Source organism: Ambystoma mexicanum, chromosome 10 (genome assembly GCF_040938575.1).
Source record: "Ambystoma mexicanum isolate Mex_15411 chromosome 10, UKY_AmexF1_1, whole genome shotgun sequence".
Classification (NCBI taxonomy): Eukaryota; Metazoa; Chordata; class Amphibia; order Caudata; family Ambystomatidae; genus Ambystoma; species Ambystoma mexicanum.
This window is the reverse complement of record NC_090932.1, coordinates 1,433,239-1,577,417: the sequence shown is the minus strand read 5'-3', so window position 1 is coordinate 1,577,417 and position 144,179 is coordinate 1,433,239. Positions and strand designations below refer to the sequence as shown.

The 144,179-nt window shown below is 46.3% G+C and overlaps 1 protein-coding gene across 1 annotated transcript; it reads left to right on the top strand.

The window, feature by feature from the left end:
• The first annotated feature begins 29,436 nt into the window (after positions 1-29,436).
• On the top strand, positions 29,437-100,537 carry LOC138491091 (zinc finger protein 271-like). Its single transcript, XM_069617402.1, has 2 exons — positions 29,437-29,518; positions 92,548-100,537. The coding sequence occupies exons 1-2, from the start codon at positions 29,491-29,493 to the stop codon at positions 94,071-94,073; spliced, it is 1,554 nt and encodes a 517-aa protein (XP_069473503.1). The 5' UTR covers positions 29,437-29,490; the 3' UTR covers positions 94,074-100,537.
• Positions 100,538-144,179: the final 43,642 nt, after the last annotated feature.

Genomic DNA, 144,179 nt, shown 5'->3' with positions numbered 1-144,179 from the left:
ATTCCACTCTGCTGGTAAGAAGACATCACAGAGAAAACAAAGTCAAGACTTGGTTTTTCCATCTCTCCACCCACAGATTGTATAACATCTACACCCTGAAGAAAAACATGTTTTTTAAAGCTTTTCTTTTTCAGGGTTTATTGAACTTCACATAAAATGAGAAACACTTTTTTATTGACGGGTTCTGAGACAGGCAATGAATAGTAACATCTTATCTATCTACAGATATGTAGCACACTACTGGTGTTGATTGTGGCGTCATGCAGTCATGCCGTGGTGTGGTACTTTGGGCTGGACTCAACTCCTTTGTGTTAGTATCGAGGTGGATTTGTCTTTGACTCGCCCCCTTTGGTAATGGTACAGATCAGCTGGAAGGCTGCCCCGGGCCACTCAACACAAGGAAAGGGGCAACTCCATAAGTTTCCGCTAGAGTTAGGCCTTATTAGAGAGGGGCATCTTCGATCAGGGTCAGACTGGAACATAAAATTGTACCGGACACCAATGAAAAACTGGCCCACAATCACGAACGCAAATTCATTACTTTTCAGGAAGATGGCTTGAGCTCAAGGGAGCAATGCCCTCCTCGAAGGCCCCCTGTTGTCCACCCTTGTGACTCTGAGAAGTATCCTACATGTGGCTGCGCAACTCATCAAGGGTCTACGCAGATATGACCACATCACCCCGGCCCTCATCGACCTTCACTGGCTCCCACTGCATACACAAATCACATTCAAGTCTTGCTGCATCATCTATAAGGCAGTCACCCTCAAGTCACCCAGCTACCTCGTGCAGAAACTCTTCATCTCCGGAAGACAGTGCATCACCAGATCAGGACACATGCAAAGTTGAAATCCACCGTTGCAAAAAGGAAAGGACCAGAAAACAAGCCTTCTCTGCCTACGCTCCAGGACTATGGAACCTCATCCCTGTCAGCATCAGACTTGCATCCACGCTCCTACAATTTAGAAAAGAACTCAAAAGCCACCTCTTCCAGGAGTCTCTCATCAATGCCTAGGCCATCACCTCACTCCCTGCGCCACCTGGCCCGCTAGATGCCGTCCACCCCCCTCCTCCCCACCACCCTGTTCAGCTGTTACAGCTCCTCTTCTGTGCTCCTCTGTATCCTACTCCTGCTGTATATCTGTTCTGTTGTTACCTCTGCTAAGCGCTCTGTTATGCATCTGTACTGTTGTATACCTCTGGAAAGGGCTGTGTTGTGTATCTGTTTTGTTGTATGCCTCTGTAAAGTGCTCCATTGCGTCTTGAAGCTAGGTCCGCACTCAATAAATACCATAATAATATTAACAGGTGGAGTTTTTGGTAAAATGTGATGCAAATAGTGCATTCAAAGCATATTTTGTTAGTCGCATTGTATTATATTGTACTTGTCATTTACATAGCATGTTTTACCATTATTATAGTCTCAAATCGCTGGTAGTGGGAATGTCCTTGGAGCACCAAAGTCCAGAGTGTTGGAGATCAAGGAGTTAGGATTTGTGTGTGCATTTGGCCATGATATGCTTAGCAGGACTGGCCAGGCAGCGGTAGAACCAACCCACGAAGATCAGGCATGTGGATGGGTGTTGAGGGTGGGGTCAGGAGATTGCGTGAGTGCTAGAGACTTGATCTGTGTCCAGCGAGCCCAAATTTGTCATAGGTCTTTGCTGCATACTAATGTCAGGGGTGTTGAGGTGTAGTCTGGTGCGAGTAGGCTTACAAACATTAAGTGTCCAGCGAGCCAGAATGTTGTCATAGGTCATCGCTGCATACTGGTGTCAGGGGTGTTGAGGTGTAGTCTGGTGCGAGTGGGCTTACAAACATTAAGTGTCCAGCGAGCCAGAATGTTGTCATAGGTCTTCGCTGCATACTGATATCAGGCGTGTTGAGGTGTAGTCTGGTGCGAGTAGGCAAACATTAAGTGTCCAGCGAGCCCTAATGTTGTCATAGGTCGTAGCTGAATACTGATGTCAGGGGTGTTGAGGTGATGTCTGGTGTGAGTAGGCTTACAAACATTAAGTGTCCAGCGAGCCAGAATGTTGTCATAGGTCTTCGCTGCATACTGATGTTGTTAGTCCAGATAAGATAATGGGCCTGCTGGTATGTTGTCATCTGACATATTCAGATAAAGATACATCCATTATCCATGTTGCTATGCTGCATTTTGAAAGACATTTTGTATGCATTTTGCTAGTGAAATAGGCCCTGTCATATGAAGAGGCCTTGCTTAGACTTTCTTAGACACATGTTGTGATGTATGCACTTAGGCACGCATGTATGTGCACTTAGGTATGAACACATTGAGTCCATTTAGTAGCGCTTGGGTTTGAGAGAATGCGCTAAGCGCTAATGCATGAAACTGGCTCTCTAAGCCATTCTGAGACAGTTAGCAGCTCCACTCTGTGCGCGAAAGGATTGGAATGTAAACAAAGGCTGGTAGGCAGACAGATAAGGCCATAGCTCTTGGCCTAGTAGAAGCGAATGAGACAGCCTGGCTTATCAGGCCCTGGGCCTGCTCTGAGACAGACAGAAAGGTGGGAGGCATTTGAATGGAGTGAGGCCTTTGCACAGTTTTTGGTAGAGCAAGTTTATACCTGAAGCACACAGCAGAATGGAGGATGGTAAGATAGAGGGAAGGCCACATGTACAGACAGAAAGACAAGATATGCTTGTTCCAGCCTGTTCCATGAATGTCACAGTGACTTAGATACATTTGCATACGTACGGAGATATTTCGGCTCTTGGCTGTCTGTTTTTAGAGAAATGCTTGCTAAGAGAGTTTTGACATGTTACCATAGAGATGTATGTATGTCATTGAACAGTATATTCAGGGGAAGGGTTTTGCAGTAGATTCAGAATCGGATGGCTTTGGCAGAGAAGCATTTTGGGATGCAGATGAGAGCAGAATTCGAGAGCGTTCTGGGAGAGCAGTTGGCAGGAGATCAGATGAGCTTTGCAGAGGCTTGAGGCAGTTTGAGTGAGCAGTTCGAAGAGGAGACCAGACCACTGAGGGGCCAAGAGAATGATGCCCGGTGCGAGGCTGTGCAGGGGCTGGCTGGCTGCAAGGTAGCTGGAGAGGAGAGAGAGGTTCAAGTCGTGCTGGGAGCAGACCTAGCTATCTGGCTAGAGATGGGACACATTTGAGATGGGAGCTTGGGAAGCTCGACCATGCAAGGGTAGTAATGTTGGTTTAAGGCCTACTGAGTGGGAAGCTGTTTTGTTGAGCTAGGCACACACACACACACACACACACACACACACACTAGAGATGGGATTGACACACTGATCCAAGGGGAGATTCATGCAGGCAGATTGTCTTATGAGAGAGAGAGAGCTGATGTGCAATGTGTGGTGATGAGAGAGAGAAATGCTGATGCTTAGCATTGTTGTTATTAGATGCTTTGTTATTATCTCTGTTGTTACTAGACTGCAATGCATTATAAATCCATCAGGACTGGGTGAATAGGTTGCAATAGGTTGCTATGCACAGAAGCCAGAAGAGTTGGCAATTGTTGATTGCATTCATTTGTTTTGCTAGTGCTGTTTATCATGCACACTGCTGTGCATGAATTAAAGTGTTTTTATTGTTGAATCGATTCCTATGTTTTCTTTGCCTCGTGTTATTGTTATTTCATTTTGTGTCATTTCTTAGTGTTTGGTTTGGTTTGTCATGTATGTCCTATTTGGCAGTAACACAGTGCACAGTGCACACTGCCCTCAGATAGATTAGCTGGGATATATTTTGTAGGCAATAACGGGGGGGGCAGATTGGTCCATCTCCCCCTGGGGTAGATATTTGGAGTTTCACAAAATGGTTGTCCACGTGAGGCTAGGCCAAAGGTAGATAGATTTTCATTTCCACAATGTCAGGGGTGTAGTCTGGTGCAAGTAGGCTTACAAACATTAAGTGTCCAGCGAGCCAGAATGTTGTCATAGGTATTGGCTGCATACTGATGTCAGGGGTCTTGAAGTGTCGCCTGGTGTGAGTAGGCTTGCAAACATTAAGTGTCCAGCGAGCCCTAATGTTGTCATAGGTCTTCGCTGCATACTGATGTCAGGCGTGTCGCGGTGTAGTCTGGAGCGAGTAGGCTTACAAACATTAAGTGTCCAGCGAGCCCGAATGTTGTCATAGGTCGTAGCTGAATACTGATGTCAGGGTGTTGAGGCGTAGTCTTACAAACATTAAGTGTCCAGCGAGCCAGAATGTTGTCATAGGTCTTTGCTGCATACTGATGTCAGGGGTGTTGAGGTGTAGTCTGGTGCGAGTAGGCTTACAAACATTAAGTGTCCAGCGAGCCAGAATGTTGTCATAGGTCTTCGCTGCATACTGATGTCAGGGTGTTGAGGTGTAGTCTGGTGCGAGTAGGCTTACAAACATTAAGTGTTTTTGGTGCATACTGATGTCATGCGCAGTGGCGGAGAGTGGCAGTCCTGCAGATTTTAACCTTGTGAAACTGTGCTACACCAGAGGAATCCAGTCTGTCTACTGTTTTTACTTGTCTTCACCTTTGGGAGGACTCCTTATAACCCCATTCTATCCGCGGAGCGGCGCAGAGTGGCGGAGAGTGGCAGTCCTGCAGTCCGGCGGTCCCGCTGAACGGTGAGCGCTACATTCCACTCCACTCTATTCATTCACTATTTGACTGAAACTGATTGAAATTGACCTGATCCAAGCTGCACATCTTAAGATGGCCGTTGCCAATTGTCCCCCCACTATACCCTCCATTGTCACTACCATGTCACAAACTGATGAACAGCAGATTGAGTGGAGTCGAACTCTTACACCATGTGAAGTGCTACCCCACCAAATCTTGGAAACTGCCCATGTAGTAGAATCTAATTCAAACGCTCTACATGCGGCATCCACAACCCCGGGACTGACACTTTCTGCTGATTCAATATGCATTCAGAACAATTTGTTACCTCAGACTGAACGTGTTGTGCCCCTCAATGTGGATGTAAATATTGTGACAATTACTTCTTCTCATATTAACACATTGCAATCCGCCATTATAACAAAAGTAGCTGAAAATTCAGCTGAAAACTCGCCAGCGCTAGTACAGAAGAGTCACTCCAGCTGCTGAAAACATGTCACGTGACCGATAATGGCGGCAATCAGCATAACAGGAAAGCCACGCAGAGGGCCATGAAACTATCCTCGGGCATACCTGCCTACATTTCAAAATCAAAATTCCTGAGATTTATGCCCCGCCCACAGCCACACAAGACTCCGCCCATTTGCACACGGCTCCGCCCACACGCCCAAAAGGTAAACACGGTTGTTGTAGGCTTCAGTTTCCTTACTATAGCATTGAAAATAATTCATTCAATGCAATGGTAAGCAAAACTGAAGCAGGCTGAAGGCGCTGCCGCCTTCATAATAGTGCTTTCAATCAATGCCATTGGATTGAAAGCACTATTATTACGGCAGCAGCGCCTTCAGTTTTCTTACTATAGCACTGAAAAACATTATTCATTCAATGCAATGGTAAGCAAACTGAAGGCGCCGCCGCCGCCGAAATAATGCTGCTTTCAATCCATGTCATTGGATTGAAAGCCGCATTATTACTGCTGCGGCGCCCCCTTCATTTTGCTTACTATAGCATTGAATGAATGATTTTGGTAAGCAAAATGAACGTGGCACCGCCGCCGTAATAATAGTGCTTTCAATCCAATGATATGGATTGAAAGCACTATTACGAGGCTAGGGGGCCGCATTGAGCGCCGTTTCCGGGTCACGGCCACTTCTCCACCCGATTGGCTAGCGGTGGCAGCCAATCAGGTGGAGAATATGACGGGACCCGGAAAGAATCTCAAAATTCCTGAGATTCACGGGACTTTTCCGGAGACCCGGAGAAATGCTTACAATTCCGGAGTCTCCGGAAAAATTCCGGAGGTTAGGCAGGTATGTCCTCGGGCGGTGTAGACCCGCGTTCGGGGCTGTGCCTGCGGCGTCTGGTGGGGTTCTGATCGGGGTGCTCAGCTGCTGCAAGGCCCGAGGGGAGCCTGCTCTCCCCTGTGTGCTTAGGAGGGGGCGAGCCGTGGGCTGCGAGGCCAAGTCTTTGGACATTCAAACTGACCAGGCCACCTCACCTCGCCGTGCCCTAAGCACAACCCACGTCAACCTTACGCCCAAACCAATGCTCAATGACCTTATTGTTTGTGTTTAGCGCCTGCAGCACCCATTCCTGGTCGCTTTGAACCACACACTGACACCCTAAGGCCTAAGCCAATGTGTATCTAAACACCGTCGCCCACGGCACTAAAAAGAAAACATGAAATATCACTTCATGAGCAACGGGCGGCACATTTCTTTGCTAAGAGGGTGCACATTGGAACTACAAAGACAACATGGAAACCATGTCGCTCAAACCACAATTCAATACATTCAATCCTCAGTTGGCCTGACATACAAATTCAACATGGCAGCAACTGAATGGAATTGAAAGGAGAACTGTGCAATCAATACACTTACAGCCCCATGAGGCAACAATAACTACCCAAATAAAAGACTTGGAAATTCCGGATAAGCTCCTCCTAGAAATGTCAACATTAATGGAGACTGATGTAGCCCAAGCTTGTTACAGCACCCCAAACATATCTCTTGAGGGCCACGAAAATGCAAGACCGGCAGCAAGAACAAGTTGGCGCTGGATACCATCAGATCGTAGACAGACTACCAGCTCCAATTTATGTGATAAAAACAAACTACTGGGCACACAAGTTGGATCTTCCCTTAACCCATCACTGGTCAATGATAATCTGTCGACAAACATACATCAGAAGACGGTTAATAGTAACAATGGATCTCAAGCTGATATTCAAATCCCTGATGAGACCAACAAAGAAAACACCCTGTCGACAAACATACATCAGAAGACTGTTAATAGTAACAATGGATCTCAAGCTGATATTCAAATCCCTGATGAGACCAACAAAGAAAACACCCTGTCGACAAACATACATCAGAAGACTGTTAATAGTAACAATGGATCTCAAGCTGATATTCAAATCCCTGATGAGGCCAACAAAGAAAACACCCTGTCGACAAACATACATCAGAAGACTGTTAATAGTAACAATGGATCTCAAGCTGATATTCAAATCCCTGATGAGGCCAACAAAGAAAACACCCTGTCGACAAACATACATCAGAAGACTGTTAATAGTAACAATGGATCTCAAGCTGATATTCAAATCCCTGATGAGACCAACAAAGAAAACACCCTGTCGACAAACATACATCAGAAGACTGTTAATAGTAACAATGGATCTCAAACTGATATTCAAATCCCTGATGCGACCAACAAAGAAAACACCCTGTCGACAAACATACATCAGAAGACTTTTAATATTAACAATGGATCTCAAGCTGATATTCAAATCCCTGATGAGACCAACAAAGAAAACACCCTGTCGACAAACATACATCAGAAGACCGTTAATAGTAACAATGGATCTCAAACTGATATTCAAATCCATGATGAGACCAACAAAGAAAATACTCCAAATAATTGTGAAGTTTTACTGGTTTCAACCTTAACAACAATACTATCTCCCTTCATGAAGCTATATGAACAAATGGGCGAGCAGCTGAAAGATCAGACTACAGTACTTGCCATGCTTCATTCTAAAATGATTTATGTTGAAGGATTTGTTAATGAGTGCAACAGAAACTGGAATCAAGTGAAGCGAAAGTGTGAACTCTCCTACACACAATCTTAGATCCTATCATAAAAGAAAAACAAGTGCGCCGGCTATCGCGTTCATTTGAACAGGCTGATATCATTGCACAATCTGCTGTCCACGAAACAGTTGTCCACAATAGCAACGCAAACTGACTTGGAGGGCAAACTAGACACCTTTTCAACAAATAATGTCATTAACCCGCTGGCAGCCATACGCCTCCCAGCAATCACACTTCATATAATGACATACTCACTGAAAGTACATCCAGGCTGACTGCATTTAGTGCAACAAACAACCACTCAGTAGATGCACCGACCATTGCTGCTGCTCTGACCTGTCAATGCATTACTAAATCAGCAGAGAGTATTCAAGAGCAAACATCTCCCACACAAGAGCACTTAATGACAGTTCCAGTCATGGCAACAAAGATAATGGGCCTCATTACAAGCATGGCGGTTCGGGAACTACGGTACCGGTAAGCATGCCGGTACCGTAGTTTCCGGACCGGCATACTAGGAGCTCTGCTCGCGGGTGCAGTATCACCCGCCAGGTTTTTCCTGGCGGGTGTAACGGCACCCGTGAGCAGAGCTCGTCAGATGCACCGGCACAACAATGAATGTGGCGGTGCATCCGACGTCCCCATCCCCATTCAGCCCAATGGAGCAGAATGGGGATCGGGAGGCCTTTGATTCCGGCACCCGCAAATGGGCAATTACCAGGTCCGCCAAGCTCGGCATGACCCAGTTCTTGCCGATTCGCGGATGCCAGAAAAAATGCAACTCCGCCGGCATCCGTGCCGTTTTTAACGGTACGGCTACCGCCAGAGTTGTAATGAGGCCCAATGTGTCCAATTTTTGAGAAACCAGTTAAATCAACCAAACCTACTGGTCTACCGGTGACAATTGTCCAAAATCCTAGCGACACAAACTTGAAAGTTAAAAAAAAGTAATGCAGTGGGGTCGATCACACAGATGAAAAAAACAAAGACAATAACTGCCACCAACAAAAGAAATTCTAACGCAAGTAAGGCTTTCATCAAAAATATAGTATTACCAGCCTCTACTCAACCGATTACAATTATGGTGGCTACCAACATTCGAAATGCCCCCAAAAAATCTATCGTGATGCCAGAACTTCCACAGATAGCTTATACTTCAATTAACAAATTAGCAGATCTCTCAACGTACTCGATAACGTCATCAGAGAACCCCGAATCGGACCGAAACAACGAAGAAGAATCATCATGTGCTCCTGCCTCTTCAGAACCTGATGATGACGAATCTTGCAAGCCACAATGGAACAAGGTACCAGTAGGCCCGAGGTGCATTCAGCGTCAATCACACGCAAAACCAATAACAAAGATCAAAGAATAAGGGTGGATATATATCCAACATCAATCCCAATAAATATGATCCCTAATGCAAAACACAACGAAGCTAACCCGGATATGCCCTGGGCCATCCCAGCTCCATCTTGGATGCAGGTGAAGTCTGCATCTCATACTGGCGTAAACCCATTATGAGCTACCACACCGATTAATCCATCGATCGTCTCACAAGAGGACACAGACTTTTTTTTAAAAAATAGTTTTATTGGTTTTTACAACAAACAAAAACATAACTTACACTCCGGACATATTCAGTTTCAAGTGTCATAGTTTACAGTAATGTTATTCTTCCATGTCTTCCCCCCTCCCGTCCCCTAAAACTAGAGCACTACCCTCTACACCTCTGTCTCCCATTATTCGGGTTTGGTTCACTTCCTGGTTCTCGGGCACGTCATTATCCCTGGGGTCCCCTTGGGAGGGCTCATACAACGAGGCTATCATTTGTCTCCATTCCATTAGTGGACCCACTTCTTCCCCTTCCGATCTGTTCACCGCCTCATACCATGCCACTGTCTCAGCGTCTGCCCATTTTAGAAGATCCTTCCACCATGTCTCTACTCTGGGTCTATGGGCGGCTTTCCAGTTCATGGCAATTCTTCGTTTGGCCAAGATGTATGCTAGGTCTTTAAGTTTGCATACGTGTCTCAAGTTGCGGGGCCTAGTAAATCCCCCCAGCATGCATGCCCATATAGATTCCACGTCTAGTTTAATTCCCTTTTCAGATAGCTTGTGCTTAATTTTCCCCCAGAATCTCCCCACCTCCGGGCATGCCCAGAACATGTGGATCGTCCCTGCTCCCTCCTCTCCGCACTTGGTCATTTTTGTACTCCTTCATTTCTGAATTTTGCTATCATTTGGGGGGTCATGTATGCTCTATGGATGATGTATAGTTGGATCTGTTGTAGCCTCGCGTTTCTAGACACCTTCTTGTGGTATCTTTGGGCTCTCTCCCATTGCCCATCTTGCATGGTCTCTCCCGCCTCCTCCTCCCAGTCCCGCCGCAGTTTGAGCGGCTCTTTTCCAACTCTTGACATAATTAGTTTGTATATTCTGGATATTTCATGCCCTCCCTCCGATATGTCATACATAATTTCAATGGCTATATCTGGTTGTTCTGCTAGCGCTATTTCCAACCACGTTTCTTTCACCCTTTTAATTATTCTGTTATATGTGATATGCTGTCCCGCATGTACCCCGGTTCCATCCATTATCGTTTGGAAATCCAACACCTCCTCCTCTTGCCAAATATCCCCTAGGGTGGCGAGGCCCACTGGCTCCCAATATTTCCGGATTCCTCTTCTTAGTTGGTCATCTGCTCCGCATAGCGCAACGAGTGGCGCCTGCGGGGAGCACGGGGTCCGGCCTCCCATGGCCCGGCACGCTTTGTGCCAGATCTCCCAGCCCAGCGTTAGCAATCACAGTCTGCCCAGCATCTCTGATTTGGGTAGCCATATTAGTTCTCACCCCTTAGCAGTCTGATCTTCCGCCAGCCACCTGGCTACGTATTGCAATTGTGCCGCTAAGTGGTGTTAGGGAGAATTCTCTGTAAAGGCTGATTTCCCAAACCTAGTGAGTCCCCCAGCAGCTTTGCTGGATTTCTGGAGTTTGTTTTTTTCTCCTGCCAAGAGTGAGACTCTTTTTATCCCACTCTTAGGCATGATTTGAGGATGTCCTTTGACTTTGGATGTGTTTTATGGGCTATTGGGTTTTTACTCCATAGGGTTTCATGTGTTTTTGGTATATGTGTTACACAGCACCCTCAGTGCAGTAACACAGGGGTGTCATAGTGACACCCCAACATAGACTCCGTACCCTGGGACTAACTACTGTCTCCCAGGGCATGTAAAGTCACCATTGGCTTTACTAGTCTAAATTTGCGAACAGACCAGTACAAACCATCATACTGTGGAAGTACAGGTAGGGGTAATTCGATTGCCCCTGGGTCTGTTTTCAAGGGGGCACTGTGCAGTCCCCCTTTGTCGAGTTTCTGGCTGGTGGCAGTGGTTACCACGCGTGATATTCCTTCGGAATATTTACTATGGGATTTTCCCATTGATTTTAAACGCACCACTTTTTGGTGCAATATTAAAGATACCGCCGCTTTATTTATTTAATATTAAATTCATGGTTGGGTCTTTTTGCCAGATCTCGGTCTTAAAATGGCGTTTGTGTTTGCCTTTGTAACTCTAACCCGAAGTCGAGCCCTTTGTTCCACTTTTGGCGGGCTTCTGCACAGAAGCCCTCCAAAGTGGTGCCACTCTGTCTGGGTACCACAGGGGGTGTGGGAGGGGGTTTAGGCACCCTGGACTGAGTTGCTTCGGCAACTCAAGTCGCACTCTTGGGTGATTGGCCCAGTGGTGAGCCGCCCGGCTCATCACTTAGCATGTTTGAGTGACAGCTAGGACTGATGAATGGGAGTTTTCTGCATAAAAGCAGGGCTTTGGGGACTGGAACTTGAGAGTCGCCACAGGACCAAAGAATCCGAAGAGGGAGAAGCTGAGCCGACCTGCCACTACGACACCTACGGTGGAGCCCTGCTGAATCGCCTCACCTCTTCCCGACGACAGAGAAGATCTTCATTCCAGAGAGTCTTCTTCCTTTGAACTGGTGGGGATAACCAGTTCGCCCTATCTTTCGCCTGCCTGTATCGTCCCGTGGTCAAATCGCCTGTGCCAAGCACCCCGGTGGCCGGATAGCCACGTTTCACCACTACCGCAAATAAAAGGGTAGTACCTTTTAACTGAGGAACTCCGCGGCTGGTTTCTTCCCTGGCAGTGCAACGACCTTCAATTTTCCTCCACGTCGAGATCTCCTCTTCCTCTGGATGAAACACCGACTAGCACCCGCTGCCAGGAACAACTGCCCCCGCTGGAGCGTCCTCACCATTTCAGGTACTGTGTCCCGCCTGGCCTCCCTTGCAACAGACCGTTCAAGGTGTCCCATAAATCCTTGACTCTCTAACCTGGGTTGGCCTGGGGCCTGTTAACTAACTTTCCCTGAACTGATTCCACTCTTTTTTTTAACTATCTACAAAGACTTTTAAAGCATTACTCAACTGTGTGATCTTGGGCACATTTCGTCTTGCTCTCTCTAAGAGTGGGCCTGGCATATGAACTTTCTTGCTCTCCAGTAGACCCTGCCTTTCCTGACTTACTTTGGTTCTTTTAAAAGTGTTGGTATTGTGTGCTTTCATAATTCTGCCTTTCCCCTCCCTTTTTAAATAACTTATTGGAGTGCCATCTTAGGTTAAGAGCTCACCTCTGTCTGAAATAAGTGGTGTTTTAACTAAGACTTGTTCAATAAGTAATCAGGGATGTATATATATTAATAATGACTGTGTTTTGAACTTGCTTGCCATAATAGTGCTAGAGTATTTTACAAGTGTGTTTTTAAATAAATAATTATATACTTTTGTACCAAAACTCTGGTCAGTGTTTGCTTGTGCTACTGTATCGCTGTACCTATTGTGTATGCTCTGTATACTGCCTAACTCTTCTTGAGAGAAGTCTGACTGCTCAGCCACAGCTACCAGGTAAATCTGGGTGGTACAGACTGCTACTACCAATTGGGTTTACTGCCAACCACCTGTAGTCCTAAACCTTTTGCAGTGGTCCGTAAGGGAACTGCACAGGTTTCTGCCTAACAAGTGGTATATCTCAAAGTTCGGTAGGTTCATTCCCCCTTTATCATATGCGTTCTGTAGTTTCCACAGGGCCACTCTGTTTCTTGTGTTGTGCCACAAAAAGCCTCTGCACAGACTATGAAGTTTGTTGAAAAAGCACCTGGGCACCATTGGTGGGATGTTTGTGAAAAAATGCAATAGCCTGGGCAAAACCACCATTTTCAGCAGGGCCGCCCTCCCCACCATGGTCAGAGGGAGCCTTGCCCAAAACTCCTTGCTATTCTTAACACCCTCCACCACTTTCTCTGTGTTGTACCTATGTTCATCTGCCACTGTATGGTAAATATTGATCCCCAGGTATCTAAACGTCTCGGTCTGCCAAGCTATCTGCAGAACGGGTAGGTTTTCCCATGGTATACCTTTGTATCTACCCAGGGGGAACATGCTCAATTTTTTGGGGTTGACCGCTATCCCCGATAGAGCCGCATAGCACTCCATCACTTCTAGGATGTATTGCAGGTTCTCCTCCGGGTAACGCAGGTACAGGAGCATATCATCTGCATACAATGATATCAAGTGCGGTCCCCCTCTGGTGCATACACCGACCTCGCTGTATTGCTGTCTCAGATAAATTGCCAGCGGCTTTAGTGCGAGGATGTACAACATCGGGTACCATGGGCAGCCCTGTCTCGTGCCTCTGCTCAGCTGCCATCTCTCTGAGATTATCACTCCAGTTTTTACCCTCGCTATAGGGGAGCTATACAACATTTTTACCCACCGCATGTACCCAGGTCCCATCCCGTATTCTTTTAAGGCCGCCATCAGCCATGGCCATCGAAACGAGTCAAAGGCCTTGACTGCATCTAACGAGACCACTGCTATTTCGTGTGGATCGCCCTCTGCTCTATGATTTGGTGGAGCCGCCTGTTGTTGTCAGATATGCTTCTACCTGGGACGTACCCGGTTTGGTCCGGGTGTATTAGTTTGTTTATCACCAGCTTAAGTCTATTGGCCAGTACTGATGTAAGGATTTTACTGTTTTGGTTTAACATGGATAGGGGTCTGTATGGCCTGCAATCTCAGCTTGGCTTGTCTGGTTTAAGGAGCGGGATGTTTACCGCCTCCCTCAAGGATTCCGGCAGTCTCCCCTTCTCGTATGCCTCGTTCAGCATTGCCAGTAGCGGGGTAAGAATTTCTTGCCTGTATGTTTTATAAAACTCGCTAGGGAGCCCATCCATGCCTGGGGCTTTGCACATGGGTAGTTGCGTCACCACAGCTTCTAGTTCCTCCAGTGTAACTGGGGCGTCTTGGCTCTCTCTATCTTCTGTGCTTAATTTGGGCAATCATATGTCCTCCCGTACCTCCTACGTCTCTCTCTCCATGTTCTCCCCCATATCTGCATAGAGGTGTTTATAAAATCTGAGGAAACTCTCGTTCACCATCTTTTGGGTATTCCAGACTTGCCCCGCTTCTCCCACTATCTCTCTAATTGCAGATCTTGGTGCCTAATTTGTATAGAGCCATGCTAGCAGCCTCTCATGTTTGTCCCCTCCAGCATGTTGTCTTTCAATATATTTCTTGTAATTCAGGTTGCTTAGCCTCTCCCATAGTTCCCCGCCTGCCAGTTGCAGCTGGCTTACATGTTCTGCCTGTTCCTGTGAGGTTCCCTCTTTGTTCATTGTTGTTTCCAGCTTCTTCTCTATCTCTCGCAGCTCTCGCTCAAAAGCTCCCTGAAGCCCTTTGGATTTAGAAATGGCCACCCCCCTTATTACCACCTTAAAGGCCTCCCACAGAGTTCCATTCGATGCTACGCTGCCAGTATTGGAGGACGCAGACTTAATATATCTGATGGAACATCGAAAGGTAGTCTATCCTTCTGCGCCGAGTGATAACCATGCCACAAGCGTGGCAACAAACCCATGCAACAAATGCTGCCTACTGAACTTAATTTTGTGATATCACCCCTTTGATTAGCGCCCAAAAAATATATTCCAGAGGCACATTATGCACCTCCTGCTGGTGAACCCATAACTGCAACTACAGCAAAACAACTTGAACCAACATACCGTATCCTGTTAGAACGGATCATCTCTGATGATGATGGGATAACCTTAAATCGCACCAATGTCATTAGATTATTCCATCGCTTACCATCACTGAGGCTATTATCCACCCAGGACTTAACTACCATAGAATTTCCGGACGAACACAGAACTGATAAAGTGATTGTGCACCTAACAAGCATCTTAATTAAACACGTTTTGCTAGGTGAGGCGCCGAAATTAAGACCATTGGGGTTCGACTAACTGGAACTCAATGACATGTTGCGAACTGTTAATTTATCAACAAAGCAGAAGTATACCCCGAAACAGCCACAAAAAGTTCAATGGCACCCCAGTGGCAAAAGAGAGCGTTTCAGCTCAAAAGGTCAACCACAAAAATTAACTGAAGAACGAGTTCAACCACCTAATTCCTGGGACACTCCATTGGAGCAACATATGATAGAACAAGGTACAACAGAGAATTGGAGATGTCTTGCTAGCTTGATTGCAACATAAATGAACAAAGCATAGAATTTACAGATCAACACTAATTCATTTGTGAAAGTGGCCAGTTGGAATACAAGAGGGTTCACACACTTGACAACAAACAACAGTGCAGTTGGATTAACTCAAGACATCATCTGCTTGCAGGAAACCTGGTTACAATATCCACCAATCATTGAGGGGTACTCTGTATTCCTGAATCCAGCTATGAAAGGCCGGCGAGGTAGACCAACTTCAGGCCTACTTATTGCCATCAAAAACCCGCTACAGTTTGAGCTATTAGAGATGAACCACCCAAACCTGCAAATCCAATGGATTGTGGGCAAAGTCCCCCTGAAAACTATCGATCAGTAGATAATTTTAATTTTTTTAAACTTATATTGGAATCCTGCAATAAAATCCTTGAATGACTTCCCGAATCAAGTATCATCACTCTGGACAAATTTGGAGAACAATATGAAAATCCACACACTGTTATCTGTGGAGATTTAAACACCATCTGCTGGAACGCAGATGGGTACGAGACAGACGATGACCCTGTTATAACAAGCCTGGCGAGACAAAGAGGTATAACCTGGAGAAGGAACATCCACCTCCACACTGATCACTTTTCAGGCGATAAACCAGGGTCAGCAACATGGAGAGGAAAGAAATCCAATCCAATCTTAGATTATATCTGTATTTCGGAGAATATATCAAGATTTTTGACCTCGATGAAAGCAATCGAAAAATTACAAAGCAATATAATCTCTTATAGATGACCTGGCATTGCCAAATTGAATCCAGAACAAATCAGCATAATGCCCAAATAGAGGTAATGCCAGGACGAAATCGATTACGAATAACATCTGCCAAGTTAAACAAGTTATACATCACTGTTCATGCATCGCGCGATCTAACTGCCTACTCCATGTCCAACAACTCAATGCAATTTACAGCACTATTGAAATTGTTCGAAACCAAACAGGGAAGTGCTATAAAACCCTGATTGGTTCATCATCATAGTTTTGATCCCATCCTCGCAGAAAAAAAAAACAAATGAAAAGAGAACTTTGTGTTCTGAGCAAGGAAGACCACGCCATCCGGCAAACTTATGCAAAAGAAATCAAGTCAAAATACCGCAATTGGCGTAAGGCTCCTTTCAGACTAACTACTCAACATGACGCCGAACGAATGTTAAGCAACATTAAATCAAAAAATGTTGCACAAATTTGGTCATTGATCAACAATCCTGACACTCCACAAGATGCAGTTAAATCGAATTCAATCACAGCCACAGTTTAGACCGATCACTTCTCAAACGATCCAACTATGAACCTTTTAGCAGATCATAATGAAGAGCAGTAAACTTGTTCCATTTTTGAAATAAATATCGATTCAATAAGAAATGCTATAAAGAAACTGAATAGTTCAAGAGCGCCAGGTCTAACAAAGGCCCAAGAAATATACCATCTAACTACAGGCCGATCGCTTTACTCGATGTGGTTGGTAAGATGTCTGCCTCATTCATAGTGAAACAACTGGGCAAATGGAGTGCGGAATACGACCATCGGGACCCTTGGCAAAGTGGCTTTGTCAAGGGCATCGGTACTTCATTAAACCTATTCATCATCAACATCTTAAAGTCTCAGACTGAAATATGCACAGAAAAAAAATCTTTGCCGCATTCATCGATCTTACCAAAGCGTTTGATTCAGAGATCAAAATGTGGTACAAATTAAAACAATGGGGATGTCCAAACGCAATTCGACATGCAATCCAAAAATTGTATTCAAATACTTCAATACAGATCTGCCTCAACCGCCAGGGCCTGCTAATGAAATCTATCGCAACAAACCAAGGCCTTAAACAGAGCTGCCCTTTGGCAGCAGACTTATTTAATCTTTTAACCTCTGATGTTGCACAAGCATTTATCAACACTCACAGCTTTCCACCCAAAATTGGAGAAACCGAGATTGGTCGCCTTTTATATGCTGATGACGTCATCCTGCTGGACCAAACACCAGTAGGACTGCAACAGCAATTGAACGCCTTGCAGGCGTATGTCCAAACAAACGGACTCAAAATCAATCCCATCAAATCCCGACTGCTGGTCTTTGGCGACCGATCACGAAAATCTAAAGAAATAAAAAAATGCATGGCACATAAACTGAGAAAATATATTGCAAGTATCAGCATTTATTTGCCTTGGCGTATGTCTTAATGACAGTAAGATTGACAAACCGAGACTTGATTCATTAAGATCTAAAGCTATAAACCTCACCAGCCAAGGTAGAATTTTGTTGAAACACTACTTTGAGTTTTCTCTGAAACCGCTGATCGACTTCTATAGACTTTAAGCAGTACCAATACTTACCTATGGCGCCGAGAGCTGGGCTGTTATAGAAGGGCTCTTTTGCAAAAGAGTGTTGAGAATCCCTTTAAGTACACCAATACAAGCCATACGCATGGAACTGGGACTAACTTCATAAAGCGATTATAACATGGAAATCGCTTGCATTTTACCGTAAATGCTTAGATCATCCAGCAAAATCTGGCTTTGTAGTCTTAAACAATGCACTCAAGAAAAAAACATTAACTAAACTCTGCAAGATTGGAAAACTACCTGTCAAGGGATTATAATGGATTTAGATTAATCCGACCAGACACTGCTGGAGAACTCAGATCAGATTAAGAAAAAGCTCTACTGGAATGACCGGATCACCACACAAAATGAAGGACAAAAGCTCAACTTGTACGGAAGACCATTTCTAGAAGGCAGAGTCTTGAACACTGTTACAAAATATCTGCAAATCTTTCCGAACGCATTGTTCAGGGATCAATACCTGAGGTTCACGTTAAATCTGTTTCCCACTGGTGAAATTCTGAACATGCACTCAATACAAAAACAAAACTGCAGACTATGTCACAACGAGGATACAAAGGAAACGCTGAAACCTCTGGTGCTACATTGCACAGAATTTGATGGAACCAGAAGCCAGCTGATGTCAGATTCACAATACATTATGCTTCTAGAACAGCCGATGATTGGTGGTTGGAACTGCTGAAAGGATCACGACTGCGACTCACAATAGCATTGGTTAAGCTCATATCGGCAATATTTAAGAGACTCAATAAGCTTATAATATCATGAAAGGCCAACTGAACAAGGCTGTACGCAAGAAAACAAGCGGTCTGTCCTCACCGCCTCCTGCTTGTCGGACTATACATCCCGTATCTAATTGATCTGAATTGATGATCATTTTGTTCCGTACTGCTAATTTATTACTGTTATTTTTCCTCTTTGTTTTTCCTTTCTATATCTCTTTCTGCTTGGGTTAGTTTTAATGTAATAAGAAAGGCTAAAGGTTTGTATATTACTAACCATATGTCAATAAAAAATAAAAACATGTCAGGGGTGTTGAGGTGTAGTCTGGTACCAGTACGCTTACAAACATTAAGTGTCCAGCGAGCCTGAATGTTGTCATGGGTCATAGATGCATTCTACTGTGGGTGGATGGATAGCCGTGCCTGTGGCAGATGTCCATCAAGTGGTACATTTATATGTACCAAGAGCATTGACTGAGCTTATCTTTGATGTTGCTGTGTTGTTAGACTGTGTAAAAAATGCCAGTTACCCTTGTAAGCACTTCTCTGTACCATGGTGGGGTGCGGGGGCTATCCTCAGGTCATTTTAGCGCAGACAGGCTGACCGAGTATATCTACTAGGCGGGTACCGTGGGATTGAGGATAGCAGGATTCTATGGGCGCCATGGACGGGCTACCTTTATAGTCTTACTGGAAATCTGCGTGTAACGAATTCCCGCCCCAATAATCCATCCAAGTTTGACACATTCCGTCCCAGCAATCCATCCAAGTGTAACACATTCCCACCCACGCAATCCATCCAAGTGTGACACATTGCCGCCCCCAAAAACCATCCAAGTGTAACACATTCCCGCCCCAGCAATCCATCCAAGTGTGACACATTGCCACCCCCAAAAACCATCCAAGTGTAACACATTCCCACCCAGGCAATCTATCCAAGTGTAACACATTCCTGCCCCAACAATCCATCCAAGTGTAACACATTCCCACCCCCAGAAACCACCCAGGTGTAACACATTCCCGCCCCAGCAATCCATCCAAGTGTAACACATTCCTGCCCCAACAATCCATCCAAGTGTAACACATTCCCACCCCCAGAAACCACCCAGGTGTAACACATTCCCGCCCCAGCAATCCATCCAAGTGTAACACATTCCTGCCACTAAAAACCATCCAAGTGTAACACATTCCCACCCCAGCAATCCATCCAAGTGTAACACATTCCCACCCCAGCTATCCATCCAAGTGTAACACATTCCCACCCCAGCAATCCATCCAAGTGTAACACATTCCCACCCCAAACAACATCATGTATAACACATTCCCCCCCAGCAATCAATCCAAGCTTAACACATTCCTGCCCCATCAATCCATCCAAGTGTAACACATTCCTGCCACTAAAAACCATCCAAGTGTAAAACATTCCCACCCCAGCAATCCATCCAAGTATAACACATTCCCACCCCCAAAAACCATCCATGTATAACACATTCCTGCCCCAGCAATCCATACAAGTGTAACACATTCCCACCCCCAAAATCCATCCAAGTGTAACACATTCCAACCCAGGCAATCCATCCAAGTTTAGCACATTCCTGCCCAAGCAATCCATCCAAGTTAACACACTCCTGCCCCCAAAAACCATCCAAGAGTAACACATTCTCTCTCCAACAATCCACCCAAGTGTAACACATTCGTGCCCCAGCAATCCATCCAAGAGTAACACACTCCCGCCCCAAAAAACATCCAAGTGTAACACATCCTCACCCCAGCAATACATCCAAGTGTAACACATTCCTGCATCCAAAACCCATCCAAGTGTAACACATTCCCACCCAAGAGGCCTGCCAGGGACAGGTGTGCGAGGAGGATGGCATGGTCCACGGTGTCAAACGCTGCTGACAAATCAAGCAGGATTAGGGCCCCAGTGCCACACCCATCAACTAGACGGACAAGATCGTCCCTCACAGAAACTAGGGCACCCTGGGTGCCCATGCCTGGCCAAAACCTCGACTGAACGGAATCGAGTCAAGTAGAAGATTCAATAAAGGAAGTGAGAAGAGGAGAGGCCAACGATTCAAGAAGCTTCATATTTTTTCGGGTGTTTGGAACTGGGCAGTGTGTGTGTGCATTCGGATTGGGTAAGTGGGTATCGTGTTGCAGTGAGGAAGTAAGGGATGTTAAGGGTTGAGGTCTAGTGTGCTAGGTTTCTAAAGTAATGGTAGGAGGTGTTATTCAGTTTATTCATTTTTGTATTGTATTGCGCACCAGACCCGAGGGTATGAGGGCGCATGAGCAGCAAGGTGATTCAAAGCTTGGTTACAGGATGCTTACACTTTACATTACATAATTATACTTTACATTACATGCGCATGAGCAGCAAGGTGATTCAAAGCTTGGTTACAGGATGCTTATACTTTACATTACATAATTATACTTTACATTACATGCGCATGAGCAGCAAGGTGATTCAAAGCTTGGTTACAGGATGCTTATACTTTACATTACATAATTATACTTTACATTACATGCGCATGAGCAGCAAGGTGATTCAAAGCTTGGTTACAGGATGCTTATACTTTACATTACATAATTATACTTTACATTACATGCGCATGAGCAGCAAGGTGATTCAAAGCTTGGTTACAGGATGCTTATACTTTACATTACATAATTATACTTTACATTACATGCGCATGAGCAGCAAGGTGATTCAAAGCTTGGTTACAGGATGCTTATACTTTACATTACATAATTATACTTTACATTACATGCGCATGAGCAGCAAGGTGATTCAAAGCTTGGTTACAGGATGCTTATACTTTACATTACATAATTATACTTTACATTACATGCGCATGAGCAGCAAGGTGATTCAAAGCTTGGTTACAGGATGCTTATACTTTACATTACATAATTATACTTTACATTACATGCGCATGAGCAGCAAGGTGATTCAAAGCTTGGTTACAGGATGCTTATACTTTACATTACATAATTATACTTTACATTACATGCGCATGAGCAGCAAGGTGATTCAAAGCTTGGTTACAGGATGCTTATACTTTACATTACATAATTATACTTTACATTACATGCGCATGAGCAGCAAGGTGATTCAAAGCTTGGTTACAGGATGCTTATACTTTACATTACATAATTATACTTTACATTACATGCGCATGAGCAGCAAGGTGATTCAAAGCTTGGTTACAGGATGCTTATACTTTACATTACATAATTATACTTTACATTACATGCGCATGAGCAGCAAGGTGATTCAAAGCTTGGTTACAGGATGCTTATACTTTACATTACATAATTATACTTTACATTACATGCGCATGAGCAGCAAGGTGATTCAAAGCTTGGTTACAGGATGCTTATACTTTACATTACATAATTATACATTACATTACATAATTACAGTGACGATGAAGGAACATGTGTACAGTTTGGCAGGAGAGAATGCAGTAGATGTATTTAAAGAATTACAAATATATACAAGTTTAGTATTACAAATTTACAGATTCTCTTAAAGCATGCAACGCGGAGAGCAGCCGTGTGGTGTTAGAGGTGTTAGTGGTTCGTGTTCTTTAACCAATGGATGTAGTTGCGTCTTAAAAGTGAGTAAGGTTGGGGAGTTCTGAGCGATGGTGGTAGGGAGTTCCAGTGTTGAGGTGCTTTCACCTGGAAGCTGTTGCCACCCATTTTAGTGCGTTTAAACCTGGGGACGGTGAGCAGATTAGCATTGGAGGTTCTGGTGGGTCTGATGGGGCTGTGTTTGCATATTCTGTCTGCCAGATAGCGTGGGGCAGCATTATTCAGGCATTTGTGGGTGAGCGATGCTACTTTAAGCAGGATATTGTCTGTTGTGCTGAGCCAGTTATGGGATTTCCTGATATTGGAAATGTGTTCCCTCCTGGGAATATTGAGTGCTGCCCTAAGGGCGTTGTTTTGTAGCGTCTGAATTTTGTTGGTGATTTGTTTGGTGGCTCCTATGTAGAGGGCGTTACAATAGTCCAGTTTGGATAATACCAATGCTCTGGCTAGTGTAGTGCAGCTGTGGGTGGAGAGGAAGGGTTTGGCTGCTCTTATGAGCTTACATGTGTAGGCCGTAGAGGATGCCATCGAGCTAACCTGTTTGTGGAAGGTTAGGGAGGAGTCAAGGTATATTCCTAGGGTTTTTACTGCTTTCGAAACCTTGATTAGGTTCCCATCTATGATGAAGTTGGCATAATTGTGGTCGAGTTTGGTTAGGTTGGACGTAGAACCAAGGATGATGAGTTCAGTTTTGTCATCATTCAGGCATAGACTGTGCGAAGTCATCCATGCCTGGATGATGAGATACACCCTGTTCACCAAGGCCAAATCCTGGTTGTAATCTCCCGTCAACGGGATGAGGATCTGTGTATCATCGGCGTAGTTAGTGTAGGTGATACCCAGGCCATCTAGATCATCAAACAGGGGCTTTGTGAACACGTTATACAGAGTGGGGGAGACGCACGAGCCCTGTGGGACTCCACATGTAATGGGGATGGGTTCGGCGGCGGCAGAGGAGGAGAAGACTCGCATGGATCTGTTGTTGAGGAATGACTCAATCCAACTGATGGCTTCTTGTGAAAAGTGGGCAGCTGAGTCTAAATGATTACATAGGATTTTATGGTCAACTAGGTCAAACGCCGCAGAAGGATTGGCCTCCTTCCTGTTTGGTGTATGTGGGTACGCTTGTTGCAGTAAGAGAAGGAGGTGTTAGGATTGTTGTTCCTTCTGATTGCATGGATGGTCTGATGTCTCCTGTTGGAATGGATGTGCTGAGCTTGGAATGGTGAGTGTGGAATGTTTGTGGATGAAGAGGATCCAGCCCAGGCAGTTGGAAGATGTAAGCCTGGGTGGTGGGAGCCAGTGGGCTCTTGTCCTAATTTCCTCTTAATCTCCTGATAACCTGATGTAATCTGATTTGCAACTGAAGATATAATTGAAGCTACCGTGAAGAGTAAAATAAATAAAATAAATAAATAAAAAGAAGCTTAATAGAGAAACAAAGCAAGGATATTGGGCGGAAATTAGACAGGTCTGATTCATCTAACAAGGTGTTTTTTTTAAAGTGGGATCACCGTAGCCTGTTTTAGCATAGAAGGAATAACACCTGATTGACAGGAACATTCACTGATTGGGTGATACAGGGAATCAGGCCAGGTAGAATGTTTTTCAGAATACCGATAGGAATAGCATCAGAGGGAGATGCACCGCGGCAGAAAGAGCGTCATCATCCGAGAGCACTGGGAAACTAGACCATTCCGTAGTAGACTCCGAACCTGCTGCCGCATTCTTGCTAAGGTGGCGCTTCCATCCAACTGGAGCGTGACTGGGAGGACAGAACCACAGGAAAGACACGCGATGAAGAGGAAAAGGACTTTACCACAGAGGAAAGCTTTTTAGAGCTATTAAAAGCAGACGTCATTTTCATTGTGGCTAGAATTAATGAGGGAAAAATGTTTAAAAGCAGGTCTCTGGGACTTGGAAAGCAGAGTCGACCACTGGAACGAAAGAACCGAAGACGAGCTGAAGGAAGAGGACTGCTGCAACTCCTGGTCCACCGGTGAAGCCCTGCTGCAGGTCCGAATTGCCTGAAACTACATCGACAGAGAAGCCCTTCAAGGTTAACTTCTTCCCTTGAGTTTGGTGGGAACAACCAACTCCCAAGCCACCTGGACACCGTCCCCATCTGGTCGAATTTTCTTCAGAGTGCTGTTGAAAACCGGATAGCCAGGGGGAAGGAAACCAGATTGTGGACTTTAAGGTACTCACACCTTAAACCGACGTTTGAACCAAGCTTGTGGCCTCTTCCCTGGGCAGTGCAGGAACCTCCCAACGTCCTCCTTTTTGTCCCCACGACTGAAGCTCAGGAACAGCGAGACCTGCTCGAACTGCCAGGAACAACTGCCTCAGCTACAGCTCTTCTTCATTGAAAAGGTACTGTGCAAACGCGGTCCGGAAATCTTTTCGGCCATCGAGAATGTTTGCGGAACTTGTCTCTTCTTTGAAGGCTTCTCCCTCCCTAAACATTCGTCAAACTTTTTGCCTAGCCAAATTCTTTTAAAATCTGTGGCAAAGACTTAACCGTTATCTACCAGAACTGTGCTATCCTATACAACGACTCTGAACCATTAACTTTGGCCCAAGCCTATTGAGAGGAATTGCTGGTTGTAGTTAACTGAAACCCTTTGCCCTGCCTATGAATGTATTTGGGCTACCTTTCTTATATCCTTGTCTTTTTATCCCCTTTATAAGTAACTGAAGTGTCATTTTGCTCCCACTTCAGGGAAGCTGAACTTGTTCAGTAACATATTGGTGGTGTACTGTAGTATTTTGGTGTGTGATATTGAGCTGCTTTCTTACTAGTGGAATGCTTTCTAACTGACTGTGTAAATAAATGTATATTCTTTTACCAAGAAACCTTGAGTAAGTGTTTGTTTGAATCACTGTATTTGTCATGCCTGCGCCATGGGCGCATCCATTTGCGCTCAATATGGACTATTTGTTTATCATTTATTTACAACAGACTCTTGGATCAATCTATATTTACTTTGGGGACTTTATTTCCCATTTGCGAGACTTTGGTGCTTTATTATTTTTTCCCACAAACTACATATACCATAATGCACTTGGCTATAATCATCGAATCCTGGCTGTTCCTATTGGTCATCAAAGGAACTACACCCCCCAGAAGCCCTAGGGATTTGCTCTGCTTCCACCAGCACAGGAACAGAGAGGGAGGTGGCCGATTGTCTGCAGGTGTGCTTAGCCAGGTGAAACCAATTAGCCTGCCTCTGTGCTGGGCTAGGCAGTATAAAAGGCTGCTGCCTGCAGTGGCTCAGCCTCTTGCATTGAGAGTCCTTCCTCCACCTTTCACGTCTTTCTACGGATCTTTGTATGCTGTTTACCATCACTCCTGCTTGGACCCTGCCTTGCAGCTTGCTACACCCTGCTGCCTACAGCCCTAGCCTTCTGGGCTCCCTGCCTCAGTCCAGCTCCTCTTGGCTTCCTGCCTTGCAGCCTGTTACACTTCGCTGCCTACAGCCATAGCCTTCCAGGCTCCCTGTCTCACAGCCCTGCTCCTCTGGGCTCTCCACATTGTAGCCATTCATGCTCTGCTGCCTTCCAGCCTCCGCCCTTGCCCTGCCGGGCTCTCCACATTGCAGCTGATCACGCTCTGCTGCTTTCCAGCCTCAGCCCTTGTCCTCTGGGCTCCCTGCTCTGCAGCCTGCCTCACTCCGGCTGCCTTCAACCTTTGTCCTCTGGGCTCCCTGCTCTGCAGCCTGCCTCACTCCGGCTGCCTACAGCCCTTGTCCTCTGGGCTTTCTACTTTGCAGCTTATCACGCTCCGCTGCCTACTACCTACCTTTTTTCCGCTGGGTTCTCGGCCTAGCAGCCCTCTTCAGTCCTCTGCAACCTTCTACGTTCAGCGGCCCTGCCCCTCAGGGTCCACTCCTTGCTGCCCGGCCCTTCTGGGTTCCTTGCCGTGCAGCCTGCTTTACTCTGCTGCCCGAAGCCCTTTTCCTCTAGGCTCTCTACCTTACAGCCCTGCTCTTGTGGGCTTGCTCATTGCTTTCCTGCTCCTCTGAGCTCTCAACCTTGTTCCTTACTGTCCTCTGCTATCCTATCCTGTTACACGACTTTCCCTTCATTTCCTTCTGCTAGTTTGCTATCAACCTCCTTTCCTGGATTTGTTTGTAAGTATCTTCTCTTGTACTGTTTGTAGACCCTTTTGTACAGAGCTTGTCTGTTGGTTCCCATCAGTCAACCTCTGCCCCTTCCCTTGTCTCGTTTCTACATTAGGCACCCATAGCTGCTGTTCCAAGCCATGAGCAAACAGCGTGGGCCTCTGTTATATCAAACTGTGCCGAAGGCTAGAGTATTTCCTAAGGTTCGTGGAATACTCTTTTCTTATATCTGCATACACCCCAAGAGGGAATTCATTCTGTACCTTTTCCCTTGCTACTCTTGCCTACCCTTCGTTCTCTTTCCTTTCGGCTGTGTGTGTACTTATCTGTCCACTTTTTTTTGGCACAACCACCCAAACCCTTTCTGGGTGTTCTGTGCCACTCTTAATAGAGTGCCATCCCTGACAGTATTAGTTGGTCCTTTGTGTAACTGCTCACTTAAACTCTTGAGATAAGTCTGGCTGCTCAGCCATCGCTACCACTTTACTGTGTAGTACAGGCTTGTACCAAAGGTGAAAATGTACTGCCACTTGTAGTCTTAATTGCATGTAGTGTTCCCAAAGGCTACCTCATGTGATTCTGCCTAACACCCCCCAACCCTCAGGGTGTCCTGGTGAATAATCCTATAACCCATCGGGGTACATAGAGAGAAAGATGGCGCTGAGGCAGTGTTCAGTCCAGCAGCACCAATGCAGAATTTATGAAAGGTTGCCCAGAGCAATGACCGTGGTTATGATTAATCCAAACACTTCCATCCATTCCAGCAAGATAGATATGGGGCAATTATAATATTATAATGCCTGGTGCAACACTTTAGCCTATAATGTACACGACACAATGTGGTCAATTAAAACACTTTAACCCATAAAAGTGCACATATGAGAATCCGGATGTAAATATAGACAAGGCAATACCAGGTAAAACTGTCACATGATTCATAAACCACTTCCTAACATGTATCAAGATTAAGATCAAAATATACCAAAATGATACCAAGAAAGCGTTCTCACAAACCAGTCATAAATCATAGACCATTTGCTGATGTAACACAGAATGGGGTCACTTTGCCCGTTAGAGTCTCCAAGCACTGCCCTTGCATACGGGCACTGGCGGAAGTACATTTCTATGTAACCCCCTACCCCTCCCTCCACCACACCCATTGTGCTATGAGAATGCAGTCTATAGGAGTTTGCACCCAGAAAGAGAGCAGGATGGGGTGCAGTCTGACCTCAATGTGACCTACAGATGTTAGTGAAAGGCTGGACACCAGCCCCCAGGTCTGCCCCCCTCATTCCAGGGAATCCATCCCTTAAAGCTGAGCTTGCAAATGCTGCAGGAGAGCGCCTAGAAGCCCAGTCCCGCTGCAGCCAGGGAGGTCCACAGGCACTGCTGGGGAGTCTCCCCTGGGAGCAGCTGAGCTGCAGCTCTGAGCAGTGCACTAGTGAACACGGAGAGCAGCACCACTGGGCTCGACACGTGACCTGCTGCTGCAGACCTATCCCAGCTGCACACTCCTGAAATGCAGCCTGGATGGGTGGAGGCCCCCAGGCACCACCACTAAGGCGGCCCTGCCTCCCAGTGATGTGGTGTCTGCACACTGCCACATCACTGCAGCACCCGATGCACAGCAATCACACTTCCTGGAGGTGTCTGCACACTGCCATATCACTGCAGCACTAGATGCACAGCACACACTCTCTGGAGGTGTCTTCACACTGCCATATCACTGCAGCACTAGATCCACAGCACACACGCTCACTCTCTGGAGGTGTCTGCACACTGCCATATCACTGTAGCACTAGATCCACAGCACACACTCTCACTCTCTGGAGGTGTCTGCACACTGCCATATCACTGCAGCACTAGCTCCACGGCACACGCTCTCACTCTCTGGAGGTGTCTGCACACTTCCTTATCACTGCAGCACTAGATCCACAGCACACACTCTCACTCTCTGGAGGTGTCTGCACACTGCCATATCACTGTAGCACTAAATCCACAGCACTCACACTCTAGAGGTGTCTGCACACTGCCATATCACTGCAGCACTATCTCCACAGCACACACTCTCACTCTCTGGAGGTGTCTGCACACTGCCATATCACTGCAGCACTAGATCCACAGCACTCACACTCTCGGAAGGTGTCTGCACACTGTCATATCACTGCAGCACTACATGCACAGCACACACACACTCTCTGCAGGGGCGGCACACTTCCATATCACTGCAGCACTAGATCCACATCCCTCGCATTCTCTGGAGGTGCCTGCACACTGTCATATCACTGCAGCACTACATGCAGAGCACTCACACTCTCACTCTCTGGAGGTGCCTGCACACTGCCATATCACTGCAGCACTAGATCCACAGCAAACTCACTCACTCTCTGGAGGTGCCTGCACACTACCATATCACTGCAGCACTAGATGCACAGCACACTCACCCACTCTCTGGAGGTGCCTGCACACTACCATATCACTGTTGCACTAGATCCACAGCACTCACTCTCTGGAGGTGTCTGCACACTGCCATATCACTGCAGCACTAGCTCCACAGCACACTCACACTCTCTGGAGGTGCCTGCACACTACCATATCACTGTTGCACTAGATCCACAGCACTCTCTCTCTGGAGGTGTCTGCACACTGCCATATCACTGTTGCACTAGATCCACAGCACTCACTCTCTGGAGGTGTCTGCACACTGCCATATCACTGCAGCACTAGCTCCACAGCATACTCACACTCTCTGGAGGTGCCTGCACACTACCATATCACTGTTGCACTAGATCCACAGCACTCTCTCTCTGGAGGTGTCTGCACACTGCCATATCACTGTTGCACTAGATCCACAGCACTCACTCTCTGGAGGTGTCTGCACACTGCCATATCACTGCAGCACTAGCTCCACAGCACACTCACACTCTCTGGAGGTGCCTGCACACTACCATATCACTGTTGCACTAGATCCACAGCACTCTCTCTCTGGAGGTGTCTGCACACTGCCATATCACTGCAGCACTAGATTCGCAGCACTCACTCTCTCTGGAGCCTAAAGAGAAGCCATGGGGTGCAGAGGCAGAGCTGCCTCTGTGCAGACAGGAAACTCCCAAATAGTTTCGAAACACAGACCCCGCCTCCTCCTGCCAGAGAAGGAAGGAAAACCCGGCGTGGATCTCAACCACTGGAGCTTGCACCGCCACACAGCATTTAAATAGCATTATTTATCTCCGCGGAGGGGGTCGGACATGCCCACTCCCTCATCTAATACCCACCCCATCCTTTCCTGACCCCCAGCAGTGCGCGGTAAATCCCACCAGGGTTATGAGGCGTTAATGACCGGAGGCGTGATCCACGCCTGGTTTCCGCCCCTCCCCCCTTTGGTGGCTGGTGACTAGTGCCCCCCTATTCTCCCGGGCCAGCGTGAGGGGCAGCATGGCGAGCTCTGCTGGGGTCAGGACAGGTGAGATTAATCACGAGATTACAGGTCGTGCTGCTGAAATGCGGAGCCTTTCTAGGGGGGGGGGAGCAGGTCCAGGGGGCAGCAACAGAAAACAGACGCATGCCCTGCCTGTCCCTCTGCCCCCCTGAAGGCTTAACTGCCCCCTCAGCAGAGGCTCAGCAAAGCTTCTGTGAACTACACATATTGGATAAAGACTGATATATTTCCCAGACACCCTGCTCTGCCAGGATGGATGGGGGCGGGGTGGAAGGTGTGGCTGGGGGGTGAGGGGGGGTGGTGAGGCCCTACCACTCCTACTGAGGGCTATAAGAGGATGAGGCTGAGTGAGGGCTAAGGAGGGATGGGGGCGGGGCTGAGTGAGGGCTAAGGAGGGATGGGGGCGGGGCTGAGTGAGGGCTAAGGAGGGATGGAGGGTGGGGCTGAGTGAGGGCTAAGGAGGGAAGGAGGGCAGGGCTGAGGCCTAAGAAGGGATGGAGGGCAGGGCTGAGTGAGGGCTAAGGAGGGATGGAGGGCGGGGCTGAGTGAGGGCTAAGGAGGGATGGAGGGTGGGGCTGAGTGAGGGCTAAGGAGGGATGGAGGGCGGGGCTGAGTGAGGGCTAAGGAGGGATGGAGGGCGGGGCTGAGTGAGGGCTAAGGAGGGATGGAGGGCGGGGCTGAGTGAGGGCTAAGGAGGGATGGAGTGCGGGGCTGAGTGAGGGCTAAGGAGGGTTGGAGGGCAGGGGTGAGTGAGGGTTAAGAAGGGATGGAGGGCGGGAGTGAGTGAGGGCTAAGGAGGGATGGAGGGCGGGGCTGAGTGAGGGCTAAGGAGGGATGGAGGGCGGGGCTGAGTGAGGGCTAAGGAGGGATGGAGGGCGGGGGTGAGTGAGGGCTAAGGAGGGATGGAGGGTGGGGGTGAGTGAGGGCTAAGGAGGGATGGAGGGTGGGGCTGAGTGAGGGCTAAGGAGGGATGGAGGGCGGGGCTGAGTGAGGGCTAAGGAGGGATGGAGGGCGGGGCTGAGTGAGGGCTAAGGAGGGATGGAGGGTGGGGCTGAGTGAGGGCTAAGGAGGGAAGGAGGGCAGGGCTGAGGCCTAAGAAGGGATGGAGGGCGGGGCTGAGTGAGGGCTAAGGAGGGATGAAGGGTGGGGCTGAGTGAGGGCTAAGGAGGGATGGAGGGCGGGGCTGAGTGAGGGCTAAGGAGGGATGGAGTGCGGGGCTGAGTGAGGGCTAAGGAGGGTTGGAGGGCAGGGGTGAGTGAGGGTTAAGAAGGGATGGAGGGCGGGAGTGAGTGAGGGCTAAGGAGGGATGGAGGGCGGGGCTGAGTGAGGGCTAAGAAGGGATGGAGGGCGGGGCTGAGTGAGGGCTAAGAAGGGATGGAGCGCGGGGCTGAGTGAGGGCTAAGGAGGGATGAGGAGGGGGTGAGTGAGGGTTAAGAAGGGATGGAGGGCGGGAGTGAGTGAGGGCTAAGGAGGGATGGAGGGTGGGGCTGAGTGAGGGCTAAGAAGGGATGGAGGGCGGGGCTGAGTGAGGGCTAAGAAGGGATGGAGCGCGGGGCTGAGTGAGGGCTAAGGAGGGATGAGGAGGGATGAGGAGGGGGTGAGTGAGGGCTAAGGAGGGATGGAGGGATAAGACAAGGCTAAGACATCTGATCAAGGGCCTAAAGCGGGGAGGGTGATTGTTAGGAGGTATAGTATCAGGATAATCCTGCCACATCAACCCCCCGTTTGGTCGTCCCTGGGACAGGGGAAAGACCACAGGGCATAGGATTGTGCTATATAGTGGCAACCTAATACGCATATTACATCATGCTCAGTTCCATGTGGACGCAGTCAAACACTGTGAGATAGGTGTGTCTCAGCACAGAATCTTGGATATCTGCCCAGGAGGCCAAAATCTGTGGTAGGCTTTGAGTCACTAAGGAATGGATGAGGCGAGTAGGCCTGGGGATAGTCAAGGAAAGGAAGAGCCGACATTGTCGTTGCCACACATGAGAGTGTTACTTCTACCAAGAGGTATACTTATATTGTGGTGGGGCGGTGTGGGTTGTCAGCTGGACCTGGTTGGAAGACATTTGCAGATGAACCTTCAGGACCACCCAGTCTCCTGGCAGGAGGCTGTGTCACGGTGCTTCAGGTGGACGAGGAAGTTCTACTTGTATTTGCTGGAAGTGAGCGCTGATAACAAGCATTCGTTTTCTTGCAATATGACACAAGATCATCATTCAGTTGAAGATTACATAGTTCGGGAGCCAGTGGGGCAGTTACTGGCATCCTCATGGGTCTGCCCATTGGAATCTCATGTGTTGACAGGCCAGGCGTTCTGCTACCAGTATTTCTAATGTCCGTCAAAACGAGAGGAGAGCATTGGGCCAGCTTAGGCCTGTTACTTTTTTTTTTTTTTGGTTAGTTGATGAAATCAACTTTTCAAATACAATAAAATTACCATTACACATTATTTCTTTTACAATAAAATAAGTACATTACATACTGACCACATAAAATACTCCATATTCACAAAGTACAACCCCATATTCAATCACTTCAACTGACAAAAACATATAGTGAACCCAAAAGCCCAATACAAGAACAAAAGTCTCGATCAAACAATAACAGATCCGAATAAAGTAATGTTTAGTCTTCATGGTCAGGTAATGTTGCTTCAAGAAAATGCACTATTGCTACCTTAACACCCAGTCTAGGGATTGAAAAGATCAGTTTCCATATGTCATTTGGGTCCATCGGGCCATTGAAAGCAAGTTTTTTTTTTTTTAAACTCAATTGCATTGTTCTTAACATGGGGCAATCAACTATTAGATGTTGTAAAGTCTCAATTTGAGAGACATTTAGACAGAAGCGGCAAGAATTCAGAGGTATTTGCTTCCTTCTAAACAATACCTCTCGCGAATGCCAGAGATTACATCTAAAACGCATATATTGTCTGCGTATATGTGGTGAAGGGCCTTTAAGCAAGTAATCGGCCATAGATCTAAATTTCTTATGCCCAAAAAGAGAAACATCAAAGTCTTTATATGCAAGACACCTAGAGTTATTGCTTATCCAATCATATTGGAAAATATTGATCTTAGCACGCCCCGGATTGAAAATCATCATCTTAACAGATACTGAAGTATCTGCTAAGGCATTGAATGCAATTTTACTCCAGTTGGCTGGTAGAGCATTTTCAGATTTTAAGAGATGATAAGCTACAATACCCAAAACATTAGATGTTTCTAAATTCAAAAAACATTTTCTCAGAAATGCACACTGCTTCCACAAGACTTGAGAATACATTGCTAAAGATCCCAATTCAAAACGTATCAATGGTAACGGGGCACAAGATGGTAGCCTTAAAACTTGTCTCCAAAACTTGGCTTCTAACACGTCCCAGAACGTACGCTTTCTGGGTAGCATAGCTTCAGCTCCATATAGTAAAGTAGGGATGACTTTCTGCTGAATAAATATCATTATGTGTTTAATTGAAAATTTACCAAATTTGTACACAAGTAATTTAGCCTGAGATATCAGCCGTTGCAGTTTGCTTTTCAATTCAAGTTCATAGATGACGCCCTTACTAGAATTAGTAAATGACACCCCTAGATATTTATACTGAGGAACTATTTTTAATTCACTCCCCTGTAGGGTCTATTTATAGCCGATTAGTTTGTGGTTGGTGTTATTATTACAGACCACAATCTGGGTTTTATCAATGTTTTTATCGATGTTTATCACCAGATTGTTGTCATGTGCATAACGGGCAAGCTTATGAAGCATATTTTGGAGCCCTACTGGTGTTTGCGATAGCACCTTATTTTTTGCATGCTCATATTAGGAGGATCTCCGATTGCATCTGCTAAACCTGCTCCCAGGTCAAATATAAAGAAGTTAAACAAGAAGGCAGCAAGGGTACAACCCTGTTTAAGGCCTCTTTGAGTGGAAATCACAGCGCAGAGTTTTCAATCTAGTGTTAATCTAACTCGCATAGATGTTTCCTGATGGAACTGCATAAAAAGTGCAAGCACGGATGAAGGACAGTTGTGGGCTTTTAGTTTGTTGAATCGCAAGGTGCAATCTATGGAGTCGAAAGCTGATCTGAAGTCTAGAAATGCTAAATAAAGTGATTGCTTCCGAATTACAAAGTGTGATTTAATCAAATTGAGGGTAAATATGTTTGGGATGCTACCTAGACCGGAAACAAATCCAGCCTGAAATGGGTCTATGAGATGACATTTTGATGACCATTCATATAATTCTCTTAATAATAGATGGCAGTAGATTATACCTGACACATCTAGCAAGGAAATTGGTCTGTAGCTAGAGGGACTCTGGCGGTCGCCTTTTTTTATAGACTGGTAGTTTTATAGAAAGAGTCCAAGACTTGGGTAAAGATTGTGTTAAGTTTATAGCTGAAAAAATCTTAAATAAAATAGAGGCCCTGCGTTCTGTATAATTAGACAGACCATCTGGGCCGACAGCTTTTGAATTACTTTTTTTATTGATGTAAAATAAATTAGCATCCTTATCAAATGAAAGTGAGAAGTTTTTGGGAGAATTTAAAGATGAAAGAGTTCTTAGGGAGTGAAAAAACGCTCACTAAAATGAGGTATCCACTTGTCCTCAGAAACATTACTTAATTGAGTAGCAACTGGAGGCTCACCGTGTCCCAAGGTAGGCAATCTGCCTCATCCTGCTGCCTCTAAGAAGCCTGCCGCATATTTCTGAAATATCTCCTCTCAACCGCCGGAGCCCTGCTATAATTCGCTTTCAATACCTGGATGCGATATGAGGAAATCGTCCTTGCATTAACTTGCATAATTATACCGGAGTGCTACAGCCTCCATTGATCACCACGAGGTCACTGCCACTCCAAAATGGCTGCACGCCATTCCTCTGCCTGCACCGATCTGCTGGAAAACATCAGGTCCAATGTTTAAACCTGATTGGCCGCCAACGTATACTTTTCTGCCAATCACGAGCCGGCAGGCTCTAGCCGGCACACAGACCAAGGCACACGCTCTAAGGCACCTTCCTGTCCAGAGCCGTACGAGCTGTGTGCCAGAACCCCTGCTTCTCCGTCTCTGCTGCCTGAACCAGCCTGCAAGCACTGTCCAAGACACTCGGTAAGCTGCCCTCCCACCCCCCGCTGCCCCATCTAACTTGTATCCGCTACCCTACGCTGTCCTGCATCCCAATGCAAATTGCCATATCCTCAGCACAGCTTGTCTAACATGCTGAAGCAACGTTGCACAACGTGTGCCATCCTAATTCCCCAAACCACCTCGTTGCCTATAACATCCACATGACACTGTCCAACATCACTCGGCAGTCAAAGGAAACTCTTATACTCAATATGTGGACCCACCCATAGTCACGCACCTTTGACTCCATCCTTACCACTGCCTCTCATGCGCTATGTCAACTTACTGTTACTTTTATATGTATCGTACCAGACCAATTGTATGACATAGAATACCAATGTATAACATCGTAATGAATATATATGCAAATATTTTTAAAATCCATCTAGACTAACCCAAACAAAGCCACCCTCCACAATACTGCAACAAATTGACCCATTATTAGCTACTTGCTACTGATAGATTCAACCTATGTTTGTGAACTCTCTGCCTATCTGCCACAATTGTACCATGCACCATAATATATCTCCAGTACTATGCTTAGTATAGCCCATTACACACAGCATAGGCCAGATATCGTTAATGCTCCGAGATAGAACTAGACACAGGCCCCTACGCTCTTAAGCTCTACTAACTGTGCCCTGCCCCATACTACAACCCTGTACCAGTTGGCACAAACATGCCTCATCTATGTACCTATCCTTTAACTACCTACGCTGATTGTCCTATGGCGCTGCAAGCCCCAAGTGGCTCCCTACCAGCACTCTGTCCACTCCCTGATTGCCGCATTTAGCCTACTTTCTCCTTATATTTAATTGTTGCATTTAGCCTATTTTGCCCAATATTTGATTGCTGCATTTAGCCTATTTTGCCCAATATTTGATTGCCGCATTGAGCCTATTTTTGCCTTATATTTGATTGTTGCTTTTAGCCTATTTTGCCAATATTTGATTGCTGCATTTAGCCTATTTTGACCAATATTTGATTGCTGCATTTAGCCTATTTTTTTCCACTCCCTGATTGCCGCATTTAGCCTATGCGGCCCAATACTCGGCCTACTCTGCCTAATAACTAGCTCTATGCTGTCTAATATTTGATCAATACATGTAATAGCAGGCTCTAGGTCGACCAGCCATAACACTATGTACTCTTACTTGCCAACCCGAGTATATCGAGCATCATTCACTAACCTGATAGCTCTATTTATCATTACTGTCTATATCACCATGCCCTCCATACTGCCCCCAGAGGGCGTAGGAGCCTCTCATATGCAACTTATCTCTAAATCCCCTTGTAGCACAGCACAGAGAATCCATAGACTCCGGGCACGACTACCCAAAATATTCGAACCTGTCAACAAATATAACATTAACTTGGACCACCTTCGACCAAAATTACTCCCACCCCTGGAAACCTCCATTCTTCCTATCTGCAAACCCTTCCCTAAAAGAAACAAGGCCACCACTAACTGACCTGCCACCGCTAACCGGAGTCCTACACTACAGCTAGACCCCGACCTGAAAGGTGCATTAATCAATGCTAGATCTTTAGTCGCTCATGCCACAGACATAGCAGACACTATCCTGGAAAATGACCTTGTCTTCATCGCCATTACTGAATCCTGGCTCCACGAGGCAGCAGGTCCAGCACTAACGCTAGCAGTCCCAGACAACTACACTATCCTTAGAGTTGATAGAATAGATGCACAAGGTGGAGGAATAGCGATCATCGCCAAAACCAATCGCTCTATGAGAATCACCTCTACACCCAACCTTAAATCCTGCAAGTCTCTCCCCATTAAACTACCCACTGCCAACTCTCAAACATTAAATATCCATCTCCTTTATAGACCCCAGGCCCAATCAGCACCTTCAATGAAGATATTACCACTGTTATCTCTGAGAAGCTAAAAAAACTCCTCACAAACCTTAGTGCTAGGAGATTTCAACCTAGGGTACAATGATATCAATGATCACAAGGCCACCGCCGTAGCCAACATCCTGACAGAACTAGGCTTCACGCAGAAAGTGACCATGTCCACCCATACCAAAGGGAGAACTCTTGACTGGATTGCCAGTCACAACTGCAACCTCTCCATTACTTCCATCGCCCCCCAAATATGGACTGACCACCACTTAATCTCTTTTACTCTCAATACTAAAAGACCCACTGCTCTAACACCCCCCCCCCTCGCCGCACCCACATTAACTAGAAACAAGAAAAATATCACAGCATACAATATCTTACCCCTTATCCTACCGACTCTTAACTCCTTAACTGACCATACTGACCCAGGCCTTCTAGTGGAGGAATTCAATAATGCTATGACCACGGCCCTCGACAGCATTGCTCCACTTAAACTTAGGAACAGTAAACCAAAAAAGCATCTTAACTCTTGGTTTACACCCCACCTAAAAAACCTAAGACTACAGAAAAGAAAATGCGAAACGGGATGGAACCTAGATCCTACCGCAGAAAATAAAGATAATCTAATAAATATCTCAACGCAATAGAAAAAGTCTATCATCCTGGCCAAACAAGAAACGTACAACAATAGGATTACCCAAGCCAACTCCAGTATGAAGGAACTCTTCTCTATTCTAAAAGAATTGGAAACCCCTATTCAGACCCTCCAGGATTTTGCGGCATGAAATGGCAAATTTTGCAGCATGAAATGGCAGATTTTGCGGCACAAACCTTTATTTATTGCGGCATTTTTGCGGGACATTTTGTATTAACTGGAGGGTGTAAGATTGCCACATTGCAGGAAATAGGCAGAGTGCAAGGCTGCAAGAGAGCCCGGGTATCATTATTATGCATCTTTTGTATTAATTTAATAGGAAGAGTCCCAGATGTCTCTGGCTTGGAAGAACAGTGTTTGATTTGGCTACATTTCTGGTTTAATGTGCATGCCTATTTAATAGTATTAACTGAATTGTTCATTACCAATTGTAATGCTGAAAATATTCCCCTTCTATGTTCTCCAATGCCCCAAACACCCACACACCTCTCTCACCAACACACATCTCACCAACTCTCCATCACAACTTGCATTCCTTAACCTCTCACTCTGTCATACAAATACTCACGTGCTATGTCACACTGTCAAGTCACAATTTGCACTGCCCAGCCCCTGCCACACTCCAAATCATACTCACAACTCACACCTTACACTCTACAATTCCTCCCACAATATACAGTCCTTCATTCTTTTGTGCTGCTTCTGCATCTTGCATCCTTTCTCCCATTCTATCGCACTCTTCCCTCTTCCTTTTTCCCAATCTGCAGCTCACTGCCTCTTTCTGGCCAACCACTTCCTCTCTGCTTTCTCGCTCACTGACCACACGCTCCCTCTACTTTCTGTACCTCTGCCCGCTCTCAGATTTCTGGCACACCGCATCACTGCTTCCTCTGCTCTCTTGTGCAGCGCTTCCTCCTCTGACCCACTGCTCTCCCTCTGCTTTCTTGCCTATCACTTCACATCTCACCCATCACTCTCCCTCTCTCTCTAGTGTCACCATTTTTTAAATTTTTTTAAATGTAGATTTTGACCCAGTTCCTCAAATAATGGGGCATTTAAAAAAAGAACGGAGGATATGCTATTTTTAGACAACCCATTTTTGGAAATGAGCAGCTCACCTTATTCTCAAGTGACCGGCGCATTTCCACAGGCTTGAGCTGTAGCGCAAATTGTGCGCTGGCCAGCTGCCTTGAATGGTGTTCTGGATTGTTTGACCGAAGTGTAATTATTTGCGGCGGAATTGACCTTAGTCAATTTTGCTGCAAATTGATTTGCACTTCAGCCAAACAACCCAAAATGTACCTTTCACCACCACCCCACCCCCTCCCCTACTTAACTGCTTGTCGCTGCTGCTTCCCCTGCAGCCCTGCGGTGCCGGATCCGTCCCTCTAACGTGGGCCGGATCCGACTCCGCGGGGTCCCTTTTTCGTTATTTCTTTTTTTTCTGTCCCCGCCTCCAATTTTGAGGAAAAAGGGGAAAACACTTCTGCAACCACCCTAGACCAAAAATACTGAACGTGGGGAGCGGGTGACACCCCCGCAACACATGTTCAGTATTTATAAAAATCGATCGAATAGTACTGGATGAAATTGGTCAAATTGTAACATTCGATAGATTTTTGTAATCAAAATGGGCAGTACTTTGAATAGAATTGCTCTCCCAACAGTGTTCTGCAAGCTCCCAGCTCCTTTCACAGGGACAGGCCCTCTAGGTGCCTGCCGCTGTAAAATGCGACCCCAAAGAATGCATTTTTATCCTGTTTGAGGAACAGAAATGGAAGCGACTCAGCAGCGGTTCATACCTTAAAAGAAATGCATGACGGGGTCAGGAAAGACCCCGTCATGCAGTGGCAGCCCCACATCCCGTGCGCGTAGGGTTGCCTACAATTTTCTGCACATTTAAAAGTGCATCTTGCTTGGTAATGAGGAATGTGCTTTTAAATTGACAGAAACGCCACTTTATTTGATGAAGGAGGTGAAAAAGGCCATCTGAATGGGCGCACATATAAAATGTGCCCATTCATGTGTCCCTTGTGGATTGGGCTGCACTTTTTTGGGGTGCAAGTGATTTCATTTCTTGTGTAAAAAAAAACAAAACAAAACAAAACAAAAAAAAGTTGAGAACCTGGCACCTTGAGTATTATTTTTTTGAAAACAGTAATTTTTGCAGATTACTTTAAAAAAAATGTAAAAAAAACATTTTAAAAAACTTCTTTTTAAAGAAGCTGTTTTTGCCCAAAATGGCCGTTTTTGCGGCATTTTGCGCAAAACGGCCGTTTTCGCGGCATTTTGCGGGATCGCAAAATCGCTATAAGCTGGAGGGTCTGCCTATTGCAGTACAGGATGACTCCATTAAAGATAAAACTTGGTGCACAGACATACAGTTGGCTCTAACTAACAAAGTAGCCAACCTCCAAACAAAAATTGCTCTAAAGAAAGCCTCATTATCTTCCCAAACCCAAATTCCCCTGAACAAAACACCAATATCTAAACCCAAAGAACTCACCCAATTTAACTTCTCTAAGGTCTCAGTGATCGAGGTGGAGAAAACCATTCTTGGACTTAAACCATCCAATTGCAAAGGCGACCAATGCCCAGCACAACTGATCAAGGACGCTGCTAGAGATCTAGCTCCCTTCATCACAAAACTTATTAATGCCTCCTTCACTACTGGCACCATCCCGTGCAACCTAAAGGAATCCTGGGTACTCCAACTCCTGAAAAAACAAACTTTGGACCCCAACATTCCCCCAAACTACAGGCCCATAACCACGGTGCCATTCTTACTAGAAATACTAGATAAGGTAGCATACACCCAAATTCAGAACTTCCTTGAGGTGAACCATCTCCTAGGCACCCGCCAATCTGGCTTGCGCCCCCAACATGGCACAGAGACTGCCCTTATCGATTTAAAGGCCCAAATAGACTCACTCAGAGATGAGGGTAAATTAGCACTCCTCCTCCTACTAGACCTCTCAGCCGCCTTTGACCTGGTGGACCATAGAGTCCTGTGTAATCACCTGGACTCTGCGGCCCACTTTTCAGGGGAGGCTATAGTCTGGATACAGTCATTCCTCAGTGACAGGACCATGAGAGTGTTCTCTCCCTCAGCGGCAGCAGACCCGATACCTATTACTTGTGGAGTGCGCCAGGGATCTTGTGTCTCGCCAACACTCTATAATATCTTCACCAAGCCACTCTTTGACGATCTTGACAATCTGGGTATCACCTACACCAATTACGCAGACGATACTCAGATTCTCCTACCACTTACCGGGGATTATGGAGAAGATCTGGCTTTGGTGAACAGAGTCTATAGCATCGTTCAGGCATGGATGGCCAACCATGGCCTATGCCTGAACGATGACAAAACGGAGCTCATCATCATGGGCACCGCTGCTCGCATTTCTAAACGGAACCCAAACTACTCAGCATTCATCATCGATGGGAACACTATCAAGGTCGCCAGAGAAGTAAAAACGCTAGGTTTCTACCTCGACTCGACCCTATCCTTCACCAAACAGGTGAACTCACTGGCCTCAACCACGGCCTATACATGTAAATTAATACGAGCCGGGAAACAATTCCTATCAGACGACAGTTGCCTAATCCTCTCCAGAGCCCTTATCCTATCTAAATTAGATTATTGTAATTCCCTCTACATAGGGGCAACTAAACAAACCATCAACAGAATACAAGTGCTCCAAAATAATGCACTTAAAGCGGCCCTAAGTATTCCTAAAAGAGTACACATTTCTGAAATAAGACAGAAACACAAATGGCTCTCTACCCAGGAAAGAATCAACCTCAAATCTGCCTCCCTCATCCACAAATGCCTAAATAACAAAGCCCCTCGTTATCTAACAGAACGTTTTACTAGAAAAAACTCTACTAGACCTACAAGAACAGCCAGTCCCAACTGCCTTCTAGTGCCCAGATTTAAACTGACCACTATTGGAGGGTCCAGCTTCCCAGTCAGGGCAGCTCAATTGTGGAACTCCCTACCTCACGCACTTAAATCTGACCAACCGTTCAACAAATTCAGAAAGAACGCAATAAATGGCTTACTGAGAATGCTATGTAACCCGCATTCTGTACTGTACGTGTTCATACATTTGCTATTATGTAAACGTCAGCTATATGATGACTTGCTGTCTGCATACCGTCTTGTATATATACTTTACTGCCTTACCTTCACCCTGTGGAGCCAAGAAAATTGTTTTTACCATGCTCTGTATACTTGTACTATACCGTATGTACATTACTGCCTTACCTTCACCCTGTGGAGATAAGAAAATTGTTTTTACCATGCTCTGTATATTTGTAACGTCTGTAACCAAGCTGTAAGCCCTCTTGTCACATGCGCCCTGATACCTCAGGGTCCGGCTGCGCACAATAAATAAATAAACAAATAAATAAACAAACAAACAAACAATTTGTGGACCATGTGTAGATTGGTTTATGATGGAAAACGATTTAGCCATATTCTTAGAAGCAATTGCGGATAGCATGTTGGCGACATCTCGTTGGTATAGCTGGGCTTTGTGATTTTTCAGCCAATTTGTGTATTTATTTCTTATTTTTTTAATGAGAACATCTTTGATAACAGAGGGATACGCTAACGCCGTCCTTTAGTGAGATCGATAAAATGTTTTCCTTGTTTTGATCTCATGGTCAAATATGTGTCGATGGTGTTGTTTCCTTTGTGGCACCCCTCTGTTTTGATGAAAGAGCTGCATTGTATCACTATATACAATTTCCACATTACCAGGGGGACTAGAGCCAGACACCAAAGACTCTGCCAAATAAAAGTCAAATTGACATAAGGCACTCTCTGACCATCAAAGACGATTTAGCCCTGGGTTTACGATCATATAGCTTTTACAATATGCATTTGATAAGTTCACATTTACACAATCACAGGACCATTTCATTTTAAGCATATTATGATCACTTAGATTAGATTCTGTAACATAGAATTTCGGAAACCTTCGGCAAAGTAATGTCATTCACATAAATGTAGTCAATTATTGCTACACGATTCCCTCGGATCCATGTCGGATGTGGGGGAATATCAGAGTGGTACAAACCGTTTAACATAAAAAGACTTTGAGATTCAACAAGGTGGTTCCATCGAAAAGATCTTCCTTTGTCGTGTAACATATTAGGCTGAAGGCAATTGAGGTTGAAATCACCTGCTAATATAATTTGTGTTACTGACTTATCACATGCAATCAGATCTAATAAAGTATTTAAATCATCTATCGTCTGAAATTCCCACCGGGTTCCAGTAAACATTAATCACAGCACACACAGTCATTTGAAGTTTAACCTTGACTAATAACATGTACTTATTTGGAGCGGACCAAATTCCGCTTTCAAACCACCATCAGTTTTAATAGTGGTGGGCAGTCCTGCGGAGGGTCTCCCTTGTATAGATTTTATAGCCGGAATAATGAAGACATTGTGTTTGTCCCAGGATGGGGTGTTAGGCAGAAACCTGTGCAGTTCCCTCTGGGACCACTGCAAAAGATTTAAGACTACAGGTGTTTGGCAGTAAACCCACTTGGTAGCAGTCTGTACCACCCAGATTTACCTGGTAGCTGTGGCTGAGCAGCCAGACTTCCCTCAAGAAGAGTTAGGCAGTATATAGAGCATACATAATAGGTACAGAGGCACAGTAGTACAAGCAAACACTGACCAGAGCGAGGTGTAAAAGTATATAATTATTTATTTAAAAGACACACTCATAAATTACACTAGCACAGAAAAGGTAAGTAAGTCAAAACACAGTCACTATTACTTATATGTACATCCCTAGTTATTTGTTGGACAAGTCTAAGTTAACACCACTTATTTCCAAACAGAGGTGAACGCTTAACGTTAGATGGCACTCCAACAAGTTAGTTAAAAAGGGAGGGAAAAGGCAGAAGTAATGAAAACAGCAAGGTAAAACACTTTTCAGAGATTCACAGTGAGGTTAGAAAGGCAGTCTATTGAGGAGCAAGGAAGTTCGGTTGCCAGGCCCACTCTAGGGCAAGCCAGGCGAGAAGATGTCCAAGATCACACAATGTCACAAGTCTTTACAGGTGAGTAGAAAAGGTTTTACTAAGTTTAGAAAAGTTTAGTTAGGGTGTCCCAGGCTTACCCAGGTTCGAGAGCCGAGGGCTAAATCTACCCCATACAATCGGTGGCAAGGGAAGCCGGGCGGAACACGGTACCTTTAAAATGGAAAGGATCCTCCACCGGGGGCAGTTGTTCCTGGTAGTGGGTGCAAGTCGCGGCGTCGTCCAGAAGAAGAGAAGGTCTCGACGTGGAGGAAAGCTGAAGGTCGTTGCACTACCAGGGAAGAAACCAGCCGTGGAGTTTTCCGGTTAAAAGGATGTTACCCCTCTTTCGCGGTTGAGGTAAAAAGTGGTATCCCGGTTGCCGGGGTACTTGGCACAGGCAAGGCGGCCACAAGATGCTTCAGGGAGGTGAAAAGAAGACAGAAACTGGTTGTCCCCACCAGTCAAGGGAAGGAGACTCTCCCGGCTGGAGATCTCCTCTGTCGTTGGGAAAAGTGGTGAGACGGTTCCGCAGGGCTCCACCGGTGGTGTCGTCTTGGCAGGTCGGCTCGGCTTCTCCCTCTTCGGCTTCTTAGGTTCTGTGGCAACTTCTGAAGAACCAGTCCCAAAAACCCTGCTTTTATGCAGCAAACCCCCATTCATACAGCCTAGCTGTCACTCAAACATGCTAAGTGGTGAGCGGGGTGGCTCACCACTTGGGCCAATCACACCAGAGTGCGACATGAGTTGGCAAGGCAACTCAGTCCAGGGTGCCTAAACCCCCTCCCACACCCCTGTGGTACCCAGACAGAATGGCACCACTTTGGAGGGCTTCTGTGCAGAAGCCCGCCAAAAGTGGAACAAAGGCTCGACTCGGGTTCAGGGTTACTGAAGTGAACCTAGACGCCATTTTGGCGGCGAGTTCCGGCAAAAAATCCCAACCGGTGAATTTATATTAAATAAATAAACCGGCGGTATCCTTAACATTGCACCAAAAAGTGGTGCATTAAAATCAATGGGAAATCCCATTGGGAAATATTCCGGTGGAATATTTCCGTGGTATCCACTGCCACCAGCCAGAAACTCGGCGAGGGGGGACGGGACAGTACCCCCTCGACAACAGACCCAGGGGCAATATAATTGCCCCTACCAGTACTTCCACAGTATGATGGTTTGTACTGGTTAAGTTCCTAAGTTAAGACTAGTAAAGTCAATGGTGACTTTACAGACCCGGGGAGACAGTAGTCAGTCCCAGGGTGTGGAGTCTATGTTTGGGGGTCTCTATGACACCCCTGTGTTACTGCACTGAGGGTGCTGTGTAACACACCTTCAAAAAACAATGATAGCCTATGGGGAAAAAATACCCCATAGCCCATAAGCACATAGCAAGTCACAGAAACACTCTCAAGTCATGCCCAAGAGTGAGGGTAAAAGAGTCTCACTCTTGGCAGGAGAAAAAAATAAACCCCAAAAATCCAGCAAAGCTGCTGGGGGACTCACTAGGTTAGGAAATTCAGCCTAAACAGAGAATTCTCCCTAACACTCGCCCCCCCAGACTAAGGGACAGGAGGATTTAATCCACTCCTGGATGAACCTCATACCTCTAGTCGATGACATACATCCTAGAGAGTCCATCAGCATTTTGATGGTGACACCCTGACCTGTGCTCAATGGTGAAATCAACCCCTTGGAGGCAGATTGACCATCTCAATAGTTTTGGATTTTCCCCTTTCATTTGCATTAACCATCTCAATGGTTGGTGGTCAGTCTGAATGACAAAAGTAGAACCATACAAGTATGGCCTAAACTTTTTCAGTGCCCACACAATAGCAAAGCATTCTCTTTCTATTGTTGCCCACCTTGTTTCAGGATCCTTCAGTTTTCTACTGATGAAGCAAATGGGGTGTTCCCTACCCTTCTCATCCAGTTGGCTAAGAACTGCACCTATACCTACATTGGAAGCATCAGTTTGTACAATGAATGTTTGGTGGTAGTCAGGAGCTCGGAGTACTGGAGCTTGGCAAAGAGCTTTCTTCAGGTTTTCAAAGGCCTGATTGCATTCCTCATTCCATTTGACCTTCTTAGGGAATTGTGGAGAGGAGATCACATTCAGAGGAGAAGCTATGGTCCCATAGTTCTCAATGAAATTCCTGTAATACCCAGTGAGGCCTAAGAAGGCTCTCACCTGGGTCTGAGTAGTAGGTGTTGTCCAATTTTGCACAGCTTCAATCTTGCTGAGCAAAGGCCTTATCTCTCCACCTCCTACCTCATGTCCAAGGTAGACCACTTTACTCTGTCCAATTTGGCATTTGCTTGCCTTTATGGTCAGATTGGCCTGTTCAAGAGCCTGCAAAACATGTCCTAAGTGGGTCACATGTTCCTCCCAGGAGTGGCTGAAGACTGCAATGTCATCCAAGTATGCCATGCAGAAGTCCTCCATCCCAGCTAGAACTTGGTTCACCATCCTTTGGAATGTTGCAGGTGCATTTTTTAGTCCAAAAGGCATAACCTTGAATTGGTATAGGCAAACTGGGGTAGAAAATGCAGTTTTCTCCTTGGCATGGTCTGTCAGGGCTATTTGCCAATAGCCTGACGTAAGGTCCAGTGTGCTGAGGTACTTGGCTGCACCAAGTTTATCCACCAACTCATCTGTCCTTGGCAAAGGGTGGGCATCAGTCTTGGTGACTGCATTAAGAGCTCTATAGTCCACACAGAATCTCAACTCTTTGGATCCTGCCTTTGGTACTAACACCACTGGGCTAGACCATGGACTAGTAGAGGGCTCTATACCCCGAGATCAAGCATCTTCTTGACCTCACCTTTGATGTGGGTTCTGACATGTTCTGACATTCTGTATCCTCTGCTTTTGACTGGCAGACAGTCACCAGTGAGTATATCATGCTGTCCCCAAGGGGTCAAGCCTGGTGAAAGTGAGAACAGAGGGGCAAACTGATTTAACATAGCTTTGCACTCCTCCTGTTGCTCAGGGGTCAGATCTGAAGAGAGATTAACTCCTTCAACCTTTTCGTCCAAAGGTAAGCCTCTTAGGAGGTCAGGGAGAGCTTCACTCTCCTCCTCCTCTTCTGATGAAGCTAGAAGCAAGGCTCCTACTTCTGGTCTAGAGACATAGGCTTTGAGGCGGTTGGTGTGGAAGACACTAGGAGCTTCCCTGTGTTTGCCCAGATCCACCAGATAGTTGACCTTTCCAAGTTTTCCCACAACCTTGAAGGGTCCCATCCATTTGTCTTGCAAGGCCCTCTGCCTTGTTGGAAGCATAACTAGAACTAGCTGGTCTTGAGTAAACTCAACCATGTTAGCCTTCTGATCATGCCAATGTTTGATCAGAGCTTGTCCAGCTTTCAAGTTGTCACTTGCTTCTGCCATCATGTGTGACATTCTCCTTCGGAGACCTATCACATAGTCAGTCACTCTGACTGGCTTGGGGGAAGGAGCACTCTCCAACCCCTCCTTAATCAGGGCCAAGGGGCCTCTGACTGGATGGCCATAGAGAAGTTCAAAGGGAGAGTAACCTACTCCCTCCTGAGGGACTTCTCTATAAGCAAAGAGAAGGCATGGCAGTAGAAGGTCCCACTTCTTTTTAAGGGGTTCTTCTAAAGCACCTATCATGCTCTTCATGGTTCTGTTAAACCTTTCTACCAACCCGTTTGTCTGAGGGTGGTATGCGGTTGAGAACTTGTAGGTAACTCTGCAGGTTTTCCACATGGCTTTCATGTAGTGGGACATAAAATTTGACCCCCTGTCAGAGATCACCTCCTTAGGAAACCCAACCCTGGTAAAAATACCAAGGAGGGCCTTAGCTACAGCCGGAGCTGTAACAGTCCTCATAGGAATTGCCTCAGGGTACCTAGTAGCATGGTCTACTACAACAAGGATAAACCTTTTGCCTGAGGAGGTTGGAGGATCAAGGGGACCAACAATGTCAATCCCTACCCTCTCAAATGGGACTCCCACAACTGGGAGAGGCACTAACGGTGCCACATTCTTGGAACCAACCTTACCAGAAGTCTGGCAGGCATGGCAGCTCCTGCAATATCTATCTACTTCAGCCCCCATCTTTGGCCAATAAAAGTAGAGAGAGAGCCTTTCCTTGGTCTTCTTGAAACTCAAGTGACCAGCCAAAGGAATTTCATGGGCTAGTTGCAAGAACTGTTGTCTGTTCTCTTGGGGCACTACTAGACGTTGGTAGGCTCCAGGTTCAGATCCAGTTGGTTCACTGCAGAAGAGGCCACCTTCCCAGTGTAACCTATACTTCCCAGGCTCTTGCCCATCAGCCTGAGAAGCTGCCTGTTGGCGAAGGCCCTCCAGAGTTGGACATTCTCTTTGTCCCTTACGAAAAGCTGACCTGCTGGGTCCACCTTCTGCCAGTAAAGACTGCAGCTCAGGATGGTCAGCCGGGTCCAGGTCTCCAATAAGTTCTGGGCCTCCTACTAGCTCTTCTTCAGAGTCTAGTTCAACCAGACAGGGTTGTACCTCCCTCTCAGCCTCAGCTGGAGGTGGAGTTACAGGTGTAACTTTGGACAACCTCGGGGAAGTCCTTGTTGGAAGCACTGGAGTGCTTGCTGTATGTTTTTTTTCTAGGAGTCTTGGGTTGCCCCTTTGCTCCTGATCTGGTAGTTACTGCAGTAAGTTGCTCCAGTGGGAGAGGAGTGATTTCTGTCATCATCTCCTGAGATAAACCTCGCAGGGTTTTCTCTCTTGCAGGTTTGGTGAGCTCCTGTAACCTTTTACTAGGAGGTCTGGGGGTATGTAACACAACTCCAAGAGCTTTCAGGTCATTACCCAACAGAACCCTTCCTGGTACTTCACATTGTATACTGACAGGTATCTTCACAGCCATATCATTACACTGGATGAGAACTGGTAACTGGGGACACATCTGCACAGGCCCTCCAGCTAACTTGGTGAGGCATTTGGGTGCCTTAGCAACATCCTCTGCCTTGAAAAATGATTCATCCACCACAGTTATGCTGGCCCCAGTGTCCCTGATGGCAGGAGTCTTCTGACCATTCACGTGGACACTGTCCTTATAATACTCTTTAGTATTATCTGGGATAGAATTATAGACATCTAAATTCTGTTGTTCCCACAACCCCAGAGAGACTAAAGAAATACTGGCTGAGACTCCAGTGGGTTCATCAGCCAGTAGTAGAAAGTTTCCACTTGCCATAGGGACTTCCTCCTCTGGAGCGAAGGCTAAGGAGACAAGCTGGATCCCTCAAGGTTTAGCCTTACATCTGGGATCTCCTTTCACATGGTCAGTAGCCTTACAAACATAAAAGGATCCAAAGGTCCTTTGGAATGGAGGCTTGTTCTGACCTCCTTCTGGTTTGGCACCAGAAGGTATACTACTCTGCTGTGGTTTCCCAGGTGGCTTACCCTTATGGTGTGGTTTGGGGCCCTCTTTGGAATTGGCATTATTAGAATTCTCTTTGGAATCTTTCTTAGGCTGTCTCCCCTCATCCTTCTTCTGAGTTACCCCAGAATCCTTGTGAGTAGCCCTGTTGGCAAGCCACAAGTCAGCACCCTTAGCTAGCTTTCTAGGATCTAATTCCTGTGAATCAGCCAAGTGCTGTCTGAGCTCAGGAGAGCAGCCATCATACATTGACTCTATCATTACAAGATTTCTCACTCCTTCATAAGTGTTCACTTTGTAACCCTTAATCCATCCCTCTATGTTTTTCAACCCTTCACACACCCAGGTAGCCCAAGGGGTACCATCATGCTTTTTGAGGCTTCTAAACCTCCTAAGATACTGGGAAGGGGTCTTCCCAAACCTAGCTATCAAAGCTAGTTTCACACATTCATACTCTTTCCTATCCTCCTCCCCCAACTCCATTACTGCATCAGTTGCAACAGGGGGAAGCCTAGAGAACAACCAGGTGAGTAACTCATTACCTGTGATGTTCTGGAGCCCATGATTATACTCAAACATAGACAACCAATCCAACACATCCAACCTAGGCTCATACATACCAATCAGTTCTTTAGGCATCTGGGGTCTTTTAGGACTGGAACTTCTAGAGGAGCCAGAGAGAGAAGCATTCTCAACAGACAATTTCTTCATTTCTAGCTCATACTTGAGCTCCATTTCTCGTAGCCTTAGTTCTTTGTCAGTTTGAGTATTAAGTTTCTTGTACTCTAATTCCAGTTTCATTTTCTCTAGTTCATAGTATTGAGGACTAAATGTGGGACCTGGCAAAGTTCCAGTAGGTACAGCTGGTGGAGCAGAGAGAGGCCTAGAGGGAACATCTATAGCAGTTTCATCTTCCTCTTCTGGTTCTGACCCAAGATCATCAATACTTTGTTCAATATCAATATCATTGCTGTTCTCTACATTTGCTGGAGTGGCAGGTTCCTCTGAACCATCATCCAGACTTTGGTTTTCTAACAACCTTTCTATTAGCTCCATTTTCTTTCCTTTAGTCATGAGATTCTTATGCTTACAGAGAAGTCTTAGACAATCAGCAGTTTTTGTAGCAAGGGACTCTTGACTATAACTTTCCATAGCAGACATGTTAGAAAATTACTTTTTCTTTTTGTGCTTAAGCTTTGTGGTTAGTTGCACTAAGGTATCTCAAAAGTACACTAAAGTGTATACTCAATACAAATCCCACCGCTGTACACCAGCGTTAGGCAGAAACCTGTGCAGTTCCCTCTGGGACCACTGCAAAAGATTTAAGACTACAGGTGTTTGGCAGTAAACCCACTTGGTAGCAGTCTGTACCACCCAGATTTACCTGGTAGCTGTGGTTGAGCAGTCAGACTTCCCTCAAGAAGAGTTAGGCAGTATATAGAGCATACATAATAGGTACAGAGGCACAGTAGTACAAGCAAACACTGACCAGAGCTAGGTGTAAAAGTATATAATTATTTATTTAAAAGACACACTCATAAATTACACTAGCACAGAAAAGGTAAGTAAGTCAAAACACAGTCACTATTACTTATATGTACATCCCTAGTTATTTGTTGGACAAGTCTAAGTTAACACCACTTATTTCCAAACAGAGGTGAGCGCTTAACGTTAGATGGCACTCCAACAAGTTAGTTAAAAAGGGAGGGAAAAGGCAGAAGTAATGAAAACAGCAAGGTAAAACACTTTTCAGAGATTCACAGTGAGGTTAGAAAGGCAGTCTATTGAGGAGCAAGGAAGTTCGGTTGCCAGGCCCACTCTAGGGCAAGCCAGGCGAGAAGATGTCCAAGATCACACAATGTCACAAGTCTTTACAGGTGAGTAGAAAAGGTTTTACTAAGTTTAGAAAAGTTTAGTTAGGGTGTCCCAGGCTTACCCAGGTTCGAGAGCCGAGGGCTAAATCTACCCCGTACAATCGGTGGCAAGGGAAGCCGGGCGGAACACGGTACCTTTAAAATGGAAAGGATCCTCCAGCGGGGGCAGTTGTTCCTGGTAGTGGGTGCAAGTCGCGGCGTCGTCCAGAGGAAGAGAAGATCTCGTCGTGGAGGAAAGCTGAAGGTCGTTACACTACCAGGGAAGAAACCAGCCGTGGAGTTTTCTGGTTAAAAGGATGTTACCCCTCTTTCGCGGTTGAGGTAAAAAGTGGTATCCCGGTTGCCGGGGTACTTGGCACAGGCAAGGTGGCCACGAGATGCTTCAGGGAGGCGAAAAGAAGACAGAAACTGGTTGTACCCACCAGTCAAGGGAAGGAGACTCTCCCGGCTGGAGATCTCCTCTGTCGTTGGGAAAAGTGGTGAGACGGTTCCGCAGGGCTCCACCGGTGGTGTCGTCTTGGCAGGTCGGCTCGGCTTCTCCCTCTTCGGCTTCTTAGGTCCTGTGGCGACTTCTGAAGAACCAGTCCCAAAAACCCTGCTTTTATGCAGCAAACCCCCATTCATACAGCCTAGCTGTCACTCAAACATGCTAAGTGGTGAGCGGGGCGGCTCACCACTTGGGCCAATCACACCAGAGTGCGACATGAGTTGGCAAGGCAACTCAGTCCAGGGTGCCTAAATCCCCTCCCACACCCCATGTGGTACCCAGACAGAATGGCACCACTTTGGAGGGCTTCTGTGCAGAAGCCCGCCAAAGGTGGAACAAAGGCTCGACTCGGGTTCAGGGTTACTGAAGTGAACCTAGACGCCATTTTGGCGGCGAGTTCCGGCAAAAAATCCCAACCGGTGAATTTATATTAAATAAATAAACCGGCGGTATCCTTAACATTGCACCAAAAAGTGGTGCATTAAAATCAATGGGAAATCCCATTGGGAAATATTCCGTTGGAATATTTCCGTGGTATCCACTGCCACCAGCCAGTAACTCGGCGAGGGGGGACGGGACAGTACCCCCTCGACAACAGACCCAGGGGCAATCTAATTGCTCCTACCAGCACTTCCACAGTATGATGGTTTGTACTGGTTAAGTTCCTAAGTTAAGACTAGTAAAGTCAATGGTGACTTTACAGACCCAGAGAGACAGTAGTCAGTCCCAGGGTATGGAGTCTATGTTTGGGGGTCTCTATGACACCCCTGTGTTACTGCACTGAGGGTGCTGTGTAACACACCTTCAAAAACCAATGATAGCCTATGGGGAAAAAATAGCCCATAAGCACATAGCAAGTCACAGAAACACTCTCAAGTCATGCCCAAGAGTGAGGGTAAAAGAGTCTCACTCTTGGCAGGAGAAAAAAATAAACCCCAAAAATCCAGCAAAGCTGCTGGGGGACTCACTAGGTTAGGAAATTCAGCCTAAACAGAGAATTCACCCTAACATGGGGTCATAGTAAGCCATGTCTCCTGTAACAATACGATGTCAAATTTTCCAATTTGGCTCTGATCATTATTTTGAAGGTGGTTAAAATCCCTAGTATTCCATCTTAACAGGGAAATATCCATATTCCACTCTGTCATTTCTAGTTACTGTTGATTACTTAGACCTGTACACTGACAACATTTAGAGTCATGTGAATTCTGCTTTACTTTCTGCTGAGGGATAGAGGATGGAATAGGCGTGCATATCTCTTGTGAACCGACCTTACGTTCGGTGGATAAATCCAACTCAGCTGAAAGTGTAAAACCCAGCTCTTACAGGGCCTCTTTGGAAGCCCAGATTATATTCTGAATTACCCTTGACTTCATCCAGAGTCTTACAGTTGATAAACTTTTGTTACTCATGAACTCCACTAATTCAATATCAGAGGAGCTTATGTCTTCTAATTGTGATAAATCAGAGAATATTGCCATCACCGAGCTTCGATTAAGCCTAAATTGAGTGTAAGGTAATGGGCGACAGGCCAGTAGTAATGAGAATGGTGCTGGGCGTTTAAGGGGGTTCAGTCTTCAAGATTTTATCAGTCAAAGGTTTTTGGGGTTTACCACCTAGGGGCGTTATTGAAGGACCGCCAATGCCTTCAATCTTCAATAGTGCAGATTCAATTTGTAGCAAAATTTGCAGGGGTAATTCGAAGAGCTCACTTGCTCGCCAGAGCGGAATGGTGGGAACTTAGATTTGAATACCGTGGACCCAAGCACAGCATGCGCACCATTACAGGGCTGTACTGGATTAGCTGGTAAAGGAGCCAAAGCCATTTTCGCGACACCAGACTCCTGTAAGGATCTAGTAACAGCTGAGAGCTGTTACATGGCACACCTTGGCAAGGCAGTTTTTCAGGTACCCGTTTCGAGCAGTGAAACCTCTGAAAAATTCATAGGGCAAATGTTTTGGACAGTGTGTCCTGTGAAATGTGTGCCCCTGGCAGAGTATATGGATACTGGAAGGCCGAAGTCTGGGATGAACTCCTTAAGTAGTCTCTTAACAACAGTGATTGAATCACCATATTTACAGGGGTAGGCCTCAGTCCATCCGGAGAATGTGTTTATGACGATCAGGACATATTCAAAGGAGGCACATTTTTGCATTGAGATAAAATAAATTTGCAAATTCACGAAGCGTCTGTGGGGCGGGTCATGTGCCCGGGCAGTTGTTTTGACAGGCTTTCCCGTGTTGAATGTAAGACAAGTGGTGCATTGAGCGCAGTACTTCTGTGCAATGGCGGGGAACTTGGGAGCGAACCAGTATCTTTGGACCTCTTCGGAACCTTTCCCCTTACTTGAATGCGACACAGAGTGAGGAACACGTGCCAAGTAATGAATGGGGGGCCACTAACTGGCTCGTGCTATCATGCCCTAGGCGATCAGAGCAACACACACAACCTTTAGTTTCCTAGCTCTGTTTCTCGTTCTGGGGTGGCCGCCTCTTGGAGGTCTGCCAATCCAGAAAGGGATGGTAGGGGGTCCTCAAATGAGAGGTTAAACATCGGCACATAGTCAGGAGCCTGAGGGCCATGGAGGGCTGCATTTATGGCATGGTGGTCTGGCAATGCATTTCCCTGCAAAATGCTGTTGAACACTGAGTATGGGCCTTACATTTCATGATGGCTAGCTCGGTGGGTAGCAAAATAGCGTTAAGCATAGGGGTGTCACGGTATTTGTTTTATGACGGTACGATAACCTTCTTGCCAAGTGACGGTATATCATAGTTATCGCGGTACAGCGGGTGGAGTTAACCAATCTTAACAAATATTTTCTAAAAGGTCATAAATTGACAGATGTATCATCACAAACAAAACCAGGCACCCAGGGCCAGAATTGGGCTTTTCAACATACTTTCCACTGAAATGCCTTGCTTCCACCAAACACAAACACACGTGTGGAGAGGAGGGGGTGGGGTGGAGGCCTGCTGCAACTGGCAAAGCAAACTGAATAGCTTTTCTGAAGTGGTCATTTAGGCTTTTTGCTCCCCCACTGGCTACTGGTGAAGATGAACATGTTGCCATCTTGATAACCTGCATGCCACAGATCAATGGAGGCTGATGGTAGTATACGCTTGTGCGCACACACACACACGCGCACTCTCTCTTTACGTTACAGCCTTTAGTTTACTTGCGGGCCAAAAGGTGTTCAGTAATCACTGTCATGTTACCCTTTGGTATGGCAGCAGGGAATACCCACAGAGATGAGTGAATTTCGCATTGTGACTTATTATATGTAAATTCAATGATAGAACCAGGGAAATCCCCCATTGCCATATGTTTAGAGAACATTATCCATCATAAATATATAAACCCCAAAGCCGCCACCCCAAAGTAAACCCTTTTCCTTCTTGGCACTGTATCTATTCTTCCTATTGCTAACATATTGATTTTGTGTAAGGCACATGTGGTTTATGGAATGGCATTAAAAACTGCTGCAACTGAAACTACTTGGCAGATGGCACATCCAACAGTGCAAAACCAAGACTGCGCAGCAATTGCTTACTGCAGCCTTTCCAAATCAGATTGAAAAGCAAACTTAACGGTATGAACGGTATAACGGTATAAACAATGTGATGGTTATTATTGTTCAATTAAGTGGTTCACGGTATCTTTAACGGTATACCGTTATACCGTTACACCGTTACATCCCTAGTTAAGCAGTGCTTCAACATAGTGTGCATTAAGGATAGGTGTAACTTGGACAGTGAGGTAACCTCTCTGTTTCCAGAGGGTTCCATAATCATGTGAGATACCAAAGGCATAGCGGGAATCCGTGTATGTAGTGGCTGTGCGGTGTGTGGCGATGGTGCAGTCCTTGGGAGGGCAATGAGTTCAGCAACTTGTGCTGATTTTACTGATGGGAGCTGGAACGCGTCTATGGGCTCAAGGTGGTACAGACTGCACTCCTGCCTGTCAATTTCCTGTGGAATCTTCTAAGCCACGAGCCGTAAACAAAGTTCTAGGTCAGCATTGGGGAGAGGGACATCTTTGAGGTTGGGTCATGGAGAAGAAACTATGTCACCCGCAGCAAGTCAATCATGCGGGTGACTATCATGAGGAGTGGGTAAAAGGGAGGCAGGATAAAGAGGGGCACATTTGATGAAGGTGATATTGGTGGTGGAGATGAGTAATTTTTCATACTTGGTGAGGCAGGCCACTGATAGGTCTTGTGTTATACTTCTGAGCAGTAGGGCCAATACAGAGTGAGGCACTGCCACATTTATGTGGCATGCCAGTGCAATGGTGTCAACTTTGGAGAGCAAGAGTGCAGCAGCAGCCACAACCCTTAAACATTTGGGGAAGGCTGAGGCTACCGGTTCTAAATGAGAGCTGAAGTAGGCTACAGGGCGGTGTAGGTGCCAGTGCTTCTGTGTGAGTATGCCTAAGGCATACCCCTCTTTCTCATCACAGAACAGGGTGAAGGATTTGGAATAATCCGGGAGGGCCAGGGCCGGGGCGATGGAGAGGCCAGTTTAAATTTTGGCAAAAGCAGTGGTGGCCTCTGGAGATCAGATTAGTTTATCAGGCAATGAATCTAAAAGCATCTATTGCATGGGCGCAACACTGGAGACATAATCCAGAATCCAAGGGCGACAAAAATGGCTCATTCCCAAAAAGGAGCAGAGCCGTCTCCTGGTGTTGGGGATAGAGCATTGAAGGATGCATGCAACACAGCAGGGTGCAAGGCACCTGGCGCCATGTGACATGTCATGCCGTAGGTAACGGACAGTGGGGTGGCACAGCTGCAGTTTGAACTTATTAACCTTGTGCCCTTTGGCAGCCAAGGCAGTGAGGAGAGTGTGTGAGTCAGTACTGCAAGCCTCAAAGGAGGGAGATGCTACCAGGAGATCATCTACCTATTGTAGCATGGTGGAACCCTGTGGTGAAGAAGATATCTTGGAGGTCTTCCTGTAGTATTTGGGAGAAGAGAGAGGGGTAGTCAATAGAGCCCATGGGGAGGGATCTGTAGGTGAGCTGGTGCTGTTTGTATGTCAAGGTATTGAGAGTCTTCGTGGATCGGGAGAGAAAAGAATGCTGACTGCAGATCAATACATGTAAAGAAGGTGGCATTTGGAGGGAGGCGTCAGGATAGTGATAGGATCTGGCACAACTAGGTGAGAGGGGACGACAGCCTTATTGAGAGCTCTTAAGTCATGCATGAAACAGTACTTGTCTGTCCCCTTTTTGGCCACAGGGAGCACGGGGGTATTGCATGGGCTGGTGGTGTGGTACAAAACACCTTGGTCAAGTAGTGATTGAATCACAGGCTTGATACCTTGTTCCGCTTGGGGTGAGATCCTGTACTGTGGCCCTCGTGGCAGAGGAACCTCAGCATTCAAGGTGAAGTGCACTGGTTTGACAGAGATGTGTCCCACATCATTAGCATGGGAAGTCCATAATGAGGCAGGGAGTGAGTCCAGGAGGTGTTGCAATTGTATGGTTTGGGTGTGGGTGAGGGAGGCAGGACACTCTGGGGGGGCGGGTGGGAGAGAAGATTGCTGTAGGAGGAATAAACATTCAGCCTGTTTAGACGGTGGAACTTCTAGGTAAATACCATCCATGGAGCAATAAATAATACAATTCATTTGCACAATAAATCAATACCCAACAAGTTAGCATGTTGGTTATAAATGGGACCAATTGAAACAGATACGTTGTTTGACACTCGGTTTGGGATCGTTGTCCCAGACATTGCAATAGCATTTACAATTTGACCAGAAACAGTAAAATTAGGGAATTCAGCATCCCTTGAAGTGTACCGGCGTGCACTGGTGTCAACCAAACAATTGACCTTCTGTCCCTGAATGTTACACTGGAGATAAGGACCGGACAGATCCAGGGGTAGCAAAGCAGCAGACAGCACGGCAAGCCCCTCCAGGCAGCGTCATTGTGGTCCATATGAGTCTTGCATATCTTGGTATCCTCTGCCAGAGACTGGAGGAGGCGGAGGTGGTGGGGGGGGGTGGAGAAAAAGCAGAGTTGGCAGGAGGAATGATATCGTTTCTGTTGGAGTGGCACCATATTGACGTGGTCTGGCAGGTTTGGTAGGGCATTGTTGGATAAGGTGGCCAGTCTGCTTACAGTGGGCCTCATTACACGGAAGGTGGTAAGGGTTAATGGTCACCGTTAATGGTAACGCTGACCGTTAACCCTTTCCACCTTACTACGAGGTCCCTTTGCGGGTTGGGGAATTTTACGCCTGCTTTTTGCAAATTTGCGGTGCCGTAATTAGCGCCTTCCCCATTCCCATAGAGCCCTATGGGGCAGAAATAGGGCAGAAATGGGAGTGGGAAAAGGGCAATGGTGGAAGGGGGATTTACCGCCCCTCTAACCTTGGAATGGGGCGGTAAATCCCCTTTCCACCAAGGCGGTGCCGGTATTTTACCGGCATGAACCATGGCGCTAATAGCGCCATGGTTCTCTGCCGTCCGTGTAATGAGGCCCAGTATCTGCAAAAACGTTGGGCCGGTTGAGACTGTTGTGCTGGAAAAAATGGGTGTGTGTATGCCTGCTGAGGCTGGTAGGTTTGGGCAACAGTAGGAGGTTGTTGCATACTCAGTTGGCGGTGATAAGCCAGGCGTCCCCGGTTTGGTGGTGCACTTTTCTGTGGATCATGCTGTATTTGTAATCCCATGAGGCGGGCGACATCGTCTTGCTCCTGTCTTTTCATCTTGTCATAAAAGTGCTGTGCAGCCTGCAGTGCTTTTTCAATTGATTCTGCTGTCCATCCAATCTGCACGTTTTGAATATTGTTTGAAATTTCAGGGAGGAGACCACTGACAAAGGGAGATTTCTCACACAAGTGCTAAATTCCCTCTACCTTAGAGCCCTCCAGCTCTTTTGCTATATTTTGGGGCTTTGAACTTTTCATTTTCAATGTGTTTTACTTTTGTGTTCTTTGGTTATGGAGTTTTAAAACAACTCCAGTGGCATTGTCTTTTTCTGTGTGTCACACAGCACCTTCTGTGCAGTGGCAAAGGGATGTCCTTCAGACTTTGCAAGGTTTTAATACCTTCTCTGGGACTGACTACTGTCTCCCAGAGCATGTAAAGTTAAATTGACTTTACTAGTCACTTTAAATTTACTGACCCAGCACACACTATCTTCCTATAGAGTGCTAGAGGGGTTGCCTAGCTTCCCCTGAGTCTAAACACTTATGTAACAGTCAAATGGTACCTTTTCCTACTTTAAATGATTGGTGACAGTGGTTTAGATCAACTACCGTGATTCTTCCTGACCGCTAACAACAGTAGCTAAAAATTGGGTCAAACATGGCGCCCCAGACCTATCTGTAAAAACAGACTCTGGTTATCTTTTTTCGCCATTTCTTTTAGGAAAAGTCCTTCTTGTGTTTAACTCTGCGTGCCAAACCAAGTTTGGTCCCCTTGTTCGTTGGCCTTTGGCAGCCTTCAGTGCTGAAGCCCTCCTCTGGCGCCTGAGTGTCTGGGGTGGACAGGATGTGAGGGAGGTGCCCGAAACTCCCTGTGCTTAGTCTCCTAGGAGACCTGAATGCACTCTGGCGTGAATGGCCGGCTGGCTGTCCAGCAAGGACAGCCACCCTGCTGTGTGAGTGACAGCCAGGCTGGAATGAATGGGGGAAAACTGTTTAAAAGCAGGTCTCTGGCACTTGGAAAGCAGAGTCAACCACTGGAACGAAAGAACCGAAGACGAGCTGAAGGAAGAGGACTGCTGCAACTCCTGGACGACCGGTGAATCCCTGCTACAGGTCTGAATTGCCTGAAACTCCATCGACAGAGAAGCCCTTCAAGGTTAACTTCTTCCCTTGAGTTTGGTGGGAACAACCAACTCGCAAGCCACCTGGACACCATCCCCATCTGGTCGAATTTTCATTAGAGTGCTGTTGAAAACTGGATAGCCAGAGGGAAGGAAACCAGCTTGTGGACTTTAAGGCACTTACAACTTAAACCAACGTCTTAATACAGCTTTTGGCCTCTTCCCTGGGCAGTGCAGGAACCTCCCAACGTCCTCCTTCCTTCCCCCACGACTGAAGCTCAGGACAGCGAGACCTGCTCGACCTGCCAGGAACAACTGCCTCAGCTACAGCTCTTCTTCCTTAACAAGGTACTCTGCAAACGCGGTCTGGAAATCTTTTCGGCCATTGAGAAAGTGCGTGAAACATTCCTCAACTTCGAAGGCTTGTCCTTCCCTAAACATTTGTCAAAACATTCGCCTAGCCAAATTCTTCTAAACTCTGTGGCAAAGACTTAACCATTATCTACCAGAACTGTGCTATCCTATACAAAGACTCTGAACCATTGACTTTGGCCCAGGCCTATTGAGAAGAATTGCTGGTTGTAGTTAACTGAAACCCTTTGCCCTGCCTATGAATGTATTTGGGCTGTCTATTCTTATAACCTTGTCTTTTTCGTCTTTATTAAGTATCTGAAGTGCCATTTTGCTCCCACTTCTGGTGAGCTAAACTTGTTCATTTACTTACCGGTTGTATTTTTTGTGGTTTATTAGTGCGTGATATTGAGCTGCTTATGCTAGTTTAATGTTTTCTAACTGACTGAGTAAATAAATGTATATTCTTTTACCAAGAAACCTTGACTAAGTGTTTGTTTGAATCACTGTATTAGTTGGTCCTTTGTGTAACTTGTTCTACTGCTCACTTAAACTCTTGAGATAAGTCTGGCTGCTCAGCCATCACTACCACTTTACTGTCTAGTACAGGCTTGTACCAAAGGTGAATTTGTACTGTCACTTGTAGTCTTAATTGTGTGTGGTGTTCCCAAAGGGTACTGCATGTGATCTGCCTAACAGAGATCACTAACAAAGTGCGAGACAAGAGCAGGTTGTGCTTGGTCTCCAGCGTTAGCAATGCCAGAGTATTTAGTAAAACAGTCTTGCAATCTATACAGGTAATCAGGGTACTTCTGTTTGATGCGGGCGGTGAGTGCGTCCACACTAGCTGTAATGGCAGTGATGGCAGGCAGTGTCAAATGCCTCTGCTCACACTGCAAGTTTCCAAAAGTCGCGTGCATGCTGATATTCAATTATTTCAAAGCTGCACGCACATAAAGAAAACGAACGTTCAAAAGAGCGTTGTAATTACTTTTCCTTTACGAAAATTATTTACATTGTTTGCACAACAGCCTTAGGGCCTCATTACACAGTAGGTGGTAAGGGTTTACCGGTACCGGTAAGGGCACCGGTACCGGTAAACCCTTACCACCTTACTACGAGGTCCCTTTGCGGGACCCGACCTTAACGGCTGGTGTAGACCAGCCGTTAAAGTTGGGACCAGCAAAGGGACCTTGGTGCTAATTACGGTACCGCAATTTGCGGTACCGTAATTAGCTCCTTCCCCATTCCCATTGAGCCCTATGGGGCAAAAGGAATGGGGAAGGGCTATGGAGGAAGGGGGAATTACCGCCCGCCAACCTTAGAATGGGGTGGTTATTCCCCTTTCCGCCATGGAGGTACCGGTATGGTACCGGCGGCAACCATGGTGCTAATAGCACCATGGTTTACCGCCTATCGTGTAATGAGGCCCTTTGACTTTTCTTCAATACTTGAAATTAAATGACTTTCCAAAAACAGAACTTGAGTTAACTTAAATTATATATGAAAACAGTTTCTCACAACTTTGTTTTTGCATAACTTTAGTCACTTATCTGTATTTTCACTTCTCTGGCGTTTTCAGATGAAGTGATAACAGGTATTCTGAGGATTCTTTAGTTTTTCTCTTTGAATTTACTGGAGCTCTGATGCGCTGTGACCATCCATGAACAGATCTTGAATGAAAGGCAGTTTAGAACCTTTCCTTAGGTTCCAAACTGCATCACAGTAGCCAATGACCAATCACTGCTGGACAGGAAGTACTCCACCATCTTGAGCTGGGGCAATAGTTGCTGGCTGATATTATAGTTAAGTTAAGGAATGCCTTTTCAATGCAATTGACCTTACCTAGCCGCCACTATTGACACTAGTAATGCCTAACCTAATGTCTTCTATTACCCAGGGACCTGACATCACCATTAAGACTGTGAACATTTTTCAACCCCAAGATCTCAACAAATCCCAGAACCATGCACTTAGATTCCAATGTCCCTTTGGGACATGTACGTCAGTGCTTAAGGTATGCAAATTCTGAATTGCCTCAAATATGGTGGGGGAGGAATCGGGTCCAGAAACACAATATGCAGATCCCACCATTTTGGATACCCCACCACGCTCAGCTAAAATGATGTCTAACACCATTCTATTTTGGAGGGCTACTAATCTAATTGCCTTTTACTCTAGCTTCATGTTGTACAAAAGATCAGTGGTCCTATTGATGGTTTTCTCTGATTCCCTTGCTAATCTTCTGATATCCTCGGAATTCATTATCTGTCCCCAGTGTTAGGGAGAATTCTTTTATAAGGCTAATTTCCCAAACCTAGTGAGCCCCCCAGCAGCTTTGCTGGATTTTTGGGGTTTGGTTTTTTTTCTCCTGCTAAGAGTGAGACTCTTTTCCTCCCACTCTTAGACATGATTTGATGTGCTTTCTGACTTTGTAAGTGTTCATGGGCTATGGGGTAACCTCTTTCTACTCCTTAGGGCATCATCTGTTTTTGTATGTGTGTTACACAGCACCCTTAGTGCAGTAACACAGGGGTGTCATAGTGACTCCCCAACATAGACTCCATACCCTGGGACTGACTACTGTCTCCCAGGGCATGTAAAGTCATCATTGGCTTTACTAGTCCTAAATTGTGAACAGAACCAGTACAAACCATCATATTGTGGAGGTACTGGTAGGGGTAATTCGATTGCCCCAGGGTCTGTTTCCAAGGGGGCACTGTGCAGTCCCCCCTTGTCGAGTTTCTGGCTGGTGGCAGTGGTTACCACGCAAAATATTCCTTCTGAATATTCTCTATGGAATTTTCCCATTAATTTTAAACGCACCACTTTTTGGTGCAATGTTAAAGATACCGCCGGGTTATTTATTTAATATTAATTCCCTGGTTGGGTCTTTTTGCCAGAACTCGGTTCTAAAATGGCGTTTGTGTCCGTCTCTGTGACTCTGACCAAGGTCGAGTCCTTTGTTCCACTATTTTGGCGGGCTTCTCCACAGAAGCCCTCCAAGAGTTGCTACTCTGTCTGGGTTCCATGGGAGGGGTGGAGGGGGGATTTGGAACCCTGGACTGAATTGCCTTGGCAACTCACGTCGCACTCTTCTCTGATTGGCCCAGTGGTGAGCCACCCGGCTCACCACTTAGCATGTGTGATTGACAGCTAGGCTGATGAATGGGGGGTTTTCTGCATAAAAGCAGGGCCTTTGGGACTGGAACTTCAGAAGTCGCCACTGGACCTAAGAATCCAAAGAGGGAAGAAGCTGAGCCATCTGCAACGACAACACCACCGGTGAAGCCCTGCTGCAACAAACTCACCACTTTCCCAACGACAAGAGAAGATCTGCTGGACGAGTCTTCTCCCCCTGAGCTGGTGGGACCAACCAGTTCGCCTCTTTCACCTTCCAAAGACGTCTCTTTGTCGAATTGCCCGTGCCAAGCACCCGGCGGCCGGATAGCCAAGCTCACCACCTTTGACCGCAAATAAAAGGACCGCACCTTTTAATCGGGATCTCCGCGGCTGGTTTCATCCCTGTGCAGTGCAACGACTCCACGTTTCCTCCTCGTCGAGATCTTCTCTTCCTCTAGTCGGAACAACGAACTTCAACCACTGCCAGGAACAACTGCCCCCGCTGGAGCTTCCTTTCCCTTTAAGGTACTGTGTCCTGCCTGGCCTCCCTTTCTACAGATTGCTAAAGGTGACCCTTAAAACCTTGGCTTCTATACTGGGTTGGCCCCAGACCTACTAACTTTATTTCGCGAACTATACCAACCTCTTTTTGACTCCCTGCAAAGACTTTTAGTGCACTTTAAACCGTGTGATCCTGGGCACATTTCGCTTTGCTCCATTTAAAGTGGGCTTGGCCTATGAACTTTGGCTCTATAGTATAACCTGCCTTTTTTCCCTTGCCTTGAACTCTTAGTGCTGGGAACTGTTTAATTTTATGCTCTGCCTTTTCTCTCCCTTTTTAACCTTAACTATTGGGGGGCCATCTAGGTTAAGCGCTCACTTCTGTCTTAAGAAATAGTTGTGCTTTAACCCTGACTTGTCTGATATTTATCAAGGGAGGTGTAGATACTTTACCTGACTGTATTTTAACTTGCTTTTGATTGAGAGTGCTAGTATATTGCTTAAAGTGTGTTTTAAATAAATAACTCTATACTTTTTATACAAAGCTCTGGTCAGTGTTTGCTTGTGCTACTATATCTCTGTACCTATTGTGTATGCTCTGTATACTGCCTAACTCTTCTTGAGAGAAGTCTGCCTGCTCAGCCACAGCTACCAGGTAAATCTGGGTGGTGCAGACTCCTACCAATTGGGTTTACTGCTTACTCCTGTAGTCTTAATCTTTTTGCAGTGTTCCCTAAGGGAACTGCACAGGATTCTGCCTAACACCCAGAATGGCACAAAGGATTTTGCAACATCACCCAAGACTTGTGAAGGAGTATCACCATTCTCATCCCGCCTTGGACGAGCTCTAGAAACGTTGGTGGTGGTGGCAATTTACCATTTATAGAACAGTGATCCTGTCAGGCAAAGTTAACCATGAATTAGCACGTTAGTGCTTGACTGTCCTCCATGACATGCACGGGGGAACTCAATTAGACCCAAATCATAAGGAGCATTTGAAAAAAGACATAATTCTTATTGCATAAGTAAATGGATAAAAAAACATATTAAATCTGTTAGCCATAATGCATTTTGGGTTTTTCCACAGATAACAGTTGTGAAAACAGAGCGCTGGACTCATGTGAAGGGGATCACGTGAGCCGGGGGCAGGGGGGGACTGATATTCACAAATGTATTTGTGTAAGACTAGTTCAAACTTTACACAGGTGCCATTCAGTCCACCATTATAGGAATACCCAAAACAAACAGGTTAGTTCAAACTGTATGGGGAAGTCATTGGAATAGTCCACAATGTAATAACAACTACGCTAGCCTAGGGACCACTTAATTTGTTATAATAACAAGGTCAACCTAGCAATATGTATTACATAGCGACTACTGTAGTTTCGACGGAGAAGTTCTTCTAACTGGCTCCAGTTGATGTCCATCTTCACCAGGACAGTACTATCCCTTGTGTGTTAAACACATCATACAAAATGAGTTAAAATAACACACCAAAACATTGACATTCAGATAAATGTAGAGTAAGCCAAAAATGGTCAGCCCTGTAGGAAAAGGAAAAAAGAAAACAGAAAAAGCACACAAATAGCTACATTAGAATTGGGTGCAAAAGAAAAATACACAGTCAAGCTAGCTCCGATTACAATAATGTACAGGAGCATACATGTGGCAAGGGAGAATAATCATAATTTTTACCATATTCTCAACCTTAGATGGCCTGGAATAAAGTTATACGATTGCTTCCAATAACATATCAGCCAAAGGTAATGCAGACCCCAACGTAGTAGGTCTGTGGAGACATAAACCAAGGAGAATTTTTTACAATTGGGAAACAGTTCCCTAGTTGCCAACAGTGGAGTAAGTTGGCAAATTGCACTCTAAAGGATTTGAGGTGGCAACATATACTCCTGGCAACAATATCCCCAAGTAACAAGTACCCTGCCAATTTCTGGGTAACCATGGATAGGCCTCATTGCCGCAAACAAAGTAAACAGGATCTCCTACAAACAGAGGTCTATCCTCACTAGTTAACACTGCAATATTTGGGCATCCCTCAAATGTACCCATTGGTCGGGAACCCTCTCTCTGTATGCAGAATGGAACGGAATTGGGACTATGATTGATAGTATAGGAAGGAGGCATGGCATCCCTATGGCCGACAGGAGCCATCTTGAAGGTTATTAATGATTGAAAAGGTCTAGAAAATCTGTCAGAAGGCCTAATAGAAGAAACATTGAGTTTGCTCCTATTTGCAAAGAGGGAACATCCTAAAGGTGTTAAGACTCGTTTCTCAAATTCATTTAGATTAGTCCCATCAAAGTTCCCAGAAATATTGTCATTCCAACGTCCAAAGAATAGTGCCCTGAGCGAGGCATAGCAAGCAGTAGTTAAAGGGAGAGGATGAATATACCAGCCTAGTCCCTTTTGCCCATGTTGTGGCAAATGCAAACACACCCAGCAATGTGTTTTGTTTAGAATCGCATGGGTAGAATTCATAATCATTAAAAGAGTGTTATTATGATAACCTCCTCTGTGTTGGAGGTCTCGCGGAGGAAGAGTGTGCAGATGCACATAAGGCGGAGGCACAGTAGGGATACGTGCAGTCGGTAATAAATTATCAAGGGGATGCACACTTTCTAGATACCAAAACCCAAATGAAAATACGATGACTAAACAAACTGCTATTGTGACCAGTAAACATTTGGTCCTTGGGGACCTGTGAGAAGGAAGCTGTCTCTGCAGCGCTGAAACCAGTGGAAAATACTGTTCTCACAATCCAAACAGTGCAGGATGGGGTTAACCCAGCGGACGAGCAGGAAGATCACCTGGCAGCACTTGTAAAGGGAATGACTGACAGATTGACTTCAATGACCCATCCAGGGGCGGTATGCCCGAACCACAGTGCTAAACCAACCCATGTGCATACTACATGTCCCAGAAAACCCCACGAGAGACAGAACCAGGGAGGGGGAAAATATACCAGGAATTGGAGAAAACACTGTAGGCAGAAAGCAGCCTTTCCGTATAACTGCTAGCCCCCACTTAGAAGAGAGGGGTGGGATGGGTCAGGATTAGAATCAGAACAGTCTGTATGGAAGGGAGGAGGCAAACTACTTTCAGGTGTGGGGAACCGGTTGGAGGGACGGGCGGAGGTGAATTGGATGGGAGGAGCAGAGAAGGGGTTAAAGACCGAACAAAGGTATTCAGGGGCTGTCTCTCATTGCAGGAGCGGAGCTTGCCCGAAACCACAGAGGAGGAATGGAGTGAAGGATTTCAGTGGGCATACTAAAAGACATAGGAGCAGGCACTGAAAGGCTCCATATGCCTTGCGTCCTCCCAGACCCAGCCTGGCTGAAAGGAAAGGCAGACTTCAGTGAAGAATCAAGAGCGGGAAGACCGGGTGCCGTAGGGTTCGCATTTTTCTTTTGACGGCCGCCGGATGACTGGCTAAGGAGTGATATCCAGCGACCGTGGCAACCTTAATTTTATTTGCATTTTCGGTTTATGGCAATCTGCTGGATTACCGTCAGCTCCCTACTACAGTCCTGAACTGAACAAAGTATCCTCGGAAGCCAAGTCAAATCAGGAGTGAAGAATACTCTGTATCTAAATTGGTTTTTATAATGACATGTTCCGAGCGATGAAAGCACTGTAATAAAAGATATTTATCCACCCGGTACCTGTCTCCAGCTGACTACTTTACAGTTGTGGCAGCGGTGGGATACAGAGAAACGCCAAGACAGACGGAATGGAAGCCGTGTTGAAAGCACTCGCAGAAGGGCAGCAGCAGCTGCAACAACTCTTACAAGTCCAAGGGCACCAGGCACAGGCAGACCGGCAAACCCAGCAACAAGCCCTACAAGTACAGAGTGCTGCTCAAGAACAAGGAAGGGAAGCCCTGAGAATATTGGGAGATGCCGTGGCTACAAATCGGGCTCACAAAGCCATTCCACCCACGGTTCTACAGAAATTCCAGGTGGGAGATGACCCCAGTTTTTTCTTTGTGAATTTTGAAAGAATAGCCCGAGCAGCACAATGGCCACAGAACAGATGGGCTTTCTATCTAGCACCCCTACTCATGGGGGTAATGCAGGGTGCCTATCAGGCTGCCAACCCCACAGGGGACACTCCTTATTCCGAAATCAAGAAAACAGTGTTGGAAAGACTGGGTGTGGATGAGGAATCCTATCGACTCAGGTTTCGAGAGACCCGCCTCAAACCTGGCGAAAACCCAAGGCATTTGTTCTACCGCGTGCAAGATCTGGCGGAAAAATGGCTGCAGACCAACAGGGCCACGATAGGACAGATTAAACACAAAGTAATGTTGGAACAATTCATTGACGCCTTACCCGGCCCCATACAAAGATGGGTAAGGCAGCATCACCAACTGTCCCTGGCGGTGGCAATAGATGTGGCAACAGCATACCAGAAGGCTGGGGCACCCCGTACCTTCACGGCTACCCCAGCGAGGCCCAGCAATGAAGCTCCCATGCTACGCAGCGGCAACTACAGGGGGCCAGCCCCGGAAAACCGGAACCGGGCAGAACCAAGGCCAAATAATGGAGCCGGCGTGCTTAAAGGTCCGGCACCCCAATGTTTTGAATGTGGGGAATTGGGCCATATAGCCCGGTTCTGTTCCAGAAAAGCAAAACCAGAGCCAATGGAAATTGGAACATTACAAATGCAAGAATATCTGAGGAAACGATTGCCCTATGTGATAGAGGTCACCGTGGATGGCCATCCCAGACAAGCCATGATGAACAGCGGCAGACAGACGGCAATACAGCCCCACGTAAGCGAGCAGGACCACGACCAGGTGAGAACCATTGACATAAAATGCATGCATCGGGATGTCAAAGGGTATCCAACTAAAGACATTGTATTGGGATTACAGGGGCACGAGGTACCAATTAAAGCAGTCGTTATCCCTACGCTACCCGCCCTAGTACTGATAGGAACAGACCTACCCGAATTCGATAAATGGCTAAGAGAGGCCCCCTTTTCAAAGGCGGATCTAGTGTGCCCAGGTAGATGGGTAAAATTGTCCAAGACCCAGAAACGGAAAACTAGAGAGAATAGGGAAAAGAATAAGGACATTGCCATCATAGACTGGACACTGGGGGACCATCTTCCTTCATTTCGGACCGAGAAAGGGCTGGATGCAACCCTAAAAAGAGCCAGCGAACAAGCCCTAGAGACAAGCAGAACCACAGCAACCACTCCCTACTTCAAGGAAAAGCAAGGATTAATATCTAGGGGAACACGAGGCCCTGATAACCAAGAGAAAGAGCAATTGTTGGTTCCCCAGTCCTACCGGAAGGAACTGATCCAGCTGGCACATGATCATACAACAGGGGGACCCTTAGCGGAAAACATGACAGTGAAAAGGGTGTTACAACATTTCTACTGGCCCGGAATATACGCTGAGATAGCCAACTATTGCCAATCGTGCACCATCTGTCAGAAAACAAGCTCCCATATACCAGCACGAGTACCATTCCAACTAATGCGCCTGATCAAGGAACCGTTTCAGAGAATAGGAATGGACATTGTAGGGCCTTTAGAGCCCACTCGTCGAGGGTACCAGTTTTTATTAGTGGTAGTGGACTATGCCACCCGGTACCCCGAAGCGTTTCCTTTAAGAGGAACCTCTGCAAGACAAGTATGTGATGTATTCCTGCCCTACTTTGCTGGGGTATGAATTCCACTAGAGATAGTGACGGACCAAAGGAGTAATTTTATGTCAGTGGTTATGAGGGAGGTGTGCAAAACTCTAGGAATCAACCATTTAAAGACCTCAGTATACCATCTACAGACTGATGGCCTAGTGGAAAGAGACAATAAAACAATCAAACAGATGATAAGAAGAGAAACCAGTCCCACCGGATTGGGGTGGGATCGGGTTCTGCCATGGATGTTGTTGGTACTAAGGGACACCCCGCAATCATCAACGGGATACTCACCATTTGAGTTATTATTCGGAAGACAGCCCAAGTCAATCCTGGGTTTACTGAAAGACACCTGGGAGGACCAAAAGGAAACCACCCTCACTGAATATGTTAGTGATTTAAGGGAGCAACTGGGAAAGCTTCAAGACTACGCAAAAGAAAACCTGGGGTGGGCCCAAGAAAGACAAGAGAAATACTATGATCAAGGAAGCCGACCTCGAACACTTAATGTAGGGGACAAGGTGCTGGTATTGCTACCCGCCCACACCAACAAAATGCTTGCCCAATGGAAAGGTCTGTACCGTATAATGAAAATCTTAGGCCCAGTTACCAAACGAAGTGGAACAACCGGATCGACAAATCAAACATCAGAACTATCACATCAACCTACTTAAATTGTGGAAAGAAGGAACCCCGGCAGTATTATGTACGTCTCTTTCGGAGATATCGGTACCGGAACAATTGGTCCTGAACGTGCCTAGTTGCCTACAAGATGTGATATTGAGGGAACAATTGAGCGAAACCCAAAACGCAGAGTTGTTTTCCACCCTGGACCCAGTAGCAGAGGCGTTCTCAGGGCTACCGGGCCGAACCCATATGGCTACGCATTCCACTCCCACCGAGGCGGGCAAGATTGTACGCCTCTGACCCGACAGGATGCCTGAATCAAAACGTGGGGAGATCGCCAGGCTTGCTCCGGTTCGCTACGGGAGTCGGGAGGAAGGCCACCATCTTTCCTGGGCACAGTAAGTTCATACAATGGGTATTTACGAAGTAATGAATGCCATAGGATTAGCAAAGGATAAGATAGATAAGTGGGGCCACCCTAATGTATGCTCTGTCTCATCACCTAAGAAATCTCAAACTACCCAAACAGAGATTATTGATATAATGCCATCTATTCAATCTTTCCCGGTGAATACCCCTATAGGTCATCCAATTTTTATCGATAGCCCTACTCTCCCCACTGATCACAAAATCACTGAGCACTCAAGAGTACGGACCCCGATACTACCCCACAAAAAACTCAGGAGCTCGAAACCACAGCTACTATAAACGCTATTAGCTTGCCCTAACCTCAGCCGACTACATCGTCAACTGCACCTAAGCGAGATAGCTGTGAGGACTTATCTCAAGCCACGAAGGTGGCTTCTCACCATCATTTCTCTAAGGAGATACATAGTGGCCAAACTGCCCTGATGATTACGCGTATTGCAGCTGACAGACACAGCACCGAGGGGGAACCCAGCTCACAAAGCAAGTCTACTAGGAGAGCCTACCTGTGAGAGCAGTGCTGACTCCAATCCCACTCAATGCACCCTTAAATACTTATTGCTCAACACGAGATCCCTCCTGAAACACGCCACGGAGCTGGCCTCCATTATTGAAGACCTTGATCTCGACATTTGTACGTTAACAGAGACGTGGAGCCATGAGGCGGCAGATCTCGCGCTTTCAATGGCTATTCCAGAGGGCTTCTAAATAATTAGACAAGATAGAGTCCAGAATAGGGGGGTGGGGGGTTGTAGCACTTATTATCAGAGCCAGCCTGAAAACTTGGGAATCAAAAATTGACACAATTCCAGGCTCAGAGATTATCTCTATTAAAATAGCTATTAGTGCTGAAACCACCCTGAATGTTCTTTTACTCTATAGGGTCCCCTCAAATGACCCCTCTTCTCCCATCCTTCTTAACAGTCTGCCTCTCTTTGTTGAAACCAAACACCACATTGGTTCTGTTAGGAGACTTTAATCTCTGGTTAGGCAGCGATTCAACACAATCGCCAAGACAATGGAAAACACTCTTAACGCCTTAGGCTTTCTCCATCATGTCAGAGTTGCCACTCATATTAAGGGACACACCTTGGATTGGGTTGCCTCCCTTAATGTAAAGGTGAACAAGGTGGATGTGCAGCCCTGTCCCTGGTCAGATCACTTTAGCATTTGCTTTCACTCTCAATTACGATTTTTTCACGAAAACTCCTTTCACCCTAAATTATATCTAACCAGTAGAAACCAAAAACATTTGAATAAAGATGCTTTAGGTCCTTGGGCAGAGTCTCTTATTACAGATATGGGATTTTTAACCAACCCCGAAGATATGTCAGCCATAATGATAAATTCTTTAGAGACAATTACAGAGAAGCTGACCCCTTTTAAAACCAAAATGAAAACAACAGAGCACAAAAACAACTGGTTTTCTAAGGATCTGTCAGACATTAAAGCTAAGAAAAACAAACTTTATCATCTATGGCGAAAGGATAAATCTCCTAGTAATTTAGAAGCATATAAAATCTCTGCTGCCGTCTTTAAAAAAGCGGTCATAACAGCAAAAAAGGAGGCTCTAAACGACAGAATTATTACTGTGAAATCCAATTGTACGGAGCTCTTCAAAATTTCACATACCCCAGGCCCCATACAAGATTTGTTAAAAATAAAGAATGGTGTACCGAAATTCAGTCAGCTATGTCCATTAAATTAGAAAAAATGAAAGAAACAATCGAGATAAAAAACTGTCCCTGAACACAATAGGCCAGCAAGAAAAGATATATTGCCGGACGGTTAAGGAGAAAGATCTACCCATATTTAACTTTACTCCGATTTCTGAGGATGAATTAGGAAAAACCATTAGTCAACTTAAAAGCACAAGTTGCAAAGGAGACCCTTGCTCCTCCATCATAATAAAGGAATGTCTACCTAACCTAATTCCGGCACTTGCGAAATTTGTGAAATCCTAATTTCAGACTAATCTAGTGCCTGACAATTTAAAAAATGCGTGGATCACGCCTCTATTGAAAAAGCCCAACCTGTGCCCGTTAACATCTTCCAACTACAGACCAATTATGAATACCGCTTTCTTTTTGAAGATCCTGGATCGATTTGCATATAATCAAATCTCTGTATTTTTGGAACAAAATCAAATTCTGCACAAATACCAATCAGGCTTTCGTAACAACCATGGCACTGAGACAGCTCTTCTCGCGCTTAAATCTCACCTTATTCAAGGGATGGATAAAAGCAAGATTTCTCTCCTGAGGATCCTAGACCTTTCCACGGCTTTTGACCTGGTGGACCATTCCATTCTGTCCACCAGGTTAAGAGAGAATGCATCCTTCTCTGAAGAGGCAATCCAATGGATATCATCCTTTTTGAATGGTAGACAGAGCAGTGTGGCCAGCGAGTCGGCAGAAGCTGACCCTATGCTTCTATTATATGGAGTTCCTCGGGGGGCTTGCGTGTCACCTTGTTTTTATAACATCTTTATGATCCCCTTCTTCCAGATGCTGGAGGAGTCGGGGATCATATTTGCGAACTACGCAGATGACACGCAATTTGTCCTACCCATATCGGGCATTCACCAAAAAGATGAAGCTCTCATCAATAAAATCTATCTTAAAATCCAAAATTGGATGGTCTCCAATGGGCTGGCCCTGAACAGCGCCAAATCTGAACTTCTGCTGGTGGGCTCTCCCAGTAAATTGGAAAAATTGGGGGCTAACTTTAAGAGCTTCATTCTGGGTACTTGTGTCATTGAGTTCCTGCATAAGGTCAAGACTCTAGGCGTGTACCTGGATAAACACATGAATATGAAGGCCCAGGTGAATAATCTTGTCTCGTCATCCTCATATTTCATTAAATTCTTCCGCCATCTTCGTCCGCTGATCTCTGAGAAAAATGCAGAAACACTGGCTAGGGCCATTATTGGCTCAAAATTGGATTATGGCTGCAGCCTGCTGGTGGGTATCCCGAAGGCAGAGATTCAACGCCTCCAAGTGATCCAGAATGGGGCGGTGAGAGTGGTGAAGGGCCCAGGCAAGAGGGATCACGTCTCTGAAGCCAGAAGGAGCCTTCATTGGCTACCAATTGAGGCAAGAGTCCTGTTTAGGCTCCTTCTCATTACCCACAAATGCATTATGGGTCAAATGCCTTTGTATTTGAAGGAAGCCATTGTCCTAAAAGACAATGAGGACATTAAGATCTGACAACACCACTACTCTTAAAGTCCCTCGGAGTAACTTTAATAAGGCTAGATAGGGCTCATTTGAAGTAGCAGCTCCCACCGCATGGAATGCTCTGTCGCCCACCCTTAGAACATTAGCTTCAACTGAACTGTTTAAGAAGCAGTTGAAGACCCTGCTCTTTGTATAGACAGCTGCTGTAGCTGCTCTTGCCTCTGCCCTGTCGTAGCCTGAGTCTGTTCTTTGCTCAATCTGTATGTTTTCTGTATGTTAGTCCACGCCCATCAGCCTACGGGTACCCGGTGCACGGTATAAATACAATAACAAAACATGCTGGAACTGGGTATCATTGTTCCATCAAAAAGCGCATGATGTTCGCCGGTGGTACTTGTGCCCAAACCGGATGGCACCACCAGGTTCTGTATGACTTTAGGCAACTGAACGCCATCTCCCGCTATGAAGCATACCCAATGCCCAGAATAGATGAACTGATAGAAAGAATGGATTCAGCCAAAGGATATTGGCATACACCTCTGAACCCTGCAGATCAAGAGAAAACGGCTTTTTCAACACCTGAAGGCCTATTTCAGTTTACGGTATTGCCATTAGGGTTACCTGGGGCTCCGGCTTTCAGGCATTGATGGACAGAATCTTAAAACCTCATGAACCATATGCAGCAGCATATTTGGATTTCCCCACGGGTCTAATCTCTTGCCCTGGCTTTTCAACCAATACTTGGCAACCCTTGCCTACTGCATTTCCATCTTCTGCTCCACTTCCAATGCTATGCTGACGACACACAACTCATTTTCAGGGTTCCCTTTGCCACTTCCTCTCCCTCCCTCCCTCATCTCTGACTGTCTAATCACCATCTAAAACTGGTGTGCCGCCAACGATCTCTGTTTAAATGCAAATAAAACTGAGATCCTCCTCATCGGCACACCCTCTCCTTCCTTCCCCCTTACTCTCTGGCCTGCCTCCCTCAGCCCTCCTCCTGCCCCTACCTGCGAAGCAAAGAACCTCAGGGTCATCTTTGATTCCACACTATCCTTCTCCTCACACATCTCTGAAATCTCAAAAAAATCTAACTTCTTACCACACCTGTTCAGAGGTACCTTTCACTTCCTCTCCTTCCCACAGAAACTCACTGTCTCCCAAGCTCTGATTCTCTCTAAGCTGGACTACTGCAACAGCCTCTTTCTAAAGCTACCTGCCTCAACCCTCCGACCTCTACAGCTAATCCAGAACAGAACTGCGAGACTTGTCCTTGGCCTCAAGCCCTGGGATCGTATCTCTCCAGCACTGAAATCCCTCCATTGGCTCCCAGTGGATGCAAGGATTAAATTTAAAACCCTTTGCATTGTCCACAAGGCTTTCTGGGGCCTGGGTCCAAAATACCTTCAACTATCCCTCCGTAAATACCTCCCTTCTCGAGCCCTTCGCCCCTCTACCTCTAAATCCCTCAGGGTCAGCCGCTTTTCTAAGAAACGTGCAGGGGGCAGATCTCTGTCCTCGTGTCCTCGGCCGGAGCCTCCCTTTGGAAAGACCTCCCTGCTACCCTGAAACTGGAGGAAAACCATCTACGATTTTGGAAGCTCCTTAAAACTTTCCTCTTCGCATCTGCCTTTGCCACTCTCCTCCCCTGTTGATCTGCCTTTTCTTCTCAGCATTGCCTCACCTGCCAACGGGGCCCCCTTGACTCAGTTACCTGCCCTCCCGGACATCCTCCGGCACTGCCTCCTGGCCACCCTTGCACTGGGACCTGTTATCTGTACCCTTACAGGTCCCCCCACTCCTCTCCTGCACTTATCAGATGTTACCCTATCTGACCTGCCCTGCACTGCTCCCTTCACTGGCTGCACCAATCACTGCTCTTATCACCTTATTTATTCACTTATTTTATCCACTAACTTATAGTTTTCCTATTCCTTGCACTTCTTTGCCCCCCTCCCTTTTTCCTTTGCACTTTTCCCCCTTTCCCTCTCCCATGCACTTGCGCGTTCTCAATGTCACTGGGCCTAGTAAGATCGTTTTGTTTTTGTTTTTCTCCCCTGCTCCCCCTCCCTCTGCCTGGTCGTGCTCTGAAACACCTGTGTATGGGCGCAATATAAATAAAATATCATATCATATATCATATCATATCATGACATAGTCATCTCCAGCCACACCTGGGAGGACCACCTATCGCATCTGACAAGAGTGATTCGCACCTTACAGGAGGCCGGTCTACACATGAATCCTAAAAATACCAAGTTGGCAGCCAAAACAACCAAATACCTAGGTTATGCGGTTGGTGGTGGAATAATAATACCACTAGTGGACAAAATTCAGGCCTTGCAGAACCTGCGCATTCGTGAAACCCGGAAAGAGATCAGAGCCTTCCTGGGGGCTGTTGGGTATTACAGGAGGTTTCTGCCACACTTTTTGACCATAGCAGCACCGCTAACGGACGCACTGAAGACCAACCGTCCTCTTAAAATCACGACAGAAGCAGTTCAAGCTTTTCACAGTTTGATCCATCTGATTTCGACACAACCGGTACTACATTGCCTGGACTTCTCAAAGGACTTTTATTTGCAGGCGGACACATCCGGCTGTGGACTAGGAGCGGTGTTATCCCAGGGAACGGAACAAGATCTTTGTCCGATAGCCTTCATCAGTAGGAAATTGCTTCCACATGAGATACCGTACTCAACTCTAGAGAAAGAATGTATGGCTATAAAATGGGCGGTTGAATCTCTCCGGTATTACTTACTGGGCCAGCGATTTACCATTTTCACAGATCATGCCCCTCTACGATGGTTGGCCACACAGAAAGATTCAAATCATAGGGTCCTTCGATGGTTCCTGACACTTCAACCCTATCAATTTGTCACGGTGCATAAACCGGGAAAATATCAGCTGGTGGCTGATTACTTGTCCCGGGCCATGGACCAGCCCAAACGGCATCGTCCCTTGGGGGAGTATGTGACAAGGAAGCTGTCGCTGCAGTGCTGAAACCAGTGGAAAATACTGTTCTCACGATCCAGACAGGGCAGGAGGGGATTAACCCACCGGATCAGCGGGAAGATCACCTGGCAGCACTTGTAAAGGGAATGACTGACGGATTGACTTCAACGACCTATCCAGGGGCAGTATGCCCAAACCACAGTGCTAAGCAAACCCATGTGCATACTACATGTCCCAGAAAACCCCACGAGAGACAGAACCAAGGAGGGGGAAAATATACCAGGAATTTGAGAAAACACTGTAGGCAGAAAGCAGCCCTTCCGTATAACTGCGAGCCCTCACTTAGAAGAGAGGGGTGGGACGGATCAGGATTAGAATCAGATCAGTCTGTACGGAAGGGAGGAGGAAAACTACTTTCAGGTGTGGGGAAACAGTTGGAGGGACGGGCGGAGGTTAATTGGATGGGAGGAGCTGAGAAGGGGTTAAAGACCGAAAAAAGGTATTCAGGGGCTGTCTCTCATTGCAGGAGCGGAGCTTGCCCGAAACCACAGAGGAGGAATGAAAACCCTGGAGGATTTCAGTGGCAATACTAAAAGACATAGGAGCAGGCACTGAGAGGCTCCATACCCCTTGCGTCCTCCGAGACCCAGCCTGGCTAAAAGGAAAGGCGGACTTCAGTGAAGAATCAAGAGCGGGAAGACCGGATGCCGGAGGGTTCGCATTTTTCTTTTGATGGCCGCCGGACGACTGGCTAAGGAGTGATATCCAGCGACCGCGGCAACCTTCATTTTATTTGCATTTTCGGTTTATGGCAATCTGCTGGATTACCATAGGTCCCTACTACAGTCCTGAACTGAACTAAGTATCCTCGGAAACCAAGTCAAATCAGGAGTGAAGAATACTCTGTCTCTAAGTTGGTTTTTATGATGACATGTTCCGAGTGATGAAAGCGCTGTAATAAAAGATATTTGTCCATCCGGTCCCTGTCTCCAGCTGACTTCTTTACAGGCCCATAACCCTTGATGGGCAGATTCATCATCAAAGAAGTGACCAACATTCATTTTCGTACGAGAGGCTTTAAAATTGTGCATTGTTTCTCAGAGTCCGTTAAGAAGCCTTTCCGTTAGGCTTTTTTAGTTAATTTGTCAGTGGCTCCTCACCACATGGCCTATGTTGATTTAAGGTAACTTTGCCGGTCCCCGCCTCTTATTTATTTTCAGCAGAAGAGTGACGAGGGACTGGCTCAACGGTGGTCACTTGTAGGCACAGCCGATACTGTACTGTAAGTTTGATTTCACGGTCGCAGATCGTACCTTAGGACTCCAGGTACGGTGTGATCTGCAAACAGAGTGTCGTCGTTTCCTGAGGGCAATGAACACAATGAGGAAGGAGAAGCAAGATTGCTTGATGGTGAAGAAGAATTCAAAGAAGCAACAATCTCCCCATGCCCCACGGGCTTAGGAAGGATTTCTGGGACACCCTCAGTGTCGATTAGAACAGGCTTGTTGTGAGCATCAAGATCACCAATTCCCTTCTCCTTGCCTTTGTCGTAGGCCAGAGGAAAAGGAATCCTCTTCACGTGCGTTGCGTGGATCCAGCTCTTCTTGTCGGTGACTCAGGGAGCAGTCTGTGTGGCCAAGAGGACTTGATGTGGTCCTCTCCAGCGAGGTGCAAGACAGGAGGCACTTTCAAAGGCTTTTAGTAGCACCCAGTCACCAGGTCGAAGTCGATGACCTGGACCCTCGTACTTTACTGAGAGGGCCTCTCACACCTGTTGATGAATCAAATACAAGTTTTGAGTTAACTGGTCACACATTCAGAAAGAAGTACATGCCCAACATCCTTCAATAACTTTGGTTTTGGCATCTTCCATATATTGGCTGGTCTCCCCATAACAATTTCATAAGGAGAGAGCCCTGTCTTTGATTGTGCTGTCGTCCGCATTGATAATAAGGCTATTGGTAAGGCATCAGGCCATTTCAAGTTGCTATGAGCGCAAACCTTCGCAATCATGTTTTTCAATATGCCGTTATGGCATTCTACAAGTCCGGCACTCTGAGCATGCCTGGCTGAATTGAACCGTTTATCGATCTGTTATCCCGCGCATACTTGCAGGATGACAGCAGCGATAAAATGTGGACCATTATCAGACCATATGACTCTCAGCAAGCCAAACCTAGGAAAATATTCCTTGAGCATGACTTTCGCCATTGACATTGCTGTGGCATCTCTTAGAGGAAAAGCTTCAACCCATTTACTAAAAGCGCAGATGACTACCAAAACATATTTATAATTTTGACAAGGCTCCATTTCAATAAAATCAAAATGTATGACCTCAAACAGCATGGAGGGGGGACCAAAACTACCCTTTGGTGTCAATGTACCTTTACCAATATTATGTTGTAAGCATACCATGCAACTTTGGACAAGACACTCAGCAGGTTTTTTAATATTGGTATTATACCATACAGCATCTAACAATTTTCAGATCTTTTTGACACATATGTGTGTTTGACCATGAGCCATTGTCACCATAGCGGTAACATAGGCATTGGGTAGCATCCATTTTTGTTTTTCATTATCTACCCAACAACCCTCATCATCTAAACTTTCTGGACCCTCAGCCCACTGTTTAATTTCATTGGTAGTGGCGTCAGCCTGAATTTCTTTTATGCAAGCAATTCCTTCATCTATCACACAAGTGTTAGTGACCCCTTTTGTTGGTTCTAACACATACATTTTGGAATGCAAATTGGTGGCAGTCTGGCTATTCTGTCAGCAAAAGCGTTTCCTTTTCCAACATCGTCCGTTACTTTCTGCTGTGCTGCACACTTCATTATTGCTAACTGTGTAGGAAGCGCAAGTGCTGAAAGTAGCCAAACTATTAGAGTGCCATGCTGTATCTTAGTTCCATGCAAGGTCAAAAACCCTCTCTCAGCCCATAGTCGACCAAAGTTGTGAACTACCCCAAAGGCATACTGGCTGTCCGTGTATATGTTCACACTAAGCCCTTCAGAAAGTTCACAAGCTCTAATTAACACAATAATCTCTGCGGCCTGCACAGAATTATGCAGAATTAGTTTGGTCTCCAATATAGTGCTTAATGTAGTGATTGCGTAAGCAACAGTGGATGTACCATCCGGATGTTTGAAGCAGGAGCCATCGCAAAACAGCTCCCCTTGGGGATTCTTTAAAGGTGTATTGCTTAGGTCAATTCTGCCCTTAGTCTCTGGTTCTGTGGTATAGAGACAGTCATGTGACATTTTGTCACTGCAATCAATTTCTTGTGGAAGAGGCAATAGTTCGGCCGGATTTAATGAGCAACAACTCTTAATTTGAATAAATATGCGGTGCAAATAGAATCAGCTCGTACCTAGTTAGACGTGCTGATGTGAGATGTTGCGTCTGCGTTCTGTTTAATAGAACGTCTACGGAGTGGGGTCCCATCACGGTTAAAGCATGACCTAAAACCATACCCTTACATTGTTTCACGGATGCAGCAGCAGCAGCTACAGCTCTCAAACATCTCGGCAAAGCGCATGCAACAGGGTCTAACGTGGATGAAAAATAACCGCACGGTCTGTTCTTGCCCCCATGTTCCTGTGTCAAAACAGCCAAAGCGCATCCATCACATTCATGCACATATAACAAAGATTTTTTCATAATTTGGTGTGCCCAAAACTGGTGCTGAACACAACACAGCCTTTAGCAGATGAAAAGCTTTCTGGCAATCCATGTTCCACGGAAAAGGCAAAGAAATGCCCTTCTTTGTCAGTACCAACATAGGTTTTATCATTAATGAACATTTCGGGATCCACTGTCTACAGTATGAAGCCATGCCTATCAAGGCTCTGACCTCTTTCTGTGTATTTGGGACAGACATGCTAGAGATGCTTTGTATCCGTTCAGGTGTCCGTCTTCTTCCCGCCTTCCACAGGAGATAGCCTAAATAGGCAACTTCCTGTTGACAATACTGAAACTTTTTTAATGAAGCCTTATGCCCATGTTCTGCTAAATGAATAAGCAGCAACACTGTGCCCTCCTTAAAAGCAACTTCAGAATCTGCAGCTAGAAGCAAATCGTCTACATACTGTAACAACGTGCAAGTAGAAGGTAACTCAAGTGTATCAAGCTGTTCCGTCGGCAACTACACATGTGTTTACGTGAAAATTCGTATTGATTTTGGCTGCTGATACATGCTAAAATGGCCGCCACCTCCATGGTTCATGCTGCCTAGCAACTAGAGCAGCACATAAAAATGCTATGATTGGCCCTCTGTCTGCATTTCTTGCCACCGGAAGGCGAAAGCCAGTGTCCCGCTCACCCAATGTAACGCTCACCTGATTCTCGCAGAGGCGCCGGTCTTGACTGGGCGACTACCGTATCTTCAAAGGTGATGTGTAGCACCCGGTTGGCTCTTTGGGCTGGACCTCTGTGCACTGTATGCCTGACGTGTAGAGTAAGATGTCTGCAGATAGAAAATATGGGGTTAATGAACTGGGGTTATTGGGGTGTCCCTATCTCTTTCCTCTTCTCCTCTCCTGTAGACCCCCAAAGGTTAACGCTCTCACCTTAGGTAAGTGAATGCCGAGCTCTCCATCTGCCTCGGGGCAGGGTGCTGTAACCAGTTTCTTCACTGGATAGGTAGCGCAGGCCTCTTGACTTCAGAGGACTGCTGTCCGTCGTTTACTGCACGAACGGTAAGTTTCGAGTCATTCAAATGTCTTTAAAGTCTTTAGTAATGATGTCTCTTGTTTTGCAGGGTTCCGGCGATGGCGGATGACGGGCTGAAGTGAGTTGAAGATGGAGCCCGTGTGATGAATAGAAGCGCCTGGAAGCACGTAAGTAAGCGCTTGTTGCCTGCTTCACTATGCGCTCTAACTGTCTTTTTATTTTGCAGGTACGAGTTCGGAGCGGCTGCAGGGTGCCGGAATACCCACTGGATTAGATGTGGAAAGGAGTAATGGCACGTGAGTATTAAAGTTCCCCAATGTCTTTAAACGCACCTTGTTTTGTCTTTCAGATGCGGGATGCAGCGCCGAAGGCCTCCGGAGCGTGCGAAGAGTTGGTAAACTTGCCTTTCAGATGCCGGAATGCTAACCTGTTCTTTCTTGTCTTTATAGGTGTTGCTGAAGACTGGATTCAGGATGGTAAGCCTTTGCCTTTCAGATGCCGGAATGCTAACCTGTTCTTTCTTGTCTTTATAGGTGTTGCTGAAGACTGGATTCAGGATGGTAAGCCTTTTTCCTTAGGCCCAGGACCGGATGCAGAAGACACGATGAGCGTTCTGCTGCAGAGGTTGCAGAATAACGCAAAGCAAGATTCATCCACCGGGTGTGGTTTAAATAGCCTCCTGTAGTGCTTAGGTGTCTCCTTCCACAGCCACGCCTAAGTAAGAAAAGAGTTCCTGGTAAGAAAAGAGTTCCTGCCTTCCAGAAGAGTTCCAGTGTTCTGAATCTAGGGAGGGCCTCAAGCCCCACCCAACAGGAAAAGTAGTTCCAAACAGAAGAGGATCAGAGGCTCAACTGGCAGGCAAGTAAGCAGCATGGTCTGCTGAGGGTAAGTCCACCCAAGCATTATGAGCTCGGCGCTTCCAGCGCTGGGACTGGGCATATTTATGAGCCTGGTGCCACTGGCGCCAGGACTGGGTCCAAAAGGTCCCAATTGGGACTGGTTGGCACTCGGAACCTGGGTTATGGATCTGCTTCCAAGGGAGTTGGGAAAACCCAGACCTTTTGGAAGCAGAGATCTTGACACCCAAGGCCCGGCTCCTAAGACCCATTGGCTGTCTGTGGGCTGTCCGCGGATGGAAGCGAACATGTGAGTACTCTATATGCCCCATCAGCTTGCGATTAGCCCTGTAATAGAGCACAATACTAAACTTTCACCCACTTTATGAACTGTAGCTACATATGGCTGCGTAAAGACCCTTCAGGCACAACTGAACATCATTGGCAACTGTAGTTGCAGGCTGGCACTGTGTATTGTCTGAGTTTCCTTGATGTTCATATACATAGTGCTGCATCAATCCATGTCTATTTTCCCTCGACAACCTGGTGCACCGTGGATCAATGTACTTTTATCCCAGAACTGACAGGCAATATTATTAATGATGATTGATCCTGTTATAATGACATGCCATGTAAACGGTTACATTGAAATGCATCACTTTCTACTAGCTTACTAGTTTAACTAACCCACTACGGAACTGTTATTGTCACCTCTGCCTCTTTCTGAAAACTCTGAATACTGCCTAGTAAATTGCTACTATCAGCCTTTCTATGCGTGCGCTAGATGTGAACTCACCTGTCAGATATTTTGCTCCTAGCCATTCAGTCTTATTAGCCCCATGTATGACAACTGCGCAACTAATGCTGCATGACCTGCTTATGCTTGTACCTGGGACTGTCCATCGTGATTTTTTTTAGACAAACCTATGGTGATTCTTAGACCAACGAAGGTTAGTCTGCCTGCCTGCCAACTGTGTTAACACACAGCTACCCATGTTAACTTAATCTTAGTTAATAATGTCAGTATTCTATGAAAATATCCATTGTGTTAGCTAGCCATACTGCTTCAGTATAATCCTATCTAGCGTGACTAATGTCTAGGTTATAACATACAAACGGTCCCTTCAACTATTATTACTCTTAGGCCTCCTTAGCATCATTAAAGGTTTTACCACATCCAATTCAACTTGCAGGACAACAACTGGTAACTATCTAAATATGGACTGCCAACAATACTATTATACACTGATCATTACGCTAATAATGACAACAAACTTGCCGTCCTCGATAGACATCCCGCCAACCACGTTCCTAAAACCTTGTATTAACATGTCATCTTATCCCCTCTCTACTCCCCCTCAACTAAATATCAACCAAAACTATAGCGATACTCCCCTTTATCAAAACTCCTCATGTAAGGCCTACCCTACACATGATCCTACCAGGTCCATTCACCCAACATTGAACTGCCCATCTATAAATAATACTACTAGACAGTGTAATACTCCACAAAGAAACTGGAGACTCGGCTCTAGAACTCAACGCCACTCGACTCCTAAAGTTTATGTTATCACAAAACTTGTCACGCAAAAAATGCTACTCCGGATATACCTTTACCTAAAATGACAAACAAAAGTAAAATGTCAACACAACTAGCCAACAACCTCCCAAATGTTATCAAAGCAGGGCAAGGTCCATCCAAGCACATGCCTTGGACATATTTGACATTTTGACTGTCAACGGTCTACATATTATTGCTATAACCGAAACATGGCTGAATCCTACATCAGGCCCTGCTCTAGCACTAACTCTACCCGACAATTACTCCATCCTTCGTGCTGACAGAGACTCAAATCTAACTAAAGGAGGCGGTGTAGCATTCATCTATAAAACAGTGCTAGAATTGAGAATGATTAACAAACACCACCTTCCTTCAGCAGAAATACTCACTGTCAAACTATCCACCTCTGCTACTGCCACCATTACTATGCACCTGATTTACCGACCGCCAGGCGGCATCACTACTTTTGAAAATGACATATCACAATTATTGTCAGACAACACTAAATGTAAATCCCAAGTTCTAATTCTAGGTGATTTTAATCTAGGTTTTGATGATCCTAAAGATGCAAAAGCCTCCACCCTTAAAGATACCATGTCGGAGCTGGGGTTCACACATCGCATAACAGCCCAACGCACAATAAGGGCTGCACCTTAGATTGGTTAGCGGAACTCAACTGCACTATCAAGGTTCTGGCCTGGACAGACCATCATCTAATTACTTTCTCTATCGACAAGACTGTAACTTGCACTACCCCCATTAAAGCCCCAGCATTAATGACAAGAAGTAAATGTAACCTCACTTTAGAAAAACTGATACCTTTACTACATCGAATAACTCATCCTAACTCCAGACATTCTGACCCCTCTGACCTAGTGAATCTATATAATGAGACAATGGCTAAAGCTATGAATACGCTAGCCCCTCTCAAACTACAGAAGTCAAAGCCAATTGCCCACATAAACAAATGGTACGCACCCTACTTAAAGATCCTTAGGAAAGAGAAACGCGCAGCTGAGTCGAATTGGAAAAACTTTCCGTCTGCACAGAACAAAATATATTCAGCGTTGTATCATTTAACTATAAGACAGCCATTGTCCAAGCCAAGAAAGATAACTATAATGACCGCATAGCCAAAGCAAACTAAAATACTAAGGAATTGTTCAATATACTAAAAGAACTTGAGTCACCTGCCCCCCCACCTGACCCTTGCATTAAAGATATCCAATGGTGTGCTAATATACAAAATGTGCTTCAAGACAAAATTACAATGCTACTTGACAAGATCAACATGAAAAAAATCCTCATCAATAACACCCTACCTCTCAACCTTCTATCTCCCCTCATGGCAGCACTGCCACAATTTAATTTTAAACCTCTATCCACTAAAGAAGTAGAGCAGATCATACTTAAACTCAAACCATCTAATTGCAAAGGCGATGTCTGCCCAGCTACACTAATCAAAGAAGCTGCCACTGTGCTCTCTCCGTTCATTACTACTTTTTATCAATGCATCATTTGCCACTAGTTCTGTGCCTACCAGCTTGAAAGACGCATGGGTACTACCACTTTTAAAAAAGCCCACGCTTGACCCTAATAACCCATCCAACTACAGGCCGATTACTACTGTCCCCTTCCTGTTGAAAATACTTGATCGAGCAGCCTATTTCCAAATCCAGCGATATTTGGAAGCTAATAACTTACTAGGCCTAAGACAATCAGGGTTCAGACCCAGACATGGGAGAGAGACAGCACTTGTTGATCTAAAGATTCAGATCCTAAAAGATAAAGGCAAATCTGCTATTATTACTGGACTTATCTGCAGCATTTGACCTGGTGAACCATGATATACTATGTAAGCACTTGTCATCAGCCGCAAACTTCTCTGACAAAGCCAACATGTGGATTAAATCATTCCTTAATAACCGATCCATGCAAGTCTTTGCTCCGTCCGCTTCAGCCTTACCTTCGCCTGTCTCTTGTGGTGTCCCTCAAGGATCTTGTGTATCACCGACGCTTTACAATGTTTTTACCAAATCTTTATTTGATATACTTGACCATCTGGGTGTCACGTATACTAACTATGCGGACGACACCCAGATCCTCATCCCTATCACTGGTGATTAAACTGCAGATAGTAAAACATTAAATGACATCTATAGCGTTATACAAATCTGGATGGCTAATCATGGTTTATGTCTAAATGACGATAAAACCGAACTACTCTTACTCGGGTCTCCTACCCAATTGAACAAACTAAATACCTCCTTTAAAACTTTTATCATCGATGGCAACACAATCAATGTAGCACACTATGTTAAAACACTGGGTATTTACATTGACGCGTCATTATCCTTCACCAGACAACTAATGCACTAGCATCGTCCACAGCTTACACTTGCAAGCTTATTACAGCCTGTCGCCCCTACCTATCCACTACTAACTGCATATTAGTGTTATCCAAGCTTGACTATTGCAACACGCTTTATTTAGGTACTTCACAACAGAATACAAACAAAATGCAAGTAATTCAGAATAATTTAGTCAGATCAGCTTGTAATATCCCAAGGAAACATCATATCTCCACAGCTAGACAGAATCTCAAGAGGCTAAATATCAATCAAAGAATTGAACTCAAAACACTCTCACTAACACATAAGTGTCTAAACAATCAAGCACCTTCTTACCTCTGTGACACATTTACTCGCCATACATCAGTAAGACCTAGTAGAACAGCCCAAACACATTGGGCCTCATTACACGGACGGCGGAGAACCATGGCGCTATTAGCGCCATGGTTCATGCCGGTAAAATACCGGCACCGCCTTGGTGGAAAGGGGATTTACCGCCCCATTCCAAGGTTGGAGGGGCGTAAATCCCCTTTCCGCCATTGCCCTTCCCCATTCCCATTTCTGCCCCATAGGGCTCTATGGGAATGGGGAAGGCGCTAATTACGGCACCGCAATTTTGCGGTGCCGTAATTAGCTCCGAGGTCCCTTAGCGGGTTGGGTTTTAACGCCTGCAAAAAGCAGGCGTTAAATTCCCCAACCCGCAAAGGGACCTCGTAGTAAGGTGGTAAGGGTTAACGGTCACCGTTACCATTAACTGTGACCGTTAACCCTTACCACCTTCCGTGTAATGAGGCCCATTGTGTTATCATGCCACGTTTCAACCAACAACGGGCGGGTGGAGTTAGCTTCCCTGTCCTTGCTGCAAAAAATGGAAGGCGCTCCCTCTCACTACAAGATCCGAGCCTTCATTTACGATCTTCAGGAATAAGGTTAAAGCAGGGCTCTGGGACAGGACCTTAATTAAGCTTTTTCTTCTATGACTATGACACTGTATATATTTTCCTGCTCATGGTATAGTTACTGCTATTATGACAATTGCCACTGTATGCTGCTGTAAATTGGAGATATCTTTTGATGTACAATGCAAACTTTATAACATGTAAGAGATGCGCTCAGTTGCCACAGGGTCTTGATGCGCAATACAAATAAATAAATACAAATACAATACAAAGCTCTACTATAAATGCTTGGACTCTCAGTGTACCCTTGTGGCACACGAGTAAATGTAAACGAGCGTCCTCCTAGGATGAACGCAAACAAATATATACTGTCAACATGTACAGCAATACTGAAAAAGGCATTCTTGAAATCCACAACACTAAAATGAGTAGCTGAGGCTGGAATCATGGTCAATATTGTAGTAACATCAGGCACAATCAGTGTTAGGCAGAAACCTGTGCAGTTCCCTTAGGGACCACTGCAAAAGGCTTAGGACTACAGGTGGTTGGCAGTAAACCCAAATGGTAGCAGTCTGTACCACCCAGATTTACCTGGTAGCTGTGGCTGAGCAGTCAGACTTCTCTCAAGAAGAGTTAGGCAGTATACAGAGCATACACAATAGGTACAGAGATACAGTAGCACAAGCAAACACTGACCAGAGCTTTGGTATAAAAGTATATAATTATTTATTTAAAAACACACTTGTAAAATACACTGGCACTTATATGGCAAGCAAGCTCAAAACAGTCACTATTAATATATATACATCCCTAATTACTTATTGAACAAGTCTTAGTTAAAACACCACTTATTTGCAGACAGAGGTGAGCGCTTAACCTAAGATGGCGCTCCAATTAGTTATTTAAAAAGGGAGGGAAAAGGCAGAATTATGAAAGCACACAATACCAACACTTTTAAAAGAACCACAGTAAGTCAGGAAAGGCAGAGTCTACTGGAGAGCAAGAAAGTTCATATGCCAGGCTCACTCTTAGAGAGAGCAAGGTGAAATGTGCCCAAGATCACACAGTTGAGTAATGCTTTAAAAGTATTTGTAAATAGTTCTAAAAGGGTGGAATCAGTTCAGGGAAAGTTAGTTAACAGGCCCCAGGCCAACCCAGGTTAGAGAGTCAAGGATTTACTGGTCACCTCGAACAGTCTGTGGCAAGGGAGGCCAGGCGGGACACAGTACCTGAAATGGTGAGAACGCTCCAGCGGGGGCAGTTGTTCCTGGCAGCGGGTGCAAGTCGGTGTTTCGTCCAGAGGAAGAGGAGATCTCGACGTGGAGGAAAGCTGAAGGTCCTTGCACTGCCAGGGAAGAAACCAGCCACAGAGTTTCCCGGTTAAAAGGTACTACCCTTTTATTCGCGGTAGTGGTGATATGTGGCTATCCGGACGCCGGGGTGCTTTGCACAGGCGATTCGACCACGGGACGATCCAGGAAGGCGAAAAGAGGGCGAACTGGTTATCCCCACCAGTTCAAAGGAAGAAGACTCTCCGGAATGAAGATCTTCTCTGTCGTCGGGAAGTGGTGAGGCGATTCAGCAGGGCTCCACTGGTGGTGTCGTCGTTTCAGGTCGGCTCAGCTTCTCCCTCTTTGGATTCTTTGGTCCTGTGGCGACTTCTGAAGTTCCAGTCCCCAAAGCCCTGCTTTTATGCAGCAAACCCCCATTCATCAGTCCTAGCTATCACTCAAACATGCTAAGTGGTGAGCCGGGGCGCTCACCACTGGGCCAATCACACAAGAGTGCGACTTGAGTTGCCGGGGCAACTCAGTCCAGGGTGCCTAAACCCCCTCCCACACCCCCTGTGATACCCAGACAGTGTGGCACCACTTTGGAGGGCTTCTGTGCAGAAGCCCGCCAAAAGTAGAACAAAGGGCTCGACTTGGGTTTGGAGTTACACAAGCGAACACAGACGCGATTTTGGCACCGAGTTCTGGCAAAAAATCCCAACCAGTGAATTAATATTAAATAAATAAACCGGCGGTATGTCTGAGGCTATGTTAAAAAGTGGTAGCCTCGAACAATGGGAAAATCCCATAGGAATATATTTGCGGTCGAATATAGAAAGTAGTATCCACTGCCACCAGCCAAAACTCGATCAGGGGGGACTGTCAGTGCCCCCTCGAACAACAGACCCAGGGGCAATCGAATTGCCCCTACCAGTACGTCCACAATATGATGGTTTGTACTGGTTCTGTTCACAATTTAAGACTAGCAAAGCCAATGGTGACTTAACATGCCCTGGGAGACAGTAGTCAGTCCCAGGGTATGGAGTCTATGTTTGAGGGTCACTATGACACCCCTGTGTTACTGCACTGAGGGTGCTGTGTAACACACATACCAAAACACATGAAGCCCTATGGAGTAAAAGACCCCATAGCCCATAAAACACATATAAAGTCAAAGGAACACTCTCAAATCATGCCTAAGAATGGGAGTAAAAGAGTCTCACTCTTAGCAGGAGAAAAAAATAAACCCCAAAAATCCAGCAAAGCTGCTGGGGGACTCACTAGGTTTGGGAAATTAGCCCATACAGAGAATTCTCCCTAACAAATGCCTATGGGATTTTTTCTTCCCCATAGGAACCATCTTTATTCACATGTGTTACACAGCACCCTCAGTGCAGTGACACAGGGGTGTCGTAGCGACCCCCAAACATAGACTCCATACCCTGGGACTGACTACTATCCCCATTGACTTTATTAGTCAAATCTTATGAACTTAACCAGTACAACCCATCTTACTATGGAGGTACTGGAAGGGGTTAATAGTTTTTCCCTTAGGTTCATTTTCGAGGGGGTACCGTAAAGTCCCTCTCTCTAAAGTTTCTGGCTCGTGGCAGTGGTTACTACTGTAAATATCTGACCGCAAATTTTTTCCTATGGGATTTTCCCATTGTTCAAGGCTACCACTTTTTCTGACAGCCTCTAACATACCGCCGGTTTCTCGAACCTTCCTCTACGACGAGAGCCTCTCTTCCTCTGCTGGATCCCCCCAACTGCAGGAACTACCAGGAACAACCGCCACCGCAGGAGCCACTTCTTCATTCAAAGGTACTTTGTTCCGCCAGGCCTCCCTTTCTGCATGGTAGCCCTAAAGGTGTTTTAAATCCTTTATCTACTTGTTGGGTTGGCCGCCCTTTCGTCTAACATTGTCTTTCGCCTTGCATCTACCTTTTCACCATTCGTTAATCAGAGACTTGACTGCAGCTACAAGAACATTTTTGCTCCTAAGCTCTTGGTCCTGTACCGCTGACTCTGGCTCAGGCCTATTGACTCTGGCTGATTTGTTAGATCTGCTCTCACCAGATTGATTTTCAATATGAAATGTGTTGATACACCTGAATCTTCTAAACCCCTCTTCCTTTCTACTGTTTTAACTTGTGAAGTGCCATTTTGCTCAGTTTTCAATTACTTATCTTTCTGCTAAAGTATTACTGTGCATTACTTGTTCACAAAACTTCAGGGAAGTGTTGCTAGGGGGTGTTTGAAGATATTTCGGTTTAACTTGTGCTTTCCCTCCCTTTCGCTAAATTGCTAGAGTGCCATTTGTAGTTGGTTTTCACTGTGCCGTTTTTTTCAGTTTTAACTCTACCGCAAACTTGTCTACAATTGACTAGGGAGTTGTATATACTTTTCCTTGACTAAGCCTAACTTGCTTTATCAACTGTGATTGATATATTGAACTAGATGTGTATAAAATAAATCTATATATTCTCTTTCCTTGTGCCATAGTACTGTAATACCTATTGTGTAAACCCTGAATACTGGTCATCTCCCTCTTGAGATAAGTCTGACTGCTTAGCCACAGTTACCAACTAAATCTTTGTGGTACAGACTGATACCAAAGGAGATTTTTCTTGCTCATACCTGTAGTCTTAATCTGGTGTAGTGCTCCCTAAGGGAACTGCACTGGATTCTGCCTAACAATGTAACGTTATAAAGTTACAAAGAAAAGCATGGAAATGCTACTTTTCAAATGTAAAAGTGCATTTCCATTGAAACCAGTCCATGTATATAAAGTGGATGGACTGGTTTCGATGGAATTGCACTTTTACATGTAAAATACAGGTTGTGGGTGATTTTGCATTCGACGGTTTGTATTCAATGCTTTTGTTTGTCGATCCTATTTTTTCGATGTGATCACTATAAAACTGCTGCAGGTTTGAACTTCCTGGGCAAAGCAGGATGGATGCCAGTTTCTCTCGCTGCTCTTCCTGCTTCCCAATTCCCCCAGTCCTTCTTTCCTGTTTAGTTTTTACAGCAGGGCCCGCCCCAGCGCATCGTCAGCATTTACTGTCAATGTCTCTCAGGTGATCTTCATTTCTTCCAGTGGCCACCTCGTCACAGTTCTTGGATGATTCCTTCCATTAGTAATCTGTATGTTTCCTTTGTTCTTCTTCCTCTTAGTGATATTGGCCTTTGCAGATGAGACAGTGGAAACCTCACAATAACACACCGTATTAGTATCTAATTGTGAAAGGGAAGGAGTCAACAAAGACGAGGCTTCCGGGGCAAGGGTTAGGTAGGTCTTTCACTGGATAGGAATCCCTATCCCCATGAGGGCAGTCTCTCTCTGTGAGGTCCACCCACTTTTTACCACCCCTAGGGGATTATTGGGTAGTGGCCTCACCTCCCTAGCCTCATAGGGAAGGGCTCCCCCCGGGGAGATGTGACGAGATCTGGTAAACCATCACAATACCCAGAACCGTTAAACATGACGCAGTAACTGGAAATTATCTGGGTGGAAATGGCCATCGATTTCTTTGAGCCGTTACATACATACTGGGGGCTATGGATGAACACTCCCACTACCCAGAAATTCAAATCTTCCAGTCCACGGCGATGTCAGCGGTTATACCTGCACTTGACTGAATATTTTCAACATATAGCATCCCAAATATTGTGAAATCGGACAATGGACTTCCTTTCACGGTCTTGAATTGAAAGCACCTGTGGAATACATGGGTTTCCATAACAGGAGAAAAATTCCATTGTGGCCCCAGGTGAATGGGGCAGTTGAACGCTTTATGGTGAACCTTATGGCGGCCATCCGTATATCTAATATCACTAAGAAGCCATTGGAACAGACCATCTACCAGTTAATGAGAGACTACAGAAATACAACCCTCAGCACCACTGGGAGATGCGTTTGGGAGGCAGGTGAGTACGGGATTGCCCCAAGAGGATAGCGAGAGACACGTGTCTCAGGGCAAAAGGGGTAAGACAATCAATGCAACGGAAAGGAACCCCACATTCGACCGAAATCCTGTGCTGGTGACAGAAAGGAACGTGTCCATGATAACAGCTGAGAGATGTGACAAAAGGGTCACACACAATGCATCGTTCTTCAAAAAGCTACCACCACTCCCTCATCAGAGTGGAGGAGAGACACAACACGAGGATACACCTGAGGAATCGGGGTAAACCGGTGATGAAGAATGGTCCACTCAGAACGTTCAAATAGTTCAGCAGTGACGGGTTGATGCGTTTAACTACTTATTTTATTTATTTTTAATTTTGTTTACTTTGAATTCATAAACTATAAACTGAATAAAAATCTTCCTAAAATGATGCACATAATATGATAATATGCAAACCTAAATAGCCATATACAGTATAAAAATACTAAAACTTGTATGCACTAAAATTCTTATTCCTTAAGGTGCTAATAGTGTTTCCAAATTGTGTTGTTTGAAATAAATCACATTTGAATATGGCTTAGTTTTATATTGCTAGGAAATATCTGGAAAACGATTTTATGTCCAACGTTCGATTCTAATCAAGGCCCAGATGTCATTTGTGTTTTAATTAAATGTTTCTAAATGAATTCCTGCATGTATTCCATCGCCTCATAATTAATGCAAGTTCTCTTGTGATGGGGTTTGTGTCGTTATTCACTGAACATATCCGGCGCCTAGATCAGGATCCTGGCGGCAGCGCCTAGATCAGGATCCTGGCGACAGCGCCTAGATCAGGATCCTGGTGACAGCGCCTAGATCAGGATCCTGGTGACAGCGCCTAGATCAGGATAATGGCAGCAGCGCCTAGATCAGGATCCTGGCAGCAGCGCCTAGATCAGGATCCTGGCAGCAGCACCTAGATCAGGATCCTGGCAGCAGTGCCTAGATCAGGATCCTGGAAGCAGTGCCTAGATCAGGTTCCTAGCAGAAGCGCCTAGATCAGGTTCCTGGCAGAAGCGCCTAGATCAGGATCGTGGCAGCAGCGCATAGATAAGGTTCCTGGCAGAAGCGCCTAGATCAGGTTCCTGGCAGCAGCACCTAGATCAGGATCCTGGCAGCAGCGCCTAGATCCGGATCCTGGCAGCAGCGCCTAGATCCGGATCCTGGCAGCAGCGCCTAGCTCAGGATCCTGGCAGCAGTGCCTAGATCAGGATCCTGGCAGCCGCGCCTAGATCAGGATCCTTGCAAAGGTCCAAATGAAGGTTCAGTGAAGCAAGACATGCGTGATCTGTGTGAATGCATTCACGGTGCATTTGTTGATATTTGTAGAATATCCTACCAAACACACCCAAGGGTTTCTTCATGTACCATATCTGCTTATATTTTACAGCTTATTTCATATCTATAGACACACTTATAGAACTAATCACAGGATTCTCATTTAATCCAACAGGCCGTCAAACAGAGAAGAGAGAAAGAAAATGTGGAAATTCTGCAAGATGTCCTGAAACAGTGGCTCAGAGCGGCAATTCATCGTCAAACGCAAAACTGAAGGAATTCCAATGTTCTGAGAAGGGAGTACATTCGGGCATTCAAAATCAGCAAAAGGAACCAGGGAAGACAACGAACAGCGAACATGACCTCAAGAATTCAGTACTTAATAATGTGCATCAAGGAACATCAGGTGGCCAGGGAACCCACAAAGGAGTAAAGTCGTATCAGTGCTCTGAATGTGAAAACTCATACACTAAAAAACACGTTCTTATTAGGCACCAGAGAAGCCACACAGGAGGAGTGAAGCCATATCAGTGCTCTGAATGTGAGAAAAGCTTTTGCAATAGTCATGATCTTATTAGTCACCAGGAAACTCATACAGGGGAAAAGCCATATAGATGTACCAACTGTGTGAAATGCTTCAACAGTAAGGCAAGTTTACTAAAGCACCAACGAACACATACAGGAGAAAGACCTTTTCCATGTACCGAGTGTAAGAAAAAATGTAGCACAAGAAGTGAACTCCTTGTACATCATAGAGTACATACAGGCGAGAGACCATATAGATGCACAGAATGTGAGAAAAGGTTTACTACAAGTCAAAATCTTATCAGGCACCAGAGAAGCCACACAGGACTAAAGCCATATAAGTGCACTGAATGTGAAAAATGCTTTACTCAACGCCACCATCTTGTTAGTCACCAGAGAAGCCACACTGGAGAGGTAAAGCTGTATAAGTGCACTGAATGTGAGAAAAGCTTTACTGAAAGTCGCAATTTTATCAGCCATCAGAGAACTCATACCGGGGAAAAGCCATATAGATGTTCCAACTGTGTGAAACGCTTCAGCTATAAGGAACGTTTACTTGAGCACCAGCGAACACATACAGGAGAAAGACCTTTTCCATGTACCGAGTGTGAGAAGAAATTTAGTACACGAAAAGATCTCATTGTACATCATAGAATACATACAGGCGAGAGGCCATATAGATGCTCTGAATGTGGAAATCGATTCAGTCGCAAGGACGTCCTTACCAAACACGAGAGAACACATACAAAAGAGAGGCCTTACCAATGTACTTGTTGTAAGCAGAGTTTTGCGCGGATGGAGTTTTTAAAAAAGCACCAGAAAATGCATGTGGAAATGGAAAAGAACTTTAGTCATAGCAGAGACATTCTGACACATCCAGTGGTGACACAGAGGCCCACACCTTATCAGTGCACTGAATGTGAGAAATACTTAAGTAAAGCGGAAACCCTTGTGAGTCACCAAAGGATACATTCAGGGGAGAAACCGTATCAATGCTCTGAATGTCCAAAAACATTCACCTATAGGTCATGTCTTTTCATCCACTACAGAATACATACTGGAGAAAAACCTTATCAATGTTCTGAATGCGGGCAATGCTTTCGTTATTGGGGTGATCATAGGAAACACATGCTAACACATGCACAACATGATGGCCCATCAGGCAAGAACCCATAATGGTCTATTTGGAGGACAGCAAAATAAAATGTATTTTGCTCTGGCACCAAATGCCCCCCTATCCACAGCCCTTCTGTTTTCGCTCCCTTTGGGATTTCTTTTGCTATCGTGCAAGGATTCCTGCTGTATATTTCCTTCTCTTCTGTACATTTTGTTTATTCTATGTCTGTTTCTAGGATTATTCCCTCCGGCTGCTATCCATGCTTGCAATGCTGTGAGATTTAGGAGGCTGTTTGATATCCCATACGCTGCTTCCCCTGGGCCCACCATGGCCTATGGCGGGTTCTAAAGTCCTTTAGAGATCCTAAGCCTGGAGCTCATTCCCACAGCTCCTTCACTGGGCACATGCACCAGGAGCCTGGTGAATTGCCTTTTCCAGCAGTAGTGATAACGCAGGATGGGAGAACCAGTCTGTGTACTTTGCTTCAGAGGCACAAAATGGCGGTCTGTGCGAGCTATAGTTTCAGGTTAGATGCTCTATGGCGGAGCACTTCAACCATGCAGCACTTCTCCCAAGCAGAGGAAATAATGGGACCTTTACTGGGACTCGCATACCGGCTTGGATGCCTGTAACTACCATTACCACTGGCGGTAATCTGAGTGTCAGCTCCTTGTTACAGGATGACTTCTGCTGTAGTGTTAGCGGCAGCATATCTACTGAAATACCACCAGAGGTAATTCATTGCATCAGAGTTTATTTTCCATGTCTCTTTATTTCAAGAGCTTGGAAATGCAACATGAACTGCAGTGGATCCTGCGGCCGCGGTACAGGTTCTGTCCAATGCACTGGAGCCAAGCCCTTCATGCATTAAATAGTGCAGGTGGTGAGAAGGTGCGCATCACAGATGTTCACTTTTCACTTCCTCCCAAAGTACCCAAAGAACATCTTTCTTCTCTCTATTGAAAGGAAGTGCTTGCTCACCTCTTTTCTAAAGATAAAAATATGAAATAAAATGTGGGTTCTTATTCCAATTTTTACTTGAAACTCTTGTGTGGAGAGAAACATTGGCTGATAGTAATCTGCGGATTTGTAAAGCCGGTGGTAGGCCCTTGGAATCCCACCCAGGCTATGTACTCAGTGACACGTAGCTAAGTAAGAACATGTAATTGCAGGTATGTAAAGCCGGTGGTAGGCCCTTGGAATCCCACCCGAGGTATGTACTCAGTGACACGCAGCTAAGTAAGAACATGTAATCTGCAGGTATGTAAAGGCGGTGGTAGGACCTTGGAATCCCACCCGGGGTATGTACTCAGTGACACGCAGCTGAGTAAGAACATGTAATCTGCAGGTATGTAAAGCCGGTGGTAGGCCCTTGGAATCCCACCCGGGGTATGTACTCAGTGAAATGCAGCCAAGTAAGAACATGTAGTCTGCAGGTATGTAAAGCCGGTGGTAGGCCCTTGGAATCCCACCCAGGGTATGTACTCGGTGACACGGAGCTAAGTAAGAACAATAACAATGCACGTTAGACACATAATACTTGCTTTTACCCACAAATGCAAGGGCGGCAAGATCCAGGCTATCTTACAAATCGGCTACAAAAGGCCCCCTCGAGGCGTATCCTCCGCTGCTGTGGCTCTAACAAACTCACTGTACCTAGACAAAGATAACAAATTATGGAGGGGCTTGTTTTCATTTTTAAACCCCCACACTGTCAAACTCCCTTTCTCCTCACATCTGTATTATCGCCTGCCTCACCTGCCTCAAGAAAGCACTAAAAACCTACTTCTTTAATTCTAACAACCAGGTTATTTTTTTTCCTGTGTGATTTCCAGCTTGAATCTTCTTTCTCTCACTGACTCTGCTCCTTCATTCCCTGTGCACTGAGGCCTGCGGGCGTGATGCGCATTACACATATTATTTAACAAATAATAATAAAAATAATAATAAAGAACAAGTTACCTACCTGTAACTGCTGTTCTCCAGCATCGGGTCTGGCAGGGATTCACATGGATTCACATGGATTCACATGCTCGTGAATATTCCCCGTCGTCAGGCCGGGAATCCTCGGTAAGAAAAGAAAAAACTCCCATCCAATGACAACCGCCTCTCTGAGTCCCGCCCCAGTGTCCATCTTCAGATTGGAAGCATGTGAGGGGCCAGTATGAACCCAGAAGAGCCCCATCGGGGACAGAGGGTGGGTCCGCATGTGAGTCCATGCCAGACCCATGCTGGAGAACAATAGTTACTGGAAATGACTAAGCGTGAGCGGTTTAAAAAAAAAATCTAAAAATGTTGATATTTCTCATTGAAAAAAACAACAAATATCGAAAAAAGGTCGGAGAGCAAAACTCGAGGACTCCCTGCACCAAAACATGCAGTAAGAATTTGAAGATGGCCGCATGGGGCGGGAGTCAGGGAGACAATCATCATTGGATGGGTGCAGTATGACCCGGTCTACAGTGATTGGATAACAAGATGAAAGGCAGTATTCTAGCTTTTAAACCAATGCTGCTTTCTTTTCTTACTGAGGATTCCCAGCCTGATGACATGGAATATTCATGAGCATTTGAATCCATGCCAGACCCCATGCTGGAGAAATGAAGGTATAGCTTAAGAACAAGACTTTATTTGGGATCATTATATGGGTGGGCACCTAAAGAAAAGGATAAACTACTGCATCTTAGGTTCAACAGTAAAGTCTCAGTGTCTTGAATTCATCCATCAAGGTCCTTTTCAGGAAGAAAATTCATGAAGCAGTCTGCGTCAGTCCTTGGGTTTGGAGTGTCTCCAAACTTCTTTCTTGAATCTACTCTGTTGTTCAGGCCTCTTCGCCTGGTCTTGAGTTTCTGGTGAGAACTTTCCCTGGCCTCAGGGCCACATACACCTACATATTAGGCCTGTGTCAGAGCAATAGACAGGGCGTGGCATAGCCAGAATGAAACCCAAATCATCCACCACAGGCTGGACACTTTATACAAGCTGTAGGATTGGGTAGGCTGTTCTCTGCATCTCCCTGGTTTTGTGCCTATGGGCCCTTTCCTGTACTTCTAATTTTGTTCTGACTCTGCCAGAGTATCCTACTTGTACCCACACAAGACTTTGCCACATGTTGATATCTACTACCACCGTCCTTAACAACATCCATGTTATGGTGCATGTTCTCTCCTCTCTCTATCCTTCCTTTCTTTTCTCCTTTCCACTGCATTCCTCTACACTTTCTACTCTTAAATCTGCAGCGACTGCTCCTGGATCCTCAGCACCTTGTCCTTGTTCCGCAGCTCTTCCCTCTCACCATCCTCTTTTTTACTCTGCTCCACTACCTCCTCCGTTATCTGCTATGCCTCCTCTCTTTACCCCGCTCTGCGTCATCCTTACTCTGCTCCACTACCTCCTCGATTATCTGCTATACCTCCTCTCTTTACCCCGCTCTGCGTCATCCTTACTCTGCCCCACTACCTCCTCCATTATCTGCTATGCCCCCTCTCTTTACCTGGCTCTGCGTCATCCTTACTCTGCTTCACTACCTCCTCCATTATCTGCTATGCCCCCTCTCTTTACCCGCTCTGCGTCATCCTTACTCTGCTCCACTACCTCCTCCATTATCTGCTATGCCTCCTCTCTTTACCCCGCTGTGCGTCATCCTTACTCTGCTCCACTACCTCCTCCATTATCTGCTATGCCCCCCTCTCTTTACCCGGCTCTGCGTCATCCTTACTCTGCTCCACTACCTCCTCCATTATCTGGTATGCCCCCTCTCTTTACCCGGCTCTGCGTCATCCTTACTCTGCTCCACTACCTCCTTTATTATCTGCTATGCCTCCTCTCTTTACCAGGCTCTGCGTCATCCTTACTCTGCTCCACTAGCTCCTCCATTTTCTGATTTGCCCCCTCTCTTTACCCGGCTCTGCGTCATCCTTACTCTGCTCCACTACCTCCTCCATTATCTGCTATGCCCGCTCTCTTTACCCGGCTCTGCGTCATCCTTACTCTGCTCCACTAGCTCCTCCATTTTCTGATTTGCCCCCTCTCTTTACCCGGCTCTGCATCATCCTTACTCTGCTCCACTACCTCCTCCATTATCTGCTATGCCCGCTCTCTTTACCCGGCTCTGCGTCATCCTTACTCTGCTCCACTACCTCCTCCATTATCTGCTATGCCTCCTCTCTTTACCCGGCTCTGTGTCATCCTTACTCTGCTCCACTACCTTTTCCATTATCTGCTATGCCTCCTCTCTTTACCCGGCTGTGCGTTATCCTTACTCTGCTCCACTACCTCCTCCATTATCTGCTATGCCCCCTCTCTTTACCCGGCTCTGTGTCATCCTTACTCTGCTGCACCTTTCTCTAACCTCCTCTACTCCTCCAAAGTTTCCTTGCCTCCTCTTCTCTACCCACCTCCCACAGTTTCTTTCATGAGGCCTCCACCCTCTCCCAGCTCCCAAACCACTGTGACAACTCCCTGCTGGAGGCCTTGCTTTTACCTCAAGCCCATCCTGCCCCTAAACAGGCTCAGGAGTGTAGGGGTTTATGTGTGGGACTGCGATTGGTCACTTTTATTTTGTTTATAGCTATCTAGTTTTATTCATCTGTCTGTCCTCGGGACGAAAATATGACAAACTACACAATCAAAAAATGAAGAGGTCAATAAAACCTAATGAGTTAGAGTCACTAGTGCAAGAAAGTGATACATATAATTTCTTAATTGGAAAAGTAAAAGAAGCTTGGCCTGCTTTTGGAATTCATTATGAAATAAATGTAAGCATTTTCAGGACGCCTCTATTTTAAATGTGGCGAAAGGATGATATATTTTTGTAGATCTGTTTCATCGATGTTGGAGGTTCCCAGTGCATCACCTGATGGTCACTATTGAGTAATAGGCTACCTCTGCTAGTAGGGCCTATGTGAGAGTGAATTTGTGTTGGGCAAGAGAAGTAGATTGTTGCCTGTGCTACAGCTCATGTAGGCGCATTGCTTTGTGTCATCAGCTCATATTGCATGTGTCATATGTATAGAGGTGGTGTATGCCTTTTGTGATTCATACTGTGACATGAATTACGTTGTATATATGTACACATTCAAAAAAGAATTTAAAGAACATGCACTGCAGAATTCTTGCACTTATATAAATTAAAAATGTACTGTATAGTACAAATTAAAATAGTACTGTATAGTACAGGCATGTTATCAGTTTATTGTGGTCATTGTGGGATATATTGACCCACTCAACAGTATTTCCCCACATCACCAAGCTGCATGTGCGCAGAAACAGCAAGATGGCTGTGCTGGCTCCTGTGAGCGCTATGGCCACAAAACTGCGTATTTTGCAGTAACAAAAAGATGGCTGCACCTTCTTGCCAAGCACACAGGGGCAGGATGGAACAAGGGGACACACTAAGGGAGCGTGCCAGTGTGTTCTTACCTGTACAAAAGAAATGGAGTGAAAATGCAGCCCAAGATCTCCATTATAAAGGAAACTTTTCACCTTTAAAATAATGCTGCTGACGCTATTTCCATCTGTTTTCCTTAAATCACTGTGATTAATAAGACCCTGCCATGCCCAGTATCTCATTGTGCCTCAGCAAAACCAGGCATGATTTCTGAATGACTGGCCATGTCAAACCAACTCTGAGAGAAGTCAACAAGGAACTTCACTTTTACTTGCATGGGAAAACGTGTTAATTTCTTTACAAATGTATCGAAGCTCAGTAGTTCAAAAGAGACTCCAGCTATCTGAGCCATGTCAGTTTCAATGCATCTGTGCTTCAAATAAACTACTGCCTAGAAGAAAAGAACTATGGCTGCGAGGCAATATGGGGAAGTCAGATGGAAAAATCGAATTTGAAAAGAAATGCTAGCAGTTTTCAACACATATGTAAAAATGGGCTTTTACAAAACTAAAGGAGAAAAATGCCCATTTAAAAAGTAAACTGTTGAAGGAAAGCCTGCCATTACCAGCAATGTGAAGGGGTTTGTGGCTGGTGAAAATACATACATGGGCTATTTTATTCCACAAGTTTTTTTTGTGGAGAGGGCCATAAAACCTTCAATCAAACTGGGAACCCCCACCCCACACAGGGCTGAAGTGACCGTTGGTGGCATCTGAAAAAGAAAACAAAATGGTCCAGTGCAGGAAAAAGGACTGCCATTTGCTTCCAAAGACTATTTTATAAATAAACTTTAAAGACTTTTTTTATCTCTGCAGCAAGAATTAGTAAAAATGTAGAAGGTTCACAGTTTTAAATATAATTTTATGGGATTTCATTGAAGACATGGTAGAATTCACTGACACTTTGGGGACAGAAATGGCAAAGTATTGCGGATTACAAGAAAAGCACCCATATTGCAAATACACATGTTTGTACATACATCCCTTATGATCATCCACACCCATGTATACAGTTATGGAATTTTAGGCCGAATTTTTCACACTGAAAATGACCAAAAAAGTATAAAAGGGCAAAACAATGTCTCACAGATTGCAGGATTGGACAGCTGTGCTCTACATAAAATATTTAAACTGATTATGTCATTTATTGATGTGCCACAACTGTACAAATGTGTATATTCTGGTATGACAGATCTTTGGCAAAAAGGTCTGTGGGAAGTCTTTTTACATCATAAAATGCAACCTCCTGAACTGATTCACATCCCAGGGGAGGCAACCAACATTGATTGTCCAAACCAGTTGTTTAGAGGCGGGCTTAGCTAAGCTGGCCCAGCAAAATAGTCTATGATGTCACTATGCATTATAAATAAGAGTCTCTGACAAGACTCTAGACACACACTCTTCCTGACGTTCCTGCATTCTTGTTCCATCCATCCAGATTCCAGATCCCAACTACAAGGCCAAAGCATTGCTGACCCTATTCCAGGGCCCACTGCAAAACCTAAGCAGTGCTGATCCTATTCCCAGCAAGGCATCAAATCTGAAAACCATCTAATCTCCCATTAAAAAGGGGAAAGCTCTGGTATTCTTTTGCGAAGCATCCTGAACCAGCCTGGCTTGCTGCCCCCTAACTGCATGCCCGTTGCAAACCTGCCATCCAGCTGACCTTTACTATCCAGTGACCAGAATTGCCATTCCAGAAGTGCCATCCGGTGACCAGAACTGCCCAGCTGTTTGCCAGGTGCGGTGCCGTGTAGTGACCAGAACCGTTGACGGTCCAAAAATTCCCAAACTAAAAAGTGGACTGTGAGTATAACTCGCCACCCCATAGAAACCCACAGCCTATCTTGTCTTGCATTTGTCCTTATCCTACTCTCTATCCTTACCCTGCTAACTTGTTTAAACTGTCAGAATCATTCTTGCAACTCTGCCGTGATTTCTAGTGCTTCCCCCATCTCTTTAGTAATTTTGTCTTGTGTAATCCTAAGGCATTAGTCCTATTTCGAGTGATCGGACTGGTTTCCACCAAGGTTGGGTGCTGGGGTGAAGGGTTTGAAGTCGCAAATCAACCCTGGCTCTTACTGTGTCCATCTTTGGTGGCCTCGCCTGAATGCTCTAGTGTAAAGTAAAACTGTTCTTGTCACAACTGATTTCCTTTCTGTCAGGCTTAATCTCAATGAATTCTTTTGTCCGCAGAAGCTGCTGAACCCCTGCAGTCCCCTACGGATGCTACCCTCTCAAATGATCACAAACAGTTAAGCTGAGAGCATCCCCGAGGGAAAAGGGGAAGTGGGACAAAATAACAAACTTCAGGTCTTGCTCTACTTCTTGAAGTCACTCAACCTATTGAGAAAAGATAATAAAAAGCAATTTTTAGTCACTGACCTTTCTTGTCCAAAGTACTGTCTTCCCTTCTAAATGTTATATCCCAGAAGAGAAAAAGAAACACGCCACCATACCTGATTTTCGTCTTCTGACAATTTAGAGGATTATTTTCAATTACTGATAGAAATTTGAAGAGGCACTGTCACTGTGTCTATCTCTGAGGCTCCATTAATGGAAGGCTGCTTGAACTCACTCTGGAAATTCTCTGGAAATCCCCTGGGAACAGCTTATATGCAGTCCTTATTCCAAAAATTGAACTTTCTATTCTTCATTCTCTTTAATCTAACTACAAAGAAATATTAACTGCTGATCCTTGTTTATGGTATCAGGTAATATTATCCCCATATATATATATGGTCGCCGTAAATAATATCGCCGGGAAAAGGTTGTGGCAATATTATTTGCGTGACCATATATATGGGGACAGGGGCAAAACGGTTATTTTTCTGCGATATTTTTGCATGGCGAGATTTTTGTGGCGACATTATTACACGGAACCTTGTTTATAATGATGCACACTCTATTAGTTATCTTTTTGGAAGTACTTTAGAAATGTTGGCTCATGCATCTTCCTGCTCAAGCATGTGTGAAGCAAAGGTAGTGAAGTTGGATTTACTTCTTCGAAAAAAAAGAACAGATTAATTTTCTTCTGTGCATGTGCGAATACGTAGTTATCCTTTTTTTTGTTACGCGCATGCGTGAAAATATAGCGTTTTCATCTTGAGGCTTTAAGATCAGTTAGAGCATGCGCGATAAAAATAGTGTCTACTCAATGAGGACAGTTCCTTTTTAATCATGCGCATGCGTGGAGGTTCAGCATTTAGATTCTTTAAAGTCAATTCACACATGCGTGTTCACTCAACAATGGCAAAGTTTCTTTTGTTGAAGAGCGCGCGCAAAGGTTAGTAAGTTAGTTAGAAATAAACGAATCTAAATAAATAAAAGTTTTAATTAGCACTCCTAACACGTTGTCATTTGCGCAGACAACGTAAGATTACTAACACTGAAGACCAACGTTCTGAGAGAGCACAATTACACACACTGTGCTCAAAATAATCACGTACGATGCACAACGCTTACGAGAATTCCTTCAACCATAACACGAACTCACACGTGCTTTCACGGCACACGCACAAAATGTTATGCTGTTCATATATGAAAACTGTTCAATAAAACCTATGCAGACTTTCTTTTCACATAAAACTTGAACAATCTGAATTATAGATTCTAAACTTAGCTTAAAAGGGAAACAGGAAACTGGGAAATAAATTATACAGGAGTATTTAACCCCTCTAGATAAAACATCTGATTTTTTTTTTGTTATTGGAATTTTATAGTTTGATTTACAAACTTTTTAAAACAATATTTCTTTCATTACAGTTTCTAGATTTTGATTTCTCGGGGAACAATTTCGGTGTGGTCTTTCAGGATTTCGTCTAAATAATCAATGATTCGGCAAGTCAATATCACATTTTTCCCTCAGAGAATTCGAAACCACCAGTCTTCCATATTCGAATTTACTGGGGCGTATTTCCCTAGGTGAAATGTTCTTTGGCTCTTTAGTTCCACACATTCAATTATAAGATGCTTGCTGGATTCTACTTCGCCCTTGCAGAATCTGCATAAGTTGTCAATCGTGTCATTGGCATGTGTCCTGTATAGCAGATATTTTGTCCTCAAGGCATTTAGACGCAGTTTCATGAATGAATCACGATGATGTCTTGATGGAAATTGTTTTAGGTACGTGGGGAGCAAGTCAAGGCAATTTGCAACTGGGCCCAAGTACAACGCAGAAGCCAAGTTGTATCGTTCTAAATTTAGGATCCATTGCCATTGTTTTATTTTCATTTTTGCAGTTTGCGGACAATTTAATAACATATCCATTGTAATGTCTGATGAGACAATGTGGCAATGAGTTTTGCTTTCCAGTCGTTTATCAGAGAGTTTTTGTGTTTTTGTCACAGTTTCCAAAAATTGCGTACGCCGGTTCCGGGGTACTTAAATTCAGTGACATTGATTTCCATAGGACGGTTCCTTGGAGAGAGACTAATGCGAGTTCATTTCAGATCTTGGTAACTGATATGTGTTTAGGTAGCCTTAGAACCTTTCTCCAAAATTGACCTTCTAAATAGGGCCATATTCTATGGTGTAAGTTCCAGGCGGCTTCCACAACGTAGGTTAATGCTAGTGTAACCTTCAGTTGGTAGAATTCGCGTACAGGTTGCATCGTAAATTTGCCATAAAGTCTATGCAGTTTTGCGGCTTGTAGGGCAAATGTCATTGTCCGATGAATTATGTCCTTGGACCACCCCCATTCTCTTATGGAAGTATTGAAAAGGCTTCCCAAGTATCGTATTTCTTTTGTTATTTTTATCTTTTCCGCTCCAATTGACCACGTGAAATTTTTGTTCCTTTTTCCTGGTGCCGACCCAATTGACATGACTTTGGTCTTTGCGACGTTGATGAGCAGTTTGTTTTTGATCATGTACTTATCTAAAGCTGTTAGAAGCCTTTGAAGGCCGATCCAGGTTTGGTCGGCTAGGACTATGTCGTCGGCATATGTGACTCCTCTTATTTGATAACCGTTGACTTTTGGAGGAAAACAGTTGACTTGATTTAGTGTTATTGGAATGTCGGCAATAAACAGCTTGAATAAGAGCGCGGCTAGAGGGCATCCTTGTTTCACGCCTGTGTTTGTCTCTATAGGAATTGTTAGGTCTCCCTGCTGGTTCAACCGTACCCTGATCGAGGTGTTTACGTGGAGGGCAATTATGGGCTGTAGGATTTCTTCTGGACAAGCCCAACTCCTTAATTTCTTCCATAATAGTTCTCGGTTTATGGAATTGAAAGCTTGACGCATGTCTACAAATGCTAGGTGTAAATTTCTTTTTTGTTTTAGCGCTTTAAGCTTTAGTAAATTCAGGATTACAAGATTTACTTCTGTCCCCACACCTTTGGTGAATCCAGTTTGTCGGTGGTCCAGACAATTTGATTTTGCGGCCCAGCTTGCTAGTTTCTGTTGTAGGAAGGATGCCATTATCTTGCCAATCATGTCTAGCAGCGCGATTGGTCGGTAGTTGTTTGGGTCTTCACGAAGGCCTTTTTTATAAATAGGCACTATTATTGCCGTAGTCCATGAATGTGGCAATTTTTTATCCTTTGTGATCCGCTTGAATAGGATCTCAATGAAGCACGACCATTCTGATCTGTTCTTTTTTAGCATTATATTACTAATGCCGTCCGGGCCTGCTGCTCTGGAATTTTTTAATTTTGAAATTTTTGTATTTATGTCATCGAATGATTCAATTGTGTCCCACTCCGCTTGTACAACATGGTTTCCAATTTGGGTACTTTCATCTTTGATAAAGAATAACTTGGCAAAAGGTTTTAACCAAGTGGCCTCGGCTAACCCGTTTGATATCATTGCGTTCTGAGATGGAGTTTCATTATTCAATATTGCCCAAATTTCTCTTGAATTTTGGGTCAAAATTAGTTTTAACATCAGAGCTCCTCGTTCTTGATCTCTCATTGAGGCGAAGGTTTTTTTCCAGTTTCGGTATTTTTGTTTCCTTTTTTTTATCATTAAGGATGTTGATGCACCAGGATTTTTGTTCAATTTCCTTATGTCTTTCCATAATTGCTTTTTTTCTGTGCAGATCGTTATACTCCACATGTGTTTATGTTGAGCATTGTTACTTGTTTGCCCACCTTGGGGAAATCGGAATTGCATCAACAAGGGAGTATAATTTACCTGTGGATCCACGTCGGCATCATTGGCACGTATTGAGTTGGTCATGCTTATGATCTGTTTTCTGTTTATTCTCAAGCGATTTCCAGCTTGGTTTATTTCTAGTTTTCCTGCAGACATCCTTTCAGCATTATTTTGTTCAATTAACCAGTGAAGCACTAAAGCGTTGTGGTCGCTTCTTGTCATTGTGTTTATGGTTAAGTCCAGGACTTGGTCCCAGAAATTCAAGGAAACCCAAATGTAATCCAGTGTTTTGTGTATACCCATGTTGTGCCACGTGGGATGTGGTGGAAAATCACCAATTACGTTTCCATTCGTCATGACACAATTGCGCATTTCCATTGCTTGAATCCAGCTTTTGCATCTAGTCGAGGCAGTTTTACTCGTACCAGGGCTTTCGTTTGATTGAGGTGGTGTATCAATTAGATCAGCAAGATTTAGGTCACCACATATTATGAGCTTTAGATCAGTATATTCTAACTGTCCTTGATCAATTAGAAATGTTATTGATTTAATGAAGTTTTTGGTGGAGATCTTTGCTGGATTCCAGTATGCATTGATGACCAGCATGTGTTTTGGTTTTCCAGCTGCGTAGGACTTTAGTTGTAGCAGTGTACCTTGTAAAAAGGGGTTTGGATTCATTGATTGGATCAACTTCCAGCCTTTTCCTTGTTTGACCATCGTAATTAGCCCTGAAGAGGGTCTTCCTAAGCTGTTTTTAACTGCATGATTCGCAAGGATGAGGTAGCCATCTCTCGTGGGGGTCTCACGCAGCCACGTTTCTTGTAGACATATAATCAAGTTCGTGGCCAGGTCTATAGAAAACTCGTTGAAAAGGTGTGCAAAGCCCCTTGTGTTCTAGGATATCACTGTTGAGAGGTCCTTCTTGGTTTCAATTCATTGCTAAGCCGGATTTCTTTCCGATCTACGAACAGTGATGCTCACTTTTCTTGTAGAATCGGCTTTGCCACTCAGGTTGCTGGAGTTCGTGGAGAGTTTCATCGTTTCCCTGAGCTTCAATCTAGCAAGGTCTTTGGCCTTTTCATTTGATGAGGATGTGTGATTGTCGTTTGTAGGGCTTATTGGTGCGGACACCTCCGGTTTTACCTCAAAACCGAAGAACAACAATTCCTCGGAGGCCGCAAGTATAGCCTGGCGTACTGCATGGGATTTAATATGCAGCAGTACTGTGTCAGTGCTGGTCTCAGACGCATATTCAACTATCTTGATGTCGTTGGTGGTTATTGTCCGGAGAGCCGGGACACTCTGGAGTAACTTCAAGATGTTCCTGCGGTTCAGGTTCATTGAGTCGTTGTCTGCAAGCACATTCTCTACTCTCAGTTTGCCCAAGGAATCGTGAACCTCCTTAACTGGTTCTGTGGTCCCGATTTGGTTTATTTTTTATCTTTGGGCTGCTGGGTATTTGGGATTTGGATTTGCGCCATTGTGTGCTAAAGTAGCAGCTCCTCCAGCCGTTGGTTTTTGATTCTTTCGCTGGCGTCTGACGTCGTTGCTGTTACAACTTGGAGAATTTGCCGGTTTGTTATGCTTCTGACGGTCAAGTACTGTTGAGCTGGGAGCCAAGTTCGAATTTGAGTGCTCATCTTGTTTTCTTTTCCGGTTCAGTTTTGATAGTTGGTGAGTTCGGTCAAGAGTTTCGGTCAAGCGCAGCAGCCGGGTTTTCACTCTTATTTTGATCAATGCAAGACGACATCGTTTGGCTAAGTTCATCAGCCGAGCTGACTGAGTATGTTGACAGGTCTGCAAGGTCGATTGATGAAGCTATGGAATGGGTTGAGCTACATCCAGATTCTCGATGAGCAAGTTTTTTAGGATTTCCTTTGTCAGGTACAGTGAACTCATTTATGTTGTTTGATGTTTTTTGCTTTTTCTTTGCCTGCACCATGGGCTTTAGGTGCTCACGGTCAAAAAACCCGGGCCTGGTGGGCGTAGTTAGGTTTCTTATACATTTTCTAGAGCTGGTAGTTAGGTTTCTTATAAATTTTCTAGAGCTGGTGGTTTGCTTCTTTCCGTCAGCCTTTTTGTTATTTGTTTTCTTCTTTCCTGTCTTTGCCTCCGTTTCTTTTGTTTCTTTGCTCGGCAGGAGTTGAGTCGTCTTTGCCGGACCTTTAAACATATCAAACGTCAGGAAGGCATTTGTTTTTTTGCCGGCCACGTCGTTCGAGCCAGTGGGCGGATCTGCTCAGTCCGCATTTGATGGAGTTTGTTGAATCAATGTCAGTTATTGGTGAGATACTAGAGATGGAACATAAATCTCATGCGGTCGCTGCGGGTCCTGCCCGTTTGACTCCTCTGCAGCTATTGTAACACCTTTGTCACTAGCGCCTGTCACACCACAACTCGAGTCGGATGGCCTTCCGGTTTCAGATAATGTTTGAGTGTGTACGTTTGCTGAGCTTTTTTTGTGGGGGCCTCGGGTTGGAGACGGAGGCACAGGACTGGTCAAAGGTTCAGCTAGCTTTGTTCCTTCGGTGGCTAGATTTCCACTCTTCTCTCTGTGACGCAGCCATTTCATGCATTCCATCACGGCCTCCATCAAAATTACCTTCTCGTGATTGTCTCTTGCTGCGAGATCAAATAGCCTTGATTGCCATGCAGCTGTTTGTTCTGCTTCCTTTTCCAAGTGTGTTAATACTTGAGTGTTTCGAATTTCCATTTTGTTTAGTTTTTCATTTAAATTGGTTAGGATGGAACCCTGTGTCGTGATGCTATCACTGAGCGTTTCATATAGCTTGGTGAATGGGATAAGAGCCAGGGAAGTGGCAGCTAGAACGTTATGTATTTGTATCGCTGCTGCCGTTGATATATTTGGTTTGGAGGCGTCTTTTGTTTTTCCATCATGGGGAGCTGCACCATTTTGATAATTCTGCTTTTTTTCCAGAAGTGGCGGCATCAATAGTCTTCTCCAAGGTACTTGTATTTAGATTTAATTTTGGAATGGAGTTTGTAACATACAATGGCTCTCCCTTTTTTTTGGAGGAAATTGAAGATGAAGTTCGTCGGGCTGAGTATATGAGGGCACTGTTTTCCGAGTTTACAGGGGTGTGTAACTCCCATTCATCGAGGCTGACACGTCTTTCCTTTTTTTTAATTTCAGATGCGCTTCCGTTAATTTGTTTTTCATAAGTTCAAAGTCTTCTTTTAGCCTTTTCATTAGGCGCACTTCCCGCGCGGCTGCTTCATGGGGAGATCCATACGCACTTTCTTGTCTGGTAGATTGACCTAGTTTTGGTGCGCGAGAGCCCGAGACCTCGGCTTGCAAGGGGCTCGGGTTTGTTGAAGTCAGAACTGTGGGTTCAGGATCCGTTTTTATCGGTTGGAAGAATAAAGTTGCTGTGTGTTGTGTTTGCCGGAGAGGCAAGCTTTCTTTCATAATCATGTTTCCATTTGGATTTTGCCAAGGTCATCTTGGCGAGCCGTTCAATCGTGCTTGTGTTTGGTGCCAATTTTGTCAATGTCTTTGTGATGTTCAATGGCGCAGTAGTTTCACCGTTTACTAATTTCGGAGAGTCAAGTTGTTCCATGTGGGCTTTGTAATTGTCAGGGCAGTTTTGTGCTGAATTTAGCTCGCTCTCCAAAGCAACGAGGTCAACTATTTTCTCTGCCGTCGGGTAACTTCCGTTTACAGGTCTCGAAGGAGACAGGGCAGCTGATGCTTCAAGAAAGTAACTGTCGGATTCATCTAACGGAGGGCGCCGTGATGGAACACTTCCGTTGAGATCAGACTTGTCTTGATTTGTTGGTGTGACAGCGCGCGGGGCACTGCAGTAAGTATCTTTGTTTTTCGCCAGTGCTGTTTGCATGGGTAATGGCGGCAGCAGTTGCCAGGGCGGACGATTTTCGTCACGAGTTGTGTGTATATGTGTGAGAGGCCTTTGATCGTTTGGGTCATTTTGCTCGGACGCCAGTTTAGCGAGCGCCCAATTGTTCATACTTGCGATCACTAAAGTCGAGAGGCGCTGAATTCGTGTCGTTGTCATTTGGCCCGATTCGCACTCCCCTCCCCACTTGCGCCCTTAATGACTCAGCTAGCTGAGCAGCTGGTAGCTGTACTGCTTCACTGCTTGTAGGTTGCGCAACAAGAGCTTGGCTAGAGGCTTGATTTGAAGTATAAGTGGAGCGCGGGTCAGGGGAACAATTGCCGTTTGTTGTTTCAAAAGAGCCCGGTGTTTGGAATTTCATTTGCAAAGAATGAGAAACGCTATAGTTGGTTTGGGGGGTTAGGGGCAACACTGTCATGTCAGAAAGAGGTGTCTGCAGGGTTTTACCCCAATTGATTTTTGCTTTTGGACCAGAGTCTTGCATGTCAACTCACCTCTCCTCGTCTGCAGACTGCAGACTGAACTCTGCCGAACTCCGCGCGCGCTCTTCCAGAGTTTTTAAAGGTGCTTGGGCTTGTTTCCCTTAAAGCCACACTAGCACCGTTCTGAAAACTGGAAACGAACACAGTAGCTGCAGCTCCTCTCTCCACCACAGGTTACTGCAGACTGAACTCTGCCGAGCTCCGCGCTCTTCCAGAGTTTTTAAAGGTGTTTGGGCTTGTTTTCCTTAAAGCCACACTAGCAGCGTTCTGAAAACTGCAAACAAACACAGTAGCTGCAGCTCCTCTCTCCACCACAGGTTACTGTAGACTGAACTCTGCCGAACTCCGCGAGCGCTCCGCGCTCTTCCGGAGTTTTTAAAGGTGCTTGGGCTTGTTTTCCTTAAAGCCACACTAGCACCGTTCTGAAAACTGGAAACGAACACAGTAGCTGCAGCTCCTCTCTCCACCACAGGTTACTGCAGACTGAACTCTGCCGAGCTCCGCGCTCTTCCAGAGTTTTTAAAGGTGTTTGGGCTTGTTTTCCTTAAAGCCACACTAGCAGCGTTCTGAAAACTGCAAACAAACACAGTAGCTGCAGCTCCTCTCTCCACCACAGGTTACTGTAGACTGAACTCTGCCGAACTCCGCGAGCGCTCCGCGCTCTTCCGGAGTTTTTAAAGGTGCTTGGGCTTGTTTTCCTTAAAGCCACACTAGCACCGTTCTGAAAACTGGAAACGAACACAGTAGCTGCAGCTCCTCTCTCCACCACAGGTTACTGCAGACTGAACTCTGCCGAACTCCGAAATGAGTCATTAATAAATCACTTAGCTTGCTTCTTTCCTTATCTGATGATCTCTGGCAAGGTTCCTTAATTGTCCAAACTCTCTCCAGTTCCTGATAAGCTTAACTCAGACGTAAAGGCCCAGCTGACAATGAAAGGCAGTTTAGAATATTCTGACAATGCCTTTGCTCTACTCCTGGCCAATCAACGATCCTGCTTGAAATCTCCATTTTGGCTTGGGAAGCTCTCCACACTCTGTACTTCAAGGTTAAGGCCCAAACCATAAAGCATTTAACACATACCCATACCACCACTTTCAACCACAGCTCCATGAAACCTGACAGTACCCCTCCCCCCTTTAACGCCCTGTGCCAGGGCTAGCTTTGGAAGGATACTTTCTATGGAATCTAGCTACTAACTGTGGTGCATGCACATTCAATTCATCCTCCCAGGTACGCTCTTCAGGTCCAAATCCTTCCCAATCAATCAAATATTGTAATTTCCCTCTTAACCTCCTGGAATCCACAATTCTCTTTACAACAAACTTCTCAGATGAATTTTCTAACAGCACTGGGGAAAGTGGTGATAAGACCCTGGTCCCATGAATCACAGGTTTCAACAGACTTAGGTGCAAGGTTGGATGTTCTTTCAAGGAATTGGGAAGTTTCAACCGTACCGCCACTGGATTAACCCTTTAAGTGCCATGGGTATTTCCCCCCCAGTGCCAGGGCCTTTTTTGATGATTTTGGTATGTGGCCATTCAATGGCTTGTAACTTTTTTGTTACATGAGATATTTCGGCCAAATTTGCCTCCTTTTTTTCCCACATGTAGGCGGTCGTAACGCCACCCAGGAACCCTAGGTTGCTGTAGGGTGTGAGAGAAAATAAGCAAAAAGGGGGAAAATTTGGGGTTTTTTCAAAAAATGACAATGGGCCTCATTACGACCCAGGCGGTAAGTTACCGCCTGGGCAGGGACTTTACCACCATGGCGTAAACTACGTTTACGCCATGGTGGTTGGCAGATTTACCGCCCCATTCCAACCTTGGCGGGGCGGTAAATCCCCATTTTCCCATTTACCCTTCCCCATTCCCATTTTGCCCCATAGGGCATAATGGGAGTGGGGAAGGCGTTAATTACGCCACCGTAAATTACGGTGGCGTAATTAACTCCATGGTCCCTTAGCGCCATGGATTTTAACACCCTCCATGGCGCTAAGGGACCTCGTACTCAGGCGGTAAGGGTCGGCGCTGTTTACGCCGCCGTAAAACCCTTACCGCCTGAGTTGTAATGAGGCCCAATAACATGATGTACAAAGAGCTAGGAACGATGGTTTGCTGGGCTGAGTTCCCCAATTTCCCGGCTTGCAAGAACAGGTTGAGTGGAAACGAAAAAACATTATTTTGATGTGGTTATCAACCGTTTTGTGAGAGGTAGGCGATTTTGGCCATTTTTGCCAATTGGACATGCATGGACGGAATGGATGAAAAGGGTAGGAAAGCCGAATTGGAGGACAGAAAGGCATATATTTCTGAAACGTAGACAAAATTCCAAGTTTAGGAAGGGGTGATTTGCGTAGGTCAGGCAACAACTAGGTAGGGGAAACTGCCATCGAATGGGGGAAAAGCGGGAAAATGACCGAAAAAAAGGTATGTGTTGGACATGGTTGGCTTGGTACGGCAATGGCTTCTATGAATTTTGAGAAAAGCAATGCTCCACTACATTCCCCGACTCTTGCAGTTAGGAGAGCACACATTTATTCTAGTGTTTTACAAAACAAGCAATACCACAAGCCAAACACTGAGCCATGGTACACAGGAGTTTTACGTTTACGGCCTGAACAGACGCACTTAGCATGTGTAAATCGGGAAAACCAATGTGGTGAGGAACAGCAAGCATACATTTTTTGAAAGAGCACAGGCAGACCTTTTCAAGGGTAGGTGACTTGTGCAGGTTACAAAAGTGTATGGTGGCTAAAGCAGCAAATACATGTAGGTCACATTTGGGAAATGAAAGGGTTGTGTGACAAAGGGCACCAGCAAATAGGTCAAATCGTTATGAAAACCACACAAACACAACACATGGCCTGCCGTCCCGCGTTCCCACAGGTGTCCCGATGAAAACGGTACCTCACATGTGTGGGTGCACCTACCTGGGCGCCAAGGGAAAAGCCTAAAACACAAGTAACCCCAAGTCTGTTTTCACACCTGAATTTCAGACTCTCTGCCGACTGGCACACCATACAGATATGGGCCTCGGGTGTCCAAGCCACCAAGGAAAACAGGAAACCCCATGCATTTCCGAAAAGAGGACACCCGTGGGAATCCGCAGAGGTATGATTTGCGCAAATCGGCCCAGAATTTATTACCTAGACACCCCCGCAAAGTCCGAAATGTGGGAAAGAAAACGCATTTTCCGCACATTTCGCTCGGCTCACCCATCGAAACACGCCCCCAACAACACATGGCCTACCGTCCCGCGTTCCCACAGGTGTCCCGAGGAAAACGGTACCTCACATGTGTGGGTGCTCCTACCTGGGCGCCAAGGGGAAAGCCTAAAACACAAGTAACCCCAAGTCTGTTTTCACATCTGAATTTGAGACGCTCTGCCGACCACCACACCATACAGATATGGGCCTCGGGTGTCCAAGCCACGAAGGAAAACAGGGAACGCCATGCATTTCGGAAAAGAGGACACCGGTGGGAATCTGCAGAGGTGTGTTTTGCGCAAATCGGCCCAGAATTTATTACCCAGACACCCCCGCAAAATCCGAAATGTGGGGAAAAAACGCATTTTCCGCACATTTCCCTCGGCTCACCCATCGAAACACGCCCCCAACAACACATGGCCTACTGCCCCGCGTTTCCACAGGTGTCCCGAGGAAAATGGTATCTCACATGTGTGGGTGCACCTACATGGGCCCCAAGTGGAAAGCCTAAAACACAAGTAACCCCAAGTCTGTTTTCACACCTGAATTTCAGACTCTCTGCCGACCGGCACACTATACGGTATGGGCCTCGGGTTTCCAAGCCACCATGGAAAACAGGAAACCCCATTACATTTCCGAAAAGAGGACACCCGTGGGAATCCGCAGAGGTATGATTTGCGCAAATCGGCCCAGAATGTATTACCCAGACCCCCCCCGCAAAGTCCAAAATCTGGGGAAAAAACGCATTTTCTGCACATTTCCCTCGGCTCACCCATCGAAACACGCCCCCAACAACACATGGCCTACTGTCCCGCGTTCCCACAGGTGTCCCGATGAAAATGGTACCTCACATGTGTGGGTGCACCTACATGGGCCCCAAGGGGAAAGCCTAAAACACAAGTAACCCCAAGTCTGTTTTCACACCTGAATTTCAGACTCTCTGCCGACCGGCACACCATACAGATATGGGCCTCGGGTGTCTAAGCCACCAAGGAAATCAGGGAACCCCATGCATTTCTGAAAAGAGGACACCGGTGGGAATCCGCAGAGGTATGATTTGCGCAAATCGGCCCAGAATTTATTACCCAGACACCCCCGAAAAGTCCAAAATGTGGGAAGAAAAATGCATTTTCCGCACATTTCGCTCGGCGCACCCATCGAAACACGCCCCCAACAACACATGGCCTACCGTCCCGCGTTCCCACAGGTGTCCCGAGGAAAACGGTACCTCACATGTGTGGGTGCTCCTACCTGGGCGCCAAGGGGAAAGCCTAAAACACAAGTAACCCCAAGTCTGTTTTCACATCTGAATTTGAGACGCTCTGCCGACCAGCACACCATACAGATATGGGCCTCGGGTGTCCAAGCCACGAAGGAAAACAGGGAACCCCATGCATTTCAGAAAAGAGGACACCCGTGGGAATCTGCAGAGGTGTGTTTTGCGCAAATCGGCCCAGAATTTATTACCCAGACACCCCCGCAAATTCCGAAATGTGGGGAAAAAACGCATTTTCCGCACATTTCCCTCGGCTCACCCATCGAAACTCGCCCCAACAACACATGGCCTACCGCCCGCGTTCCCACAGGTGTCCCGATAAAAATGGTACCTCACATGTGTGGGTGCACCTACCTGGGCGCCAAGGGGAAAGCCTAAAACACAAGTAACCCCAAGTCTGTTTTCACACCTGAATTTCAGACTCTCTGCCGACTGGCACACCATACAGATATGGGCCTCGGGTTTCCAAGCCACCAAGGAAAACAGGGAACCCCATGCATTTCCGAAAAGAGGACACCCGTGGGAATCCACAGAGGTATGCTTTGCGTAAATCGGCCCAGAATGTATTACCCAGACACCCCCGCAAAGTCCGAAATCTGGGAAAAAAAACGCATTTTCTGCACATTTCCCTCGGCTCACCCATCGAAACACGCACCCAACAACACATGGCCTACCGTCCCACGTTCCCACAGGTGTCCCGAGGAAAACGGTACCTCACATGTGTGGTTGCACCTACCTGGGCGCCAAGGGGAAAGCCTAAAACACAAGTAACCCCAAGTCTGTTTTCACACCTGAATTTCAGACTCTCTGCCGACTGGCACACCATACAGATATGGGCCTCGGGTGTCCAAGCCACCAAGGAAAACAGGGAACCCCATGCATTTCCGAAAAGAGGACACCCGTGGGAATCCGCAGAGGTATGATTTGCGCAAATCGGCCCAGAATGTATTACCCAGACACCCTCGCAAAGTCCAAAATGTGGGAAAAAACCCACATTTTCCGCACATTTCGCTCGGCGCACCCATCGAAACACGCCTCCAACAACACATGGCCTACCGTCCCACGTTCCCACAGGTGTCCCGAGGAAAACGGTACCTCACATGTGTGGGTGCACCTACCTGGGCCCCAAGGGGAAAGCCTAAAACACAAGTAACCCCAAGTCTGTTTTCACACCTGAATTTCAGACTCTCTGCCGACCGGCACACCATACGGTATGGGCCTCGGGTTTCCAAGCCACCAAGGAAAACAGGAAACCCCATTACATTTCCGAAAAGAGGACACCCGTGGGAATCCGCAGAGGTATGATTTGCGCAAATCGGCCCAGAATGTATTACCCAGACCCCCCCGCAAAGTCCAAAATCTGGGGAAAAAATGCATTTTCTGCACATTTCCCTCGGCTCACCCATCGAAACACGCACCCAACAACACATGGCCTACCGTCCCACGTTCCCACAGGTGTCCCGATGAAAACGGTACCTCACATGTGTGGTTGCACCTACCTGGGCGCCAAGGGGAAAGCCTAAAACACAAGTAACCCCAAGTCTGTTTTCACACCTGAATTTCAGACTCTCTGCCGACTGGCACACCATACAGATATGGGCCTCGGGTGTCCAAGCCACCAAGGAAAACAGGGAACCCCATGCATTTCCGAAAAGAGGACACCCGTGGGAATCCGCAGAGGTATGATTTGCGCAAATCGTGCCCAGAATGTATTACCCAGACACCCCCGCAAAGTCCGAAATGTGGGGGAAAAAACGCATTTTCCGCACATTTCCCTCGGCTCACCTATTGAAAAACGCCCCCAACAACACATGGCCTACCGTCCTGCGTTCCCACAGGTGTCCCGATGAAAATGGTACCTCACATGTGTGGGTGCACCTACCTGGGCCCCAAGGGGAAAGCCTAAAACACAAGTAACCCCAAGTCTGTTTTCACACCTGAATTTCAGACTCTCTGCCGACCGGCACACCATACAGATATGGGCCTCGGGTGTCCAAGCCACCAAGGAAACCATGGAACCCCATGCATTTCCGAAAAGAGGACACCCGTGGGAATCCGCAGAGGTATGATTTGCGCAAATCGGCCCAGAATTTATTACCCAGACACCCCCGCAAAGTCCGAAATGTGGGAAAATAAACGCATTTTCCGCACATTCCCTCGGCTCACCCATCGAAACACGCCCCCAACAACACATGGCCTACCGTCCCGCGTTCCCACAGGTGTCCCGATGAAAACGGTACCTCACATGTGTGGTCGCACCTACCTGGGTGCCAAGGGGAAAGCCTAAAACACAAGTAACGCCAAGTCTGTTTTCACACCTGAATTTCAGACTCTCTGCCGACCACCACACCATACAGATATGAGCCTCGGGTGTCCAAGCCACCAAGGAAAACAGGGAACCCCATGCATTTCGGAAAAGAGGACACCTGTGGGAATCCGCAGAGGTGAGATTTGCGCAAATCAGCCCAGAATTTATTACCCAGACACCCCCGCAAATTCCGAAATGTGGGGAAAAAACACATTTTCCGCACATTTCCCTGAGCTCACCCATCGAAACATGCCCCCAACACCACATGGCCTACCGCCCGCGTTCCCACAGTTGTCCCGATGAAAACGGTACCTCACATGTGTGGTTGCACCTACCTGGGTGCCAAGGGGAAAGCCTAAAACACAAGTAACCCCAAGTCTGTTTTCACACCTGAATTTCAGACTCTCTGCCGACCACCACACCATACAGATATGGGCCTCGGGTGTCCAAGCCACGAAGGAAAACAGGGAACCCCATGCATTTTGGAAAAGAGGACACCCGGGGGAATCCGCAGAGGTGTGTTTTGCGGAAATCGGCCCAGAATTTATTACCCAGACACCCCTGCAAATTGCGAAATGTGGGGAAAAAACGCATTTTCTGCACATTTCCCTCGGCTCACCTATTGAAACACGCCCCCAACAACACATGGCCTACCGTCCCGCGTTCCCACAGGTGTCCCAATGAAAATGGTACCTCACATGTGTGGGTGCACCTACCTGGGCCCCAAGGGGAAAGCCTAAAACACAAGTAACCCCAAGTCTGTTTTCACACCTGAATTTCAGACTCTCTGCCGACTGGCACACCATACAGATATGGGCCTCGGGTGTCCAAGCCACCAAGGAAACCATGGAACCCCATGCATTTCTGAAAAGAGGACACCCATGGGAATCCGCAGAGGTATGATTTGCGCAAATTGGCCCAGAATTTATTACCTAGACACCCCCGCAAAGTCCAAAATGTGGGAAGAAAAATGCATTTTCCGCACATTTCGCTCGGCGCACCCATCGAAACACGCCCCCAACAACACATGGCCTACCGTCCCGCGTTCCCACAGGTGTCCCGAGGAAAACGGTACCTCACATGTGTGGGTGCTCCTACCTGGGCGCCAAGGGGAAAGCCTAAAACACAAGTAACCCCAAGTCTGTTTTCACACCTGAATTTCAGACTCTCTGCAGACGGGTACACCATACAGATATGGGCCTTGGGTGTCCAAGCCACCAAGGAAAACAGGGAACCCCATGCATTTCCGAAAAGAGGACACCTGTGGGAATCCGCAGAGGTATGATTTGTGTAAATCGGCCCAGAATTTATTACCCAGACACCCCTGGAAAGTCCGAAATGTTGGAAAGAAAATGCATTTTCCGCACCTTTCCCTCGGCTCACCCATCGAAACACGCCCCAACAACACATGGCCTACCGCCCGCATTCCCACAGGTGTCCCGATGAAAACGGTACCTCACATGTGTGGGTGCACCTACCTGGGCGCCAAGGGGAAAGCCTAAAACACAAAAAACCCCAAGTCTGTTTTCACACCTGAATTTCAGACTCTCTGCCGACCGGCACACCATACAGATATGGGCCTCGGGTTTCCAAGCGACCAAGAAAAACAGGGAACCCGATGCATTTCCGAAAAGAGGACACCCGTTGGAATCCGCAGAGGTATGATTTGCGTAAATCGTCCCAGAATGTATTACCCAGACACCCCTGCAAAGTCCGAAATCTGGGAAAAAAACGCAAATTCTGCACATTTCAATCGGCTCACCCATCGAAACACGCACCCAACAACACATGGCCTACCGTCCCACGTTCCCACAGGTGTCCCGAGAAAAACGGTACCTCACATGTGTGGGTGCACCTACCTGGGCCCAAGGGGAAAGCCTAAAACACAAGTAACCCCAAGTCTGTTTTCACACATGAATTTCAGACTCTCTGCCGACTGGCACACCATACAGATATGGGCCTCGGGTGTCCAAGCCACCAAGGAAAACAGGGAACCCCATGAATTTCCGAAAAGAGGACACCCGTGGGAATCCGCAGAGGTATGATATGCGCAAATCGGCCCAGAATTTATTACCCAGACACCCTCGCAAAGTCCAAAATGTGGGGGAAAAAACACATTTTCCGCACATTTCGCTCGACGCACCCACCGAAACACACCCCCAACAACACATGGCCTACCGTCCCGCGTTCCCACAGGTGTCCCGATAAAAACAGTACCTCACATGTGTGGGTGCTCCTACCTGGGCGCCAAGGGGAAAGCCTAAAACACAAGTAACCCCAAGTCTGTTTGCGCACCTGAATTTCAGACTCTCTGCAGACGGGCACACCATACAGATATGGGCCTCGAGTGTCCAAGCCACCAAGGAAAACAGGGAACCACATGCATTTCCGAAAACAGGACACCCGTGGGAATCCGCAGAGGTATGATTTGCGCAAATCGGCCCAGAATGTATTACCCAGACACCCCCGCAAAGTCCAAAATGTGGGAAAGAAAATGCATTTTCCGCAAATTTCCCTCGGCTCACCCATCGAAACACGCACCTAACTACACATGGCCTACCATCCCACGTTCCCACAGGTGTCCTGATGAAAACGGTACCTCACATGTGTGGGTGCACCTACCTGGGCCCCAAGGGGAAAGCCTAAAACACAAGTAACCCCAAGTCTGTTTTCACACCTGAATTTCAGACTCTCTGCCGACTGGCACACCATACAGATATGGCCCTCGGGTCTCCAAGCCACCAAGGAAAACAAGGAACCCCATGCATTTCCGAAAAGAGGACACCCGTGGGAATCCGCAGAGGTATGATTTGCGCAAATCGGCCCAGAATTTTTTACCCAGACACCCCCGCAAAGTCCGAAATGTGGGGGAAAAAACACATTTTCCGCACATTTCGCTCGACGCACCCACCGAAACACACCCCCAACAACACATGGCCTACCGTCCCGCGTTCCCACAGGTGTCCCGATAAAAACGGTACCTCATGTGTGGGTGCTCCTACCTGGGCGCCAAGGGGAAAGCCTAAAACACAAGTAACCCCAAGGCTGTTTGCGCACCTGAATTTCAGACTCTCTGCAGACGGGCACACCATACAGATATGGGCCTCGAGTGTCCAAGCCACCAAGGAAAACAGGGAACCACATGCATTTCCGAAAACAGGACACCCGTGGGAATCCGCAGAGGTATGATTTGCGCAAATCGGCCCAGAATGTATTACCCAGACACCCCCGCAAAGTCCGAAATGTGGGAAAGAAAATGCATTTTCCGCAAATTTCCCTCGGCTCACCCATCGAAACACGCACCCAACTACACATGGCCTACCATCCCACGTTCCCACAGGTGTCCTGATGAAAACGGTACCTCACATGTGTGGGTGCACCTACCTGGGCCCCAAGGGGAAAGCCTAAAACACAAGTAACCCCAAGTCTGTTTTCACACCTGAATTTCAGACTCTCTGCCGACTGGCACACCATACAGATATGGCCCTCGGGTCTCCAAGCCACCAAGGAAAACAGGGAACCCCATGCATTTCTGAAAAGAAGACATCCATGGGAATCCACAGAGGTATGACTTGTGCCAATCGGCCCATGATTTATTACCCACAACCCCCGGAAAATCCGAAATTTGGCCAAAAAAAACACAATTTTCAGACATCTCCCTCTGGACAACCACCGAAATACGCCGCCATCAACACATATCCTACCGTCCCGCGTTCCCACAGGTGTCCCGACAAAAACGGTACCTCACATGTGTGGGTGCACCTACCTGGGCGTGAAGGAATAAGGCTAAACCACTGCTATCCCCCCAAAGGGTTTGGGGAGCCAACCTACACATTTAGGCCTGGGGTGTTGCAGCCACCAAGAAAAACAGGGACCCCCATGCATTTCTGAAGAGAAGACATCTGTGGAAATCCACAGAGGTATGACTTGCGCCAATCGGGCCAGAATTTATTACCCACAATCCCCAGCAAAGTCCGAAATTTGGCAAAGAATACACAATTTTCAGACATTTCCCTCTGGACACCCACCGAAACACGCTGCCAACAACACATGTCCTACCGTCCCACATTCCAACAGGTGTCCTGATGAAAACGGTACCTCACATGTGTGGGTGCACCTACCTGGGCGCGAAGGGATAAGGCTAAACCACTGCTATCCCCCCAAAGGGTTTGGGGAGCCAACCTACACATTTAGGCCTGGGGTGTTGCAGCCACCAAGAAAAACAGGGACCCCCATGCATTTCTGAAGAGAAGACATCTGTGGAAATCCACAGAGGTATGACTTGCGCCAATCGGGCCAGAATTTATTACCCACAATCCCCAGCAAAGTCCGAAATTTGGCAAAGAATACACAATTTTCAGACATTTCCCTCTGGACACCCACCGAAACACGTCGCCAGCACCACATGGCCTACCGTCCCGCATTCCCACAGGTGTCCCAATGAAAGGCAGACCTAGTATGCGTGGGTGTCTTACCTGAGTGAGAATGGGTACATCATTTGCACAGCAAGTGGTCTTTAGTGCTCCCAGTACAGAGGAAAGTGCTGTCAGTAAGCCCCTTCACATGCACCTTTGCTCACACTTCTCATACATTCACGTCACAATGCAGTCGGACAAGCAAGGTGAGATTTAGCACAAGGACGAGCCTCCGTGCTTAGCACAAGGAGGAACGTCCTTGTGAGCAGTGATGCCACGGCAAGGCACCCACCGTATCACTGGCCATTCATACACCTTTCGTGTCTGCAGTCAGTGGGCATCCATGTCAGCAGTCGCACCTCTACCAAATCACTTGCGCCAGAGCAAGCGTATCTGCACACTTGTACCATGTGTCCGTGAGCACACAATGCAACCGTGTCTCCAGGCAACATCTTTCACATCATTTTCCAGCAATTGCACATCAGCTGTCCGCATTCAAATGGCATGTGCCAACAATCGTATCTGCACACTGATAGCAAGTGCACATTGGCTCCCTTGGCTACCTGGCCTACAGGCGCTGTCTCTCACACCAACTTCAAGTATGTCCATAGCAAGATTTTTACAGCACTCATATGTGCAACCTTACCCACACAAAGCTAACACCCTCTAACATGCTACTCATTTCTGCAGTGCTGGGAAAGTGCATTCACAGAAATGACATCTGCATGTTCTATGTTGCTATACCTCACTCACACACCAATCGTATCCAAGTCATTCCTACAGAAGACATTTCAGCTACACCACACATACCACAAGTTACGGGAAAACAATAAAGAGGGCAGGGTGGTACGAGGTACGCAAGACACTGCCGCCATGTAGGTGTCCAAGTACCACTTTCATAACACTTACACCTCAAGGGAGGGAGCAAAAGTGGCGTGTACTATTTCCAAAATACACCCCTTGAGAGGAGGGAACTGGAATGGTGTTCCCATCTTCACCAACGCACCCCTCGAGTGGAGGGAGTGGGACTGGCGTTTGTTTGCATGGCAAGCCTTAGGTGGAAGGTGCAGAAATCGCCTTCCTTTCCACTGTACGCCTGAAGCGGAGGGAGCTTCACTGACGTTTTTTTCTAAGGCAGGCCTCAAGTGGAGCGAGCTGCACTAGCATGCCTTGCAAAGACACCCCAAAGGGGACAGAACCAGAGTGGTGTTCCCTACTTCCCCAAGGAACGCCTCAAGTGGAGGGAGCTGGAGTGGCATGCCTTTCCAAGATACGCCTCCAGTGAAAGGAGCCTGAATTGCGTTCTTTTGCAAGTCACACCTCGTGCAGAGGGCGCTAGACTGAGCCTTTCCATCTATGGCAGGCCTCAAGTGAAAGGTACCGGAGTGGTGTGCCTTCCCCAAGGCAGCCCTTAAGTGGAGGGAGCAGGGATAGCATTGCTTGCCAAAGGACGCCAAAGGGGAGTTAACCACAATGGGGTTCCATTCTTGGGCATGGCACTCCTCGAGTGCAGGGATGCATACTGAATTGTCTTTCGCAGGCACGCCTCTAATTGGACAGAGCCTGAATCGCGTTCCTTTGCAAGTCATGCCTTGAGCTGAGGGAGCTGGACTGAAGTTTATTTCTAAGGCAGGCCTCAAGGGAAAGATACGGGAGTGGTGTGCCTTTCCAAGGCAGGCCTCCAGTGGAGGGAGCAGCACTAACAAAGCTCGTGAAGGCACGCTAAATGAAGTGACGTGAGGTGAAATGCTGTTGCATTTTCATTGATGGTACACCTCCAGTGCAGGGAGCAGGAGTGCCATTCCTTTGTAAGAGGTGCACGAATTCAGAGTCCAAGGGTTCCTTTCAAGGGATGATGGCCATTTCCGGAAATCAGTCGATCGCCCAATACTTTTCCTTTGTATGATACAAAAGGAAACAAGGCTGTAGGCAGAGGCCTGGATTGGAAGGGCATTGGCGACAGTACTGCCGAGTATCCTTCCTCACTCCTTGTTTACTACACACCTTACATCTTCTGTAAGGGTGTGTCTTCATTGCTGTGGCAGGAACAAAATCAGCAAAGTGTCGATCTTGCAATCTGGCCACATCTTCTACCTCTGGAACGGAGGGAATTTCTACATGGACCATAGTCAGCGATTGAACAATTTCTGTTACAAAGTTCAATAAGGACAAGTTGTTTTGTGGAGTAGCTGCACGTTACACCACATAAGCATTGTACGTTAAAATATGCATAATGCGTGTGGCCAACTTTTTGTACCAGAAGCGCGACTTGCGTTCAGCCTTGTATGACTCAAGCACTTGGTCGGCTTTATCTACTCCACCCATGTACTTGTTGTAGTCCAGAATGCAGTTGGGCTTCCACACTTGCTGAGTCTGCCCGCGCTCAGTGACTGCTGAAGTACTTTCATCATGAATAGTAGTCAGCATGTAGACATCCCTTTTGTGGCAGAATTTTACTGCCAACAGTTCATCCCGCCGCAATGCCATACAGTCTCCCTTGGCCAACTTCTTGCACACAAGTTTTCTGGGGAAGCCTTTGCGGTTACAGCGCATTGTACCGCATGCCAGTGTGCCCACATTGAACAATTCCCTGAACAGTGGAATTCCTGTGTAGAAATTGTCCACATACAAATGGTGACCCTTGTGGAGCCATGGTGTGAGAAGATCCCAAACAATCTTCCCAGTTGTCCCTAAATGGGCTGGGCAGCCCGGAGGGTTTAGGGTAGAGTATTTCCCAGTGTAGACTCTCATGTTGCAGGCATACCCAGTGGTACTTTCACACAACATGTAAAACTTGATCCCATATTGTGCTCTCTTGCTAGGAATGAATTGCTTTAACACTAGCCGGCCTTTGTACAACATCAATGGCTCATCAATGGATATGTTCTGGCTAGGAACATACACCTCTGCAAATCGCTGAGTCAAGTGCTTCAAAAATGGTTGAAGTTTGAACAGCCTATCAAAGTTTGGGTCAGTTCTGGGTAATGCTGCCGAGTTGTCATTGAAATGCAACATACGTTGCAGTGCTGGAAAGCGATCCTACTCGTTGTAGCTGGAAAAAACTGGGTTGCATGAACCGCTACAGTAGACCAGTACATTGAGACAGACGGCTTTGGCGATATTCCCATGAGCAGAATGAGACCCCAAAATGTTCTCATCTCAAGATCGGTTGTGGGAACCCATGCTTGTGCTCTGGACTGGGGTTTCAGAGTGGGACCCCTTGACCTCAAGAACTGTGCAGCGTACAAATTGGTTTGCTGAACCATATCTGCAATTAACCCATCATCAACAAAAAGGTTGAAAAAGTCAATAAGTTGAAACCCATCTGTATTTACTGTGCACCCTGATATTCCAGTGAAAGGGGGCACAACAGGCTGAGCCATTGCTGGAGGCACCCACTGCGACTCATCATCCATGACAGGAACTGGCACATGCCTTGCACGTCCTGCATGTCCCCGCCCCCTTACAGGTCTCCTGCGTGTGGGAAGGGTGGAAATACTGCGTGTGGGAAGGGTGGGAATAGGTGCATGTTCTCTTTCCACCTCTTTGTCCTCAGATGATGAGCAGGAAGAACTACCATCCACGGAGAAATCACTTCCCCAATCACTTTCATGCTGACCCTCAGAAGCAGTATCTGTTTCAGATTCCATATCCACCTCTGTGCCATGCTCTGAGCCAGATTCCATCAGTGCAGCTAACGCCTCTGCACCAGACAGTGATCGTCGGCGAGAAGCCATGACTACTGTCGCTATGGAACCCTTCACTGCCCAAAGAACAGAGAAAGACTGAAACAATTCTCAAAGAGTGGAACCTAGTAGAGTAAGTGCTATGCAATGCCACAAACCTACACCACACAAGGACGCCAAAATGTCCAAACTCTGCTCACAAACTGTAGCAGCCCTCTGCAATATGACTTACTCTGAGCACGCTACAAAAAACAGAGTACAATTTTGCAAACACTCACATGAAATGCTAAGGACCAGCTCACTGCTTACTTACAAGTGGGTAGACAGCTACAACACACCTGCACCTAAAACAAAGACAACAAAAAATCTAAGGAAGATGACCTCTTCCACTATACATTACAGAAATACAAGTATGGAGACGAGGATTGCACCCACAGTACCAATTCAGAGACAGCCAACGTGCGTTGCACCCTCCCCTCCTCCATGAAATGCTGATGGATGGGAAATGGCGTTGAGAAGCAACCATGTAACGTATTAGTGATTGGGTGAGTTGAAAAGGCAGAGGCGATCAAGACGCAGACAGGGAACAAAAGGAAAGTACATGCCAGACCCTTCCAGAAAATTGCTGGCACACTTTTCACAAAAAACCCTGCTCATTCAGGTAGGGTTCAGTGTTGGAAGGGGAAAGGTCACAAGGACGGAACTACTGCAAGGGCAAGCAAGTGCAATTAGGCTGTTGAAAGTGGTGACGGTTAGCAAACAAATAGGCAGCACCGACATACTGAATACATTCACATGCCATGAACACAAAGCAATTGCTAGGAAGTTGGAGTCTCACTGTCAACAAATGTACTTACATGTTTATTTCACTTACACAATCGAGTAAGTCCATCAGTTATTGGCCTCCCCCGCAACATATCGTCAGGGCAAAGGTGAGGATGTCCGCAATAAACAGCTCCATGCCTCTTTTAGAAAGGTGCACCCCGTCTCGGTGAAACATCACTTCACCTTTTATGAATCCATGACGGATTGTTTTAATTCTGTCATTCCCCTTTGTTAGCCTTGCCAGCTCCCCATTCAGTTTCCTCACCGAGGAGTTGATGGCCCTTGCATTCCCTGGAGTTCTCCAATCCCTCCTGGAAATCATCTGGAACCAGGCCACCACAGTGTTTGGAAAACACTGTGCAATCCATTCGAGTTCCGCCATGAGCAACTCCCGTACCCCTTTCCGTCCCACAGACGCCAATTCATTTCCTCCCAGGTGCACCACTATAAGGTTGGGGGTGGGGGGACATCTCCTTTTGCCTGGGAATCGCTGATGGCTCCTCTGAGTTGGTGAAGGCGCATCCCTCCAGCCTCAAACCAATGGACATCAAGGCCATCCCTTCCAGCCCCAGATGCGGTTGGCCCTCGGAAAAGTCGGGCAGCCCTCTTGATGAAAGAGTGGCCGATAATCCACACAACCCTCATCCTCACTAGGAAATGGAAACAGGAAAACCCCCATAAATATGGCCATACATACAGTTCACCAATAAGCACAACTATTGCTTGAACACATGGCTCTTGCAACAATCCCAGACACACAATTCCCCCAATCTGACATGCAAGTCTCATGTGAGATTACAGTCGGTGCTTACACAATTGGCACATTCTTCTCTGGGAAAGAGGCGAAGAACACTCTATGTCACTGTGTGCCAATGACACGGTTCTGCTGTCACAATTGCAATCAGTGAAAGTTTCTGCTCCTGTGGGCCACCGATTGACTGCACAGTGGTAAGGTGACTTGCACATGCTAAAACGTTTACTTTGCCAGGGTGACTATTCTGACAGAGGAAATGAACTCCACAGCTCGTGTGCTTTGTATGCTCTCTAAATATAGGCACCCTGACAGAATGTGCGCCATTCATCACAAATGGATGCCATTTTGAACAGTTTCATTGTGAGAGCTTTGGCCACAGCTCCAGCACCACTGGTGAACTTGGGGGCAGTCGACCAACAAGGCAGAGAGGCGGCCAGAGTCACACACATAAAACCACAAACATCCTACATCTCTGCCTGGCCAACGCTACAGCTTTCCCCTCCAGGAAGGGATGGGGACCCTGCCGGGGCTCCCTGCAACCACTGCTGAACTTGGTGGACAAAAGACCCACATGGAAGACGGGCAACCCAAGGCCAGTGACATCACCACCTGACTGTCCTGCCCCTCTGGCTACCCTGCGCTACAGCTTTGCCCCCTGTGAAAGGATGGGGACTCTGGCGGGGCACACTGGGACCACTCCTGGACTTGGACGACAGAAGTGGTGACCATTGCAATAAAAGGAATGAGCTCTGTACCACGTGGGCATTGATTGCTCAGAAGAAATGACCATCTGCATTACTACTGCAAACATTTTTGTGACACTGCTGCTAGTTATCGTTACCACATTTGTATTTTTGCAAAGCAAACACCTTCCTCTATGCAAGCCACACCCATCATTGCCCCCAGGACCCAGGACCTCCCCACTACCCATTCCCACCCATACCACTGACACTGCAGCCACAGTTCCTCCCACCACAGTAACCATCCACCTCCACATTAGAATGGATATCTACAAAAGTAATATATGCAGTACTTACATCAGTTAGCGAAAGCTTTCCAGGAGCCACAACTGCAAAGGAAACAAAAAATAATTACATTCAGTACTTAGCCTACCAATAACACATCTAAACTGTCTTGGGGGTTTCTGCTAACTTTTCGATTTCTACCACCCGATACATGGCGCATCCCAGTCATCTACCACCACGGAAGGCTACACTGCACACTGATAGGAAATGGAATTAAGACCAATAGGCGTATGGCTACCCCCAGCACAAAAAAAACGTGTACAGATAGCTACGTGGCAAACTGCCCTCCCAGGGGAACAGCACTGTTCAGCTGCTCTGGGGGGAAATGTGTAACCTACCACAGCAACTGTGTCCCTGGCCACCTCAATACCTCCCCAGAGCACCCAATCCCGTTCACACCACCAACACTACAGGCCCAGTTCCCACCCACCCGAGGAGCAATCCGCCCCCCGCGTAATATACAATGTTCCCATAACCAAAAGTCAATACTTACATAACAAGGAAGAAGCTTGAACTGCACAAGACCTGTAAAGGGAACAAAGGAACACATAAATTATCTGTGTCAGCCCAGCCAAACACCAAACCACCCAGACAGGCCCCCCCATTGCATGATGCAGTAGTGTTTACCCACCTTGGGGGAGGATGGGCACACTAATGTGCCCATCTGCGCCAAACGAAGTTGGGTAAACAAAGAAAATAATACAAAATTGTAGGCTGCTTTTTAGGGGGGACGGAGGGGCACCCTACATTGCCGGCAAATGTGGTACTGTAACGGGGGGTGGCCCTCTCTGCCCCCCACCCCACATGGAGGGCCCCACCTCATGCATGCCTCCCTGGTGCCAGATAGGGGGTCCCACCTCATGCATCCCTCCCTGGGGTCAGATGCCCCTTCCTAGGAGCAGATATCTGCCCCCAGGGAGGGTTGCATGAGGTGGGGCCCTCCATTTGGGGTGGGGGGAGGGGAGAGTGCCACCCCCCATTGCAGTACAACATTCGCTGCCAATTTAGGGTGCCCCTCAGCCCCCCTAAAAAGCAGCCTACGCTTTTGTATTATTTTTTTTGTTTACCCAACTTCGCTTGGCGCAGATGGCCCCATTAGTGTGCCAATCTGCCCCCAGGGTGCCCAAACCCTACTGCCCCATCTATTGGGGGGCCTGCCCCACCATTTGTGGTGGCCCTCTCCCCGCCCACCCCGAACGGAGGGGGGGGGACATCATGCAGCCCTTCCTAGGAGGCTCAGGGAGGGTTGCATGAGGTGTCCCCCCAGCCATTTGGGGTGGGGCGGAGAGGGCCACCACAAAAGGTGGGGCAGGACCCCCAATGCATGGGGCAGTAGGGTTTAGGCACCCTGGGGGCAGATTGGCACACTAATGTGCCCATCTGCGCCAAGCAAAGTTGGGTAAACAAAGAAAATAATACAAAATCGTAGGCTGCTTTTTAGGGGGGGCTGAGGAGAACCCTACATTGCCAGCAAATGTTGTACTGTAACAGGGGGTGGCCCTCTCCCCCCACCCCAAATGGAGGGCCCCACCTCATGCATCCCTCCCTGGTGGCAGATAGGGGGGGACCCACCTCATGCATCCCTCCCTGGGGTCAGATGCCCCTTCCTAGGAGCAGATATCTGCCCCCAAGGAGGGTTGCATGAGGTGGGGCCCTCCATTTGGGGTGGGGGGGAGAGGGCCACCACAAAAGGTGGGGCAGGACCCCCAATGCATGGGGAAGTAGGGTTTGGGCACCCTGGTGGCAGATTGGCACACTAATGTGCCCATCTGCGCCAAGCGAAGTAGGGTAAACAAAGAAAATAATACAAAATCGTAGGCTGCTTTTTAGGGGGGCTGAGGGGCACCCTACATTGCCGGCAAATGTTCTACTGTAACGGGGGGTGTCCCTCTCCCCCCCACCACAAATGGATGGCCCCACCTCATGCATCCCTCCGTGGCGGCAGATAGGGGGGGCCCACCTCATGCATCCCTCCCTGGGGTCAGATGCCCCTTCCCAGGAGCAGATATCTGCCCCCAGGGAAGGTTGCATGCCATGGGCCCCAGTCCATTTTGGGTGGGGGGGGGGAACACCCCCCTTTCCTTGAAAAAATTCCCTGGTGGTCCAGTGGAAGGGGCACTCCCCCAAAACCAACCATGTTTCCTTTCCATTTTTTTTTCATTGGCCCATCCCTAGGGGCAGATGGGCACCCATCTGCCCCAGGGGGGCCCTAACCTGCAGGCCCCATCCTTTGGGGGCCTGCCCACACTTTCCTGGTGGCCCTCTCCCCCTAAATGGATGGGGGGCCACTTCATGTACTCCTGCCTGGGGGCAGAAATCTGCCCCCAGGGAAGGTTACAAGGGGTGCCACCCTTTCTACTTCGGTTGGGGGGAGGGCCACCCCCCCTTCATTCAGTAAGAAATCCATGGTGGCTAGTGGCCCCCCACCCCCATCCCCTTTTCCCATCGTTTCATTTTTTTTTTTTACATTCCCTGGGGGCAGATGGTCAGCCATCTGCCCCAGGGTTCACATGCATGTGCCCCCATGCTTTGGGGGCCGGGGGGGGAGAGGGCTGCTTACAGTAAGCAGCCCCCTCCCCCCCACGACATAAACGGATCCCTGTGGTCCAGCTGCATTGCTGGTCACGGATCGAGCGCTCTGCGCCCGATCCGCAGCCAGCAATGCTTTCAGAAAAGGTGTTGTTGGAAAGGGGAGAATCTCCCCTTTCCAACGACACCTCCCTCGATCTCCGGCTTGAAATACAGCCGGAGATCGAGGGAGAGGGAGAGGGGCTCTTACCTTCCCTCTTCACCGCGACAGCCGAAAATGGCTGCCGCGGTGAAAATACTTTCAGTTTCACGTCGGCGTGCGTTACGCACGCCGACGTGAAACTGAAAGTAATCCAACCCCCAGGCTATGTGAGGGGGAGGTCCCCTCACATACCCTGGGGGTTGGATTACAGTTTTGCTCGATCCCTGCGTTACAGGGATCGAGCAAAGCAGAGTGCCAAAACCGACGAGCCGGATCGTCGGTGGCAACCTGGAGCGGTTTCCACTGACGAGCCGGCTCGGCGGTGGCACTAACCCCTTTCCACTTCAAACGGACCCACAAAGCGTGGACTAAATTTATTTTTCCCTTTAATTCTCAAATGCCTAGTTGAAAGCTAAACCAGGTCACCAACCTTGTACTCAGGACCTAACCTTTTTTGATCCGCAAACTTCTTGTACTTTAACTTACTATCCAAAAGTACTTTTTTAGCTCTTTCCAGATTATTTCTCATAATTTGTAATCAAACCTCAACCCCAGGATTCTCGGACTCCTCAGAAACCGTGGATGAAAACCTCTTCCTAGAAAAAACTGAGACATAGTAGTTGAGTCTTTAGCACAATTATTATAAGCGAACTCTGCAAGCCAAATTAAATCCACCCATTCATCACCTGCCTGTAAGTAGCACCTCAGATATTTCTCCTTTCTTGGTTTACCCTTTCTACCTGCCCATTAGTCTCGGGATGATAACCTGATGTTAAACTTACTTCCACTCCTAATCTCTTACAAAACATCCTCCAAAACCTTGAAACAAATTGAGGACCTCTATCAGAGATAATTTGATTGGGAAGACCATGCAATCTAACTATTTCCCGCAGAAAAACTTTGGCCAGACTGTCCGCGGTAACCTCTCCCTCCATTGGAATAAAATGGGCCTCCTTAGACAAGAGATCCACAACCACTAAGATAGATGTATAACCCTTGTCACAAGGAAGATCTGTAATGAAGTCCAGGGAAATTGTGTGCCAGGGACGAGGTGGAATAGGAAATGGCTCCAATAACCCAAACGGTTTTCCTGCTTGATTCTTCATCTGACCACAAACAGCACAAGTCTTCACAAAATTCAAGATGTCCTGACGCATCTTCTCCCACCAGAAACAATTTCTAACCAATTCTAACGTCTTTCGGAAACCCGGATGTCCGGACAACATAGATTCATGACAGTCTCTTATCACCCTCTCTCTCAACTCCACATTGGGTAAGTAGAGTTTATTTTCAAAATACGGTAACCCTTTCTTAATTCCTCAAACCGGGTCCTTCCGGACCCACTCCTCCATCTGGGCTATTGACATGGACTTTCGGACTCCTTCCTCCACATCTTCATATTTCAGTACTCCAGCTGAAACACAGCAACATGGATCGATCACTGTTAGCATCTCCTTGGCTGATTCAAACTCACTTTCAGGGAATTGACGAGACAAGGCATCAGCCTTTCCATTAAGCTTGCCTGGCTTGAATGTCACCACAAAATCATAATCAGCAAAGAACAATGACCATTTTAGCTGCCTTGGCTTGAGAGTCTTAGCCGATTTTAAAAATAGCAAATTTCTATGGTCAGTTAAAATTGTTACTGTATGTCTTGCTCCTTTTAAAAAATGTCTCCACTCCTTAAAAGCAAACTTAATTGCCAAGAGTTCACGATCTGAAATCGTTTAATTTTGTTCCGCCATAGATTTTTTTTTAGAATAATAAGCAACTGGATGAAGTTGTCCCGTATCCCGGTGTCTCTGAGCGAGAACTGCACCCATGGCCAAATTCGATGCATCTGCTTCAACATAAAAAGGCTGAGATGGATCTGGATGAATCAAAATTGGGCCCAAACTAAATCTTTCCTTTAATTCTTGAAACGCCTCCTATGCCTCTGCTGACCAAACAAACTTAGCTCCTTTTTAAAAAAAGTTTTGTTATGGGAGTAACAACTCGAGAAAATCCTTCAATAAATCTTCTGTAGAAGTTAGCAAAACCTAAAAAGCTCTGAATTTCCTTTACCTTCGTCGGTGTTGGCCAGTCCCTAACTGCTTGCACTTTGCTTGGATTCATCTCCAACCCGTTGAGTGAAACAATGTATCCCATAAATCCCACTGAGTTTGTATGAAACTGAGATTTATCTAGTTTAGCAAACAAGTGATTCTCTCTGAGTCTTTGTAAAACCTGGCTAACATGAATTTTGTGAGACTCTAAATCCTGGGAATAAATCAAAATATCATTGATATACACTATCACAAATATGTCCAAAAAGTCTCTCAAAACTTCATCCATAAAAAATTGGAAGGCAGCTGGTGCATTGCATAGACCGAAAGGCATTACCTGGTACTCATAAAGACCAAATCGGGTTTTGAAAGCCGTCTTCCACTCATCACCTTCCTGGACTCGTACCAGATGATAGGCACCACGTAAATCAAGCTTGGAAAAATTGTTGCTCTGTGGACCTGATTAAAGATCTCAGAAATTAGAGGGAGAGGATTGACTGTAACCCTATTCACGGCTCGATAATCAATGCAGGTTCTAAGGGACCCATCTGGTTTTGGTACAAAAAATAATGAAGAAGCCGCTGGAGATTGAGAATGGCGAATAAATCCTTTAGCCAGATTTTCTGCAAGGTACTCCTCCAGGTAATCATTCTCCTTCTCTGTTAGTGCATAGACTCGACTACTGGGTAAAACTATCCCTGGCTCCAGATCAATCTTACAGTCAAAACTCCTATGTGGCTGTAGTTCTCCTGCTACCCTTTCATCAAACACCTCCCTGAATTTGTGATAACACTGCGGAAGATGTCCTAGAGTAGCTCCAATGTTATGGCCAGTAATTCCAGCCTCAGTCAAGAATGAAGACACCATACCCTGTGTTTGATTTTTGTCTTGATGACATTCCATAAAACAGTTTTCCAAATAAAAACTAGACTAATTCCACAACTCAACCACTCCAATCAATCTTGGGATTGTGTAGGGTAAGCCATAGCATTCCTAAAATTATTTTCAAAAGCGGTGTGTCAATTAAATCACACGAAACCTCCTCCCTATGACCTCCAGCTAATTCCATAACTAGGACACAAGTTTATAAGTTATAGGACCTGAAGAAAGAGAAGTTCTGTCCACAGCCCGAACCTGTTCCACAGCTTCCTTTCTCTCCAACAGGATTCCCAAGGCCTTCGCTACCCCCCCAATCCATAAAATTCCCGGTGGCCCCTGAATCAATCACTACCGGACCAATCCCTTTTTTATCCGCCTTCATAAACAAGGATACATTTACGGTTATAAGTGGAACCGCTGACTGTAGAGTGTTTGCAATCTGCTGCCCTCTTCCACCAGCTGAAGTAAATCTTTTATATGTAAAGGGACAGTTTCCAAAAAAATGGCCTCTTTTACCACAATATAAACACAAATTGTTCTCACGCCTTCTAGCTTTCTCCTCCTTAGATAAAGGACCTCTTACTCTAGTCTGTTGATCATTCCCCTTCTGTTTAACTTTCTTGTTACCAACCTTCAATCTTAATCGATCTCCCCACAAAGCTGCTGTCCTTATCTCCCCCTGAGTGCTACGGCGTCATTCTGCTCTCCTTTCACTTAAACGAAAGTCCAATTGAACCACTAAATCAATCAGATCATCACAAGAAGAAGGGCGCTGAACTACACTGGACAAGGCATCCTTCAATTCCTCTTTTAGGCCTCGATAAAAAAGCGAAGACCTCTTCTCTTCTAGCCACTTAGTTTCTAAAACTAAGGACCTGAACTGTGTGATATATTTAACCAAGTCTCTGTTACCTTGACGTAAATCTAACAGTTCACCATCCACCTCCAAAGAGACTTGCCTTTTATCAAACATTTTCTTAAACTCTTCCATGAAAAGAGGAACATTTCTCAAGGACACACTCCTCTGTCTAACCAGTAACCCCGCCCAGGTAGAAGCCTCTCCAGATAAATAAGACATCATGAAAGTTACCCTTGAAGAATCTGAAGGGAATAATTCTGGCCAGCTAAGAAAATGCAACTCACATTGAGTTAAGAATACCTGAAATTTATTTGGATCTCCATAATAACTCTGTGGAGCTGCCAAAGGTACCGGCATCACTAAAGACTGAAACCTCGTTCCACCCCCACGCCTCTACCTGCACTTCTCGCCTCTCCAGCTCTAACCAATTCCAGGGGAGATTCTGTATCCTCTGATACCTCCCCCCTCATTCCCTGAATCTGTGCCATCTTTTCACATAACTCATCTACCCGCCTTCCTAAATTCTTATTTCTTCTTCAACTCCTCCTGTAATTCCCTAACCAGAGCACTTAACGCCTCCATTGAAGACTTGGGGTTCATGACAGCTTGGGCGAACTATTTTTTCTGGCCTTTCATTCTGTCAGGCTTAATCTCAATGAATTCTTTTGTCCGCGGAAGCTGCTGAACCCCCGCAGTCCCCTACTGATGCTCCCCTCTCAACTGATCACAAACAGTTAAGCTGAGAGCATCCCCGAGGGAAAAGGGGAAGTGGGAGAAAATAACAAACTTCAGGTCTTGCTCTACTTCTTGAAGTCACTCAACCTATTGAGAAAAGATAATAAAAAGCAATTTTTAGTCACTGACCTTTCTTGTCAAAAGTACTGTCTTCCCTTCTAAATGTTACATCCCAGAAGAGAAAACGAAACACACCACCATACCTGATTTTCGTCTTCTGACAACTTAGAGGATTATTTTCAATTACTGATAGAAATTTGGAGAGTCACTGTCACTGTGTCTATCTCTGAGGCTCCATTAATGGAAGGCTGCTTGAACTCACTCCGGAAATTCTCTGGAAATCCCCTGGCAACAGCTTATATGCAGTCCTTATTCCAAAAATGGAACTTTCTATTCTTCATTCTCTTTAATCTAACTACAAATAAATATTAACTGCTGGTACTTGTTTATAATGATGCACACTCTTTCTATTAGTTATCTTCTTGGAAGTACTTTATAAATGTGGGCTCATGCATCTTTCTTCCTGCTCATGCATGTGTGAAGCAAAGGTAGTGAAGTTGGATGTACTTCTTCGAAAAAAGAACAGATTCATTTTCTTCTGCGCATGCGCAAAAACGTAGTTATCCTTTTTTTGTTACGCGCATGCGTGAAAATATAGCGTTTCCATTTTGAGGCTTTAAGATCAGTTAGAGTATGCGTGATAAAAATAGTGTCTACTCAGCGAGGACAGTTCCTTTTTAATCATGCGCATGCGTGGAGGTTCAGCATTTAGATTCTTTAAAGTCTTTAAAGTCAATTCACACAAGCGCGAGAAAAGTCGTGTTCACTCAACGATGGCAAAGTTTCTTTTGTTGAAGAGCGCGCGCAAATGTTAGTAAGTTAGTTAGAAATAAACGAATCGAAATAAATAAAGGTTTTAATTAGCACTCCTAACACATTGTCATTTGCGCAGACAACGTAAGATTACTAACACCGAAGACCGACGTTCTGAGAGAGCATAATTACACACACTGTGCTCAAAATAAACACGTACGATGCGCGACGCTTACGAGAATTCCTTCAACCATAACACAAACTCACACGCGCTTTCACGGCACGCGCACCAAACGTTATGCTGTTCATATATGAAAACTGTTCAATAAAACTTATGCAGACTTTCTTTTCACATAAAACTTGAAAAATCTGAATTATAGATTCAAAACTTAGCTTAAAAGGGAAACAGGAAACTGGGAAATAAATTATACAGGAGTATTTAACCCCTCTAGATAAAACATCTGAAATGAGTCATTAATAAATCACTAAGCTTGCTTCTTTTTTTATCTGATGATCTCTGGCACGGTTCCTTAATTGTCCAAGCTCTCTCCAGTTCCTGATAAGCTTAACTCAGACACAAAGGCCCAGCTAAAGTCTCAAAAAACCACAACTCCTAAAATAGGTTCTTCCTGCTCGGCTGCTGACAATGAAAGGCAGTTTAGAATGTTCTGACAATGCCTTTCCTCTACTCCTGGCCAATCAATGATCTTGCTTGAAATTTCCATTTTGGCTTGGGAAGCTCTGCACACTCTGTACTTCAAGGTTAAGGCCCAAACCATAAAGCATTTAACACATACCCATACCACCACATTCAACCACAGCTCCATGAAACCTGACAGTTTCCTATTTCACAGCTCCATTTTACTCAAAGCGCACCTTTTTATATCTTGCATAACTCACCCAATTTACCAGCTAGAGACCTAGTTTCACTTCTTGAATACCCCTAGGATATACCTCTATTCCACAACCAAAATCACTGTATTTCACCCGTTTTTATTAAAATCCGTTTGGGTAATTTCAGGCGGGAATTGCAAAGTTGCAAAGTTGCCAACGTGTCATTTTGCTGCAATGTGTTTTAAACCTTCCACTCATTTTCGAACTGTATGCTTTTGGTAATCCATTCTTTATGATCGTTAGTGTCTTTGCATTGTTGCTTTAGTGAGGAATTATATTTGCTTCAAGGTTTTTAACACACATTCATTATTTATTTGTCCATTTCCAAGTGTCATTTCATAACATTGCAAGGGGTTTAAAATCCGTTTTTCTCGCTTATTTGGGGAGGGAAGGTCGGATTTGGATTCCATTTCCTGTTTCTTATTCCTGATTACCTGCTGCTTCTGTTTATCCACTCAGAATGTATTATTTGTGGGTTCAGGGAACATTGCAGGGGGAAATTCTAACTTGGGTGCTATCTTTCCTAAACCAAAAAGTGCTCCTATTCTGCTGTGCTGTGTCTATGTTCCACTAGCAGGTTAAACCTAGTGGATTGCTCACATTCTCATTGTAATTATCACCCGATTGGTGATTGCTGCCCCATATTATAAGTGTATGATTTCTTTTGAATTTTAAAATAAATAAATAAATATTGCCTTTTACCAACCAGCCTGGTTCATGGTCAATTGTGACCCGGGGTATTTGAAAAGGGTGTGTGATATGAGTGATGTACAATCTCAATATTGAATCTATATATATAAAAAGATAAGCATTTCAGTTGTGCGATGTATACTAGGCCGAGATCAAGGTGTGTGTCGCCTGATTGAAATCCTTAACAAATTTGGGAGCTCGAGTCCGGGATTGAGTTTGGTTACCACCCGTGACAGTCTAACACAGCAGACTAACCTGCAAGGTAGTGATACTTTGCACCCCGTCTCGGTGAAACATCACTTCACCTTTTATGAATCCATGACGGATTGTTTTAATTCTGTCATTCCCCTTTGTTAGCCTTGCCAGCTCCCCATTCAGTTTCCTCACCGAGGAGTTGATGGCCCTTGCATTCCCTGGAGTTCTCCAATCCCTCCTGGGAATCATCTGGAACCAGGCCACCACAGTGTTTGGAAAACACTGTGCAATCCATTCGAGTTCCGCCATGAGCAACTCCCGTACCCCTTTCCGTCCCACAGACGCCAATTCATTTCCTCCCAGGTGCACCACTATAAGGTTGGGGGTGGGGGGACATCTCCTTTTGCCTGGGAATCGCTGATGGCTCCTCTGAGTTGGTGAAGGCGCATCCCTCCAGCCTCAAACCAATGGACATCAAGGCCATCCCTTCCAGCCCCAGATGCGGTTGGCCCTCGGAAAAGTCGGGCAGCCCTCTTGATGAAAGAGTGGCCGATAATCCACACAACCCTCATCCTCACTAGGAAATGGAAACAGGAAAACCCCCATAAATATGGCCATACATACAGTTCACCAATAAGCACAACTATTGCTTGAACACATGGCTCTTGCAACAATCCCAGACACACAATTCCCCCAATCTGACATGCAAGTCTCATGTGAGATTACAGTCGGTGCTTACACAATTGGCACATTCTTCTCTGGGAAAGAGGCGAAGAACACTCTATGTCACTGTGTGCCAATGACACGGTTCTGCTGTCACAATTGCAATCAGTGAAAGTTTCTGCTCCTGTGGGCCACCGATTGACTGCACAGTGGTAAGGTGACTTGCACATGCTAAAACGTTTACTTTGCCAGGGTGACTATTCTGACAGAGGAAATGAACTCCACAGCTCGTGTGCTTTGTATGCTCTCTAAATATAGGCACCCTGACAGAATGTGCGCCATTCATCACAAATGGATGCCATTTTGAACAGTTTCATTGTGAGAGCTTTGGCCACAGCTCCAGCACCACTGGTGAACTTGGGGGCAGTCGACCAACAAGGCAGAGAGGCGGCCAGAGTCACACACATAAAACCACAAACATCCTACATCTCTGCCTGGCCAACGCTACAGCTTTCCCCTCAAGGAAGGGATGGGGACCCTGCCGGGGCTCCCTGCAACCACTGCTGAACTTGGTGGACAAAAGACCCACATGGAAGACGGGCAACCCAAGGCCAGTGACATCACCACCTGACTGTCCTGCCCCTCTGGCTACCCTGCGCTACAGCTTTGCCCCCTGTGAAAGGATGGGGACTCTGGCGGGGCACACTGGGACCACTCCTGGACTTGGACGACAGAAGTGGTGACCATTGCAATAAAAGGAATGAGCTCTGTACCACGTGGGCATTGGTTGCTCAGAAGAAATGACCATCTGCATTACTACTGCAAACATTTTTGTGACACTGCTGCTAGTTATCGTTACCACATTTGTATTTTTGCAAAGCAACCACCTTCCTCTATGCAAGCCACACCCATCATTGCCCCCAGGACCCAGGACCTCCCCACTACCCATTCCCACCCATACCACTGACACTGCAGCCACAGTTACTCCCACCACAGTAACCATCCACCTCCACATTAGAATGGATATCTACAAAAGTAATATATGCAGTACTTACATCAGTCAGCGAAAGCTTTCCAGGAGCCACAACTGCAAAGGAAACAAAAAATAATTACATTCAGTACTTAGCCTACCAATAACACATCTAAACTGTCTTGGGGGTTTCTGCTAACTTTTCGATTTCTACCACCCGATACATGGCGCATCCCAGTCATCTACCACCACGGAAGGCTACACTGCACACTGATAGGAAATGGAATTAAGACCAATAGGCGTATGGCTACCCCCAGCACAAAAAAACCGTGTACAGATAGCTACGTGGCAAACTGCCCTCCCAGGGGAACAGCACTGTTCAGCTGCTCTGGGGGGAAATGTGTAACCTACCACAGCAACTGTGTCCCTGGCCACCTCAATACCTCCCCAGAGCACCCAATCCCGTTCACACCACCAACACTACAGGCCCAGTTCCCACCCACCCGAGGAGCAATCCGCCCCCCGCGTAATATACAATGTTCCCATAACCAAAAGTCAATACTTACATAACAAGGAAGAAGCTTGAACTGCACAAGACCTGTAAAGGGAACAAAGGAACACATAAATTATCTGTGTCAGCCCAGCCAAACACCAAACCACCCAGACAGGCCCCCCCATTGCATGATGCAGTAGTGTTTACCCACCTTGGGGGAGGATGGGCACACTAATGTGCCCATCTGCGCCAAGCGAAGTTGGGTAAACAAAGAAAATAATACAAAATTGTAGGCTGCTTTTTAGGGGGGACGGAGGGGCACCCTACATTGCCGGCAAATGTGGTACTGTAACGGGGGGTGGCCCTCTCTGCCCCCCACCCCACATGGAGGGCCCCACCTCATGCATGCCTCCCTGGCGCCAGATAGGGGGGCCCCACCTCATGCATCCCTCCCTGGGGTCAGATGCCCCTTCCTAGGAGCAGATATCTGCCCCCAGGGAGGGTTGCATGAGGTGGGGCCCTCCATTTGGGGTGGGGGGAGGGGGGAGTGCCACCCCCCATTGCAGTACAATATTCGCTGCCAATTTAGGGTGCCCCTCAGCCCCCCTAAAAAGCAGCCTACGCTTTTGTATTATTTTTTTTGTTTACCCAACTTCGCTTGGCGCAGATGGCCCCATTAGTGTGCCAATCTGCCCCCAGGGTGCCCAAACCCTACTGCCCCATCTATTGGGGGGCCTGCCCCACCATTTGTGGTGGCCCTCTCCCCGCCCACCCCGAACGGAGGGGGGGGGGACATCATGCAGCCCTTCCTAGGAGGCTCAGGGAGGGTTGCATGAGGTGTCCCCCCAGCCATTTGGGGTGGGGGGGAGAGGGCCACCACAAAAGGTGGGGCAGGACCCCCAATGCATGGGGCAGTAGGGTTTAGGCACCCTGGGGGCAGATTGGCACACTAATGTGCCCATCTGCGCCAAGCAAAGTTGGGTAAACAAAGAAAATAATACAAAATCGTAGGCTGCTTTTTAGGGGGGGCTGAGGAGAACCCTACATTGCCAGCAAATGTTGTACTGTAACAGGGGGTGGCCCTCTCCCCCCACCCCAAATGGAGGGCCCCACCTCATGCATCCCTCCCTGTTGGCAGATAGGGGGTACCCACCTCATGCATCCCTCCCTGGGGTCAGATGCCCCTTCCTAGGAGCAGATATCTGCCCCCAAGGAGGGTTGCATGAGGTGGGGCCCTCCATTTGGGGTGGGGGGGTGAGTGCCACCCGCCGTTGCAGTACAACAATCGCTGCCAATTTAGGGTGGCCCTCAGCCTCCCCTAAAATGCAGCCTACGATTTTGTATTTTTTTTTTTGTTTACCCAACTTCGCTTGGCGCAGATGGCCACATTAGTGTGCCAATCTGCCCCCAGGGTGCCCAAACCCTACTGCCCCATCTATTGGGGGGCCTGTCCCACCATTTGTGGTGGCCCTCACCCACCCCGAACGGAGGGGGCGGCACATCATGCAGCCCTTCCTAGGAGGCTCAGGGAGGGCTGCATGAGGTGTGTCCCCCAGCCATTTGGGGTGGGGGGGAGAGGGCCACCACAAAAGGTGGGGCAGGACCCCCAATGCATGGGGAAGTAGGGTTTGGGCACCCTGGTTGCAGATTGGCACACTAATGTGCCCATCTGCGCCAAGCGAAGTAGGGTAAACAAAGAAAATAATACAAAATCGTAGGCTGCTTTTTAGGGGGGCTGAGGGGCACCCTACATTGCCGGCAAATGTTCTACTGTAACGGGGGGTGTCCCTCTCCCCCCCACCACAAATGGATGGCCCCACCTCATGCATCCCTCCGTGGCGGCAGATAGGGGGGGCCCACCTCATGCATCCCTCCCTGGGGTCAGATGCCCCTTCCCAGGAGCAGATATCTGCCCCCAGGGAAGGTTGCATGCCATGGGCCCCAGTCCATTTTGGGTGGGGGGGGAACACCCCCCTTTCCTTGAAAAAATTCCCTGGTGGTCCAGTGGAAGGGGCACTCCCCCAAAACCAACCATGTTTCCTTTCCATTTTTTTTTCATTGGCCCATCCCTAGGGGCAGATGGGCACCCATCTGCCCCAGGGGGGCCCTAACCTGCAGGCCCCATCCTTTGGGGGCCTGCCCACACTTTCCTGGTGGCCCTCTCCCCCTAAATGGATGGGGGGCCACTTCATGTACTCCTGCCTGGGGGCAGAAATCTGCCCCCAGGGAAGGTTACAAGGGGTGCCACCCTTTCTACTTCGGTTGGGGGGAGGGCCACCCCCCTTTCATTCAGTAAGAAATCCATGGTGGCTAGTGGCCCCCCACCCCCATCCCCTTTTCCCAACGTTTCATTTTTTTTTTTACATTCCCTGGGGGCAGATGGTCAGCCATCTGCCCCAGGGTTCACATGCATGTGCCCCCATGCTTTGGGGGCCGGGGGGGGAGAGGGCTGCTTACAGTAAGCAGCCCCCTCCCCCCCACGACATAAACGGATCCCTGTGGTCCAGCTGCATTGCTGGTCACGGATCGAGCGCTCTGCGCCCGATCCGCAGCCAGCAATGCTTACAGAAAAGGTGTTGTTGGAAAGGGGAGAATCTCCCCTTTCCAACGACACCTCCCTCGATCTCCGGCTTGAAATACAGCCGGAGATCGAGGGAGAGGGAGAGGGGCTCTTACCTTCCCTCTTCACCGCGACAGCCGAAAATGGCTGCCGCGGTGAAAATACTTTCAGTTTCACGTCGGCGTGCGTTACGCACGCCGACGTGAAACTGAAAGTAATCCAACCCCCAGGCTATGTGAGGGGGAGGTCCCCTCACATACCCTGGGGGTTGGATTACAGTTTTGCTCGATCCCTGCGTTACAGGGATCGAGCAAAGCAGAGTGCCAAAACCGACGAGCCGGATCGGCGGTGGCAACCTGGAGCGGTTTCCACTGACGAGCCGGCTCGGCGGTGGCACTAACCCCTTTCCACTTCAAACGGACCCACAAAGCGTGGACTAAATTTATTTTTCCCTTTAATTCTCAAATGCCTAGTTGAAAGCTAAACCAGGTCACCAACCTTGTACTCAGGACCTAACCTTTTTTGATCCGCAAACTTCTTGTACTTTAACTTACTATCCAAAAGTACCTTTTTAGCTCTTTCCAGATTATTTCTCATAATTTGTAATCAAACCTCAACCCCAGGATTCTCGGACTCCTCAGAAACCGTGGATGAAAACCTCTTCCTAGAAAAAACGGAGACATAGTAGTTGAGTCTTTAGCACAATTATTATAAGCGAACTCTGCAAGCCAAATTAAATCCACCCATTCATCACCTGCCTGTAAGTAGCACCTCAGATATTTCTCCTTTCTTGGTTTACCCTTTCTACCTGCCCACTAGTCTCGGGATGATAACCTGATGTTAAACTTACTTCCACTCCTAATCTCTTACAAAAAATCCTCCAAAACCTTGAAACAAATTGAGGACCTCTATCAGAGATAATTTGATTGGGAAGACCATGCAATCTAACTATTTCCCGCAGAAAAACTTTGGCCAGACTGTCCGCGGTAACCTCTCCCTCCATTGGAATAAAATGGGCCGCCTTAGACAAGAGATCCACAACCACTAAGATAGATGTATAACCCTTGTCACAAGGAAGATCTGTAATGAAGTCCAGGGAAATTGTGTGCCAGGGACGAGGTGGAATAGGAAATGGCTCCAATAACCCAAACGGTTTTCCTGCTTGATTCTTCATCTGACCACAAACAGCACAAGTCTTCACAAAATTCAAGATGTCCTGACGCATCTTCTCCCACCAGAAACAACTTCTAACCAATTCTAACGTCTTTCGGAAACCCGGATGTCCGGACAACATAGATTCATGACAGTCTCTTATCACCCTCTCTCTCAACTCCACATTGGGTAAGTAGAGTTTATTTTCAAAATACGGTAACCCTTTCTTAATTCCTCAAACCGGGTCCTTCCGGACCCACTCCTCCATCTGGGCTATTGACATGGACTTTCGGACTCCTTCCTCCACATCTTCATATTTCAGTACTCCAGCTGAAACACAGCAACATGGATCGATCACTGTTAACATCTCCTTGGCTGATTCAAACTCACTTTCAGGGAATTGACGAGACAAGGCATCAGCCTTTCCATTAAGCTTGCCTGGCTTGAATGTCACCACAAAATCGTAATCAGCAAAGAACAATGACCATTTTAGCTGCCTTGGCTTGAGAGTCTTAGCCGATTTTAAAAATAGCAAATTTCTATGGTCAGTTAAAATTGTTACTGTATGTCTTGCTCCTTTTAAAAAATGTCTCCACTCCTTAAAAGCAAACTTAATTGCCAAGAGTTCACGATCTGAAATCGTTTAATTTTGTTCCGCCATAGATTTCTTTTTAGAATAATAAGCAACTGGATGAAGTTGTCCCGTATTCCGGTGTCTCTGAGCGAGAACTGCACCCATGGCCAAATTCGATGCATCTGCTTCAACATAAAAAGGCTGAGATGGATCTGGATGAATCAAAATTGGGCCCAAACTAAATCTTTCCTTTAATTCTTGAAACGCCTCCTATGCCTCTGCTGACCAAACAAACTTAGCTCCTTTTTAAAAAAAGTTTTGTTATGGGAGTAACAACTCGAGAAAATCCTTCAATAAATCTTCTGTAGAAGTTAGCAAAACCTAAAAAGCTCTGAATTTCCTTTACCTTCGTCAGTGTTGGCCAGTCCCTAACTGCTTGCACTTTGCTTGGATTCATCTCCAACCCGTTGAGTGAAACAATGTATCCCATAAATCCCACTGAGTTCGTATGAAACTGAGATTTATCTAGTTTAGCAAACAAGTGATTCTCTCTGAGTCTTTGTAAAACCT

What these genes read in the sequence shown, in the direction of transcription:
- LOC138491091 (XM_069617402.1), top strand. Translation starts at nt 29,491, where the DNA reads ATGGCGAGCTCTGCTGGGGTCAGGACAG. An exon ending in CTCTGCTGGGGTCAGGACAG is followed by an intron (nt 29,519 to 92,547) that starts GTGAGATTAATC and finishes TTAATCCAACAG; the next exon opens with GCCGTCAAACAGAGAAGAGA.